The following is a 142,821-nucleotide window of genomic DNA, read 5'->3' as shown; positions in this document are numbered from 1 at the left end:
AATGTAGGGACAAACAACCATTACTAGTACTATTACTTATACTATTACATTACTATTAATATTACAGGACTATTAACCACCTCAATGTTGTTGGGGTAGTTAATAGTCCTGTGTTTTGCCATAGAGCATGAACTAAATATGTTACTTGTTTGTATTTTTTTACAGTTACTCATGGGCTTTCTGCAAATGTTTTCTGCAGTTCCAATGTAGTGGTAGTTAATGTTGTGAATGTTTTTTATATGCATGGTATGCTGGTTCATAATATAAATAATAAAGTAAAAGATTCCGTGAAACTTTTTTCTTTTGTGATCTTCAAATGGCTTTTATGTGCAAGAGAAGAGTTTTTGGTAAAAGACTCAATTTTGTGAAGAGATTTTAGACTAATTTCACATGATATGTAAATGTCATAAAATTGGAAAATCACATTTTTTGGTATTGTTTGAAATGGAATGTGATATTTCTTTTAAAAAAAAATCCCTGTAATATTTCTGAATGCAAAAAAAGATTCTTGTGGTTATAAGCAGAAGTATTCTCTCATTTTCACATAATAGACATGACAGATATCAGTTCTCATTCATCATCTCCATTCATATTTGTCTCTGTGGCATAAATTCAGTCTGTACCAGAAACTGGAATTACAGCTGTTGCTGCTAACAAGGGCACGTTCTCTTTTTCTCCCAAATGGCAACAGATTGAATGAGTTAAAAGTCTCTCAACTGTTAAATGTTAACATATGGCTGAAGAATTTAGAGAAATATTCCCTCATGTGACACAGACTCAAAGGAATGCAAAACCAATAGCCCCTGATCATTTTCAGCCTAGAGTGTAAGCTAAAACAATTGAATCACAACCGTCAACACTGCTTTGATTAGAATTTGCAACGGCAATAAACTTCTGATGTGATATTTAAGAGCTTTTGAATAGGGCATCTACAAAAAGACATCTAAAATGCAACAACTTTTGTGTAAAATTGAGTGCAGGTGTTGTGATGGATCGTGTCTCACAACCTTATGATGACTGATATACACTTTAAACACACCTGGAGAGACTGAGCAGAAGAGACATGTTTTCTTTGACATGCACATTATGCACCTCTCAAGTTGACATAATTTCCAGTGACGTGAAAACGGAAAGCATCCATCCATCCACCCACTTCAGGATGAACATAGACTTGTTGACTATAATTTAAATTCAAAATTCTCACACCCAACCAACATCTTCTTTTTAACTCATTGCATTTTATTTGCCTAATACCAGTATAGCATAACAAAGCAGTTGTTCCAAAATGCAAGCAAATTTCAATTACTTCTATTTTCAAAAATAAAAGTAATATGTTTAAATGAATCATTTTCTTTCCATAATTTTTTTTTATGCTTCTCTTCTTTCCTCTCTGCAGTGCCTGGACTTTCCAATCAGGACAGATAGAGCTCAAGAGCACCGCCCTCTGGACCAAAAGAAAACCTATGCTGATTCTAGTGGATTATTTTTATCAACTTCATGTAATCTTTGATTTGATGAAGGCTTTTTTTTTTTTACATTTGGACAAATTCTCATAGGTCTTACTGCAAAAAATTTATATAAAAATGACTCCATAGCAGCTGAGTGCAGGTAGAGTACAAGAAGAGCAACACAAAACATGGAAGCCTCAAGTTCTACTCATGGGGGGACACCCACCTTTACGTCCACATTACCCACCTCCTCTCCTGCTTCTTCTGCCGGCTACTTGCATTTCTTCTGGGTATACCAAAACACTTCTGTCCTTGTGGAGCATTACAACTACACTGGTAAGCTGCAGAAAGACCGCTATAGAGAAGGACTCAAACCTGTGGGAATAGCGTTCCTTGTGGTGTGTCTCCTCATTGTCTTGGAAAATGCTGTGGTTCTCATTGCCATATGGAAGAACAAGAAGTTCCACCTGCCCATGTATTACCTGCTAGGAAACCTGACTCTGTCTGATCTGCTGGCTGGGATTACATATATGGCCAACATCATCATGTCAGGACGCAACACTTTGAAACTGACACCTTTGCTATGGTTCCTAAGGGAGGGAGGGGTCTTCATCACTCTGGCGGCTTCTGTAATTAGTCTGTTGGCCATTGCAATTGAACGCCATGTGACTATGGTGACTATGAGACCATACCATGGGGCAAAGCGAGGAAGGATGTTGATCCTGATTGGTGCAAGTTGGGCCATTTCAGGGTTCTTGGGGGTCCTCCCAATTTTGGGATGGAACTGCATCTACAGACTGGACCAGTGTTCTACAGTGCTTCCACTTTATGCCAAGAGCTACATCCTGTTCTGTGTTTCGGTGTTCAGTGCTGTGCTCCTGGCCATTGTGGTTCTGTACGTCAGAGTTTTTCGCATTGTGCGCACCAACACTCAGCGGCAGCGCTTAGGTCTGTCGGGCAGCATGAGAAACGGCTTGGCGAGAAAGTCACAAAAGTACATCGCCCTTCTCAGGACAGTCACCATTGTTGTTGGAGTTTTCATTGCCTGTTGGCTGCCTCTCTTCTTCCTCCTCCTCCTGGATTTTTTCTGCCCCAGCCACAGTTGTTGCCTGCTCCACAAGGCTGATTATTTCCTGGGTGTAGCGATGGTCAACTCTCTCCTCAACCCCATCATTTACACTCTGACCAGTAAAGACATGAGGAGAGCTATTCTAAGGCTGCTCTGTCGGCCGTGTCTGATGACCAGAGATGGCCAGGTGAAGAAAATTGGGATACCTTTCCTGGAGTGCAGTTTCAGTAAAACTGAGGTTCCATCACAGAAGCTAGACGGAGTACCAGAGACAACTATGTCTTCTGGGAATGCTATCACCTCCTCATCTCCAATAAAGACCCTTTACCCCAAACTGTTCAAGTCATAGGGACTAACAATGACTGAATCCATAAGTGTGAGAATGTGTATCTCTGTTGAGCAGAGGAGAGGTAGCACATCTTCTGTACAGAAGAAGCTGTTGCGGCATTCTCACAATTGGGGCATAAACTGAAACTTGTCAAAACTATCATGGTGGCACAAGAAAATAAGGCATGCAAATGTCTCAACTAGGCAAGATGTGGTGCAGTAAACAGCAGTATAGCCATGTGAAAGCACTTCATTATTCGATGGATGTATGCCACATAAATGTGACCAAGCAGACATTTTAAGAGGGCATGGTGACATTTTTTTCTCCCCAGTTTGCACTGAAATATTATGAGGAAAGAAATGAGCAGCTTTGGATTCAATCATTCTCTGGTCTGCATTTTGTTTCAGTACTCAGAGTCTTATATGAACCTGAATATTTTTGTGACTGAAAATGTCTAACATTAACTCCCACACTTTGACTGGTTAATGGTGAATACATGTTGGATGTTCGTCTTTTTGCATTTTGATCCTGAAGAACGTTAAACAATGCACAGTGTGCTATCTGCTCATTTGCATACACCTAGCTTTCGCCGGTTCGAAAACCCCAAGGTGTACTGAACTGTTCTAAATAAATCAGTGTAGAGGACCCTTACTTACTGTATATCTGTGCATTTAATGCAGGGATAGATATAAATTGATGGGAAATATAGAAGCCACTCAAAATGGAGCGATGCAGAACGTTACAGTATAGTCACAGGGACGTAGACCAATGTTAAATTTCCTGACTGTTTTGGAATGACAGATGGTTAACCGATCTGTAATGTGGGATATAGTCGAGGTTGGTGTCTGATATTTTAAATGTCAGTCTAGCATCTGGAAAACTGATACAAGAACAAAAACCAAAATGTATCATTGTGTAATGTGATTAACTGACAGATGTAACCAAAAGGCCTCCTTTCCATCATGATATGTTGATAGTTTAAGTCCAAACCCGGTCTGCTGCAACTGCATTACATATAAGTCCAATAAATTATTACTTCAGATATTTATAGTAATAGTAATAGTCAACTTAATTGTCAAATGTACCATATATGCACAGCATACAACACAGATGAAATTACAGTCCTCTCAGACCCACAGGCAGTAAACAAACAGAAGAACCGCTCTAGTGGGAGGTAGAGGAGTCGCTGCGTGTGTATATTTCAAATTGTAAATGAGGTTATGAGTTTTACCAGGGCTTACAAGCTGAACCGTGTAGAATCAGTGCAAATATTTGCAATGCAATACATCATGTTAAGCAGAATCTTTCTGGTTACAGTTTAAGATTCTGCCACTTACTTTTACTATGAATTGAGTTTTACATCAGTTTTTTACACAGATGTTTTTTTTCTGTAGTATTTCTGGACCTTAAATTTATGGTTGACATGGTGTGCTTTTTGTGTACTGTAATTCATGTATTGTGAACATTTTTGTATACTTTATATCAATGGTTTTGTAATTAAATCTGTTGTGTATTAAGAAAAGAGTGATGAACTTTATTTTTCATAAAACAAATAGAATTGTTATTTTTTTAATGAATACGTCCACCGTAATCATGCATTTGCAGTATATACAGAAAATGTGCCTGTGTGTATTTCTCTGTGTAACAGAGGTTGTGTGATGTGAGTTCAAATACCACAGGAAGTCATCCCTGTTGCCTCACATCTGGTAAAGACATTGGCCTAGATTCACCGTTCGTCTACACACGTACGTCTCAAGATGACTGTCACGTAACACAACTTTTATTAAAACACAGATCCCCTCTTCTGTTTTCTTATTAATGTCATCCTGCTTGTGAGATGGGCCATCAGCTTTAACATGTCGCTGCTTGAGAACCAGACCTTTAGTAGCCAGGGTAAATTCTACAGCGTATCACTTCAACCCATATTTACGGTATGTATTTACCCACGATGCTGAAAGACAAGTTAAATGTAGGGTATAGTTCAATCTGGCGCACAGCCTTAATTTTGCAGTGTGGTTATTAAAAACATCTCAAAATCCAATATTGATCAGTCTTTAATGTTCAAATTCATTCTTTTTCTTTGCCACTGCTTTGTTGGACCACTTCCAACTTCAAAGTGTTTCTATACTTAATCTTTATTTGCATATTTTAAAGTAGCTTTACAAAATCTTCTGATCATAAACACAAGGTCGTTATAACAAGGCAAATATTTTTTAAAAATTGTTTGGCAGGTGCTTCTCCACATGTTGCCTGTATTGCCTGTTGCTTGCTGACAGGGTCAACCTTTCCTTTGTCCTAATGAAATCATGCAGAAAACTAGACAGAGAAAAGTCAAACTTTCTGTCATGACAGCCAATGTCCAGTCGAACCACAAGCTTGTATATTCTAGATCTATTTTCCTGGCATTGGCAGAGCTTCTGTAAATTCACAGACGTCATGTGTGTTGTTGATAAGCTGAAAATATTGAAGAAAGGGAATTATTGGTCCGTGGTGTCCAAAATTATGCAATTGCGGTGAATTAATTACTCCAAAATTGTTTGTAGGCGTGAGCGTGTGCTTGATTGTTTGTTTGTATGGCCCCTTGATCCGCTGTTGACACATCAGGAGTAAACCCCATGTCTTGCCCAGTTGGGATAGGCTCCAGCAACACCCACCTGACCGATAAGGTGGATGGATGGATGGATGGATGGATTGTTGGATGGATGGATGGATGGATCTATATAAAAGGAACAGACATAAATAATGACACCTACGTCAGTGTTCATTCGGTGTCCTAAGGCTAACTGCTTCTAATTACGATTAAAGAGAAATCTGCATGAGGTACAAAGCACAGCAATTACTCAGCTCAGAATCAGAAATTCTTGGAGAACAGTGATTCCAGACTTGTCACATCATATCAGTGACTTTGCATCCATTCGATTCAGTGGCCCTGTGGGTGCTGTTCATCTCAGCATTGGATATCCAATTTAATCATCTGTGAATTCTTGCTTTGAGGCTCAACAAATTAAATATATAATATAATATTCGCTATAGGGCCTTATTCTTGGCGCCTCATGCCTACATGATAAAATTTATTTTGACAGGGTACTTTTGAGCATTGAAATTAAAGCGCGTCTTCGCCTCCGTACTGTCTTGGCTTTTGGTGCCACCTTGTGGCTGTTAACAGGACCACACTGACGGTCGTCTTTTCTTAGCTGACATGAATTAATTAAATTTCAGGAGAGGGATTACTGGTATGGAAGCACCGACGAGTGCTACTGGTTAGTGGTATGGAAGCACCTACTGGTGTTACTGGTTAGTGGTATGGAAACACCTACTGGTGTTACTGGTTAGTGGTATGGAAACACCTACTGGTGTTACTGGTTAGTGGTATGGAAACACCTGCCAGTGACAACATAAACAAACGTGGATTCTGATTGTCAGAATTTCCATACGTAAAGTGAGTTACGCATAAGAAATGAGGAAGTGATTTGAATTATGGTGCAATTAAATGATAATGAATATTGGCCACTGTTATTTTACATCTGAAATCTTTTAATAGCAATTATACAATTTCCTGCTGGAATTTGAAAATATATTCCCTATATAACGTGATCTTAGATCATTTTGTTTTTCTTTCATAAACTGAATGAAAGTGTATATACTGTATATGTCACACGTCTATCGATGTATTCTCAGACCATCATTTTAAAGAGTTTTGGTTTGACGTTCCAGCTTTTGGCATGTTGACAATAAATAGCCTCACTTTTCCTTCGGTCCAAAAATTCCCTTCAAAATAAAATCCCGGTGGCGCTTAGACAGACCTGACTCCCATTGCTCTTAACTGGAAGCGGTTCCAGCTCTGCGACGGCGTGCTCTTATTGTGAAGGCAAGAGGCGACCAGCACAATGCTTAGTCACGGTGAGTTACAGCTCCCCCTCCTTCCTCTGTGGCGCACAGCTCGGCAGACTACGATGGACGACTCGGAGTAGACTACGTGAGTTGCATTTCTTACGGATTTATGTCATCAGAAATTATCATTATGAACTGTAATGTGTGTATCTTAAAAAGCCAGGACGTGGCTGCCTTGTGTGAATATGTTGGGGTTAGCGCTTTGTTTCCATCTTTGTCTCCGCTTCACAGCCGCTATGCTGTTTTCTATTATTAGGAGCCTGCCTTCCATTAGCTCTATTTTTGAACTGTTTAACTTGTTATTCGTGTTGTCTCTGCCTGTTCGTCACGGACGTGGAACGTTCGCTTTACCCACACAGACACGGATTCTACCTCCACCGGGCTTTACCTTTAGCTTCGGTGCATGCCAGCGCTCCCATTATTTCCCATGTAAACAAGTACAGAGATGAGCGGCGTTCGTCGGTGACTCCATCCGAGAGAGGACCGGTCTGGAGCGAGGTGTTCCGGTCTGACGGAGAGGTTTCCCTCACGTCATGGTGTCGTCTTCACCTCTGCTGGGGTGTTGGTACACACTGTTTGCTCGGTTAGTTCTCAATGAGTCACCAAGGAAAGAAGCTACACGAAGCATGATAAACAGGAGTACTGTATTACTAAGTGCCATGTCCTTCCATATATATATATATATCTATGTATATACTATCTTCTCCAGACTAGCCGCTGTGGTATTTGTATGTTCAGATTGATCTCAGCTTTAGAGAGGAACACCTGCTGTTCTTCCTAAACAGGATGAGCTGAACTGTAACACCTAAAACTAATGTAAGTATTAGATCTAAGTGTTGAATGAAGGGAGAACAGTGTGAGGAGGCTTACTCTACTCTACCGTGTCCTGATGAGATTCTCTGCAGGCGTCCTGTATGCATTATATATCAGTTTTGTGAATGAGCAGCCCGTGTTTCTGACAGCGGGGTTTGCTGTACAGTACATCCAGTCTGCATGAACATGAAATCTGTTTTCTGACAAACATGGGGAAACTGTTTTACCTAAAAAAAATTTTTAAAAAGCCTGCGGGCAAAAAAAAAAATGTTGAATGAACCTGTGCCTCAATCATTACAGCATTTAACTGCTGACTGTCAAAGTCAAGTCAAAGTCAGCTTTATTGTCAAACATACCATATATGCACGACATGCAGCACAGATGAATTACATGACAATCTTTATTGCGATTTTCCATGATGGCGACTGCCTTGTCACCTGTTGATTAATGAAAAAGCTGAGTCAATAAGTATTTTTGCTGCCTTCATCTTGAATAACTAGTGCATAATCATCTGACTGCAGAATTGGCAGCAGTAAGGCCTTATGACGTGCACTATCCTATCAGCGCTTCAGATAAGGGTATGTGTGCGTGTGTGTGCGTGTGTGAGTGTGTGTGCGCTTGACTTATGGGTGCTTTATTATGTAACTATGAACACTTGGATTGTTACTGAGTAACTGACAGACCAGCAAGCAGACGGTTGTTACTGTCTCTAACAATTACAGACAGTTTTGGTTCTGAACTAAGATAAGCCTTGAAGAGAAAGAGAATAAATATACTCTCTATTTTTGTCAGTTTAATTGTGTGTGTGTGCGTGTGTGTGTGTGTGTGTGTTTGTGTGTGTGTGTGTGTGTGTGTGTGTGATCCCCAGAGCAGCCCATGTTTCTGATTGAAGGTTTGTTTTATAGCAGGGTACCGTAGATACAGGAAGAATAAAATGTTAATTTCGGGCAGCATGGTGTCAAAATAACTATTGTTGTTGCCTCACAGCAAGCCCCGAGCTCGATTCCACCTTGGGCTTTTCTGTGAGGAGTTTGAACATTCTCAATGGGTTTACCTTCAAAATCTCATCTGGGTTGTACTCCACCTTTTGCTCGTATCCAGGTGGGATGGGCGCCTACATATATCATGACCCATAAGTGGCAGAAGATGAGATGATTATGGTCACCTCGTCTTCAACAAGATATTTAATCATCCCAAGACTACAGTATTTTCTGCACTATAAGGCGCACCTTCAATGAATGATCTATTTCTAAAACTTTTCATATACAAGGCGCACTGGATTATAAGGCGCACCTTCAATTAAGGGCCTATTTCAAAACTTTTTTGTGTATAAGGTGCACTGGATTATAAGGCACACCAGATTTATAAGGCACACTGTCAATGAACAGCCTATTTCAAAACTTTTTTTAATGTATTAGGCGCACAAGATTTTAAGGCGCACTGTTGGTGTTTGAGAAAATTATAGGCTTTTAGGTGCGCCTTTTGGAAAATACTATAATCAGGTGAAATAAGAGTCAAGTTGTGCGTTGGTGTGGGGGTAAACTACACTCTAGCAATAACAGGGCATGATAGACAGATCATTCGTCACTTCTGAGAACCCTAGAACCAGACATGAGTTGCTGTCTGGAGTTACAAATGATCGCACCTGATTGGCATGCTTTGTTGTTTTTTTTAAATGAAAGTTGCATTGTCATCATGAAAAGAGGAAGTCTTGAACCTGTTCAGCTGCCCCAGGTACAATCTGGCGCGAGCGTGAGTGTGTCTGGAGGTAGATAAGGTTGGGATAGATTTATTGTGTGGGTTGATAAATAACTGCTCACGCTGAGCCAGCAGGAGTTACAAAACAGTCGTGTTGCCAAAGCGTCCGACCACTGCGTGTGAATAAATATTGACTGCCTGTTTCCATGTTTCTCCCCAGTTGTCATTTGAGCCAATGGCTTCCCTGTAAAGTACAGCACTGTAAACAAATTCCTTTGTTGGGCAACATCAAGGAACACCTCTTCAGAGAAAGCCACTGACCCCCCCCACCACCACCACCACTCCTACCAACCCATTCTCAAGGATCCAAGTTACACTTATGATTCTTTTGGCACCTGACCCTGTTTTCTCCTTGGAACCATCTAGAGTTCTATTGGCTCATCTACAGTGTCTGACTGCTGCTCTTAGCACTAGTGTGGCTGTCTGAAGGGAGCTTTAATTATTACCTGATTGAAATGAGGTGGTACATCCGTCTCTAGCTTAGTAACCTGTCCCAAGGGTGACTCTTCAGCATTCAGCTACAACTGTGAAACTTGTTTCCTTTCGACTGAGTCATACGTAGGCAGAGATGGAACAGCAGCATGTAAAAGCCATGACTCGTAGTTCACATAGAAGTATTTATAACGCCATAGGGAGTAGTATGGCTGGACTATTGTACTGAACTCAGTCGGGAAATCCCTCATGAATCAAATCCAAAACTTGATCTCGTCTGCTCAAACAAAAACCCAGGATAACCTGGAGTTTTTTACCAGGTGATCTGCCAAAGCTCCAGTTCCACCTTTTCTATTATCCATGCCTGTGCCAGATACAAGAATGGCGCTCAACGCTCCCAGTTGTTCTTGAGAAAGAGACTCAGGAGGAGGACATCGGATAGGAAATGACAGAGTGTCTGACAGAATGCAAAGCGCTGGTGACTCCATCCACGCGCAACGGCCACCGCGTTTTCAGCTACACACTAAAGAGCCACACGGCGGCTGCCTTCAGCATCATGAACGAGCTGCGTCTGGAACGGCAGCTGTGTGACGTCACGCTGCGTGTGCACTACAAAGACCTGGAGGCGGTGGAGTTCGTGGCCCACAAGGTGGTTTTGGCCTCTTCATCGCCAGTCTTCAGGGCCATGTTCACTAACGGCCTGAAGGAATGTGGGATGGAGTTGGTGCCTATTGAAGGAATCCACCCCAGGGTGAGTCACTGTTTTCCACTCACAGACCCTTAATCAGGGTCTCAAATATTTGAATTATAGGAACAGGTTTGTGCAAATGAGAAATATTTCTGCTCAAATCACGTCTCCATTGTCGGATCATTACACATCCGCAGTAACTTTGGATGTTTCACCTCAGCTTAAAATGAATCCTCACGTCTCTGTGATGCGTCTTCTGATCAGAAGGAATGGGAGGAATCTGTAGCATCAGATTATATTCTGCTTTATCAAAACTGACTGGTGGCTCTTATTTAAAATGGATTTCAGTGCATTCCAGTAAGCCTCATCTTTCCACGGACAGATTGTTAACTGTGAACGTCTCTCACAGGCCTCTCAAAAATTACAACCTGTCAACTAATAAATTATCCACAGAATATATTTGACATTTTTGATTAATTTAGTATCTGCACATTCATTTTATGCAAATATTTGTGGAGAGTATCTTGTCGGTATAAATAAATGCAATACTACTTCACTCACACACATTTGTCAGATTTATCACACACATCTGATTTTGACAATCTTTTATGTTCTTGGAGAAACTGAGATGTACTTGAAATGGAAGAAAAACAGGAAATAATGTATTAATTGATGTATAAATGACGATAAAATGAGTACAGATATACGTGTGTTTCCTCTTTTCACACTTCAACAATTTCCTCTTCTGTTTCTCCGTCCTTCAGGTGATGGAGCGACTGATAGAGTTTGCCTACACTGCCAGCATCTCTGTAGGGGAGAAATGTGTGCTTCACGTGATGAACGGAGCTGTCATGTACCAGATAGACAGCGTGGTGAAGGCCTGCTGCGATTTCCTGGTCCAGCAGCTCGACCCCAGCAACGCCATCGGCATCGCCAGCTTCGCTGAGCAAATCGACTGCACAGAGCTGCACCAGAAGGCCCGCGAATATATCTACATGAACTTCAGCCAGGTGAGGGGGAGGCTGAATGTGTTTTGAAAGTGACTTTTTTTTAAAAAAAAATTGTAGTTGTTTATTTATTTTTGGTCGATGATCAGAAAGACTTTTAAATTATTATTTAAATAAATATGTTGAAGCTTGACTGTAGAAACAGGATGGATGCAGCACATTGTAGAGTGGCTAACTAACTGAAGGACAAGTTAGAATTTGATTAGAAGTATATCAACATTTTGATTCCATTATTGTCGAGGTTGAATCTGGTGAAGGATCCAGAGACAGGGGCAGATACAGGACTTCTTTTTTTTTTTTTTAATACTCCAAGATAAGGCTTCTTTTTTCATTTCAGGAAATCTTTTTTGATCAATTTTGATGAAACAAACATTGAAGTGTATCTGCTTTTTACTTTCAGTGTTGTGTGTGTAAGGTGTTATTAGTGTTTATGTCAATCAAGCTTAACCTACATTATGAATTGTTATAAATATCATAGATCTAATTGATAAAATGTTCCCTGGACGGCAGCTCACTGCAACAAATGTGGAGAAAGAATTTCTCCAGATGGGATTGTTGAAGTATATAAAACCTAAATCTATATTTAAAAAATAAATTAACACACTCTGTTAGAGAAGTAACTTTGATCCCAAAGAAGGAACCATGGAATTCTGGAGTAATAGAGCGGAATTTTATTTTTGATTTCTTTTTAACAACTTTGAGGGCAGCACTTTGAATCTCCTTTTTTCATTTTTTTTGTTTTATGATTAATCGTAAAATTACATCCAGTTTGAATTCATGATGGAGTAAGTACGTTAATTAGACAGGACTTTAAAAGATTTTCAATAGTAAACCTGTGACGCTCAGAATGTACCTATACAACTCACAGCTTTAGCTTTCCTATAAATAGAAAGTATAGAAGGAGATGTTGTGCGCGAGTGAATGCCGTTTCACTTGCTCCATTGTGGTGTTTGTTGGCCTATTTCTGCTTCAGAGCAGCTATCTGTGAGTCACAGTGAGGATGTATCTGTGGTTGCAGGATACCTAGCTGCAAAAGCTTCCAGAAACTCACAGTGCAGAAAAGAAAAAAGAGTGTAAGGAGGTGATTGAGTTAGTCACTAACAGCAGGAAGTGTGTGTTTCTGAACAGATCTTATCTCTTTGTTGGTCCTAAATAATTGTGATGTTCTTAAACCAGTTTAGAGTTTCTTTTTAACATGTGATTTAAGTCTTTAACAACTGTTGATCAACACTTGAATGCAAACACCTCATTATGTGCTGATTTGGTTTATGGTTGGTTAAATTTGGTCCAACTTAGGATTTATTCGTTTGTGGTGTTTGCGGATAAAAGAAAGAAAAGAAATTGTAATTGACAAGTTTGTGATATTTATTGTGACACAAATCAATCGCAATCAATTAATTCATGATTCTCTGTTGTTGAAAATAGTTCTTGTTTCATTTGTAAAGATAAATAACCCAACCAGCAACATGTGAAAGAAGATGATTGTTTTAGGACCTGAGGAAGTTGAAGTCGTCGACACCTCAAAGAGCTTTGATTGGTGTTAGCTTGAACGTTAGCTGCGGCTGTCGCGGGGTATTTGGTGTGAAGCAAATTTGTGAAGTGTAACAACACAACCTTCTCTCTCCCTCTCTCTTTCTCTCTCTCTATCAGTACTCATTAGAACTGATATAATTCATGTGATACGGTGCCCTTAAAGCTGAAACAAATTGCCTTTCTTTTATTTAGTTGTTAGTGAATAATATATCAATGAATATGCATTCCTACGAACTTTCTCTATTTAAGTTCACTGCTTTTACTGTGAAGAACTATAATGTTTTTGTCTTCATGCCTGTCCTTAGGTGGCGACCCAGGAGGAGTTCTTCAACTTGTCCCACTGCCAGCTGGTCACTCTCATCAGCCGTGATGAACTCAACGTGCGTTGTGAGTCTGAAGTCTTCCAGGCGTGTGTGTCCTGGGTGCGATACGACCGGGAGAACCGGCGTCCGTACGTCCAGGCCTTACTCCAGGCTGTCCGCTGCCATTCCCTCACCCCTAACTTCCTGCAGGCCCAGCTCCAGTCTTTGGACTGGGACCCCCAGTGTAAGGACTACCTGGCCCAGATCTTCCAGGACCTCACGCTCCACAAACCCACCAAAGTAATATCTTGTCGGACGCCCAAGGTTCCACAGCTCATCTACACAGCAGGGGGTTATTTCCGCCAATCTCTCAGCTACCTGGAGGCGTACAACCCCTGCACAGGAGCCTGGCTGAGACTGGCGAACCTGCAGGTACCCCGCAGCGGCCTAGCGGCGTGCGTGATCAGTGGGCTCTTCTACGCGGTGGGAGGAAGAAACAACGCACCTGACGGCAACATGGACTCCAACTCGTTGGACTGCTACAACCCCATGAACAACTGCTGGCGGCCGTGTGCGTCCATGAGCGTCCCCAGGAACCGGATCGGGGTCGGTGTGATTGACTGTATGATATATGCAGTCGGTGGTTCGCACGGATGTATTCACCACAGTAGTGTTGAAAGGTAAGCAAATTGGATTTTTAAAGTATTATCGGGTTTATTTGTAATATAATTGTGTGGATGTGCTTTAATGCACACTGTGAAGCTAATTTAAAAGCTAATTGAGATTTATTGGACTGTGGTTCTATCTGTTACTGTGCACTGGCTCAGTGTATTGATTTAGTAATAATGAAGCAATGTAACATGTGGCTGAATTGTCACGTCTGCTGTTTGCTTTATTTAGTCAATGAATGTCCAGGAATCCAGTAATTTCGTGGAAACAAACAGATTTTGTTGTTGTTCTTCTAACATTTATTGTTACAGTGATTTTTTATTTTTATTTTTTTGGAGGGTGTGGGGGTTATACAAAAAAAAAAAACGGCAGCATTTTTTAGATAAAAATAAAAGAAGTCTTACTTTGTTCAGAAGAACGTAAAAAGCGGAACTATAGAAAACCAACCCCTCCATGAGTTGTACCACCATCAGATAGAGGAAGTGGTTGACAGCAGGAAATCGTACCAAATGCTGGTGAAAGGAAAAGTTCAGTTTATGCAAAGACAGTTCATCACATCTTAGCTGTGTCTAGGATGTAAGTCGAGAAAGAATCGACTGAGTGGCGGAACCAAATGGCTGGACGCTTCACAGGAACATCTGTGCCGGGTTTAGATTAGAAGACCTCCACAGGGAGACACCCCTGAAAGAGACTGACACCATCAGTCCTGTTGGATTTCCAGCTCCAGACTGACAAACAGATGCTGGCGAACCAGCAGACGTGCTGGTGGTTGTCAAGGAGCAGAAGAGGGCGGCGATGATGGATGTGGGGATCCCAGCTGACAGCGGGATCATCAGGAGGATGAAGAAGAATCAGAGGATGAAGGAACAGCTGGAACAAATGTGGAGGACACTGGACAAAGTAGACCTGGTGCTCATGGGACTTTTATGTGCTGCGGCTGTAACCCTGAAAGTGAAGTTCACAGATGGCGACAGATATCAAATATTAACCTGGAACAGCACAATGACTGAAAATGGAACTTATCTGAATTCCAGTGTAATGGTTCACCAGACCTGCCTGTGTGGTGGAATCAGACTGAAAATTGACCCAAATGTATTTTTCAACAACACCGTTGGTTTCTAGACGGTAGTGGAGCGTCTGGTTCGGTTGCAGACAGCGTGTGAGATCCATGTCCGAAAAGGGAAAAGAAATCCTAAAAGTGTTTTTGTTTTTTGTGTTTTTGCAGATATGATCCAGAAAAGGACAAGTGGCAGCTAGTAGCCCCCATGCTAACACGGCGCATTGGTGTGGGTGTTGCTGTCATTAACAGACTGCTTTATGCTGTGGGGGGGTTTGATGGGGCCAATCGGCTCAACTCCTGCGAATGCTACAACCCGGATAGGGATGAGTGGAAAACCATGGCCCCCATGAACACAGTTCGCTCCGGAGCCGGTAAGAGAGAGATAAGAAGCTGCTTGGTAATGGAAATGAAATGTTTTCAGAGAACATTACGTAGCGTTTGGCTTTTGCTTCAGCAGGCAGTGTGATGTCTGTGTTATTTTGATGAAGGCTTCACCTTGGCAAGTGCTACTCTTATGTCATTTTCACAGCAAAGTCTTGTTTCTTTTGTTTTCCACGCAACTTAAGGAAGTGTTCCTTTATTTTTGCCAGTGCGAGACTAGAGTTACTCAACTTCACATTGCAAATCACGTAGAACGCTGACTCCCATCACGTTCCGTTATACACTACATGTAAATTCACGTTGTACATATTTGCCGACCACAATTACTGTGAATTAAAATATTAAGAAAGCAATCAGACGACGTACCATCATGACAAGAATAAATCGACCCCCGTCTCCGCCGAACCCCTAGGGTTAGATCGAACCCAGGTTAAGAACCACTGCACTTGAACAAACCAACCTTTGACCCTTTCCAGGTGTTTGTTCACTGGGAAATCGCATCTTCGTAATGGGCGGCTATGACGGCACCAACCAGCTCAACACGGTGGAGCGTTATGATGTGGAAACCGATACGTGGGGCTTCGCTGCCTCCATGAGGCACCGGCGCAGCGCTCTGGGAGTCACTGCATTACATGGACGCATCTATGTCATGGGTAAGTAGTAGTTAAACCTTTTAATGTCTTACTACTAGCAGTAACATTGTTCAAAAAATACAAGAAAAACCCAAGAATAGAGGAATTAAGATTAACTCAACATTTATGGGAATACAATAGTAAGCATTAGGATTATTAAATACCATGTATTCTTTTAATACAACAGTCACAATAAAACAACACAATAAAACAAAATGCACAAAATAAAATGTTTTTTGTTTGTTTTTGTTTTTTTACAGGAGGTTACGACGGCAACACCTTTTTGGACAGTGTGGAGTGTTACGACCCTGAGAAAGACACCTGGGAGGAGGTGACACACATGACGTCGGGGCGGAGCGGCGTGGGCGTGGCCATCACCATGGAGCCGTGTCAGAAGGACCTGCCGCAGTGTCAGAAGTCTGAGAGGGAGAACGGAGCTGCGTCACCTGCTAACTCCAGCTTTAGCTCTCACAACAGTCACCAATGCGGCGGGCCCTTCAGCACAAGCTCATGATGCTCATTTTAAGATTCTGATGCACATGTACACACACACACACACACACACACTGACGGACACTCTGAAGCTTCACTATGGCTTCTCAAAGACGTTCATAGCGGGTCAGAGACAGAGGAGTTGAGGCAGATTTTGCTGCCTCACTGAATTTTAGTGATTACATTTAATGTAATTTAAATTTAAAAAAAACCTGTAACACAGAGCAGAGTCACACCTCTTTAGTCAGGTGTTACAAAGTCGTTAAAGTATCTGTCGGCCTGAATATGGATGAATTAGTGTGTGATGAAATGTGCTCACATCTGATATATGAAGTCTTCAGTCATTCGCACTGTGTGGTGAAAGACTGCATTCTGAGAAAATCCCGTCAGTGGTTCCAAGTCCATTGGAACTCTTTGCCCCAAAGTACAAAGTTTTTATCTTTGGGAGGAAAAAAAAAAAAAGTTAAATAATCAGAAACCACGGAAAGCAAAAGTTTGTTTATTCAGCTTGTTCCAAGTGCCATTAATCGTCAGTCATCAGTGTATTGTCTCAAGGTGCTTCGATGGAAAGGCCCATACAGTCACTCAGTGCTGGTGTGTAGAAAGTCTTAAAGTTATCACACACACACACACACATGGCCACACAAAATAAAGCTTAGACTTAATAATGGGACTCCTGCAAGAATATTTGTATTTATATCCTAACCCTGTTGCAGTGGTTTGCCTATTTGTTTACCTGGGTTGTTTATCAGGTTGTGATACTTCACCTGATAGAGTAACAAGGCAAATTAATTTTATTTTAATGTTAATGACGTGGTTGAGGATTCTCATCCTAAACCTCTTCTTGCTTTTTTCTCCCCATGAGGATTCTTTGCGTCCCAATTCCGATTCAGAAAATTGTCGAACAGCCGATATTTACAAGAATCAGTGCTCCCTAATTATAAAAAGCCTGATACAAATTTAGTCGACCACTACTGCATAATAAATGTAATGAACAATGTGCTATTTATCAGCTGTTTACAACACCCAAATCAGTAAGAACTGTTTAAATAGCCCAGTACAACAAATACTGCAATTGTTTTTCTAAATAGAGCACAAAATTCTGTTTTGATGCCTGCAGACTAAAAATATTACACCCAGTGAAGACAAGCAGCTCTAACATTTTATGGAGATCATCTCGCAGCTCTCAAGTTCTGCAAACTCAACGCTTTACCACACATAAACTTCACTCAGCATTCTTACTGCTCTGAGCCAGTTCTTCCTGGACAAATGCCCGCAGGTCTGTAATATTCCTGGGTTTAGATGCAGAAATCCTCTCATGTTAAATCTCTCCACTGTTTTTCTAAGGGATTCAACTAAGGCTACTGACTTCCTGTAAGGAATGTCCCAGAGCTTCTTTTGGTATCAAGCCTTTATGGACTTTGAGTTCTGCTTGGGATCAGTTTCCTTTTGGAATGTCCACTGCTGTTTGAGATCCAGCTGTTTTCCTTCAGTATTTTGTGATACTTGATGGAGTCCATCCTGCCCTCCACACACTACAGGCTTCCAGGACTAGAGGGAGCAAAGCAGCCAACCGAGCATCACTGAGCCAGCTCCGTGAAAAAACTTAAATTTGAGATCTGACCTCTTCTCAAGTCTTGCTGTAACTACAGAGACTAATAGCCATTGGTAGATTCTTTATTTGCTAATTGTTTTTGAATGGTGTCTCTAAACTTTTGACCATTTCCTTGTGTCAAGTTGTCTAATTCAGTTTATTTGTTATCCAGAGCACCGAGAGGATGAAGGGGTGTGTTGTGATTACAGGAAAGGGAATATTGAAGCTCACAAAAACATCTCAGTGAGAGGGATTTTTCTAAATTCTAAATACCAACACTTTGCAGAAACTCTCTCCTTTCACTGGACTTCTTGGGTTTCGCCTCCACCAGACCTCAATAACAGAAGTGACCGTGTTTTTTGCATTACTGTTCAAAATGTTGTACCCTGATGAAGATCTTAAAGATGTGTATTTTTAACAGCAATTTAAGCTGTAAAGGTTTCTAAGTGACGTTTTGTACATTGATATTCTAATACATCTTGTACAGAATTCCATAGTTAATTTTTTATTTATTTGTTCAGACCCATTTGGTTCACTCGTTCTTGTAAACTGACATCAGCATTGTGTTGAATTAACTGTTTTTGAATAACTAGCATGCATTGTGACAAAGTAGGGATGCCTGTTAATGCTTAATCTGGACGTTTGTATTTTTAAAAATTGCTTAACTTTCAAGTGGACTTTTTCCTGTCAGACAGTAGTTGGAATTGATATTAGAATATTAAAAGTCTGCTTTCTACTCCCCCCCCCCCCAAAAAAAAAAATTCTCTGTACAATATATTGTAAAGTAAAATGAAGTTTATTGTACTGCTGGAGTCCTGTTATGTCTGTTAGTTGTGATCTATAAAATAACTGCACACCATCATGTTTTTCTCATGTATTAGTTCACCTAATGCAGGTCGTAAGTTAATGTTCTTAAAACCAGTCGTCACCAGAGGGCGCTAAGCTGCGACATCCATTCTTGTAGATATGTCCAAGATGAACAAGTGGAGGTTGGGTCATTCCAGAATTGGAGGATATTGGGGCTTCCAAATTCTTGAAAAATAAACCTCCACTTTTCTGAATTTCTGCTAGATACTCATTAATTATAGGTAATAAACTACCAAAGGCTTGATTAGCTCAGCTTACAGAACAATTGTACAATTTTTATTACATGATTTATTTGGCGGTTACAATACTTAACTACAACCAAGGCAGTCACAGACTGCAACATCCCGCGACACCCCTGAATTAAAAATTTACCCTGACCTACTTGCACAGATCAAAGATCAGAGCTAGTACTCTGACCAACTTTCACAGGTCAATGCATTAGCTTTGATCTATGATCTTACTCACACTGGCCTTCTCCCTCATCTTTCTACCTTATGCAGTTCCTGAGCGAAGAAAAGTTTAAATTTGAACTTGATCTAATTTTGTCAAGGTCACCATCTCATTTTCATCTCCTTTGCCGCTTGAGTAATGTGCTTTTTGTCTCATTTTTCTATCTGCAACGGTTGCGAAAATATTTGGTGGACTAACAAACGGACAAACTGCATAACTAGCTGTTACTGCTTACAAAGAGGACAAACTTATCTCTGTAAGTAAGTAAAGAAAAAATACTTCAAAAATATCTCATTCTGATAATATGCACAACAGAGTTGCATGAGGTAGAGTGAGACATTCAATCAAGACTTATAAAATTAGAAGAAAGGACATTTTTTCAGATTGTGTGTCTCACTGCTTTCTTCTTTTGTATCATGCTATAAAGGTTATGGTAACGGGGTTGCGTGCATGTTGTTGGACACATGTTCCATAAATAACTAATTTGAAATATGTTTATTAAAAAATTATGCTCCCAAACTTACAATAGACAGCAATGAACAAATACCAAAAAATGTAATTGAGATTTCATTTTAACTGTTTTATTTGAGATTCTATTTGTTCATTAAGGGGGTCAGACAAGAGAAAAATGGCTTTTTAGAGGGTAGTCCAGACTTATTTGGTATTTCAAAAACTGCATTCTTTTGTCTTAGATTTTTTTTTTTTTTTAGATTTCCTCTCAGGTCAAGTAAATCTACTCAGAAACTGCATGTTTTAGTATTTTGTACTTTGTTTTCTTAAAATTTAAAATGTCCTACAATTCTGGAATGACCCTGTTAACTATCGAAGTCTCAATATAGATAACAAAAGGTACATATACACACTTTTAAAAGTGGTTATCTTCATTGGCAGGTAGTCTCTACCTGCGACAGATGTGCTGTGAAGCAACCACCCATGATTTCTGCCAACACACCTCATTTCCTTGTTAAAGCTTGGCAGGTGGATGAGACAAACCATTATTATGTTTACCTGAGAAGGAAGCATCCCCGATTATGGGCTCACAAACGAGTCAAGACATAATCTGGTCAAATACAGAAAGGCTACAGCAGTCTTCAACAATGAAAGGGTCTGTATTTAAAAGAGGAAAACGATTTAATATTATATTATTAATTTAATGTCACAGAACTATATTCGCAGTTCACCAGACAACACCCACATGACTCAACCACAAGATCTCCGGTGTGTTTTATTGGTACCATCACTCAGAAATGTACCATGTTAGCTTTCTGCTTTGACATGAGATACAATCATAAAAAGTCAACGGTCCAGTGTGGGGCCAGTGTGCTGCAGGCCAAATCAGACCATGAAAGGATTTTCTCTGGATTGCAAAGGTTTATAACATAATAGAGTAATCAAAAAGATTTGCACGTCAGTGGGTGTAGGGTGTTTTTATGTATAAGGAAGAATACATTTGTTTGTCAGTGAATGTTGTCAAGGAAAATGAGAGAGAACAAAGACAAGAAGAGGTGGCTGCTGTGGACCAGAAAATAGCACAGATTAGTCAGGATGAAGTGAGGAGGGCTATGAAGAGGGTGAAGAGTGGAAAGGCACTCGGTGCCGATGATATACTGCACCTGTGGAGGTATGGAAGGTGTGGAAATGAAGGAAATGCAGAAAGATAAGGATGAAAAAGACCGAAGAATTGTTGTGTTAGAACAGGGACAACAAAGAATGGATGATTTGGAACAAAGCATTCATATGAATGATGTGATCATCACTGGAATCAAAATTAAGCTGAGGAATTACACAAATGCTGTGGCCAGGGGAGATAAAACTCAGCACAGCGCTGACATCGAAACTCTGGAGCAACAAGTGAGTTCTCAACTGAGGGATCTGGAGATAACTATAGATCCGGACCAGATTGAGACATGTTACCCATTACCATCTGGAGGTAGGAGACCACCTGCAGTGCTGATAAAATTCCAGAATCGTAAACACAAAATGGATTAATGAACAAAAAAACCCAAAACAAAACATGGATTTCTGATAACATAGGATGACATTGAGACCTTAAAGAGCATGTTGATATATTTTGAAAATATGATCGCATATGAAAGTATTAAAGTGTATGCAACAAACTGGTTAATTCTTGTATAAACACTGTCTGCTGAAATAGGTTAATATGATCATTATATTCTTGTGGAGAACACTGGAGAGGTCAACTTCTTGTTTCGACTATCTATGATGTTAACAAACCTTGTGTTCCTAGGAAGAATGTAAACATGGTTATGCTCTAGGGTAAAAGGCAAATATCTGGAAGTGGATAAGAGTATGAACATTTGTCAAAATACAATGGATGACACATTGTAATGAGAGAGATGTTTGGTTGATTCTGGCGAACGGAAATATCACAAGCCTATTGGCTCTGACCCGTCAGCCCTTTATTTTCTAATGTTGTTGTTGTAAATGTGATGAAGGTGTGAAGTCTGTTATATTAACATATCCGGGGGGAAAAAAACCTAAATAAATAAATAAGAGTGTGGAAAAGAGGTGAAGAAGCGTGTACAGGCAAGATGGAACGGGGGGAGGAAAGTGTCAGGTGTGATGTGTGATAGAAGAGTTTCAGCTAAAATGAAAGGAAAGGTGTACAAAACTGTGGTGAGACCAGCGATGTTGTTTGGTCTAGAGACAGTGTCACTGAGGGAAAGACAGGAGACAGAGCTGGAGGTAGCAGAGATGAAGATGCTGAGGTTCTCTCTGGGAGTGACCAGGAAGGATAGGATCAGGAATGAGTACATCAGAGGGACAGCACATGTTAGAGGTTTTGGAGATAAAGTCAGAGAGGCCAGACTGAGATGGTTTGACATGTCCAGAGGAGAGATAGTAAATATATTGGTAGAAGGAGGCTGAGTTTTGAACTGCCAGGCAGGAGGCCTAGAGGAAGACCAAAGAGGAGGTTTATGGATGTAGTGGAAGAGGACATGAAGGTAGTTGGTGTGAGAGAAGAGGATGCAGAACACAGGGTTAGATGGAGGCAACTGATTCACTGTGGCAACCCCTGAAGGGAAAAGCCCAAAGGAAAATAAGTTTTGGACCCTCAGTACACAGCAAGAGAGGAGGCTTGACTTATGGGACCTTTCACATTTTTTGTTCACGGTGGTTACCTCTCTCAAATCCCCAACCCCCTTCACTAGGTTTTAAGTCAAATCAAACAAAAATGCTTCAATATGTTTCTCCTTAATTAAACTTTTCAGAAAAGGATATAACTTTTCAAAATGAGTGGTAAGAAGGTGATTGGCTTGGATTTACTAATGTGTATTTACAAAATGTATACATGTACAATATAAACAAATTAAAAAACAGAGAGAAACACACAAAGTAGAACACTTTTTTATTGTAGTCCTCTTTGTAATGAGGAATTACCTCTTAATTTGAGCATTTTAGAAAACGATTGCTGTGAAAATGTAGGGATTAAAGACGCATTGAAAATCAATTCGTTATTTTTAACGCGTCTTTGTCGATTGTAACAGTAGTGACTGAAGTAAAATAGTTGTAGGTATTTTATTTTGAAAACAGCTGCCGGATGTTGGGAATGTTTTTTTCTCTGGTCTCTTGACACCGGTGCGCCCGAGTCGCACCGGACACCATCGAAACCTCTGGGGACGCAGGTAAGGTCGACTCACCTGCTTGATACTCATTAATGACGCTTTTCTGCGCTGTACCAACAAAACCTCCAGGACAACTAGAAACTGTTTTACAGAGATAAAAGTTGAAGGATGGTATTTGCGAGCATGTGACACCACAGGTTTGTGGCATTTCGCATTTTTTGAGTCAGGTATTATGACGTATTAAATGAAACACCTCCTTTTTAATCACAACGAACGCATGAGGAAGATGAAAATCCTTCAGAAAGTATAGTTTGATGCTTTTTAGTGGTTTGTGTATTTGTTTATCCATATTAATGAAACTTTAATACCTCAAACGAGAAATTAAATCTTCCATTTGAAGGTCATAACGTGGTTGAGCATTTGGTAGATGGTATTTGCTCTTTTGTTTTTACCTTATGACTTACTAATTAGATAGAAACTACTTTTTTTAAAATAAAAAATCCCCAAACCCTTTCCTGGGGAGCTTCGTTCATATCATCGTTAAATGCTGCCAAACTAGTTTATCCACTCTCAGCCTACCTCCAGTAAAGAAGCGACCTGGTTTACTCTAGGGCCATAAATGCTTATAGTTTGCCTCAGTGTTTTCCTGATGGAACCAAACAGGACTATGTGTTCTACTTTGAGTTCTGTGTGTCTGAGTGACACAACTTTAAACCCTTTGTCAGGATGTTCTTCAGAGACGAAGTCTGTTCAAAGCCTGTTCTGGCCTCCTCACCTCGGTGTTGGAGACTCTTGTCTTTCACCAGCGTGGAGCAGCAGCCAGGATGATCCCACTGGGTGAATTCAGAAACCTCGGCACAGAACCCAACTCCAATTATCGGATTTTGAAACCGTGGTGGGATGTGTTCTCGGAGTACCTGTGCATTTCTATGCTCATGATCGGAGTCTTTGGGTGTACCTTACAGGTGAGACACGTGTACGATCACTAGCTATTAAATAGTGATGAAAGAATATTGGTATATTAGAAAAACTTGGAGGAATATTTTGTTTCCTCTCCGATGGCAGATGCTGCAGTAAATTCTTACATTATCTGACCTCCAGGGAAAAAGTAAAATTTTATATCAAGTTGTTTTATTTTTGTCCTATCTCAATGTAGTTTATGCATATTTGAAAATATTTTAATTAAATCGTAATGTTCAAAAAGTAGAAAAATATTCCTGAATCTGAACTAAGGTGTTACGGTATTAATCTTAAATGCAAATAAATCCTTGTAATCCTTACAGATTGCTTTTATTTGAATGATTTAATCAAAGATCTTGATTACAGACTGTTGTGTGTAATTTGTCACACTAAACATGATTTAAACATCAATTTTCCACAGCTCACCCAAGACAAGATAGCTTGTCTTCCCAGCCATGTCACCAGTACTACGCCTGCAGCTATCGACTGCAGCCACATCCGAACATACAGGGAGAATGAGACGTCGCAGCAAACACTGATCAAACCCGAGAACGCTGTCATCTGGGAGGTGGTTGGTCGCAAGAACAATCTGGACATCCACCAATATGTATTTGTCAACCACTACTGTTACGAGAGGTTTGTTCACTGGTATGCAAAGTTCTTTCCATACCTTGTTGTGATCCACACCATGATTTTCATGGTAGCGAGCAGCTTCTGGTTCAAGTTCCCCGGGACATCTTCTAAGATTGACCTCTTCGTTGCCATTCTGGTGAAGTGCTTTGATTCGCCCTGGACCACAAGGGCCCTGAGCGAGGTTTCTGAAGAGAGAGGGGAGGAGAATCTGGTTAGTTTTAGGAGGAACACCATGTCAAACGCTCCAGCAGAACGACGACCAGATGATGGGGAGACCATACTCCTACTTCGCTCCGCATCCGTCAAGTCTTCAGATAAAAAAATTCCAGAACCTCCGTCAACTCCTTCTGTCCTGGATAAGAAGGAAGGAGAACAAGCCAAAGCTCTTTTTGAAAAAGTGAAGAAGTTCAGAACTCATGTAGAGGAAGCAGACATCTTGTATATCATGTACGTGCTACAAACATCGCTGAAAGTTTTCAAGTTCCTTATAATCATTGTCTACACTGCATGGTTGGTCTCCAACATTGAAATAGTAGTGCGCTGCTATGTTCCTCCTGAGCTGACTGGGTTTGATATCTACTGCTGCAACCACAACAAAGCAAATCTTTTCTCCAAACTTGCTTACTGCTATATCTGCTTTGTGGGAGTGTATGGACTTCTTTGCATCTACACCCTCTACTGGCTGTTTCATAGACCTCTGAAAGAATACTCCTTTGAACAGGTCAGACTGGAGACTGGTATTAATGACATACCAGATGTAAATAATGACTTTGCATTTCTCTTGCACCTCGTGGACCAATATGATGATCTGTACTCGAAAAGATTTGCTGTGTTTCTCTCTGAAGTCAGTGAGAGTCATCTGCATCAGCTGAATCTCAACTACGAGTGGACCGCCAAAAAGCTGCGTGCCCGTCTGACCAAAAATGCCAGCAACCGGTTGGAGCTCCACCTGCTGATGTTACCGGGGCTTCCAGACACAGTCTTTGATATTACTGAAGTAGAATCACTCAAGCTGGAGCAGCTCAAAAATGTCACCATCCCAGCCGGTGTGGCAAAATTAGACTCTCTTCAGGAGTTGTCTCTCGTCTACTGTCCAGCAAAGCTCCAGCTGCCTGCACTGAACCACCTCAAGGAAAACTTGAAGGTCCTACGACTGTCTTTTGAGAGTTTAGAAGAAGTGCCTCTGTGGATGTACACACTGCATGGCCTGGATGAGTTACACCTGAACGGTCCTTTAACCAATGAGGTGTCCAAAAGTGCCACTTTGGAATCTCTTCGAGAGCTTAGAGCCCTTAGAGTTCTCACTCTTCGCTCCAACCTTACTAAGATTCCTCCCAGTGTAGTGGACGTTGCATTGCAGCTGCAGCGATTGTGCATCTATAATGAGAACGTGAAGCTCCAAGCTTTTAGCAGCCTGAAAAAGCTAACCAATATAGTCTCACTGGAGTTAGTGGGCTGTGATTTGGAGCGCATCCCTAGTGCGGTCTTCAGCTTGAACAATCTTCAGGAGTTGGACCTGAAGGAGAACAAGCTTACCACTGTGGAGGAGATTCTTAGTTTACAACACTGCCGGCGTTTAGTAACTCTTCGACTTTGGCACAACAAAATCACCTACATCCCAGACCATATCAGTAAGCTGCACTCTCTTGAGACTCTTGACATTAGTTGGAACAAGCTACGAAAGCTTCCTTCTCGGCTGTTTTATTGCACCAAACTCCGGCACCTCGATGTTTCCCACAATCAGCTCACCTCTCTTCACCCTGATGTAGGCATCCTGCAGGGCCTACAATTCTTTTCCGCTGCTTTCAACTCTTTAGAGACATTGCCAGAGGAGTTGTTTTCTTGTAAAAGGCTGAAGACGCTGGCTCTCGGAAACAACTGCCTGTCATCTCTCAGCTCCAGAATAGCCAACCTGGCCCAGTTGGTAAGACTAGAGATTAAAGGAAACCGTCTAGATTCTCTGCCTGCGGAAATAGGGGATTGTCCTCTGTTGACAATCAGTGGACTAATAGTGGACGACAATCTGCTGGATCTGCTGCCACCAGAAGTACGAACCAAGTTGGCTAATCGCTAACATTGTGGCGCTGAAGACTGTCGCTAACTTATTTTCTCTCAATGTGGCATGGTGAATGATGGCAGATGTATTTGCCTAGAAAAATTGCTATATTAATATAACAGAAAATCTATGATGTTACATAGAACATGCCAAAAACGGAAACCATAACTGATGCCAAAGGGATGAACAAACTCTAAAAATATATATTATTTATGAAGTCAGTCATTTTTAAGTACTGTACTAAGATCAACGCACATGAATTAAAAAGTCAACTTTTTATGTTAATGGATCAATGCATAAATGTTTTTACAATGTTTTTATACATTTTATTAATAAGCTTTTTAAAATAAATTTTTTTTTCAATGTATAAACGTCTTTCTGTAATGCTTAAAACTTTTTGGGTGTGCAGAAGACATAAAGCTTGACCTTCAAATTTTTCTTGATCAGCGTTTTCAATTATGTAGTCATTGAATGAGTGTTCTGTTGGTTCTGTGGAGGGATTTCAGATTACAATGTATCCTGTTGGACAGGTTTTCAAAAGACAGAGAAGTGTTTCCAACAGTGTGTAGGCTCAGGTTGCTCCCTTTCAGACAAACGGAGAGAAAGATCAATCTTTTCAGTGTTAGAATAAAAGCGATTCATTCTCTTTATTCATACAGTCAGTAAAATAAAAAGAGACTAAATCATAATGAATGTTTAACGAAAATAATAGGATACAAAATTGATTTGTAAAAAAAGTAACATACAACTACTTTAAAAAACCTTTTTGATGCTAATACATATTGTGTAGGGTTGTCTTTGGTGATGCCTGATACATGAATCTTTCCTCACACGTGATTTTTAAACATACGATTCACATTTTTAAACATACGATTCACATTTTGTCCTCTGTTCTTTGTAGCTCAGATGAACTTCACTTGAAACAAAATGAAAATTCCAAGCAGTACTATTAAGCAAGCAGAATTTAAGTATTAAGGTGTGGAATTATATTAAGATATATTTATTTTATTGCACTTTTTTTTTTACTTTCACATACCTTCTGAACCCACTAAAGCAAAAACTAAAATAATTCTGAACTAAAAACTGAAGAACATAACAAAGTTCTTGTCAATCACTCATGTTTTAAGTGTTTGCATGCCTTGTATTGGGAACATCCTCTGTTCAGCCTTACTCACCAGTCTCAAACTAAATTGTGCAAGGCTTCTTCTTTTCAACTTGACATGCAATGCAGTCATGTCCTGGCTTGTATTATAGACATACCTGTCTCTCTTATGCTTCTAAGGCCTTTAGAAAAGCTTTTTTTTTCCTTCATATTTTATCACTTATTTACATTGTGGAGAATAACACTGGCTTACTTTGTCAATCATTAATTACCTATTTTTCTCTTTGAAGGTGGCAGTTTATCACCAGTGGCCTGACTATAAATACACTGTAGCATGTTTGTCAGAGCGCTTCCTTTAAGGTAGTGGTATCCAACAGTAGATGAGTCATATGACTAGGGTGTACCTTCAGGAGAAGCTTACCTACTGCCGTGTTGGAGTAGGAAAATCTGAATGGCAGCCTTCTGTCTTCCATGTGATTCTGTTGACCTAAAGTCTAAAATGTCAGGAAGTAGAAGCTGCAGGCTGTGACTGTCCTACTGCTCAATGAGTAATTTGTCAGAACGGGCTTGGTGCCTGATGTGTTTGTGTTAACTTAACCCTTCGTGACTTCACCACGTCATTTCCTCTAGCAATAAGATGGAGGAAGTAATAGATAGCATGTGATCATCCTGACTGATTGATTGATTGACTGACTGATTGTTACAGGTTACAGGTTTGAGTGCTTTTTGTGAGCAGTTTGTATGTCCTTCTCAAGTCTGTGCGGGTTCTTAATGGTGTAGCATTAGGGTAGCAACTAATAAACTGGTTTAATTTTTGTTTCATTTGTGTACTGTTGACTTATTGATTAGAAATCTGTCAGATCTGATGCCTTTCCGATTTACAAACTGAAAATAGCAGCACAATTCATTTTGAATATGCAAGCCTTCTCTAAAGAGTCCTCTTCTGGGATTAGTTTAGAAGACTGTAAGAAACAATAGCACCCAGCATGCTTATCATAACATCACCATTGCACACACAACAGAAGTACAAATGGATTCACTGGAAAAAGCAGCAAAGATAGATCCCATTCAAAAACAAACAAACAAGCAAAGAGCCCAAAATCCTTGAAAAGACAAGAAGAGTAGTCTGTCCCAACCCATGCTCGTCATTCACTTGTCATGTTTCTTCTGCTGGAATCGTACAAGACTCATAAAATTAACTGACGCCTTATTTTACACCATTGTCATCCTTTTGTATCCCCACACATTTGTGCACGCTTTAACATGTGAGCTTGGATGTAGACTGAAGGTCAGTTGTCTTATCTACTTTTCTCATTCATGTAAACTTGTTACTGCAACCGTATCTCAACTGGCATGCAAAACAAAAGAACCATCAGAACATTCAAAGGGTAAAAGAACATTTGTACATCCACAGTCTCCGGGTGTAGTGAGAGAGCACTACCTAGTGGCTGGAGGCAGATCAGTCTGGGGTGGCATTTTGTTAGCAAGATTACTGTAAACAAAATCATCTAAAATACACAAAATTTAAAAAAAAAAACGGCCCATAATCACCTCTTATGATCTACCATGCATGAAAGTCTGATACAATTAATATACCAGATCTGTTGATACAGAATCAGTAAGTTTATGTAATTTTAAAAAAATGCACTACTGTGTGATAACAATACAGTAATGCCACAGACTTTAACTCAGATCAAATTGGAGCTGAAACTGCACTGATTCAATTTTGGTGTCAAATTTGATGAATTTTCAGATGTTACTGAGCTAGATTTAGGAGAAAAAACATTTGTCAGAGAAATATGTTTTTCTTGAGTAGCTAACAACCTAATAATAATGTTTTCACACAGTTAACAATCAAGCAGTCATATCATGAGGATCAAACCACAGGTGACTATTATGGGCTACTTATAGCTGCAGTAACATAATGGAGAACATGAACTGTCCATAGGATTAGGCTTCTGTTTTGACTGATGTTTAGTAATACATATCATCACGAAAATGTAATACAGCATGTACTGTAAAAGAACAAATCACAGTTTACGGGCCATTTATATATTTGTCTCTGAGGTAATTAATAAACCAGCTACTAAACATGAAGGGTATCTAAATATGATTGAGTAAAAACTACAATACTTCCTCCTGAAACTGTTGTGATACGAAATGTAATAATTCAAGACAGGAAAAGTTTCTGCAAGATTTGAGTCAAATAAAAAAGTTTTTAGACAAGATGTGATGATGTTGTCACATTTAAGAACTTAAATCCTACATATTCCTGACATCCTGAGGCTGATCCTGTACCCTCTAACAGCTGGTGAAGTTGGCCAGCATCACATCAGAAAACAAGATGCCCATTGTCCTGCGAGAGCCCTCAGCATATACATCATCACACTGTGCCACCAGTTCCAAACAAAGCAAGGTCTTCATTAATTTTGGGTGAAGCGATGCAGCTACCTGTGTGTTCTTTGAGGGTTTTTCACATTCCAGGTTCATTATAAATGCCTTTGAATCACCTGAAGTACTGGACACTTGAGCCAATGTGGCACAGCAGGTAAAGTACAGGAAACACTTAATGTTGTATTACAATGCAAAAAACACAAGAATGAATGTACCAATAATTGTTCATTGCCCTTTAGGTTGATCTGAACTTATATAAACCACCAATTTAAAGTAATTTAATTTGTGCTTTAGTTGTTTAGCTTGTTCGTTTGGCTCTTATTAGGATGTCTTGAAAATTGTCAGTGTTTCACAAACTGTTCACCCTTAAATCGGTGAATACTTACAATCAAATAAATGTTTGTTTCTGAAAAAGAGGCTCCAAAGTAAAATCATCAAACATGCTTATGCGACAGAATAATTTAGAATCTTGTGATTGCGATTCAGGTTCACCATTCGATACCCTCATGTATAGTATCATAGTTGACACTTAAAATAATAACTTCAAAACTTCAAGTTCATAACTTTATTTTGTGCTTTCTTCTTCAAATATTAAAGTGAATAAAAGTATTTATATAAATAACATTTCAACAAATCATAAAATGTTGCGATTCACAAATTCACAGGAATACTGAGTCCTATTTCAACAATAAATAAGCGTAAATTGAAAGTCTACGTTAATCTAAGTATGAAAAACAAAACTATGAAAATTAATCAGGGTGCACCATGTCAAGTTTTGTATAGATGTTTAAAAGCACAACTGTAACAATTCTTACACAAAGTAAATAATGCAATAATTACAAAACAAAGTGGAAACTATCTACAAATGTGCACTCCCAATTCAGAGGGAAAACAGAATAATAAGGTGCCTAAATCGCACTGTGCAAAGGGGGTGTCTACTGCATATAGCCACCCATCCACTGAAAATAAGCTGCCAAGACAATATGTCCTGTGAAACATATTAATGCTGAGTGACTATTAACAAAAAATAATCCTTTACACAGCAATGAATTCAAGTCACCAGGTTTGAAGTGAAACAGAATTTACGATCACCAAGAAGGCACCCTAAATTCTGATTAACTATGAATATGAGCGAAAAGCAAGTCAATCATATCAGGCATACGAGAGGCTCGGGCCACATCTATCGCCGTCTGACCGCTGATGTTGGGATGTTTCAGGTCGGACCGCGGTGCCAAGAACTCTACCACATCCCGGTGACCTTCCCGAATGGCAATGTGGATAGGCAGGGTACCACTCTGGTCTGGGATGTTTACCGATGCACCGTACTCCACCAGAACCTGCAGAGTGTCGAGAAATCCTGTCCGGGCCGCGTCATGAACAGGCGCGATCCCTTGTTTGTCCTGCATGTTGGGTTCTGCTCCTTTTTCCAACAGCAAACTAGCAATCTTGGGGTTTCCCATCATCATCACCTATGTGAATTATCAGAGGGGAATACAGCATTCAGTGAATTCAGGCAATTCAACTGAGAAAACTAATCTGTTCTAAATAATCATTACAGCAAAAGTTGTGTTGAATAAAGTTTTTTAAGTTGAACCTGTCAAAGAATTAATTACCTTTAGCATTTCTGAGAATAACTGTTACATAAAAGTTAAACCAAAGCATGTCAATCCAACATTATCTTCAAGAAATTATGTTAAATTGGAGTTGAAAGAATTTTAGATGGAGCTTTCACTTTAGGTTAATAATTATGATAATTTACAGAATTAAAAAGCAAAATCAGGATAACTGTCATTATCACATAAAAACCACAATCATTCTCTAGATATCCAGTTTGTCAAATTTGATAAGACTGCTTTTCTCTGTATTTTTTTGTGACTGTTCATTTAATATTTCAGGTGTGCGTTGGACCATACATGCAAAATAAAGACATCCCGTGATATTCCAATGGCAATTTCATTCAATTTATCTTCTGTTTTATGGTCTCAATTTTTTTTTCAACATATTTTCTCTGCACATAAGCATTTCTACACTGGAATTTGGTGTAGCAAACTAGTCCTCACCTGAAGCGCAGTTCTACCAAATTCATTGAGGGTATCAGGATGAACTCTGCGTTCTTCCAGGATCCTTTGTACCTCGCTTGTGTTCCCTCTGGCAGCCGCCGCCGTCAACGATTTACCGGCATCCATCTGACTAAGGACCATTATAGAGTATCTTCCTGTCTGATCAGGCGGAGATGAACAACAACAGTAAGATCGAAACACACAAAAAGTGGACGTTCGCGGTGGCATCAGCACCGCCAAGGGCAAGGAAGAGGTGAAGGCTTGATTCAAGAAGATGAACTGCGGCTACGGCTAGCTAGTGCAGCATCCGGTTAACGTAACGATAAACCTGTTCCCTGTTGTAGCCATGTTATCTGACGACTAGCGTAATGCTATACCAGGTCACCACAAACCGTTTACACATTAAATATGTAAGGACGCAGTTGTTCTATCGACGGAGACGCGTCTCCTGTTTACTGAGGTACACACAAAAAATTAGCAACCAGGCTAACTGATAATTAAATATTAAAAACAGAACACACGATAGCTTTTAAACATACCTTATTCGGTTTCTTCAGATACGCAGCGTCGCCAAGAATATGTCGCGCCGTTCCTGAGACTAGTAAATTTTAAATTTAGTCCGTACCATAAATGTTTATCAACATTAGAAGATACATTTGCGCGCTGAGCTCTACACAGCGGCGTCTCCAGACCACAATTTACAAACATTGGGAAGAAAACACGTTGACCAATCAGAGTCCGTCCAGGGGGCGTTGCTGCTCCATGTACGGTAAAAGAGGCGGAGCTACAACGCGGTTACTACACTATCCCTGTGGCAACAGTCGACAGCCAACCAATCAGAGTGCGTGGAGAGGAAAGCGGGCGATTCGTATACGTTGATGTCTTCAAAGGCAGTTCATTCAGTGTCTGATCTGACGTTGTGTGTCTTACAGGCAGGCGTGAGGCGGAAAAAAGGCGCGTGGAAGTACATTTTGAGACGGATTTTAGTGACTGTGATTTCACAATGCAGTGTACAAGAGGACAACTTCTCTTCTTGCATGGTGTTGCAAAGTCAACATAAACACAAAAGTCATTAGTGATAAAATAATTTAAAAGGAATGATTTCATGATGCACTTAAATAATTTGCAGCGGTCTCGTACCAGAAACATTATAAACATGTTACACGCAGATTTGATGAAACAAGATCAATGTCATTAAAGAGTTGGTGAAACTTGAAGACATTCTTTCAGTCCAGCAAATGTGATTATTGATGCCCCTCAGGAGGTGCTAGAAGAATATACTGTATACTGTTGTGATCCTTCAGACTTTACACATTGGTCCTCAGCTGGTAGTCTAGATAAAATAGAAAATAAATGTAAGGATAACTTAGAAAACATCAATGTTATTATATCTCCGGCCATATCATTTGAAAACATATTATATTACATATTATATTACATATTATATATTCTATTTTCTTCATATCTGGTGAAAAAATGTGCTGCATACCTCCACTCTGTGTAATGTACCGAACCCACGGTAAAGCCTGGTAACCACTTTTTTCAATGATCTTCATATATCGCACCTGTTGATATAGAGTCAGTGAGACAAGAGATTCAACATTTTGACGTAAGAAACATAACGTAAGAAAATTAGAATTAAATCTAGTTTGCCTGTCTGACCACACAATAGCAGCCTTTGGAGGATATGACTTGACTACACATAGGTTATGTGTTGTAAAATATAGCACTTTAAAATGTCCACACTGATGTAAAGAAAGAGAAAAAAAAAACATCATTTGACATTAGAAAAGTACTTAAGCCAGACAATACCTGAATTCCTGACACTGTGAAGTATGGGATTTCAAATTTGACAGTAATGGGAGGTTTTCCCTCAAGCTCATCATTTTCCACACTGGGCAAACCAAAATGCGCTCTCATTAGAAACTCTTTCCCTCCCTGGATGGATGGAGGTGGACACATAGACAGAGATACAAAGAGATGGAAAAAAAGACAGAAATACATGTCATAGTTATATCAAAAACCATGCATAATACATTAAATAAAGTACAGGTAGTCCTCAACTTACCAACATTCCACTTAGGAACATTTGGAGATATGAACAAATTTGTGGTGGACAGACGTAAAGTTTAGTGAAATTATGGCAATCTGATCTTTATTTTAAATGTTGTTTTATTGAAAACTAATTTATTAACTCAAAACAGCCTGTGCCTGTATTTTATTTTATAATGTGTTGTTTTTATGTCCTGTTATTAGATCCCGCTTCAAAGCAGTGATGTATTGAGATTGTCAGTGTTTGTGTGTTCGTCCATTTGTTTGTTTGTCCACGAAGTATCTGTAACCGTTATTAATTTTGAATTCAGGGGTGTCGTGGGATGTTGCAGTCTTTATGGTAAGTCTTAGGAATAGCGCTTTCGTATTTAGAGTAGTAATGACATTTAAATAACTTCATATTATAGATTGAAATTTAATAAATAGTGATTTAAGAACAATTCCACTTGTGAACAGCGACTCGGAACCACTTGTTTGTATGTTGAGGACAACCTGTACTGTAAGGTATTTTGAAGCCCATGAAGTTGCCAGTTTCGTACAGGGAAAGACTTGATGGTCCAGACCACCAGGTTCTTCTCAGGCACATACTTGGCACTGCCTGTGCTGGTTTTGAACTTTGGTGAGTCAGCATCACTTGGGACAGGGACCCTCACCTCCACATTATTTGCAACTGATTGCTTTTTGAATTGTCCTTTCGCCTAAAAAGATATATACATAACATGTTAAATGACATGATATCTTCCAAAAACAAATTTATTATTTAAAGATATTTTCGGATAAAATTGAAGCAAACCCTGACTTTCTGTAGAAAATGAACAACTGGAAGCAAGTATGAGACAGTCACTTGTTGACATAACTATCTTGTTAGAAAATCTCCAGCAACACAAAATATTTCTAATCTTTATTGATTTTGCAAAGGGATGTCAGTTAGGTAAAAAAAAAAAAAACAACAACAGCAATTATACATACTGTATGTATATAAAATCAGTCGATACCTTAACCATGATTTCCACTCTACTGTGAGAGAATTTTTCTATGACTGATTCAATCCATATCAGAGGTTTCACCTGTAGGAGAAAGGATAAGAGTTCATCATACAAATATGGCCACTGATTTGAATTAAAAATATATAGTGTAGCATGAAAACCAGAGTACTACAGTACTGACATGAGTATTGATGCGATAGGACATGAGTTCAGACTCTCCATCAGGAGGAATGAAGGAGATTGTTCGATCACTCTCAAAGCGAGAAAGACGAACACACTGGTGGAACTTTACATCCTCCATTACCACTGTCTTCCCCTTGTCACCTGCACACAAAGCCGTACAATCATATAGATCTAGATAGAACTAGATGAGCTACATATTCCCTGGTTAGATGGTGACTGCCTACGTACGTCCGGTGAGGGCAAAAAGCACACGGTCATTGAGACCTAAACGCAGTTCGGGCATCCCAGAGAGCATGGTTTTCAGCTTGATACTTCCCACAATGTCGCTGCTCATCACACTGCCATTGGCGTTCACCTGAAGGATAAACACAATGGTGAATAAATATGAATAATCTTTAATTGAATATATTATCTTCGTGAGATATGTCAAATCAATGTAAGTAGTAAGCACAGAGAAAGCATCAACTTTATTTATCCCAACTTCTACTTCTCGATGTTTTAAAAGCCCAATGGACCAATCTACTTCCAAATAGTTATTTTTCATGTGACTAATAAACAAGTGCCCTAAAATGATGCAGATATTCTGCTGTTATCAGCCAACCAATTTTTTTAACATGGAGGTAACAGTTCTAAGTGACTTAAATAATAAATCATGAATATATACCATCTTACCAGTACATTGATGGACTCAATAACATCAATAAAGACTTCGTTCTTCTTGTATTTGATCCCCTCTGACCTCCAGGAGACGGCGTTGGTGACAGTGGTCGGCACCTTAGACTTTGTGACCTCAAGCTTGGCACCTTCCTGAGTGATGTATCTACAGAGGATGAGATGAAGAGCCTGCTGTGACTTAACAATAGTTTATCAGTTATATATGGTATTTATTTGTCTGCTTGCATCTAGTCTGTATATGTCGAAGTCTCACTCCTGTAGGATCTTGCTGTCAGTAGTCTGAGGGAATCCAAAGTCCATCAGTTCATCCAGTAGTTCATAGACAACCACAAAGTTGTCTTGAATGCTCTCCTCCTCCAGCTCTTTGAAGTATTCTATAAACACCTATATAATATGGTTATCATCTTTAGATGTGGGGACTCTCAGTGTCATTGGATTATCACCATAGTCTACTGGTTCTTTGCATGAATGCAAGATAATCCCAGAAAACCATTCAATACATATTTATGACAGACTTTGCAATTGTTAATCACGCATGACTCACCTCAACTAATTTGTAAAGGAATGAGTACACAAGGGAGGCATTGGAGTTCTTGTTTGTAGTAGCCACCACTTTACAGATTAAGTCAAGGAGTATTCTGAACATTACATTTTTTTCCACTGTTGAAGTTGCGTCTGTTGAATGTCTTTTACCTGGGTCATTGTGTCACAGTTACAAGCTGAATTCATTTCTTTATCATTAATTTCTCTGACTATTTGATGCAAGCAGCACCCATGACAAGGATACAGTACAGATTACTGTATTTGATCCACATGAAATGAACATTGCCATGCGATAGTACAGGACAGAGAAGCCCTTCCTCTTCGTGCTGCATGAGTAAAGGCAGGAAGTGGTCAATTTCCGCCATGTCCACATCACCTTTGTAGTTCCGACAAATTAACACCTGTGAGAGGAAACGCCACACAGTTACCACAGTTACGGTTGCAGGTTATATTACAAAGCAGTGACACAGGGGAGTTAATCAAACCTGAACATTTGGAAAATAGTTTATAGGTTTAAGTTAAGCCAAATCCTTTATCATATTTTACCAATCTTTAATTAGAGCTGCTTCAAGCCAAAGTAAGTTAAATAATCTAAATCATCTAGCTGAAAACCTTGTCTGGAGACGTGTGTTTATTATGAACAATAGTTCATGAGTTACTAACAGACATATGGATGTCCATTGTGACGGGTCAATTCGTTCCTGTTAGATAATATAGCGTCATACCTTTCAAATGCATAAGATCCATTTAAATGTTTCTGCCTCATCTCAGGTACATATTCAAAGCAGTGTCGTGTCTACCGATGTTCATTACCATGCTGTGACTCAATACAAATTAACAGCAAATACAAACACATTTTAATATTGTCAGATCTTGATCCGTGCACAACTGGCTGTACTGTTGAAGAACAAACTTCTTATGGATTGCGCACAATGTTGCATGAATCAGTTGCAACACCTAAGAAATGTACGGTTATTACATGTTCTGTTTATGATGATCATGTTGATGATTATTAAAGTTTCAGTAATAAATAATGAAACAAAATACTCCCCAAGCAAAGATGTAAAAACAACACACACAAAAAATTTAATTATTATTTTGTTGTTGTTTTTTTTTACCTTGAGTGAATAAGCTATAATAAATCACATTTTCCTGCATTTTTGTACATTTCTACACGTTTTTCTTCTGACCCCACGTTTAGAATAATGAGCTGAAATAACTTCATATGGTTCAGATGCGTTATGGGTCAAACAAACCATAGCTCCAGGTAGACGGGGCGTCAGTGACTGAACAACAGCCGCCATTACTGACGGGACAGGTAGACCGCCGCGCGCGTCAGGTACCGGGTCGCGAGCGTTTCCTCTGACGGGTATGGATCCGGAAGTGAAGACCGACAGGATAATGAATGAGTGTCGCAAATACTTTATAAATGTTTTAACAACGCGAATGCTCTGACTGTTTAACAGGTGAGACATAAAGCCACGTTACATAGGAGTCAGTAGGTTCTCAGTTTTAAGTTGTGTTGTTTTGTACATGTCGCGTAAAGACAAATGAGAAAAGTTGATCCAGTTGGATTCTTACCTTCCCCTTGAGATCCAACACGAATATAGCCGAGGCAGACATCGCGTTGGTTTCCAAATGAGCTCCGGAGCGCAAAATCAAGTCTTTTCAGGCTTCAATCGCGTTTCATTTTATCCGAAAGAGCGTCACTGCAGTCATAGATTCCACCGTGCCTCTTGTCTGGCCCTACAGTGACGTCATCACAAGCAGGTGAAACATTCACCAAGCGCACCTGAGCAGGACAGGTGTGCTGCACAGTTTATCCAGTAGGGGGCGCTACGGGAATACAAATAGTAGCGCATTTTGCTGGCTTCATGTTGAATGACGAGGCTGTAATTATTTTATTAATTTAAAAATATATCGGGCTGTACCAACTTTGACCAAAATGAAATTGATGATGATGATGTTAGCGCTCCTGTAAATATTGTCCCCAACAATGAGAGGGTGAGGAGGTAATTTGATCAACACTGGCAAGGGGTACAGCTCAGTGGTAGAGCATTATACTGTAGATCAAGCAGTCTCCGGTTCAAATCTGGATGCCCCCTCTTTCCTTTTAGGGCGGCAGTGGATTAGTTGGTAGAGCGGGTCGTTCAGCAATCGCAGGATTGGCAGTTCGATTTCTGTCTGCCCAGTTGCCTAGGCATGTGAGCTGACAGTGGGAGGGGTCAGCTCACGCTCCGAAATGAGCACTGTTGAGGTGCCCTTGAGCAAGGCGCTCCAGCTCCCTTTTATAAGTTGCTCATTAGGGCACACCACCAAGGAGCTTCCCGCCACTCTACTCCCTCCCCCACTGGCCCCTTGTGTGTGTGTGTATGTGTGTGTGTGTGTGTGTGTGTGTGTGTGTGCATGCGTGCGTGCGTGCGTGTGTGTGTGTGTGTGTGTGTGTGTGTGTGTTTCGGGCCTGTACATACTATATATGCATGAGACTAAAACTAACAGTGTAATCTAGAGTGTGCCAATAATTTCCCTACAGGAATTAATAAAGTATATACATTAACATTTACAACACTAGAAAACATTCCTTTTGAAAAAATAAATAATAGAACAGCCAGAACTACAGATTACTGAATATTATAAATTATTTTGAATAGAAAGACCCATGTCTACATTGTTATTAATTCAAATGGTTTAGAGTAAAGATCTTGATTTAACAAACCTTTGTTAAATCAAGTCCATTTTACATGATTCTTCTACAACAGAAGAACATTGATATACAGCAGATAGTTGAAAATGCTTTCCCAATTCTTCAACTGAATGCACGCATTTTTTAAGTTGTCAAAGGAGCAGAATAATGGCATTGGACTTTTTTTAATTGAAATTGTTTGATTTTGCTTGAAAGACAAAGATTCTTTGATCACACCTGTTAGTCTGGTGGGAGCTTTTCATGAGGTTGGGAGTGTAGAGGTGGGACTGCATTAAGGATCAGGAATCTAACTCACAATCCTGACAATCATCATGGTCAAATTACTGTAGATAAATCAAAGTGATTAAAAAAAATCACTTTGCGGGTTAGAAACTTGAAGCTGTCACCACTGGTTACAAGGACACAAATTTGGTTGTAAATTAGGATTGATTGAATTAAAGGGGGCTGTTTCTGGAGGTATCACTGCACTGAGTGACATTCTAGTAAGTTTTTAATGATTTTTCTAAAGAAATGAATGACGGGAATCTTACAAGCCAAATGGCTTCTACCCGTCAACCCTTTTTTTTCTGATGTTGTTGATGTTGCAAAAGTGATGAAGGTGAAGTCTACTGTAATAACATATCCAGAAAGAAAAAAAGAAACTGAATGAATGAATGAATGGATGGATGGATGAATTGTGTATTTCTTTATTGGCTCAAGTTCCTTGGTGCCAATATGTGTTTTGTCTTAATACAAAAAAGTCAATATCAGTGTTATATTAAGCCTGTTTTTTGCTTACATTAATTTTTGTTTGATTCATTTTCATTTCATTTTCTGCCACTTCATCCACCTTGGCGGGTCACGGGGGCATAGGGCGTGAGCCTGGGGACACTCGGGGCACGACACCAGTGCACCACGGAGCCACACACAAAGACAGACAACCATGCACACACATTCACTCCTACGGGCAATTTGGGACCGGCCAATTAACCTGAAGCGTATGCTTTTGGAGGTGGGAGGAAGCCAGAGAACCCGGAGAGAACCCTCGCAGACACGGGGAGAGCATGCAAACTCTGCACAGAGCGGGACTCGAACCCGGACCCGCTGTGTTGTGAGGCGACAGCGCTACCCACTGCGGCACCGTGCCGCCCTTGTTTGATTCCAAAAAATCAATTTTCCTTTGTATTTTTTCTTCATTTCTTTAAAAAATATTTCATTCTGCAAAAGTACCGCAGATCATATTAAACAGGGTTAGAAAAAGTTCTCAATGTATTCATGAGGGGATGCAATTCACCCACTACCCTACTTTCAACTGGCAGCAAGACATAAAACCTGCAGCCTCCTGCCTCGGTTGCAGGAACATTTGCTAATCCCATGCTTGGGGAACTCCTTAAGCTGCAAAGCTTGTTCGACAAGATCTCCACGTATTACCAGCCTTACCTTTGGTGTGGTATTAGTCACCAAATCCTGACCTCCATTCATTGTCCTAATTCTCCTTCTTATCATTCATGTATAGATAAGCAGTGACTAAGAATAATAAACACACCTCAGTAACAAAGGTGTGTGAATGTGAGCCTCTGAGAGCCAGCTGGAGATCAGTCTTTTCTAATATCCCCTCCTTTTGTCCATTCGGAACTGGTTATTCTTATCATGACCCTTCCTGATAAGACATGGTTTATTAATGAGATAATTACACCTTTGACGTGCTGTCTTCACACATATAGTAAAACTGTCAGGAAGACCTTCCTCAGTCAAAGCAGACTTTCACTGTGTGAAAGTACTGCAGTTCATTTCATAAAAGTCAGGACATTTGTACATATTCCGGTTGGTTGGCTTTCTCACTTTTATATTCTACTTTTAAATAAAGAAAAACACTTCTCCTAAGCATAAACATTCTTAATTCCCTGCAGTTTTCACTCCTCGTGTTTTATTGTCATGGGGTTTACCCTCGCTCATGTGATACAGATTATACACAATCCCTCTATGGTGGCTGAGAGTCAACATGCAAGAGAGGAAAAAAGGGACATCTCTTTTCTGTTGCATCACCAAACAAACTGCATTACATGTGATCTACAATGATGTTAAACTGGATTTTTGTACTCACACACATGACCAAGTAACATACTGTACTTCCTTTTAGAAACTGACCTCATTGCAGCCCCAGATAAGAACCAGTGATGCATTTCCAAAACTCTTAACTTTGGTCTGTTCTGCAGTACATCAGTCTAACCTGTGACATGTCTGATACATGTCTCTATCTACCTACCTACAGACCTACCTACCGACCTGCCACCTACCTACCTACGAGTCTCTATCTATGCTGTATTTAAGAACAATAAAGCGTGCTCAGAATTCATTAATCGAAATTCATTCGTGAATTATGATTTATTGTCATAAATCCTTGTGTTTTGTGATACAATGACACAAAATGTAACCCAAATACTCAGGTCTACACAATTGTGTGGGTGTAATAACTCCAAATCCAAACTCCAAATGTTAAAGCAATATAAACATTCTAAGGCAAATTATAACCAATTTAGAAAATGTACCGACAAAAAATTCTCAACATTTAAACAAAAAATTGAGTTCAGTATCTAATGTAAAGGAGAAACGTATTTGTGGCAAAATTAGTGTCTGCCCTCATCTAGTTCCGTAGTGTCATGGGAGGGGCAGCTCTGCAGTTTTTTCTGTAAACTGTCCAGGTCACGTCGGTCGAGCTCAGCGTGGTGACTCAGAGGGAAAGGGAAGTTAATGAAACTTCCTTTGATAGTGGTTGTAAATGCTAGCTTTGGAACTGATACAGGAAACCCAGCAGGGCAGCTCATGTCTTAAATGGGTCCACCTTCAATTTGCAGCTAATAAAAATAAACAAGTTTTTTTTTTCCCCCAGTGCAAATATCAGCGTCCTCCCCCTGAGATCTGGAGGTGTTTGACTTCAGGTTGTCAGGCAGAGGAATAATAAGCTGTTGTTGCATTATTGTCAAGACAATTGGTGCTCTGTTTGGTAATCTGACAAGAGTAATACCCAGCATGTCCCCACTCCCCCATGTCAGTTTTTAAAGTCACTCCTTTTTTGCTTACGAGTCAGTGGTGTGAGATGCAGCTCCACCTGTTTGCTACCAGGCAGCCAATAGGAAGACAGAGATCATTATGTAAATGATGAGGTGAGGAGAGGAGGGCATGGATGACAGGTGAATATATCATAGGACAGTGGACAGCTGTCGCCTGAGGTCTAGGATTATCTGCCTGTTCTCTCATGGGTGTCACGCGCCATGTTACTCACATATAAACCAACAACAGTGATGCTGTCATTACAACATATGTTAACGTGCTTGAATACAATATGCTCCAGTGTTGAGGACGTTCTTATTCACAAAGACAATCATAATCAAAAGGAGATGGATTAATGAAATCCACAGAAGTCACTCGGTTTTCAATAGATATGATACTTTTGGCCTTGGAATTTTTCACACTGGAATGTGGAGCCCACTTCCTGACAAACAACATTCTGCAGCTTCCCGGTCAAATGAGCTGGTGGCTGTGTACCGTATCACTGAACAAGGCCTATCTCTGACGTCAAAGCACCCTTACGTTCCCATGCATATAAATGAAATTGAGCAGTGTATGTTATAATTTGTCAGGTTTTTTTTTTTATTCCTGAAGAACTCTTTGCAGCCATTCCAGTTTCTGCATTTTGAAATTCATAAAAGCTGTACACTTTCCATTTGTGCTGCTTTAGTAGGGCTGCATTATGTTGATAACCACTTCCCACTTACTGCTAATGCTACTTCTCTGCTTCCTCAGTGCCCCCTGCCCCCTCCAGATACAGAGGGAAGGGCTGTTACCAGGCATGGTAAAGGGGCCTTATCAGATTAGTAAATGCTTGCTGGCTGTTTGCTTAATGGGTGTGTCAGGCCATGTACAATTCAGACATCAACCATATACAGTACATCTGGATATCTACCGTCTAAAATTTGTGTTGAATTTTTCATTATATTAAAATTTTTGTCTTTCTGTTGGATAAAAAGATGAAGTTTCCAAGCCCCAAACTAAGTTTTAGTCATTCCAAATGACTTTGGTAGAATAAAAACCACCAAATTGAAATGATTCCCCTTAGATAGTGTATGACTGTCTGTAACTGAACCACATAACCAGCTGTGTGCCTTGTGACCAAAAGAGGGTGAGGTGTCTCTTCATTTGGAATTCACAAGACAGCACTCTGGATATTCCCCAAAATTCTATTAAAACCACATCACCACAAGATTCCAGCAATCGCTCACATGACAAAAGCACACATTAGAGATTTCACTTCATTTGATAAAATCTCTGAGGAGTCAAATAGGAGAAGTTGGCCAGACCCGGTGATCAGTGCATGCACAGTCAGAATAGTGTCAAAGACACAGACAGGTATATACGCAGGTAAAATAAACTGATTTCATGTGTATTCATGGTGTCAAGACTTGGAAACAATCAGTCAATCAGTTTTTAGTTGTAGAGATTTCGGAGCGCTTTTACAGGTAGAGAAACCCAACAGAACCCCCCAGAGCAAGCATAAGAGATAGTGGCAGGGGAAAACTCCCCTCATTGAGGAAGAAACTCCAGGCAGGACCCAGACTCTGGAGGGCTAACTTCCGCCTTGACCGGTTGGGTGGGAAAGAAGTACAATGGAGATAAGGACAGGGTAAGAGAAATAGAGACAGAGAGAGAGAATGGCAGATAGGCCGGATTGAGAATGTCTTTATGGTTGTAGTTAGGTTAGATCCCTGGGCTGAAGTGGGGACGGGAGTGTCAGGCTGCGTTCATCGACTCCTGGGTTGTCATCTATTCTGTACATGTTCCCCATCATCTAGTTATTTCAAAAACAATATTATAGCTGCATGAATGAATGAGGGGTGAACCTGAGAAAACCTGTGAGGGCATAGAGCACAGAGACTCCCCCCCCAGCATTCTAGTTTACAGCAGCACAACTATAGGCCAGTGTGTTCCAGCTTAACTGTAAGCTTGATCATAAAGAAAGGTTTCTACCCTCTTACAGAGAGGGGTTTCGCCACACAGACTTCAACTTCAGGTTGTTCCAGAGATGGCGAGCCTGATGTCTGAAAGATCTAGCAACTAGGTTACTTTTTTGAAAACTTGAGAACTAAAATTTCCTGCAGATATGACGGTACTTGGCTGTTTAGTATTTTGTAGGTGAGCAGGAGAACCTTTAAATCTATATTGTATGTAAAGAAGCTGAAACAGGAGAAATAAGGTCTCTTTTTCTGCTTTGTTTTAAAACAGAAAGTGTCTGATTTTTGCACTGCATATGTGAGAAAGACTGATCTCATATCTTATATTTCACATTTATGAGTACCCAAGAATGAGATCATGATTCCAATGCTTGTCAAACTGACTGTCAATAAGGTGAAAGACGAGTTGGAATTTATTTCACTTCTTTTATTTAAAAAAAGACCACAGTGAATCAAAATTGAACGATATGCATTAACAAGCTCGCTATTGTGCATTTACTCTTGCCCATTCATACTGAAGCTGTAGAAGATGGTGTTTTGCACACTAAAATGTGTGCCTTATTCTTACAATTAAAACAAGAACTTCACAGTAACAGAAAGGCAGGGGCAAAATAAAATATGTGATTTATCACTGAAAAACAACAACAACAACAAAAAAAGTACTTACAAAGGCTTTGCAAGAAAAAGAACGAAATATGTTTACAGCCATGTGACAACATTCAAAAACCTTCTCTCATATATTTTCAAAAATAAATAAAATAACCTCTTACATATTTACAATAATCTTGATTAAACTATACAAATGTAAAAGGGCAACACCAGAGTCAACCTAAGACTTACAAAACATTTACAGAAACTATTTACATATGAAAAGTAATCAGTACAATCCATTTAACTCAACTTTCTTCATTTAAAACAATATATTTTCTTCATTTGGTTGACTCAAAACTCAGCAGCTTTTTCATGTACAGTGTAAACCGTCTGTGCTTCACCACACTCAGACTACCCTGTTTGACAACTGGTTTAAAACAAATCATAACATAAGGATATTGATTTCAATGTAACCTACAGACAACTACACATACTGACACAAATGCACCAGATATGGTAAGCAACAAAATGTGCCAGTGAGAGGGCAAGGCTACAAAAAAAGTTTGAAAAACATTGCTGCCTGGAGCTAAAGCACTGTGGTATTGAAAGAAGCTCTTTTGGTAGCGGAGTCAGGAAGGCATTTATAATATGTACATCCATAAACTTTACTGCCAGCACATGGATAGAGGGCACACAGCGGTCGTAAGACAATGTGGGTAATATACGTAACAGGATGCATAGAAAGACAGTTTTCAGGTAGCGTCAGAACATCTTCTAAAACCAGGGTAAAGCTTAATTTTCAATCCTATCGTCTGACTACATGGCTTCCTACAGTTACATTCTGCTTCCTAATAATAATTTTCCATAATCTTTTTTTGGTAATTTGTTAGGATTTGGACGGCACAGTGATGAGGTCAGAAATACACACCACAAAATGAGCTCACCAGGAAGGGTGGGGGTTGTTGTCCTTTTTTTGTCCTTTCACACAAAAAAAGGACATCAAAATAAAAAGCTAGTTTCTTCTTCATCTTTTGGTCATGCAACATCCATGTCATCCATGCTAAGCATTTGCCTCTGAAAAAAAAATTAACATAAATATGATGAATTGAGATCTAAAATTATGTACATTAAAAAAAAAGACTGTATTTGGATCGAAGTAGAAATACCTCTGGATAAACATAGCCATCAGAGCTGTTCCTGCAGATGTGAAGCTCATCTTCTGTTGTTTTCTGGTAAACAGGATTGTCAAAGTGGATGGTGTTTGTGTTCTTCAGGCGCCAGTGTCTCCAAAGCAAGGCCGCCCCAAAGACCAGCAGGGCCAGGATCACTGCAGAGCCAAAGAAAGGTGTTTGGTCATTTGGCGAAAGTGAAAATGACTGCAGATCCGGCAGCTCCTTAGAGTATGTGCGTGAGTGTATGGTAGAGTATGCAAATGTGGAACTTACTTATTGGCACCACAATGTAGAGAGCAATAGAGTGGGATGAGGGGGCTTCTCCTGGTTCAGCCGCCAGTTTGCCACCTGCAAAAAACAATGAAAATGTGTTGTATTAATATAATGCTTTAAATCTATAGCAAAAAAAAATATAAAGGCTTTGACACAAACACCTCACTGAAGAGTCGGCAAAATCTTTGAATAAGACTAATGGTAATGCTTTAAGCCAAACGCTGAAGTCAGCATGCTAACTTATTCATGAATGGATGCTCACATGTCCTCAAAACAAATGGCAGGCCTAGATTAAAAAATGAAAAATTAACCAATCTTGCTCCGACCAGATCCCAACACTGGTCTCACGTGTACCATGTTAATCAAGCATGCTAGTTTGCTTACATGCACTATAACCAATGTTAAAACAACAAACTTTTGGGTCCATTGCGCCTTTTCTGGAATGAATTTTATGGTGTATATAAATGTATGGTAATCATTTCACTTTTCACACGCATCAAACCCTTTTATTTCCATCAGTCATTTAGATTTGTTCTTCGTACCTTCAACGGTGATTTCAGGCTGCTGGATGTTAGATGAGGTAGTTGTGGGTTTTCGGATCGATTTGGTGGTAGTTGTTGATGTAGTGTGAGGGACAGGCTGTCCTGTCGTAGGAGGGGCAGCTGGGGGGGAAAGTAAAATAATTACAGTAAATGGAGTGCTTATGATTCAATGTTTAATTTCAGTTTTATCTACTGTAATGTGTGACACTCACCTTTAACGCATTTCCTCATGTCTGACCCCATGGTCATGTTATCAGGACAGGCACAGGTGAATTTAGGGGAGCGTTCGTTGATCAGCGGGGCAGGGAGGCAAAAGAACTCACAACCACCATTGACACCTTCACCCTCACTGCACCAGTTTGTGCCTGCAAGACAGAAATGTGGGTATAATAAACACTTGAAATCACAATACAGCCTTAATGTGTGTTGTTTTTAATGATAAATCAGATGGAGTGATGTTTCTGTACCATTAGGCTGTTTCAGGTTATGGTACACTATGATGTCGTCCGGCTGGTCCACATCTTTGGCCAGTTGAGTAATGTTTTTTCCCGTCAGGCGGTTGGCACTGAAAACAGCATTGTTGGCCGTGTCTGTCCAAAATACTTTCTCCTGTTTGTAATAGAAATGCTTTATGGGTAACAGGATAACTTCATCTGGGTTTCAATGGCTTCATTACAGAGAGTGATTTCTATAATTAGTACCAGTGATCCAACTTTAATTGGACCAGAGCTCTGACTTTATAACTAGACCATCTCAGCAGGATAACAGCGTGATAACGGGTTAGAATTAATATCAGTACATTTATAGATATTTATGACTCTTTTCTTGCTCCACAGTTCTTTTTTTCTTTATTATATTGTCCATAATGATGATGCTGACTGCAGTATTTTTCACCAAATTAACCTTTGAACGATATTTGTGTGTCTTTATTACTGACCTCAAACACGGCCAGTGAGATCGGGTGGGCAAGCTTTTCCTCATTGAAAATGATCAGCCTCTGTGTCCCTCCATTCACATCCAGGCTGGACAGCGTGTGCAGCTTGGAGTCCACCCAGTACAGGCGCTGGTTGACTATGTCTGTCCAGAGAGAGAAGCAAAGACAGAAATGTTAGACCGGTGATTAGCTGATATAATTCTAAGTCATTGATTACCATATCGTACATCATTGACATCCAGCTTACCTAGGGTGATGCCATTGGGCCACATAATGTTTTCTGTTACCAAGGCGACGCGACCTGCTCCATTCAGGCCACTCTTCTCTATCTTGGCCTCTCTTCCCCACTCTGTCCAGTACATAAAGCTAAACAGGAAGTAGACAGATTAGTTAAAATGAAAATTGAGAGCTTGGAGATGATCAAAAAAATGCACCAATGGATTGAAAAAAACTTTTTTTTAAAACCAACTCTGAGCAATTTTTGAATGGCAGTCATCTGCAGCATGTTTGAAGAATACACTCACTTTTTTATGGGGTCCACTACAATGGATCTTGGCTTCTCCAGATTTTCATTGATCAGGGTCTTCCTCATGCTACCATCTGTCTTTGCAACAGAGATTGTCCTCAAAACGCTGTCAGTCCAGTAGATGTTGCCATGGATCCAGTCGACTGCAATCCCCTCTGGGGCCTCAATTCCACTGCCAATTACTTCAGTGTGGTAAGACCAGTTGGCAGCCATGTCTACCTTGGAGCTGTTAGCACAGAATTTCACTTATGAGACAAATTTAGCTTTTTCTGCCGTGTAGCCTACATCATAGTCTCATGCAAAAGAGTAATATTTGCTTATCTTGTCTTGCGTCTAGTTAGATCTTGTACAGTATTGTACCTACAGGCTTTCTGGTGCAGCTCAAAACTTAATGATAGCATCTTACAACTTTCAGTTACGTTATTCTGACCTGTAGATTTTCTTCCTTAACAGGTCAGACCAGAAGATGATCTTGTTGGGCATGTCCATGTCTATAGATACCGCATTCTTCAGTTCGGGGATCACACGGATGTATTCGTGGCTGTCGACTGTCATCTTCCTCACATCATGCCTACTGGTGAAGTACAACATGGGCACAGCACCTGGAGAAGAAAACAAAACAGCAGATGATTCAGTCTGTAAATGGAAAAATGGATCCTCTTTCTAGAGAGTGAAGACTGGTTGATGTGAGGCCTTTTCTTTTAAATGTCACCTGACACAGCCTTGCATGTCTTGCTCGCAGGGTCGATCATGTAGCCCTCATCACAGTCACACTTGTAGCTGCCGGGCAGGTTGATACAGATCTGACTGCAAGTGTCTGGCTCATCACATTCATTGATGTCTGGAAGTAGAGGAACAAAAAGCCAAGAGAAAAAACTGAGTATTTTTTAAATAAGACTGATTTTCCTATTGTGTGTACCCATGACCTAAAGATGGTAATGTTTGACTTCTATAAATACTAAGACTGATTTCAGACTCCATCTTCTCACCTTCACAGGTCTTCTGGTCCATTGCAAGTCTGAATCCAGGCCGACAGGAGCAGTTGAAGCCAATCTTCAGATCGCTGCAAAAATGGGTGCAGCCACCATTTTCCATCAGGCATTCATTCTTGCCTGTAGAGATACAAACAGAGCTTTTAGATAGTATTCATAACTGACATTTTCCTAACGGTGGTCCCACAGAGTGACAGTGAATTAACTCACAGACTACAGACAGATTTTCCAATTTGTGATTTTATTTTTGAACTTCTTGGGCTGTTTTTATTTCTTTCTATTGATTCAACGGTAAAAACAAGAAAGAACCGAAAACTCACCGCATTCGTTTTGAGGCTCATCTGACAAGTCCCTACAGTCTCTCTGACTGTTGCAAACTCTGTCCACGCTGATACACTCTCCACTGCCACACTTGAACATGGAAGGGCCTTCACACACATTCTCTGTGGACAAACACAAGGTAGCATGCTGGACTGTTAATCTGATGACAGGACAATGCTTTTTAAGAACCTCAACATGAAATTACAGCAATGTCTGTGGTTGAGATATGATTGAATCTGTGTGAGAGTCACCTATACGGCAGTCGGTCTCATCACTGTGGTCCTTGCAGTCGTTCATACCGTTACACTGGAGGCTGCCGTGGATACAGGCACCATCCTTACACTGAAACTGATCGTCGCGACAAACAGGACGGCCTAGAAAGATAAGATAAGAATATGATGAGCGACTCCAGATGGAGAGGATTTACCCTTTAGGGTCTGTTTAAGCACTAAATTACAGTCAGAAGATTTGACAGACAAAAATTAAGTTGCAGAAGAGGAGACGGATGAAATGAAAACTCACTGCAGTTGACTTCATCTGATTTATCCCGGCAGTCCGCGCTCCCATCGCACCTCCATCTGCTTGGGATGCACACCCCACTTGCACACTGGAACTCACTGAGGTCACAACTCACTGCTGTCTTCTTGGGATGCTCTCCCTCGCAGGTCTCAGGCCACTCATCAGACCCGTCAGAACAGTCCGCGTCTCCATCGCAGCGCCACAAAGTCGGTACGCAAACCAAATTATGGCACTGGAAGGAATGAGAGCTGCAGGTGGGTTTTGGGCAGGAAGCTTCATCTGAGCCGTCTGAACAGTCATCGTCTTTGTCGCAAACGAAGGCAGAGGATATGCACTGGCCGTTCTTACACCGAAACTCATCCTCCTTGCATTGTTTGGCCGCTGTGGTGATGCAGGGGAGAGATAAAGAAAGACAGAGGAGTTAAGGGGGAGTTACGCCTTAAAGTGGATCAAACGTTAGTTTCACAGTAAACAAATAAAACACATCAACAGTTTTTTTTTTATTGTCGTGATAAACTTATTTTGCTCTTCATCAATTCAATTGTGTTTGTATCAATGCAATGTGTAATGACTTGAGTCTTAAGACCTAAACTATTGGGGGTTTTTTTTTCTATTTCTCCATGTGGAACAACTAAAGTTCATCTTATCCTGAACAAAATTAATTCCTATTCTTACTTATAGGCATAGGGCAAAATTTTATTGAATATGTTTTCATTGTTTAAGAGGTTTAAGCAATAACTAAAAATGTATGAAACTATTCCACACAGAACTTACTGCATTCCATCTCATCAGAACCATTTTCACAGTCAGGTTTGCCATCACAGTGCCAGCTTGCCGGGATACACTGGTAAAAGGGAGCGCCACAGCTTAACTCATTTTGCTGGCAGATTCTTCTTGCTGAATAGAAAAACAGAAAGCATAGCATAGATGAGAACAAGGGAAAATAAGACCTGCGGTAACGGTCAGATTTAGTGCAATCCTTGCAGAAACTACTGTTGCAACTGGTTCCAATTCATTGTTGTAAAATAGCGTAATCATTCAGTAATTACACAATTGGGAAAATCAGGGGTGATATAAGGAGAACATGAAGAGAAATAAGTAGAATTTAGAGACAAGTGGAGAAAATTAGCAGAACTAGAGTGCTTTTCTATTTTTTTTTTCATGTATTGTCCTAAAATAACTCAAGTCAAGATCCACCTACACCTGTACAGCAGTGACAGTAACTAGTGGACAAATATATTAGTTGATTGAAAGAAATGACTAATGATTACAAATTGATTAATCATTTTCATAACTTTTGAGAAAATTCACATGCTCGTCCAATGTGCAGATGTGATGCCATTCTTTGTTGTATTTACAGCAACTTATTATTTTTTGAAGAGGATTATGTCTGTAGGTCCTCGGAGACTAAATTACATACCGCAGTTACCAGGCAGCTCATCAGTTCCATCACCACAATCGTCGCTCCCATCACAAATCCACTTGCGGGTGATGCACCGTCCATTTCCACAGGACATCTGAGAGGAGCTGCACGTGAATGCTGCATCTGTTAAGAGGTAAAATTAACAGTGAACGATATCAGGACAAACTGCTGACATTATCACCATTTACTGCTCCATTTACACATTGCTGATAGTGAGCAGCGTGTAGTGAGTTGAGTCTGTGTCAACCTCAAAACACCGATATCCTTGTAAGATTAATATTTAGCTGAAATTGCACAAACATTCACAACTGAAGGCCAGCGACATTCCAATGGGTGTTGATGTGAAACCACACCTCTTTCTCTTTGCTTAGGTCAAAGGAGATTGTGAAATTAAGATAATAGCACTCTTGACTCATGTTATAGTCATGAAACGATAAGACCAGACAATATTTACACACATGCAGACATGCCTTCAAAAAAACCCCATAATTAAACTGTAAAGTTTGAATGAGGAAATACTGTACAATCATATTAAAGCACTAGCTTTGATCTATGGTCTTACTCACACTGGCCTTCTCCCTCGTCTTTCTATCTTATTCAGTTCCTGAGTGTACAAAAATTGAAATTTGACCTTGAGATAATTTTCTCAAGGTCATGGTCATCATCCCATCTTTGTCCCCTTTGCTGCCCAAGTAATGTGCTTTTTGTTTCATCTTTCTATCTCCAATGGTTGCGAAGAAATTTGGTGGGACTAACGGACAGATAGACGGACGAATGCCGACACTTACAATACATCCGCTTTGAAGCGGGATGTAAACATGATCACCCCTCCATGGACCCACTCAATGGACCCACTCAATGGACCCACTCCCAACGTAACATCAAAGCGCGACTCAGGCCTTCCACCTCCATCACCCACTTCCACCCTGTCCTGTGACTTGGAGGCCATGAACTTGACGGACTATCCCTTTAAGACAATAGATATGGGAGGAGTTAAACAATCACACCACCAACGTCTGATTGGTCCCCGAGTTGCATTCCTCAGCGCCCCGGCAACCAACTTACGGAGGATTCTAAACACGTGGAAGCACGCCAATACTAGCGATGACACATGAAAAAAGATGGCGCACCTCTGACAGATGAGGTGAAACAGATGCAGGGACTTTACAGATACAGGGTTTCGTCGCTAAAATTTCTTTGATGCAATGAAACTAAAATCGCAATTAAAAGTTGACAAAAGCTCATTTGTCATTATTCTCTGGAAAATGAAGCCAATTTTGGGTTTCATTGATTATGGGAAAAGCTTTGGCTGCTCTTGAGATGTTCTGTGTAGCCCACATGCTCTTGATTACAAGGAAGAGACATACACACTGAACACACACACACACACACACACACACACACACACACACACACACACACACACACACACACACACTGTGTGGGAGGCAATTCCAGGAATAGATTCCAAACTGTACTCCAGCTGTCTCTGATGTCATGCAGTGACAAAATACAATGAAATTTCCAATACAGACTTACTCTTTCATTCATTCAAAGAAGGTTAAATCAATCACAGCTCCTGATCTCTTGTTAGTCTTTTCATTTCCCAACAGTTAGTGTTTCCTGCCACCTCTAACCACGGGTCACAAGCCTCTCAAAAAGACCAGCAACAGAAAGCTTCCTTTCATTTTTTACAGCAAGTCTTTTGTCTGGCGGAAAATTACAGTTAAGTTTGGGTACTGATGGAGATATTACTCATTCTCCATTTTGTTTTGAGAATCAAGCATTTTAAAATCATCACATTTAATTTAAGATCCCTGCAGAATCTAAATGATAACATTATCTTTTTAAGAACTGTAAACGTGGCACTGAACACAACTTTTATTGTCCTTATGGCTGAAAATTGGGTCACTTATACTGAAATATCCCCCAAGAATCTAAAAAAGGCACACAGAAAAGGGTACCACTAAAAACGCAGAGTTCAAAGACTACATCTAGTGCTAAAATTAACCCCACAGATAAACGCAGATGTAAACCTCATTAAAAAAGCAGACAGGTTCTCTGCTTGACTTGCAGGTCAAGCAGAGAACCTGCATCATTCTGATGTTATGTACACCCACAGTGCAAACCTTGACAATCAACACACCATCCAGTGGTAACACAACCATGTAAGGCCATGGATACCAGCTCACACACACACATCAGTCTGAAACAGTTCCCTTCAAAACACAGTACAATAATCCTGTCCGGGTTTTGACAGCAAAAACTGTCTGAATGTCAGACCATCGTCTTTTTATTTATTTAAAAAAAACAAAAATTTTTACAGCACACGCATACTGTACACACACACACAAAGGATATATTTATTGACTCAAACATATGCCCAGCAGTTAATGAATAACCATAATGATAAAGAGGAGCGACAGAAGCACATCTATACAGGTTCTCTAATATGGTTGTATTATTTTTCAAAATCTTGCAAATTCATCAATTCTGGTGTGCAGTAATGTGACCAAATTAAGCTTCAATCCATCTTAGCTAAACACTCAAGCAGTGACAGCCAATAAAGAAACTTCAAATTGAAGATTTATAAGTGAGGACATCATCTGCGGAAGAATCCACCTTCACTGTATTTCCTCTGCGATCAGACTGTGTAAAGTGTTAATGACACATTGCTAAAATTGTAGAGCATGCTGCAAAGACAGAGGTGAATAAGTACATTTACTGCAATACCATACTTAAGTCAGGAGTACATGTATTTTACTTTTGTCTTTCTATTTAATGGTATTATTCAGTTGCTAGTCAAATGGTACTTCATGAGTTAATATATCATAATATACAGAACGGTGATTAAATATTCTTATATTAACATTGTCCACTAAAGGATAAACACAGCTGCAGGTATTTACCATGTTGTTCTATTTTTAGTAGTTGTTTATGGTCTTGCTTACCCTCTGATTTTGTTAGGGAGAATTTATCATGCTTCTATGAAGACATTCATTAATGATATGAACCAATATGTATCAGCAGCCCTTTCTCCCTACACACACACACACACAGAAAATTCTATGTATAAAAACTGTATGTATACTTTCCTACTGTAATCCACAAGGATTTACAAAATACTAAAACACACACACACACACAACCACAGACCTAATGACTGGAAATTAAAGTTGAGACCTAAAAAGAACCAGAAATGTTAATCAGACAAGCTCTTGTAGATCTGAGCTTAATGGGGACTAACTGGAACAGCTGGCAGTTCGCCTGGGGCCTAATTCCCAGCACATTGCTGGCTTCAAACAACATCGGGTTCATTCCTTTTCCAGTCCTGCTGAAACTAAAAGGCCCACTTTTGCCCTCCACTTTGTGGTCAAACAGGCTCCTCTTGGCCTCCAGAAACTTAATGCGAGTCTCAAATACAAGGCTAATTTCTTCATTTCTCATCGCTCATATTTTGGTGCATTTCTCTGACAATTTAAAACAGTTAAAATCTGTTAAAAACATCTCATCAAAGCCTCCCTTTAACTGCCAAGCTTGTTGCTTTCGTTCTTTCTGTCCTGTGCAAACTGCTGTGTGTTTTTTCCTCCTTTTTCTTTGACGTTTTTCCAGACACAGAATTTTCTGCCCTTTATTTTCTGTAATTTGCCAGTAAACGAGGTTTCCAGCGTGCTCTCAGCCGCACCCTTCTTTAACCACCGCCGGCTCCTGCGTTTATTCCAGCCATGTGAAAATTGAACTGTCAGGAAGCTTGAACGTGATTGGACGTTGCGGAAAAAACGGAGAGAAACCAACCAATCAAATCCCGGTGCGTACCTCCCGTTCATACTCCGTATGCGGCAATTGTCAAGCAAAAGGTGTTGCCCGTTGCATTTTTAAAATTCATCATTCACTTCCTTTTGTTGTTGTTGTGATAATCACTGAATTCAAAAGCGGATTTTTTTTTTTAAAGTGACTAAAATTATTTTCATGAGTCACCGGTGGTTTCCCACTGTGAGACCCAACCCAGACAACGCAAATTATGACGCTGACATCTCAATATACAAATGTTTTACACCGGAAAACATCAACTTGTAGTTGCTGAAGCGTGACTCACACATATTTTTTACTATAAGTAGTCTAAACAGCATTTCTCACCTGCTCGGGGTAACAAATGAATCAGCATTAGCAGACAGCCACATGTGCTCAGTCCGGTGAATCCCCTCCGCATCTTTAACGTGTCCAGTCGTCCAATTTAAGTTAAATTAAATGTCGGACAGCTACGCACTCAAACTGCGGGTTATGTGCGTGAAAACGTTCTGCTTCACACGAAAGCTAAATGCCAGCAAAATTAGAAATGGGTGGAAGTCACATCAGACGGTTTTCTTTGAGGCTGACAGGAGGGCGGGGCTACAGCGGTGGTCTGATGTCTGTAATTGGTTGTCGCTTCTGTGGGGGGAGGAGCCAATCCTGTGTGCGCGTTTGTGGTTTCCGGGTCCTTCCGTCACCGCTCCATCCCCTCGCTTGACAGCACTGTCTGCTCTGGGTCTGACTGTACCAGCGTTTATATGACAAAGAACAAACAATGAAGAGAATAAATAGAATTAAAGATAGAAAAATATTTATCCGTTTAGTCGAAGCAGCTTTTAAAACTGACTTTTGCCCAGAAACCTCAACAGCCACGTCTCACGGATGACGTCACACTCGTGATGCTGTAAAATAATTTTTTTTTTCTTTCAATTTTTAGTTTCATTTTATCTTTCAACACTTCTGAACATCTAATCATGATGAACATATAGTCTTACATACCGTCAAGGACTGCTCTGTTTTTCATATGCACTTTATAATTTATAGTATATATTATACCGACATGTATTGTTTATTATTATCCTCATTTTGTATAGAAATGTATCAGAACAAGTTCATCCCAAAAGGCCTCTGAATTAGAAGTCAGTCTTTTTAGGGTTAATCTGGGGAATGTGTAAACATTTACCCACCAGGGAAAAAAAGGAGAGGAAAACTTGCAATAAAAAGAACTTATAAAAACTTTTAACGATACTCATCTGGACTCAATAACTGACTGATGGAACATTTAAACAAAGGCATGTTTTATTTTGTCCTCCATTTCAAAAGGGTGGCAATAGCTCAGCCCACTAAGTCTTGGGCTCTAGGGTACCTTGTGTGTGCTTGTGTGGAAAAAACAATAAAAGATTGATTATTATTATTATTACAAATGAACATATGGGGAAAGCACCCTCTTTATTAATCTTCTCTTGTTTTGAACAAATTTGTGTATTTGTGAGTCTGTCATATTGTGCTGTGGCGCCTTATATTGTTATCAGACTAGAATTAATGTATTCAGAGGCAAATCATTATTGCTGCAAAAGTAAACTTCAAATTTGCATAGGAAAATATCAAATAGCAGCAGAGGAAGGGAAACTATATGAGTCGTAATGACTCAGAAATGTCGATGTCTGTCAGGTGGAGGACATTTTTGCATTCATTCAGTGGTGCAGTGAGAAGCAAGAAGGTTAGACCTTCCATTCTTTTCTTTGTGGAGTTTATATGTTCTCCCTGTCTCCTGCCTGGGTTCTCCAGCTTCCTCCCACCTCCGAAAGCATGCAGCTTAGATGGATCGGTCTTTCTAGAATGTCTGTATGTGTGAGTGTGTGTGTGTGTGTGTGTGAGTGTTTGTTTTGTTTTCATGTGGTTGCCATAAGGGCGACCATCCATATTTGTGTGTATGGGGGGTAGGAGGCAGAGAATGAGGAGGAGGGCCTCGCCTCGCTCCGGGAAGGAGCAGGGAAGGAGCTGTGGGAGGAATTCCTGGAATGTTGAAATAGCGGATGGATTACATACTCCGGCAACTCATCGTTGCTGCACGCACTGTTAACACACAGAGGATACGCCCACAGAGGGGCAGGCCGAAAGTGCTGTGAGCGGAACCGTGACCAAAACTGTGTGTGTGTGTGTGTGTGTGTGTGTGTGTGTGTGTGTGTAATTTGCTTACAGATAAAAATGGAACTCACTCAGATCTTCTCTGTTCTTCTTTTATGAAAACGAAACAGGGCTTCCATAAGAATAACAGCCTGATTAGCTGTTTTGCGCACACAATTACTTTAGATTCACATTTCTCTCCACAAATTCTAGTTTAAAGTCAAGTGTTCATAAAGCTTGAAGCTCTTCCTCAACATTAACACATATTACCATACACAACTTTATTTAATACTGACTGTGCAAATAATATAAGCATATTTTGCTGTTTTTTTACTAAAAAAGTGTGTGTAATGGCCAGCATATTTGACACATACATACAGGTATACACACATACACACTTTTTATGGGAGTGCATCTTCTGTACTGAGTAGGTTTCAAAACTCGAGGTGTTAGGAGTTCCATCATCATCTGACCAGGCCACGGATGTTGGGTGTGTTACTTATTTTCTTTGAAACAATTGTACCTGCTAATTTCAAGTCTTTCTGAAGCTTTCCACAAGTGGCTCTTGTTCAGTTCTTCCAATAACTATTTTAACTCTGCCAGAAATCGTACAAGAATTTCAGTAAAATTTCCGATAAAAGGATATTGTTTCCACTTCCAGATTATTGCCCAAACAAGTAGTGCTCACTGGAACAAGTTTAGAAACCCTTCTGTAACCAATGCCATCAGTATGTTTCGCAATAATAATGTTGTAAAAGTCTTGGGAGAGTTCTTTTTGCTTTTACCCACCATGAGATGTGTCTTATATGACATCTTGGCAATGTCTTCATGTATTAAATATGTTTTCCGTCTCATGCAACTATTTTCCTTAGATTAACTGAATTTATGGAAATCTAAGGTTTTATTTCTTTGCACATTTCACCATTCTTCAGACTGACCTTAGTAATCATGTTTTGCAGGAAAAAACAAAACATAAAACTCTGTTTCATGGCTGACATGTTTAGTAAAGGTAAGTGAAGCTGGTTTTGTAAGATATGATTCAGACAAAAGATAACAGACTTGGTGATGAACATGTCCCCGTTATGTCGTGTCAAGGGGGTAAAAACTTTAAAAATATTTGTTGGCTAAACTTTTGTTGTCCTCGCTACAAACACAGTGTCATTGCAGCTTCATTTAAAAGTTAGTTCCTTCATTAAAATCAATAAGCTGGAGACTGTAAATGCATTACTGGAACACAAGAGAGGAAATGTTACGACACCAGGATAGGACACGTGACTGTCACGCCACTGCCTTCAGTTTGAATCGAGCTGTGAAGAAACAAATCACTCAAAAACGATCAGAGTTAAACCAAGTCCATCCCCTCCGTCTTATGGGGAAGGAGCAACTACCAACACTGACTTTACTGTTAAGCCCCCCCCCAACCACACACACACACACACACACAAATATGAGTCAAGTTCTCCCTCACACTGTACATCCTTCACAGCTCCTCTCAGTGTCGCAACCTACCCGCTTACAAAATCAACATAAACACTTGGGGTACAGCAAAGTTGTTTGTATCCACTGAATAGAGAGACCCTGGTTTCGTTTCCTCAGGTAACCTTATGGAAGGGTGGACTGAGGGACATGCTGATGTTATATTTCATGCTATGCTCATTTCTTTTTTATGTACAACGTTAAAAAAAAAAGTATGATGTTTTAAAAGACTGGCCTTTACATCACAAACTAAAACAACATTTGGAAGCTGAAAGAATATTTTTCACGTTTTAATTCATCAAAATAAATCAACCAATCACTTTTATTTGTATAGCGCTTAATCACATCAGCAGATAATTCAGAGCGCATAAAATAGTTTTAGATTAGTTTCTTGTCAAAGCACAAAGAAATTTTTATTATTATTATTATTATTATTATTATTATTATTATTATTATTATTATTATTATAATTATAAAAATTTCATCATGAACAAAAACATTCACTTTAACTATGGTTTATTGATAGAGTTTGAGTTCCAGCAACAGCTACACAACAAAGACAGATTCCAGTAATTTAGCATCCATGTTTTGGTTGTATGTTCTTCATTCTTGTTATTTACCATAATGACAAAAGTACAGTACTGAACTTACGAGCTGCACACACGTGCATTGACATAATACTCAAAAAAACAAAAAACAAAAACTCTATACAGTTTATCCAACACCACACAGCCAGGAGGCATCACAAGCAGAGAGGAGCTACTGTCCCTCTGGTCCTTTGTCTTGAAATTAAAAACAAAAATTTCAAAGTACATCAAACATGTTCTGAAATTCTAAAGTCACCACACAACAGTTACAGTACCTGTTGATGAAGTACCACCTTATTATTCTGCAATCAACAGCAATGAGTGCTTATACTGGAAATGTAACAGGAAAGCAAAGTGGAGCAGATTGTTGTTTTGTACCATATATACAGTATTTGGACTCAGCTTGGACTCCATTAAACCTCAGGCAAGTCACTGTGGTGAGTTGCTAAAGAGCTTTTGAGAGGTATGGAAACACCCAGCACCCACAGCAGACTGAATTCCAGGTCAAACATCGAGCCTCGGTCGCAAATATGCGATGTACACACACTTTGGTAATCACAGTGGCTCCAAAGTGACTGACTGCAGTTTCAACACATCGCTGCAGTAAAGAGAGGTGAAGTATCAGGTTTGTTCACCTCTGTGTCCAGCAGGAAGGTAGAGCAACGCAGCTTCACCAGGGTGGAAGCAGCTCAGTCCAAAAGCATTTTCTGATTATATTCAGTCATCAGTTCCTACACCCTGTTTTAGCTTATGAGCATTTTTTATTTTTTTGATTGCGATTTGTCAGAAAAGAAAGTCATAAAGACCTCATGGGAGATGAAATGATTCTGACTAAAAATTTACTGCTGTTATAACAACAACACAGTCTCCCTATTCCACATTTATTAGCAGTAACTAAATGTAATAAATGCACATATCTAGCTAAATTATAATGCAGTTGTATTCAGATGGAAGCGTTTGTGACCACCTGTGAGGATTGGTCCAGAAACACATAAACAATAACAATATCATAAAACTGTAATAACATCAATCCTAACTTCATAGTGGGTTTATATCTAATATACAATAAATAAATACTGGTTGTATGTTTTTATAAATGTGTACTGCCTTTGCCGTTATTATAGCAATAAGTATGTCTCGAACGCTTCAACCTAAACAGAAGTCTCCAAGTAAAGTAGAGGTTGATACTGACAATTTAAAACATCTTGGCTTACATTGACTTAATATACTAATTTATTTGTTGAAACACAATTCAAAATATTTTTCAACTGCATTATAATGTACCAAATTGACAAAAGGAAACGTAAACTCAAATGCACAGTGTGTCGTAGTGTCATCTATGAAGCTGAAGTGATCACACATTCTTTGCTACTCTTTAAAAAAAGATTTTTGTCCATTAGCAGCTTATTTAAAGAAAATAAAGTTGGAAAAGTTTTCACTTTATTTTCTATGTCTATAGTTTCTGCTGTGTTCAGTCCACACTGGGAGAAAACATAGGAAACACTGTATTACATCTGTAGCTGTTTTTTACATTCTGATCATTTATGCTATGTATCATAATAATAGATCAATCATCATCTTATCAATAACTAAAAATTATATTTGGTATTAGGCATATATTTATGCTTTTTTACTGTTTCTAAGCCACTCTTTACACATAGAAACCAATCAAACACTCATGGCTCTGTGATGCCATTTTTAAACACCTGCACAATGAAAATGAATGAATTTCTGTATTTTAAGATCTGCAGTGTCTTCATGCAATGTCTTATTGTTAGGTAAAAATATGCAATGGATCTTGTACAGACAGAATTAAAAGCTTCCTTCTGATTTCAGTCCTGTGACATTTGACTAGTGGAGACTTTTTTTACTTTACTCAGTAGGTCGTGCTTGATGCTCTCCTCCCTCCCATAACTCAGTGTGGTTCAGGACTCCTCATCAGTGGCACTGGGGGAGCGCTCCTAGAGTAGAGATAAGGCAAAGAGTTGAAAATATTTGGAATATGCTCAACAGCATTCCTAAGCAGGTCAAAATATACCTAATAATACTGTGATGAGAAGATGAGAAATGTGTTTCTTAACTTTTGAAAAGAAAAAGAAAATTATTTTCAAAAATGCCATCATGAAATGTGAAGAATTTGCTTTAAATTTGGAGACACAAGAATTAAGAATTGATAAAAATAACATATTTTTCATAATTTAGGGGTATTGGGTTAAGGTAAAGGTAAGGCTTTTTTACCAGGCTGGAACAGATTACTTTTTTTTTTTTTTTGACATTTGAGTACTTTGACTTGTGGTCTCAGTCACGGAAAGAATTAAACTCCTATCTCAAGGTACTACTGTACATACTTCTAATAATGCTGCACAACTACCATTAATCTCTATAGAAAATGAAAGCTCTTAAATCACCACCATCTGATGTGTCTGAACAAGTGCATATGAATATGGCTGATAGAAGTTTACTGTTTGAATGTTGATGCTTCCACTGAACTCTATAAATGTTAAGTAAGTCTGGTGTGTTACCACAAAACTTTGAGAGTGACGGAAACTGCTTTACATGCTCAGTCAAGCACACATACAAACAATGAATTACCTCTTCCTGTTCATCCTCAGAATCGTCATCGCTCACGACAGGTTTGGCTCTGGTGCGTCCTGTTCGTCTGCTGCGACCCTTTCCTCGATCCCCACCTTTATCTTTCCTCCCCAGCCGGATCTTCACTTTCACTGTACGAGCTGAGGAAAAATGAAAACACAAACATAACATTTATGGAAGGAGAAAAAGAATAATCCACTACAGACAGGAGCATTTTTAGTTTTGTGGAAAATGTAACCCCTTTACATTCCGGACACTCCCCTTGTCCTGGGGGTCAAAAATGACCATTCTTTCGTCAACCATTTAAATAAAACAACTTCATTGAATATTAGAACCCAAATTTTGCATGAAGCCAGCGAACAAAGCTATATTGTTTTCTATACCATAATTTAATTATTGTGCAGAAATTAAACTATATTTTTAAACTGTGATTTTTTTTTTTAACCATTACTTCCAACTGCAAAGCACATAAATAACACGATTAATCAATCAAGTAATGACTGGAACCAGCTTTTCCACCCAACCACCTGTCTTACGGTCACCAGTTTGTCTATCACGTGTCTGCAGGTCCTGACTTGTAGCATTCTTGAGTGTGGAAGACCTTCAGTGGCGTTGTGGATCGGAAAATCACCCTTTCACTCTCTGCAGCCTCACCTGCAAACCTGTAAAACCTGCTGGGATGGTCAGCTCTCTAACAGCACACAGGTCAATTTCATCCATCTTTTAATCTTGTGGGTCCTGGGGTCACCCTCATGACCAATGTCTCTGAATGCAGGATTATTAGTAAGCTTCAAGAAATGCTTAGTTGTTGTTTAAAGTTGAGTTAAGGAGTTGTAAAAGAGCGATGCTGCACCTGTAGGAGAAAACCTCAAGTTTGTCTGACATCAGTCAGTCAAAATCTTTTGTGAGTGTGTTTCTGTGTGTGTGTGTGTGTGTGTGTGTGTGCGTGTGTGTGTGTGTGTGTGTGTGTACTTACTCTCTGACTCTGAGCCTTCCTCCAGATCCTCCTCTTCTTCCTCACTTTCCTCTCCTTCACTTTCCTCCTCTTTCTCAATCTTTTGCCTCAAACTGGTGAACACTGACTGGAGCACAATGGAGTCTTCATATATCTGCCCACATTAAATTAAAGTGGTGCGACACAAATTCTTATCAACACCGCGAACATAAAGCTGACATTGACAGGAACAATAGCTTTCAACATCCTCAGTTTAAGTCTGATTACTGAGTCTTTAAAGAAAAACAAAACAAATGAAGATCTAAGTTCTAAGTACTAAAATCTGCTATTCCTCTTGTGGGTACTGCAGCCCTTCAAGCACCGCACACTGTAACATCGGTACAAACGTTGTCTTACAATTTGAAATCAGATGGAAAGCATTTAGAAAAATGCTGCAATTTGAGGAAATATAACCAAAATGCAGAAACGCAAACACAGAAATCCTTTCTACCGAGAAGTCTTAAGTATTTTCCCAAGTAGCAGTGTATTGGGCTCTTTGGGCCACCATACATAGGTGTTTTCATGCATTCATGAAAAATGTACATGTTGAGTCTCACCAGCGATCCCTCCAGGTTGTAGGTCTGAGCGTTCTGGAATAGCAGCATGACGTCTCTTTCCAGATCACCAAGGCTACGATAGCGATGACATCGTATCCTCTCCTATAGTAAAGACACAAAAATCATTTTTATTCTTTTAACATTTCTATGCATCAATCACTCGACCACAGAGAAGCCAACTGATCTCTTTTATTTTAAAATCGTACCTTTATCTTCCTGAAGTCCACCGGCTTGCGGATGAGTTCGTAGTACTCCGGCAATTCTTTACGAGAAGGCAGCTGGATGAACACCTCGCTTAACTGCCGCCCACTGGCGCTGCAGGAAGTGACATCATCAGGAAGAGCTTGTTTAATTGATTTTTTTTTTTTTTTCATTACTGATGAAAGACAAGTTTTCAACGTCATGTTTACTTCTGAATGTAGGTCAGCTCCTAGTTCAACAAATTAATAGATCAATACAAATAAAAATACTGAGGAATGGAGTGGGACGTGTGCATAAGTGTGCTCTAGTCCAAAAATGTAAAACACTATATGTTCATATATCATAATAACATATGAATATAAATAATTTTAATAAGTTAAAATTATTTATTTGGTAAGTAAGCATAATTATTTACAAGTGAAGAAACACTTTGAAGTTTCTTGAAGTGTAATTATGAAAATGATGAAATTATACTATTAATTACTTCATTAGCAGTTTATCCATTGATTTGTCCTTTTGTCGGCTTGTTCATTGAGCATGGACGCCTTGAATATCGATTCATATTTGTTTCATAAGTGTAAATTCCTCGAAGAGAACCTGTACGTGCTGCAGACAAACACATCTCTGCTACCTGTCTTTATATTTGATGACGGCATCCACAATTTTCTTCATCTTTTTGGTGAGGACCGGAGGATTCGGGGAGAGTTTTTCAACAGGTGGTCGTCCCCTTTTCCTCTGCCTCTTCCCATCATCATCTTTATCTCCTCTTCCTCTTCCCCCCATGGAGGAGGGACCGGGCAGATCCAGGTCACGATCACGCTTCCTCTTACGAGTGGTTTTCTTGTGACGGACCTCTTCTTCCACCTCCTCCAGGGTGCCCTCCTCTATTGCCTACATGGGAAACACACAATCTGTCAAATTAAAATTAAGACGAGTTATTCATAAAAGAAGAATCAACACTATTTTCAAAGAAGAGCAAAGAAAGCAAAGGAAGCAAGGAAGTTTTATTTTCTATTTAAAGTTTAATTTGACATCTGTTTCTCTGCTCTGCCCTACCCCCATGAGGCAAACAACCTTAAGCCACTGCTTCTCAGTCAGTGAATCACTGTAGTCCACCTCCTTTCGCTGCCGAGACCCTCGTCCAAACATTTTCTCCTCCTCCTCCTCACAGGTCAGGCGTTCAACCTCTGCGTCATCCTTCATTATCCAAGTTGGCAGTTCGTCCTCTTCCATCAAACGAGGTTTCCGTCGAGGGTTACGGGCCTCCTCGCGACGCCGGTCTAGGTCCATACGCTGAGGTAGGGGGAAAGGAAATAAAAGTGAAAATAAAGGAACACGTTATCAGAAGGTTTTTGGGTGAGCGAGGACTTCAAAACACTAACCATAAACTGGTCAAACTCTTCTTCACTCCTAGCAATCATCTGGTTGACTGTCTCATCATCTGGCACCTCATCCTCCTCCTGAATACAGTACACACACATTGGCAAGCAGCACATAAGATAGCAAAGTCTAAAAATGTGTGTCTTTGGGGCTCACACACACGTTAATGCGTAGACACACTTCCTGACCCCAGACCTCGTCTTGCTCCTCATGTTCCAGGATGGCCTGCAGGAAGGCCCTGCGTTCATGACTGGAAGACTTCTGGTCGAACATGCCTGCCTGGATGACCTTCTGGTCCACGTTCAGTTTGTACTTGGCAGCAGCCAAGATTTTCTCCTCCACACTGTTGACAGTGCAAAGACGCAACACACGCACTTCGTTCTGTTGGCCGATGCGGTGCGCTCGGTCCTGCGCTTGAAGATCCTGGGCGGATTGAGAAGAAGAGAGTTACAAACTGTCGTTACTGTTGCGGTTCTTCATTTGTAGACCTGCAGAAAACATCGTAGCACCATAAAAGTATTTCAGATTTCATTTTTAAAAATGATATCTTGTAAATCTCTTGCAGGCTTTTTATTTTATTCCATTTCACCGTAATAGTTCAAGTATCCACCTTTCTCTAAAGTGAGGCAGCAAATTGAAATTTGTTGTTTTAAGTCAGAGGTTATCAGGAGTTTAATTAGCTACTGCATATATTATTGTTAACATTCGTTAACAAAGCAATACATTGATGTAATGTCTTCACAAAATGCTATTAAATTATTCATTTAATTCGAAAAGTAATTTGGCAACAAATTAGTTCTGTGTTCACGCAGGTTACATTCAACAGTCTGAGGCGTTGAAAAAGGCAGCAGAGACAACATCAGGAACTGGGAGCTATACATTAACCTCCTGATTAAATTCTACACTGTGTGATATACAGTAAGACGTGTTTGTTTGTGATTTAACTTGTGCTCCTATTCCCAGCAGTGCTCCGCTCAACTCAAACAATCATCTCTTTCTTGAACTCTGGTTCCCGATCTGAGTTCTCTGGTACTCCTTTGTGACAAATGAACTCCAGCTGGAACCTTGGTCCTATTTCATGACCCAGCCTGCATTTCCACTAGATTTAAGAGCTACACAATGAATAATGAATGAAGGGCATTACACAACAGACAACAAAGTGAACAGGACTAGAAAAACAGTAGATCACATTTTGTTTCTTTTACAACAGATATTTGTATTTTTCACTTAAAAGACAAACACGGATCAACTATTAATGATATACTGGAAAGCATCAAATTATTTATTTTTCAACCAAAAGTTATGAATGGTTCAAAGTCAAGTATGTAAAACCTGGAACAGAAGCTGGTCATGTTGTTATAAAATGGGTATAGACGTGCATCTCAAATGTCCTCTTTATGGTAAATGTGAGTCACACCTGATGTGGGTTCCAGTCAGAGTCAAAAATGACCACAGTGTCGGCAGACTGCAGGTTCAGGCCCAGGCCTCCAGCTCTGGTGCTCAGCAGGAAGATGAAGTACTCCGACCCGGGTTCATTGAAGGTCTTTAGTAACATTCCTCTGTCCTCTGCCTTAGTAGTGCCTGAACGAAAAAGACGAAGGTCCAAAAGGAAAGTTTTATACAGGAAATCTAACAGTAAGAATAAAGGATAAATGCACTAATGGTTGCATCATTAAATAGTCTCACCGTCCAGACGCAGATACTTGAAGCTGCGATAGGCAAAATAGTCCTCCATGATCGTCATGAGTGACGTCATCTGACAGAAGAGCAGCACTTTGTGGTTTGTAGCTCTCAGCTTTGGGAGGATTCGATCCAACACCTCAAACTTTCCTGAAGCCCGGTACAAGTCGGGACTAATGGAAGACCCGTGGCTTGGGTTACCATAGTTTCACCGTTAACGTGTCTGCATGAGATCAGGACCTAAAGTGGTGTAAGTACTCACCCCTGGACTATGCCACCAGAGAATCCTAAATGTTCAGAGAAGGATTCCTGTGGAAACAGTTCAAGGTTTACTCCATCATGTAGCAAAATCCTCATCTTTATTTTGAAGCTCATATCATCAAGGTTCAAGTCACCATGAAAAGAAAATGCACCTACAGTAGGACACACTAAAACACAAAACGCTCCAAACGTGTTTGCACCACAATCCGCTGTGGTACCTCTATTTGCTGGAACATGTAAGGATGGTTGCAGATCTTCCTCAGCTGCATGATGGTGTTCATCAATGTCTTTGTGCCTCCTTTACCCTGTCAGTGAACACAATCGACGTGTAGCATATGAGCGGTTTTCTTGTTTCATTCAACATTTATCTGTAAGGTGTGATTATTTATATTTAGACATCACCTATGAATAGAATAAACTCTTCCTAAAACCCATCCCTACACAAAATCCCACCAACTCTATGTGCAATTTTTCAAATTAAAAATTAAAGTGATTATCAGACATAGAGTAATGAATAATAACTTATTCAGTTGAAGATACCAGCTTTATGATTTCTTTTGTACATTCATCTTTGGTCTTTAACAAATACAATAATCGTTGCCCTCACAGAAAAACTGTACGGTGATCCCTCGTTCCAGGAACCAGACGTGAATAACGAATTCCGATATAGCAACAAATTATTTATCTTATTAATTAGGGTAATTTAAACGTTTATGAACCCTCCCCTGCTGATATTAAACCACCTTCTATCTGTATTACCTTTTCCCACACTCTTATCGACTGTTAAAAGCGTGAAGTGAAGTTGAGGTGAAGTTGCGCGTGTTGATGCGCGAATGCGTGTGGGATGACTGTATTTACAATTTTATAACTGTATGATGGTGAAAATACCGCCCTCCTCTAAACCTTTAACCTTAAATGGCCAAACCTTGTTAAAAGGCTACTTCAGTCCCTCACCTTCTTGTCTTTCTCTGATCCATCGGTCAGAAGGACCCCCTTGGCCTGCATGTGTCTGTACAGCACCCTCTGAAGAGAGGACATGTCACACTTGATGACATATTCCACCTAAGGAACAGAACACCAAAGATGAATTGATTAAAGTGTTACACAACGAAACCGGGCCAAAATATCTGCTTCATATCATTATTTATATTTGCTGTGCGTGCTGAAAGAGGAACACATGCCTTCTCTGGAAGCTGTGCCTCCACTTCCTTCTTTAACCTGCGCAGTAAGAAAGGGCGAAGTACTTTGTGGAGACGGCGGATAATCAAGATGGTCTCCTCTTCATTAAGATCCACCTGGAGAGTAAAAGCGTAGATTTGGCTGTTGGATGTAAAATCAGTTTAAAATCACACGTGACAGATGAAGAATCTCTCCACCTTCTCTCCAGTCATGGCAAAAGGGGCGTTGAACCACTGCTCGAAGGTGCTGCAACTCTTGAAGATGGTGGGCAGGAGGAAGTTTAGCAAGGCCCAGAGCTCAGGCAGTTTGTTCTGCAGCGGCGTTCCGGTCAGCAGCACTCGCCGCGGGGCCAGGTAGTGGGTGTTCAGGACCTGCGTCAGCTTACAGTGGTGGTTCTTCATGCGGTGGCCTTCGTCCACAATCATGTACTTCCAACGAATCTGGTGGCCAGAGGAGAGAGAAGAGGAGTACATTTGTGTCAAGTTCCTATTGAGCTGTTCCACTGCCTCTATACCAGGGACGTGTTCATAAGGAACAGTGTTTGCTTCTTTGTCCTCATGAACCCACGCCGGCTCGGTCCCGAGCCACAGCCTAAAGCCATAACATGGGTTAAACTTGCTTGAAACTACAACACCCACCTGTCTTGCACAGTGAGGAAGCCTATATGACTACGTGAGTGCAAAGCAGACGGCCACAGAGGACATTGGGAGACTCGGTATACAGGCAGTGTCAGTGTGTGGCAGCACCTAGGAGAGAGCACTGAGACGCAGCACATGGGGGCGATCAAGTCGGCCGGGATCAAGTCATTTTTGAGGACTTTTGGGGATTTTGAGATGAAATGATTCGACAAGACATAAATACCAACACAATCCTGTTGTGTGCTTGTACAGATGAAGGAATTACTGTATGCCTGCCAAGGTGTGTTTGTGCGTGTCCCTCTGTTTGTATTTACGTGTACGTGTCATCTCACCTTGGCCAGTACTTGCTTATCCTTGATAATGTACTCATAAGTAGTGAGTAAAACATTAAACTTTCCACTGCGTAACTGGGGGACGAAGGCTCTTCTGGCAGCAGGAGACCCCTGACAGGCAAACATAGCAAATAGACTGAAAATCAGTCTAACATTAATCGTCACATTTTTGTTGTTTAGAAATAAAAAGTGTCTATTTTGGTTAGCGTGGCGATAAAATGTCACCTTGTAGGACACTTTAACCACGGTTGGTGCCCACTTGTCAAACTCATACACCCAGTTAGAAAGAGTTCTGTCAATAAACAAACAGCTTGGATGTTAGTAAAACTGTGTGGTGCTTTTGGTTTAAATAACTTCAATGTTCACCATGAATTCAAAACAGGCAATCAAGATTTAGAAGACAACGACGATCAGCTCACGAAAGAGGTACGATAATGAGGTAGGGTCCGTTGAGTCGCTTGTGCTCCATGAGGTACGTGATGAGGGCGATAGTCTGGATGGTTTTTCCCAGACCCATCTCGTCCGCAAGGATCCCGTTCAGGTTGTTGTTGTAGAGGGAAACCAACCACTCCAGACCTTTAATCTGACAGATGGATTTGGGGGAGGGGGGGGGTCAAGCATGAGAGAAAGATCGTCTGACACGACAAAAGCAGTAAAGTTCCTCTCAAAGACGTCTTTTGTGTGTGTGTGTGTGTGTGTGTGTGTGTGGCAAAAGAATAGCATGTAAAATTGATCTGATCTGACCTGATCTTCACCTGATACTGTTTGAGCTGTCCATTGATTAACAAAGTGGACTGCTTGTCCACCTTCTCTGTGACAGCATGAGCCACAGCGTAATAAGACTGGAGCCCACGTGCAAACGCTGCGCCGCTGTACTCATCATCCACATCCTGTTTGGCGTTCCTGGAAAAGGAAAGACACAAGAATATTAAGGGATTGTGTCATACATATATTTGAACCCAATGAACACACGTGGATGCAATTATATTTGGTGTTTAAAATGTATTCAGAGTACTCCACATGCACTCACTCAATGATGTGTCGGACATCTACTTCTGACACATCTTCGCTGTCGGGGTCCGTAATCTTCTTCTTATCATCCACTGGAGTAGCAGATGGTTGAGGCTCCTCCTCTTCCTCCTGTGAGACAACTGGTCAACCAGTGGAGCAGCGAATATGAAACTGGTTTTAATTCCTGTCTCTTATAACAACTCACCTCCTCTTCTTCTTCATCCTCGCTGTCTTCGCTGTCTGAGCGAGGAGCCACCTCATAACTAGATCAAATAAAGGCAAGTTTGGGGTTAGAACAACCTCTGGAACTGAACATTTCAAACTTTCTGGAATCTTTGTGTTCATAACTGTGGAATGTAATGTTTTTTAAATGACATAAAGTTGCCCTTGCGGCGCAGTGGGTAGCGCAGTTGCCCCACAGGAAGATGGTTCTGGGTTTGATTCCCATTTTGTGTGAAGTTTGTGTGTTCTCCCCACGTCATATTGATGTATGAGTAACTTATGAATTTAATATTTATGGAAGATGACTTCAGTGTTTTAAATATTTCAATGTATGCAATAACTTCATGTTGGCAAATAATATTTGAACAGTAAAACTAAAGGTTCCAAAGTTGTTGTTTTTTAATTAAATTACACTTTAAGCTATTGAAGTACATATTTTTAAAGTTGACACAAAAGTCATTCGTCATTTTTTTTTTGTCTTATTGGACAAATTTACCATGACAGAAATTTTGAATTCAATATTCTTTTTTTTCTTAGAGTTATTTGTGCTATCAATCAAAGTTACGACTTCAATTCAAACTGATGAAAAGTCACCGTGAACTTTAAATATATTAATCTTATCTAGGCTGTGAATGTAATGGCAATTCAGACACCAGCAAGATTCAGTATCAGTAACGGAGCAGCAGACAGAACGACGCTGGTGTTTTAAAGAGGCTCCTCTATTCCACACATCACTCGCCCACAGTCGGCCTTACCCAGGGTTCATTTCCAACCAGGTGTCCAGCTGTCCAGCTTTGGGGGCGTCCAGTCCCGTCAGGATGTTCCCACTGTCTACATGGATGACCTTCACAGGGAGGTCACTCATTTGGCTTGTCTCATCCAGAGGCTGCAGGGGAGGAGGACAGTTATCTTCCAGACTGGTTCTGATTTCATGGATGTGGGATTAAATGGTGATTTAGGTTTAAATGAGACGAAACTTTGATTAGTTAAACCGTGGTTATGCATGAGGGCTGATAATACTGCTGCTCTCTGACAAATTTTACAGATAATAGCTATCAAGCAAAAAAGATTGTGTATAGTCTAACCCATAGAAATATTTACATAACACTTGCATGTTTTTCTCTCTTTTAGATTTTGTTTTACTCTTAATCATGTTTGTCACATTTGTCACTTATGACCTCCTCAAATACACACACATTACGTCATCATTTTTATGACAATTTTTTTTGTAAATAAACATTTCTGTTGTCATACCTGGAAGGATGTATAACACAGCTGATCACCACATCTGACCTTTTTTATGTACTTTACTTTATATACTTGTCAACTTTCCCTCTTGGAATTAATATTGAAACTGATATGCAAATCAGTCACCTTTAAAAATAAGGCCGGTCTTTCTGACTACCTGGGTTCATTATTATTCTCACTATATTTGCTAAACTCTGTAGCGGACCAATAAACTAGGCTTCATGTTACATTTAGAAACTAATTAAAGATCCTCCACCTTATGTAAGGACGTACCACCGAGGATCACAATACATGGATATGTATTCTATTTAATGTTTTTTTGGGTTTTGTTTTTTTTGATTGATACATATCATTTCTTTATTATAAATTTTATACATATATATATATATATATATATATATTATTTTATTATAAAGAACTTAATATTACATTTCTTACATGAAAGTTACAAGTTACCATTTACTAATTATTGTTGCATTGATTTTTCAGCATGTTTGTTAAACCACTAATTTGTTTAATTGTCTGTTTTGCGTTCTAAATACATAAAGAAGAGATTACTACAGTATTACTAAAAATGTAAGATATGTGAGACTGTTTTTGTTTTTGCCCATGAGTGTGTTTATCTCCCAGTACACAGTATTGGTGTGACTTTTGATGTGCTTTAACTACTTCTTTGCTACTGAAACAGATACAACAATCGACATACAGTATGTTTAGGAATTTTTAATGTCTCTGCACTTCTGCCACCACTAGACTCGCTGCATCTGCTCACCTCTCCATCAGGACCCATGGAAGGAGTCTGACCCTCAGCAATCTCCAACTGTAAGAACAGAGGTCAACAGAGACAGCAAACATCACAAATTAAAGTAATTCGATAATCAAATCTGTAAAAAATAACTCGGGTTTGATGACATGTACACATCCTTCTCCTGCTTCTTTAAGTACCCTCTTCTTTTTCTTCTTCTTCTTCTTCTTCTCCTTGAGAGCCTGCGCAGCTTTGTGAGCTCTGACCAGCTCGGTGAGGTTGGCCACGTACTCGTCTGTCTGCTGCAGCAGGTAGGCCAGACGCTTATCCTTCTTCTGGTCGATCAGTTTACGATAGCCCTCCTCATCCTCAGCCTGAGAGGACAGACACATCCACAGTGTTAAATGCTACATGTGATGTGCGCGCTTGTATAGCAGTATTTACACGGTGCCACAATTACCATCAGCCTCCTCATCCTCTCTTTCTCAATACGCTCGTTCTCTTTCTTCTGCTCCCGTTCTGTGTTGGCATGGTAGGTAGCAACAGCTTTGGTCAGTTTCTGCATTTTGCCTGTTATGGAACGGTGGTACTCTTTGAAGTCTTTGGCGTGCTGCAAGATGCTGTTGAGGTACTCCTAACATCAGAATGCAAGATGAAGACAAAATCTGGTGGAAAACCTGTTTGTTTGTTTTTTTAAGTTTATCAGATGCAAAAAAAACCCCATCACAAACATCCTCTACCTGATGTTTCTGCCTGCGTTTACGCTCTTGCTCAATCTTCTGCTGTTTCTCCAGTTTCTCCGTGATGCGGGCTTCACGTAGAGACTGACGTTTGCTTCGCTTGTAGGCCTTGGCGTCAAGGGCAGTCTCCAGAGCCGTGTCACGACGCATACACACCACCACCTCTTGACGCAGCTGTGAATGGATAAATATACAAACGTGGAGTTCTCAATAACATCGCCGCTGCCAGAATAATGAAAATATGTCATGCTGTTGAAGGCTAAAAGGTGAAGGTGAGGGTTTGATGATGTGCTCCACACTTGTCTCTGGAAATTAAGCAGTCGGAGGGCTTTGAGCTCTATGGTTGCTTTGGTACGTAGATCACCAGCCAGTGAGCCGGGCAGGTTCTCCAGTTCTGCTATACGATGGGTGATACGAGCCTGTAACCTGAGGAAGAGAACCGTACTACTAAAGTTAGCTCTTTATGCATTGTTCATGCTTGAATTAACGCACAATGTACAAGGAAAGAGAAAATAAAGGGTGGTGATTTTTGGGAATTGTGCACAATGAAAATAAGTATATATTTAGAAAAAAATCGCTCCAGCTATTCTACATACTATTTACAACACAACACACACACACACACACACACACACACACACACACACATACACACACACACGCACACCTTAACCCTCTACAATGAAATGCTCTAAATTTAATTGAGTCATTTTGTACTCTTAGCATTGAGCTAGCATTACCTGTACTCTCTCTCCTGCAGGATCTCCACTGGGTCAAGGCCACAGGGTTTCTGAATGGGGGTAATGCGGTTCTGCTTGGCGTGATAAGGCATCATGGGAGTTGGTTGTACTGGCTGGCCGGGAGACTGGGTCTGTGGTGGCATGACCGGGGAGGCAGCAGGGGGAACTGAAGGGGGAGCCGGGGAAGGTCGGCCCGTCGGCTGGGGGGGTATCAGCTTCTGGGGGGCATTGGAAGGGGCTGCAGCGTTCACCATGGGGCCTGGAAGGAATCAGTAATATGTAATATGAGTGTACAGGATACTGCGTGTGATGATATTACATTGAAGAGATTCTTTTTGACCTGTCGCAGCAAGTGTAACTAGTAATAATAGTGATGGCTGTTTTTATGTTTGGTACAACATCATTCAAGTCAACAGCAAGGCTTTTCCTCCCATGATGTCTACATTTAGGATATGTAAGAATTTCTGCATAAATGTACTTAAAAGCACTTAAAAGAAAATCTAGTTTTTTTAAACTTTTATAAGAATGAAATTGTACTCAACATTTGTTTGCAGTATGGCTTTGCTGCAAAGACAAAACTCAGTCATAGTTACCTCTTTGGAAAAAAAAAAAAAGGATAAATTATGAAATGGGAATAAATTCATCCACTGACATTGAGTGTCTGGATTCTTAGAGCATATTGGACCAGGGTCTACCATTAAAAATAATGCTGAAGCCAACATTAATCATTATGATCAAGAAAAACCTTACATAATCACACATCAATAAGAGGCTAATTCTAGTAATTTAATCAGGTGATTACACAGATTTGGGGCAATAAGTGGATTTAGAATGAAAATAAGTTCCCAGCTGTCACTCAGCCCTTCTTCTTGTACCAGTGAGGCCTTTTAATGTTCAACAACAAACAGTCACCACATACCTTCAGGCCAGGACTTAGGAGGTGCGTTTGGATTCTGTCCCTGCATAACTGCTGGAGGAACTGATGGGCCTGGAGGGGGCATGTTTGGACCCATCAAACCTAGAGAAACAAATAAATACTGACTCTGTTGTGTCTGAATGATGATTAACAAAGGGTCACTGGACTTTTGCGGTCAACTAGACTATAACAATTTAGTGACTTCTTGTTATTCCAGACATTTCCCATTTATGCTCACCATGAGCTCGACTGTAGCCTGAGCCCATCGGCCCTGGCCCTGGCCCTACTGGGCCGCCCCCCGATCCACTTCCAGCTCCAGGAGCCAGGCTGGACATGGGCTGTTGTGGCTGCATCCCGGGCATCGTCCTCTTCCCCTGAACGGCGATCTGGAGGTGGTCTGGAAGGGGCTGTCCTCGGGCCAGCATCTTATAAGCCATGATTTGGGCTCTGAGCTGGTGAAGCTGGTTCGGGTTAAAGGGCGTGGGGCCGATTGGGCCTCCAGGTTCAAGGCCTGATCCAAGGCTGGGGATACTGGAGCCCAGACTGGGTCCGGGGCTGGGGCCCGGACCAGAACTACCTGCAGGGCCGGATCGATTATTGGGGCCCAGTGCGTGTTGATCGCTACTAGGGCCGTCTAAAGGTGTGGAGGCAGAGCTGGGACCCCCAGAGGAGGAGGAAGAGGAGGAGGATGGCATTAGAGGTCCAGAGGGAGGACCATTTGAAGGGACAGGGCTGGCGTGATCAGACCCACCTAATGGAGAGTGGTAACCTGACAGAGAGACAGACAGGTAAGTGGGGGGGAGACAGCAGTTTAGTCACTTAGATGATGAGTAACCTGGCATTCTTGGAAATACACTCACTCACCAGAGACCAGCCCAAATGACTACAGTCACCCTGCCTTACCCACAATTCCTCCCTCACACAACACCTATGAAATCCATCATATATACCTATGAATACCTACGAATCAATCCATATGCTTTCTCTTTACAGTTTTTTTTTAACATGTGTTCGACATTGAAAAAGTAAGACATATGTTGTTGAGCAGTGAGCTTCTGGATAGAGACAGACCTGTTCACCCATTCCTACTATTAATGCTAAGCTAAGCATGTGGCTGCCGGATGTATCTTCATATTTACCACACAGACCTGTCAGCGTCATCAATCTTCTCATCTACAACTAGAATGTACTATACTCTTCATTCAGCAACAGCCTGCAGCGTAAAATGAAACGAAGACTTCTGAATTATTGCCAGACTGGTATTTCATCATTTGTTGGAACTCTTGAGTCACAACAGTAAGCATGTAGAGGCCAAGCAGTAAACGTTGAAATGATCCTGACAGTTGAGACTGCATGTCGTGAAAACTAGTCCAAGATGTGTTTCTGCATGATTTGCAGCATGGATGCATTCTTCATGTGGTGGCTCGTGCCAACAGAGACGGCATTACAACATCCCAGATGTCTCATAATTACCAAAACTTCTGTAAGACAATCCTGGAAATGACAAAATGGCTTGAGGCGCTTCTACGCAACATGCCCACCTTGCGAGTGTTGGTCTAGAGGACTGGGTGGGGGGCCCATCCCACTGTGTCCACCCTGTCTCATAGACAGTCCTTTAATCTGACTGAAGCGGCTGTCCTCACTCAGGCTCTTCTCATGCATGCTCTCAATGGACTGTAGGAGGAATTCAGCAATGTTACACAGACTCTATCCATCCCTGTGATGAAAATGTTTGGTATAAGTCTCTTTTTAGTAATACACTTCTAAGGAAGAACACAATAAAATCATTTTAAAACAGTAATAGTATGAAATAAAATGACAGATTTGGCGTTCTACAGATCTCTACTTCTCTATTTGTTAACGTATGCTCCTTAAATTGGGTTTTACAAAAAAAAAAATTATGAAACTGCTGCTTGTGTGGAGAGTACAGTGGGTGTTTGTACTTTGTGCAGGGTGTGCATGCTGTCCTGGCTGTATCCAGAGGGCCCTGGCTGGGGGTGTCCAGAGGAAGGAGGGCCAGGACTGGGGCCCATCATGTTGTGAGAGGAACCTGGGGAGGGTCCTGGGCTAGGGCCCAGCATTGCACCTGGGGAAGGACCCGGACCAGGAGACGGACCTGGACGAGGGGTGCCCCCAATGGGGGGATCTGGTGTTGACATCGTCCCTGGATCTCCTGCTCCCCGATGTGCAGCTGGGACCTGACAGAAATGAGAGAAAGAAGGAGGGACGGGTGACAAGAGGGAGAAATTACCTTTATATAAGTGTGGATAACCGCTAGCAGTCCAAATACCCTTTCATTTGGTGATTTTATTGGACAAAAGATGAAACAGAATTCAATCTTCAATTCTGTTTTATTTTTCATGAAAGTGGGTGAATGCATTTTTCTTTGCAGACGCCTGTCAGATGAACATCTCTGGCGTTGCACCAATCATCCGCATGCATATGCAATTACAGCTGCAGACACCCCCCCCCCCGCCCCCCACCCGCTGTGTTCACGCTGGACATGAGAAATGATGTAAATCCATCACATCAACCCAAACTAGTGAGAAAATCCGCCCTGATGGTGCCTCGTTGAATATATAGATTTTTTTAAAAAAAGCGAATGGCGGACTGTTTTGCGACAGAACCTGCCCGCATCAGCCGGACAGGAGGTCCCGGATGGATTTTCTGAGACCCCCCCACCCCCCACCCGTCATCCAACCCCCACCCCGGACTCTATGGTTGTGTGTGATTCAATAAAACGCAGCATTTCCCGCAATTAAGTCCACTCACCCTTCTTGATGCGCCTTCAAGTGTTGATTTGATTCACAGACGCGGTTCGAGCGCCCCCCCCGCCCACCGCTCCTATGACCGAATGTCTAGTCACGGTTGCCCAGCAACGCGCATGCGTGCGCAGCGCGTCTCCGGCTCCGCTTGTGAAATCAAATGAAATAAAACTTTATGGATCCCCAAAGGGACATGTGTGTTTCCCCCTTCCCTGTTTCCCCTGTATTTTGTGATATGAAAAAAACACAAACAATACTTTACTGATGCTTAAATTTAAAATAAAAATTTGAGTTGTTTTATTTTCGTTTGTATGTGTGTGACTTCTGGATTAAGATAAATTCAGGGTTGTGTACCCATTATGGATAGACAGTCAATCATTATAAGAAAACGAGTAAAAAGAGCTTTCATAAATACCACAGGTAACTGAGAACAGTCACTGCTTTTGCAATTCAAACTTGACGAAGCAACCGTTAAATTTGAGACCCCTTTTTCTGTAAATGACGATAAATCTAATATAATGCTACATGAACATTACCAGTTATCTTAGATCTCAATATATGTAACATGCAACTAAAAAACTAAGCAGTCGGTTCTGCATTCTTAAGTACATTTATGGTACATACACTGTTTATTGTACATTTGTTGTGCAAAGAGGATTTTAATTGTTTTTTCCCATCAGTGTGAGAATCAACACTTTTTGAACATCAGTACTTTTGGTGAAATTTCGAAGCCTTTTTAAATGTATGTTGACATAGTTTAATCCCATAATGCTGTTTCCAGTTAACGCTGAAGAACTAAACAAGTTGTAATACCAAATGGTCGATCTGTTCCAAAGCCTGCATTTATTTCTACTGAAGAATAATGAACCCTTTAGATGGCGCCTGAAGATTTATTGTGTAAGGTATATATATTTCACATTCCATTAGACATCCTGTCAATGATGGGAAAGATATTTGACAGCTGTAGCTTGATTTAAAAACAAACACTAAACCCTTTATGGACACGGTTTCTGCTGCGGTTTACAGTCAGCCAGTCAGACGACACCGTACATAAAATATGAAATAAATAAAGTGAAATGTCATTCCAGTGTTCAAAGTTTAATCAGGATACCAATTTTTTTTTAACAGTAGTAATGCAACCTGCAGCAGTAACCTTCATGTTTAAAACAAACAAACAAACAAACAAACAAACAAAAAGAAAAGAAAAACAGAAGCTCCGGGATCAGATCCAAACTCTTGATTTCATCATTTTGCTAAATGAAACCCAGAACATGTTCAGAGTCTATGTCTGTTACTTGACCCTCTATAACATGATCATCTCACTTCATCAAGGAACAACCAGCAGTTTAACAGAAAATACACATCGAACGTCACTTGAAGCTCATGACGATCATTGTAGAGTTTGGAGTGTGTTTGAAATGATCCCTAACAGACAGCTGATCGACAGTTGTAAATGAAACATTTGGTCATGTGTGTCTTATTCAAGGCAGAGGGCAGCAAAAGAGAGATGTTTCAGCTGTTTATGATGCACCTGGAAGAATCTGAATACTCGGTGAACACAATGTGACAGACTGCTAAATATAATACCACACTTATTTAAGACAAAGCAAACAGGATATAGTAAGTCCACACTTCTTCTCACACAAACACACATTCATAAACCTGATAAATAAATGACAAACAGGAAAATGTACAGCAGGTAGTATACGATACAAGTCAAGAGCTTTAGGTACCCCATCCTAACTAGTTAGCTCTTTCAATGTCCTGCAGAACTTCTGCTTGTCCAGTTCAGACCAAAACAAAAACACAGTTTTTGGATGTAATAGTATTATAGAAGCTCTTGATTTTACTCAAAAATGTTTGACTTTGAGGCATTTTAAATGTTCAATAAGTGAATCAAGTATGGATCAAGTGCTTGAATCATTTGTAATGATTAGATTAATGTCTGATAATCATTGTCCAGCCAGCACTTGCGTCTGGTAGCTTAAAATAACATCCATCCACACAGAGATGATGACAGAAGTTGCACGGTTTTGAATTCCATTGACCAGTGATGGCTGTAAAAGAAAAATCTCTAAGTCCACCTTTTGGCTGCATTTTCAACAGAATCAGATGTTCCCTTTGAAAGGAAATTAAATGTCCTCGTCTACCTGATATGGGTGACAGCTGAGAGAGTATCCTTCTTACAAGAATACAAACTCATCACTGCTCCTTCTGTTGTTGCCCCTGTCCAGTTGTCCAGGGAGCACAATGTGGGCTGCAGGTCCACTGTTATCACTGCAGTGACTTTCGAGTCCATAATCGTGACTGTGGCCGTCTACGAAGGTAAAGATGGGATACTTCTCCGTTGATGATGACAGGGCCTAAGGGGACAAAAACCTGTTCATATAAACTCAGACAATGCCACAGTCGCCTTTTTTTTTTACAACACAAACTAAAATCATCCTACTGAATATTTTCATGACAAATTTGAATATTTAGTTAACATATTCAACTCAGCAGTTTAACATCTGACCTTTATTAGAAGAACTGAAATGCATTCAGAAAAGCCGCAACACAAACATCTTAGATTTCTGAAAGATTCGCTGTCCTTTGCTCTGATGGTAAATGTACCTACTAATCATATTAGCTAATGCATGCTACTTGCTTGCTGTTTACAACCCATAACTAGAATACATTAGAATAAACCAATTCTGGGTTTATTGCATCTTAACAGGCTGCAGGTGAACTACCAATCCAGATTGGGAAATGAGAGAGCGCATCATGTGATTGATGGAATCTGATTGGTTCTAGCTTGACAGCTATCGTTTAAAACACTTCTCCAGACCCGGTCAATGAGTTAAGGGCGATTGGAAATAAGATCCTCTCTCCTTGTTCAGTGCAAAAATGCATTACAAAGTTCAATCTTCATATGAGCTGTCAGCAGATTGAAGGTTAGTAACACAATGTTTTGTCCTGAAAAAAATCATCTTCAGAGGTTATATACACTTGATCTGTTGAAAACGTGAGGTTCATATTAACTATATATGAATGAAAAATATAATTAACACATGCAATTAAATTCTTTCAATTTTGGAATCAACAAGAAGGGGAGGATGTATAAACTCACTTCAGTAACAGCTGAACATAGAGATTCAAAGTCCTTCTTGTTCTTTGCGTAGAAGCCAATGGTGCAGCTGGGATCCATGCGGTTGAAGGGCATCTTTTTGGGAGAGCTACAGTGGAATGACTAAGTCACAGAAAGAGACATGCATCACATGATGAAAATCAATACATGCTAATGGCAGGACATGTTATCTTTAATGGTCTGTGCAGTCAAAACACTATTTAACATGAAAGCCACGTGTTACGATATGAAAGCGATGAAATGCCAGACGGTCTGGAATGAGAGATAGACGAACCAACCTCCAGTGGGAAGTTGACCTGTGACACATCCACCACCGGCTGGCAGTAGTGAGGGTCCAGATAGAGTAGCTGCTCGTCTATCATAGAAGAAGTTGTGAGGAGGAATAAAAGATAGATAAATTAGATCTCTGTGTACCAAATGCAAATAAAATGACCAGAAAATGATGGAGGATTTGGTCACGTAATTATTCCCAACAACCCAAGCACAGAGTGTTTCCTCACTGTGTTGAAATATATTTAAAGAGACCAGCATTTTCTCTGAAAATAATCATTTTCCTGCATCACAGTTTCATTTGAAAACAATTTTCCCTTTTATATCGTGTGATTTTTTTTTTTTTTTGGCTTTCAGGATTTTGTTCAATGATCAGAAATCAATAAGGAGCAAGAAGTTGATTTTGTAAAATGTTTACTGACAAGTTACATGATCTGGTTAAATGTGTTTCCTTACACAGCTTTTAAGTAAACAGCGTTACCTTCTGTCTGTATGAAATAAATGTATAAAGACTGCATTCTACATTTTTCCCAGCCTCTATATGCACCACAGTGAGCGAATATTTGAAACCTGCATGAAGAGGTTCACCTTTCTACTGTTTGACAAGAACAGTTTCACTGATAAATAAACAGCAATTGAGACAAAACATTCAAATGTCACCTAAAAAATATCCCAGATGAGATGAAGAAGTTTCTGTTGCTCCAACTTGATTTTTTTTTTTAGATGATTGTTGTGGTTTAATCAAATAACTTTTTGAGGACTTATTTATATTATTTTAGATTTTACCATCATCATATAGCATCTTTATCATGACGACTCAAGTAAAGAGGGAGTTCACGCAGAACAGCAATACAGGTAGACTGAAAAAGTTACACATTTTACTCTGTTCAAATGATTGTTTAAGTTTTATTTCACTCATTTCTACACAAATGAAGTGCTGACATGACTTTTATTGCTGTTACCAAGAGAACAAACATAGCACTGGCAATTTGATGTGAATACTTTTTTCTTGTCCCATCTAAGCTTCACAGAAAGACTCCTAATTATCATACTAACACAAACACAGGAGTGTCACTCTGCTAATATTTACCTAACCTCAGTATTAAGTTAACCGGGCCTTCGCATGTGAGTCAAAATGGAAAAGACAGATGAAGGAGTGCAAACACATCTCGATAGTACAGAAAGTTCTATCAAGGCAGATTTTCCAAACAGTAAGCAAACAAACAATAAAACCACGTGAGTTAAGGTATCATTGGATGCCATGTTTGTGATTCTCACCTTGGAAACCAATGAAGTAAAGTGAATGTTTCGGTTTGCCTCCGATGATTCCAATACAACACTCCAACTTTAGGATGTTCTGTAAATTGAAATAAATGTTTTTACGGGTCCAGAGAAAGAACTCGTGACAGGCGACACAATGGTTCAAGAATCATTACTCTAAGAGTTAGAGAAAGGTGGATGGATGGGTGGCAGCCAATGCAAACCTTGACGCATTCAATGTAGGACGGGTTGAGAGACTCCCCCCCCAGGCGCACGGGCACTAGGATGATGACTGACTTCCAGGCTTGGGTGGACGGATCGGAGGGCGTCTCACCATGTGACGGTTCGCACAGATGCACCACATCGTCTTTATACACTGCACAGCACAGAAACGTGATGGAAAAAAAAATAAAAGCTCAGAAGACATCTTCAGTTGGACCATTTTCAAATCAGTACCTGTTGGAACAAAATAATAAATACCCACAGGGAGTAAATATTAAATTCAGTAACTATCTAGAAGGTTCATCCCACCTGTACAATCCTGGGCCACATACAGAGACAGGCTGTGGACTGCTGTTGTCCTGGCAACCGCTTTCCTAAAATGAATGTCATAGATTCCAAACATTATGTGTGGAAACTATGCAAGTAATTGAAATTCAAAACTTTTCCTATAACAACAGGGACTCTTCCAGTGCCCTTACCGTAATATGTGAGCCACTATTGAGGGGCCGTACCAGTCCCCAGCTTTCTTGCCTGAACTTTTGCCAATTTCTACCAGCTGGTGAATCCCAAAAGGTGCTGAAGGCTGATCTCCAAACCACATCACCAGCCTGTGGTGGATGGGCTCTGCCTGTCTGTCCCTGACAGACTCAGGACTCTTTTTCCGGCATTTGGAAATGCGATCCCTTGGCAGGAATGTTTCAGGGCTGCTGGATCCCCGCGGGGTGCCAAACGAGGGGATCGGGACCCCTACAGCCCGTGCCGGAGAACGAGGTCTGAACACCTCAAAATCAACATCCGTGAGGTGTTGAGCATCAGGCCAAGCCCAGTCTACAAAACACATACAGGTGGCTCAGCGATATAATACCCCCAGGCAGATGATCTGGACAAACTTGCTCCTGAGTTATCCTAAATTCAAATAAAAATATTACAGATGCCTTTTGAAAACCATTCTAATTACCATAAACACACAATGGCTAATTATAGAATTACAATATCGAAAGAAAGACGAAGCAGGAGTACGACAAGGTGCATTAGACGGACAAAGACTATCTGCAATGAAATAGAACAGAGATAAAACAGCCCAAAAAAAATGACAAAAAAGAGAAATGAAAAAGCAAAAAAGGTTGAACAAAGGACTTACACAAAGACATGAATGGATGACAAGGAACAGCTCTAGTGCTGATTCACTGGAGTAGTAACACTGTTTGGTATTGGCAGTGAGACACACCTCTGGGCAGCAGATGGACCAGAAGGCCCTGCGCTAGCAGCATCTGTCCACTGCGCAGCATACAGCCCCAGCCACAGTCGGTGGTCCAGGTGGAGCCCTCCAGCTGAGGGAAGTCTTTTCTGTAGGTGAGCCAAATCCTGGACACAAAGGCCAAACGAAACCGCTCTACCTCATCTGAAAGACATGAAAGGAGAACAGGACGATAAGGAAACAGAATACGGGGGGAGATTTCTGCTTCGACTCACACAAACAACAACAACAACAACTCGGTGAATGAGATGTTGTGTTTGTCAATCATGACAAAGATCTGTGCCTGTTCTTTTTTAAAGCCTTTAACTTAAAGGTACATCTGATTCTTAACATATATATGCTTATAGAGTTTACCTTCATTGTTCAGCAGATAAGAGAGTCCCAGGATAGTGACTGGTGATACCTTGCTGAATGATGTTTTAGATTTAACAGTCCAGCCTGCAGGAAGAAGAAACAGGAAGACAGGAGCTTGTAAGTGATCGGACATGGGCAGAGTCTTTGTCAAACAAATGTCACACACCGTATTTGACATTATTCCATGCCGACATCAGTTTGGCTTTCAGTTTGTCCACCTCGTCCGGCTCCCCAGTCGCCTCTCTGGTTGGATCTGCTGTCTGGGGCAGTCTGAGACCAAAGCTGCCCTGCCGCTCCAGGGGCTGCTGCCGCCGGCTCTCCAACAGCTCATCCTGCATTACCTTCCCTACGTACTGAGCTGCACTAGGGGATATGGAGTTCATCCTCTGAGCCCTCAGAGCTGGACTATACTGCTCCTCATTGCAACACTGAACTGAACAGGGAAAGAAAATACAGTAAGAGACCAGGTGAATTATTGACTGTTAACAGAGTTCACATGACTTACATAAGACACTCTGAACACTGCTTGAAACTCTACAACTTAACATATTATGAATTAATTTTTATTCAGTAAAAAATGTTTCTGCTTTCTTTCTGCTATGTTGCTTTTGTGGAAGTTTTGCATTTTTCTATATATTCTTGTGGAGTCAATGTTGTTAATATACTTTTTTGTTTCTTCTTCAAGCATTGCCTCAGGACGTATGGTTTTGGAAACGCTTTGCAGAAATTTGTCTGCTCTCACGCTCTTCAGAAATTAAATTAAAAGCTGTATTGATCACACTCGATTATACACAGAGTGTAATGTAGTGAAATTGTTCCCTTTTTTGGTCCATCCAGGGAAGCAGTAATTAGCCCTTGTTGCACCCAATAAGCACATCAAAATTAAAATTATTTAAAATAAAGATGTCTTTAATTACAATCATCTAAGATATCACTTTAAAAAAAAAAAAAAAAATCAAAACATTTAATGAAAAAAGTGAGTGAGGTTAAAGACAATGTTATAATGTACAGTAACTTGTACAGGGTACAAACTTCTGAAACATTGATGAGCTTGCTATACAAAACTATCGAATCTCATCACAACTGAGCAAGCTCATCTTGCTGAGAAAGACAATAAAAGGGTCGGAAGACAGTTACGATAGTAAAATCCTCAACTCCTCCTTTGATAGAACCCTTTTTAATACTTTATGCACACTCCATTTGACTAAAAGTGTATTTGTGACCTTGAAAACAGGAGTTGGGCTTTTGTCTTTTTTGATCAGACAAAGTCACATTCCTCTCTGTCGTGCAATAGTTCTTTTATCAGATTGCATTTTTGAGCTTTGAATGATAATTTCTGCACCTGCAAAAGAAAATTACACACTAAAACCAGAGTGCAGGCAAGAAGAAAATCCTCACTTCCTGAAACAGTATTAATAAACGCAACACCGTCAGTGTAAACCTGACTCATCTGAACCGAATTGCTGATTTCACAATAGACAAAAACGCAAAGAAAAGTACCGGTGACTTCTTCGCCCTGACAGGAAATGATGAGTAGTAGTTTCAACAGGGAAGAGCAGCGCGCAGTGCAGCCGGTGGATGAACTGATGGGAACATTTCTGCTAAAGACAGGCATCATGTGATCGGCATTTGTCGGACGAAGTCAGTCCTGTGAAGGCCATCTGATCATGAGCTCAGCCATTCATCGAACCGTCCATCAACTCACACAACTAAATCAGAAGATCTTCGGAATCGTTTTAAAAGGATTTCTGACGTCACAAAATGTTAGTTTGACGCAATTAATCATGTGTCTGTCCTCTAAATTCCAAGTCCGACGTGAACGTAACCACACATTCTATTAGACATATAATTAATGCACCGAAACATGCTTGATAATGACTTCATACCTGCTGTTAGAATGGTCGGCTGTTAGTAGCCGGCTGATTCATTTCACCGGTTTCTTCCGTCTTCACCCACGATGTCAGCCTTTACCAATAAATCCCATGTCCTAGCTTGCCATAGCTAGCTAGCTTTAGCAATTCCTTTATGTTAGCAGCCGCACTCACCAGATAGTTTAAAGATCTTTCAACTCAGGCGATTGTTAGTATTTTACACGTTCGTCAGTTCGACTGACCGACAGTTCTTCTGGACAATTTAGTAACGACTCTCCGGATTATGCTTCCTGACGTGATATCGCTTTAGCATCTCCTGACAACCCCGCTGCTCTCCATTTGACGAGGGACATTATTTACTTCCTGTTTTTTTTTTTACAAGCGCAACGCCATTGGTTGAAATGATCACTAGAGGAAAGCTGATTGGATAATATTCGACAGACTCGTTTCCTGTCTGGCCTCTTTGGATAATATTAACTCTTGATTTTGCGTAATGTCCTGTTGTCCTGGTCAAACCTGGACCTTCAGCTGCACTGGGACGGTTTGCAGCCGGGTGTAGAGTGGGATGAGGATCAGCACCTCTAAATCACCTCCAAATTATTCATGTTTAAAAAAAAAAAAAGAGTCAATTTTGGAACAAATGTTAGAATTTTATTCAACATACTGCACTTCAGGTGTTTTGAATTCGATTTGAATCACATCAATCACAAACAAAAATGTGTAATGGTACAAATAAATACAGCGTCAATGAACAGAGAAATGTGGAATGTTCTTTTTTTTTTTAAACTTGGACTTTTTTGTTAATTCTATGCAAATCCGTACGTATTTGTATATATTTGTTTTCTTTAAAGTAACCTACAAACAATACCAAGGATTTAAGAATTTCTTTTCAAATAAAGTGCATTTATACTACTTTCTCTGGCACTAACAAAAACAAAATCTCAAATATATAACACTAGTAGATACTGCTGATTGGAAAAGGCCTGAAAGTGGGTATAACACCTATATAAGATTACATACATTTAGTTTTCCTCAACCAGGTGAGCTGACTTCATGAATCATTAATAACATCAATGTATAAAAGACCTTTTTACTATCAGTGGAATATGTAAGACATGATGCTTAAAATGCCAAACCTTATTGATATAACAGTCATAAATAACACAGCAACAGAAAATAAACAAATTTAAAATTAAGAATCAATTTGATAATTACTGCAAACATTGTCATTAAACACATTAATGCATATTCTTTAATCCTACAGTTAAAAAAAGATGTCCTGTTGTATTTGATGATCTGGGCTTCACTATAAAAACCCTCACCCCATTGATGTTATTTATAGCTGTTTTATCCCATGTGGACATATTGAACCACAGTGGGGCAGTAGAGTACTAGAGCTGCATTAAAAGATTAGTTGGCAAAAGTACAGCATTGTTAATTTCACACTTGGACTGAATGGTTCACTGATAATGTTTTGCAAAACTGAAATGGATTCAACCAAATCAAAGAGAAAAAGAAAGATGCATACACATTTACCTTTCTAGTCATAAGTAGCTATGTAAGATGGTTGCATATTGCTGATAGCCCACAAATTAATTTCCCACATTGTAGTTCTGTTGTTTTCAGACACCTCCAGCTAATGTTTGTGATTATTCAAATAGTTAAGAGCAAACAAAATAATTGCAACAAATTCTGAAAAATAAAATAAAATGTAGAGACATTTTGTCATCCTGAAGTTTGAACATTTTCCTTTGTGTGAAGTTGCTGTGTCAAAATTGATACTGATCCAAAATTGATTCAGGATCAATTTTCGATCAGCTTATATTTATAGAATCAAATTTATTTGAGTAAAATCACCGAGTTTTCTTTCCCAATCACTTAAAATCAAATGCATTATTAGTAACGGTACTCTTCACTTACATCTGTAAATGGCTTGCATAACATTCAAGGATACTTACAAAGATTGAGCAACTAAAAAGATGACTGTGACTAGTGGGAGAAAAGAACATTGGTCTTCCTCTTTATCCTCTCCAGCATTCTTGCTGAGATGACTGATTCAAACACCTCTATCAGATATGTATCGTAGCAAAATGCATTGCAATCTATCTTGATTCCCTACCGTGTAGCACAGACAATAATTTTCTCAATATGCTTTAGACAACCTTATTTTTATAGTAGCAGGCTAACTTTAATATACAATGTCCATATTCATAAACCCCACGTTAGCTATAGAGCCCTTTAACACATTACAGTATGCTACATCCTTGACTGCCTGCTTGTCCTATGTTGACTCAAAATAACAAACATATTCTATGTATGTGCTTATGGTTACTTTTGCTGTACAAACCACATCCTCATGAGGAATCATCACTATGCAGTGCAATTTCTTAATGAAGAATATTGAAAACAGTTACTGGATCCTCACCGCTGACGTTTTATTTCCAGTTTGGTTTCTGTCGTGACCCTTGCTGAGTCAAGCATGCCCGGGTTTAATTACCCGTTGAAAAGACACACGTGCTAGCACACTTCTCGTTCACAAAACCCAAACATGTGAGTGACTCCAGACATACAGACTGAAATGCATGAACATCAACTGCTGAGAATGCTGCCTCCTGCAGCAGTGTGAGTGTACGTGCACGGGAACGAGCACAGGTTTGTGTGTAATCGGAGGCAGAGGGAGAAAAGAGCTGTGGCAGGACTCCTGCAAAGAGGAGATAAGCGCTGAGTCTGAGCTCTGTCAACCCCGCTTTCCTCTGCAGCAGGACACAACATTCAAGAACCACCAGAAATAGACCCAAGGTGGCTTTAGGAGCACAACACACACACACACACACACAGACACACAAACACACACACAAACACAAACGCAATATGGCATCCACTGACAGCCTGCCTGCTTTGTCCGATAGTGGAAAAATCAACTCATTGCACCAGTGGATGAAGAAGAAATGACCTTCATCACCTTGTTGTTTACTTTATCCACTATATCCAATATTTGCTATTTGTGTGGTGTGATATATACATACAGTATATACCAATTTGACTGGACCACATTCCGTTCCCCCTTTTTCATTGCCCTGATTGAGTAGCAGTAAAAGAAAAAATGGGTGATTAAAGACAAAATAGAGTGACTGGATTTGGTATTCACAGTATTCAGCATATTTGGATCAGTAAAGCACTTTTTGACTTTCTTGTACCTATAATACGTATACAGTACATACCATATGACATGCGATCACACAGACCCACACACGTATACATTTGTTAAAGAATTCCACTTTACATTAAGAGTCTTCTTATTAAATATTTTATGATATAAAATCAACAATGAGCCTTTGCAGTAGATTGTTTTAGTCCTGGGTTTAGGTTAGAATGGGTCAATGACTGGAATCAATAAATAACATTATATATAATCTGAAACTGGAATGTACATTGTTGTTAAGTGCTTGACCTCTGTTGCAATGTCCTTCCAAAAACAAAAGGTGTCTTTTAATCTACATAAGTCCCACTGAGGGACTCCATGGTGTCACATTTTTGGCAGGCTGGGGCCACCTGTTGCAGTCTTCTCTAACGGTGAACCAGCAGGACTTTGGGTGATCACTGCAGCCCCGAAAACCACTCGACCTTCGGCAGGAGTGTCAGCTTTTCCCACTGCGCCTCCCTGCTTCTCCTCAGCTGTCTTAGTCTGCTGATCTTTGCTCTTAGCCCCATCCTGGGAGCCAATCTTGATTGGTCCAAGAACATTTTTGGCCACAGTGGTTAGTTGGCTGACAAAACTTGTTTTTTCACCAGGGGAGACAGGCCGTGATTTACAGAGTGAAGGTCCGCAGAGAGAGGGTGCCACAGCAGTTGGGGAAGGAGAAGGAGAAGGAGAATGCTCCTCCACCACCTCTAAGCGACACTTGTCCTCCCAGTCGAATGTTGCCCGGTAGCAGTTGACAGGGCCAAGACCCTGCCTCACTTTGCCCAGTGAGAGCGGCTGCCCATGTGGGGGGACAACGGGAGCATAGATGCGAGCTGGGAGTTTGGGGCTTTTAGAGCAAAGTTCTGGAGTCCTTGAGTCAGCACAGTCTGCTCCTGCCTTTCTCAGGCTTTCCCCCACAAGAGATGTTTTAAAGGTTTTGTTTATGCTCATTGAGTTGATGCCAACGGCTTTATCTGGAGATGACCCTGAGCTCTTTGTGAAGACAGCACTAGGAAAGCTCGGCCTATTTCTTTCATGCTTGAGCTCAATTCTGCCCCCTGCCCAATCCTGGGGGTCTTTACTATTAGATAACACATACTTGGCTGACTTGTGGTCTTGTTTTGAAGTCAAGTCTGATGGATTCTTTTCAGGCCCTTTATGACCACTTTGGTTTTCTGATGTTTTGGTTGGAGTTGTAGCTTTAGTGGTTTCTGCACTTAGTCTGGAGCTCACGCCAGCCTGTGTATTCCAGGACAGTTCATCTCTTTGAGGTTTTCTTGTTACAGCTAACTGGGATACTGTGGCTCCAACCCGACTCAATCTCTCCAGGACTGCTTCAGTGTCAATTTTGCTGTCTTTCTCCCTTTCCCTCCCTCTCTCCCGGTCCTCTTTATCTCTTCCAGCCAGTAGTGTTTCTCTGCTAAGAGGTGACTCTTGCCTACCGAGTCTCCTTGCGGGCTTCAGCACCCCAACTGCTGGAGTCGTTGGGGAAGAGGATAGGGGCGGAGGATTGGGAGGTAAATTTTCTCCTTCTGTCTCCAGCAGGCTCTGGAGCCCAAGCTCACAGAGGAAGGCATCCTTACGGTACTCAGAGTGCTGAACCTCCAGACTGTGCTTCCTCAGTGGGCCCCCTACACCTCCCATAGAACTAGACTGGGTCAGTGGGGAGCCAAGTTTCTCTGCTGACTGCACTCTTTTCAGGAGAGGTGATCTGGGGGGTTCAGCGCTCTTGGGCCTTGGACGGACCACCGGTGGTGAAGAATGGAGCTTGACAGGGAAGGACTGAGTGGTATTGGAGCTCCCTACAGTGTGACCAGGCAAGGGTGGAGGCGAAGACTGAGTTGGTGAGGGTGTGTGGGCCAATGGGGACAGTGGGATGTTACCGGCAGATTTACAACGGGCAGAGCGATACTGGCGGTGGAGTTTAGGGGAGAGTCCATGCAGGGAGCTGGGCCTCATGTGCTGAGATGGAACAGGTGAATTTGGGGTACTGGAAACTGGAGAGCTGCTCTGAGAAGAAGCACCTAAATGAAAAAAATAAACAGTCAATCAAAGATATTAAAATTCTGTAAGAAAAGCTCTACTTTTGATTTTAAAATGAAGATAATTAAAACTACTAAAATTTTCCTGTTATAAGAAAATCTTTTCCATTTGTACAGTTGTATGTGCATTGTTTTTCCCAGTGTCCTACCCAGGTATGAGGGCTCAGGGGTGGAGCGGTAGCCCTGAGTTGGGGATCGGGCTGACAAGCTGTGAGTTGGGGACCCAGGAAGACTCTCACTGGAGGACAGAGAACGATTCAAAGAGGACAGGCTGCGGCTGGTGTGCAGCAGATTGGACTGCTTAGTGATCTTACGAAACAACGAGTTACGCTTCTTACTGCAAGTTGAACAGACAAAAAAAAGACACGAGAAAATAAAGCTCAGATGGGATAAAGGCAAAAAATATATACGTAGATATATAATACATTGGGCTGTCAATAAAACTTGGCTTTGAAAGCGGATCAGGGTGATTGTGCCATGTTTTTTGAGTCTTATTCTACAATTATGTTCACAATAACATTCAGCCTGTAGATAAGTTATTCTATCACAGTGAATTTATCATTATTTCTGAAAAAACGTTGAAAATATTACTCTTTAAATATGCTTAAGTTGACATTTAAGACACTTGAACTTCCAACAGTACAGATATTTTTAAAGGAATATTTTGAAAAATGTTTTTTAGATTGTTCAAATTTTCGCTTGTCCAGATGAGGGTAATCCCGAAGGGTTAAATAGATGACTGCTGACGAGGTAGCTAGAAAGGGCAGGCAAAAAGTTTTCAAGACAGGAACAAAAAGTCTCCAACATATCTATTAAACCTCCTTGAATTACATGTGTTTAGAAATTACTGTGGATCAGTTAACTAAAGTAACGGAACAGAAAACCAGAACATTTCTACACTATTTTATTTTAGTAAGAGAAACAAGACATGATCACAGATGTCATTGAAGTGGTGAAGGTGTGTGTGGTCCTACCTGTCCTGGCCATCCTTGCCGATGGTGCGTTTGTGTCGTCGGGCCATCTTACACTTGTAGCTGGCCTTGCGAGCAGGACCCACTTTAATGGAGGTGTTCTCAAACGGCGTGGTTGTCACTGTCACCTTGTTTCCACTCTGCACAGATTAACGCCATTGAATCCTGTTTGTTCGCAATCTTGATACCATTATTATTAATCACTCATTACAAAACCTGTTTTTATACAGAGATTTATCTGCAAAATTAATTTTGAAACTCATGTGAATTCAGAGTGACTATCTTACATCGCTGTGTTCCTTTGAATCGACAAATTCAGTGCAGTGAATTCAACAGAATTATTGACATTTATACAGTATACGTAAGAACAAATAGGCCTACAGCTGCCTACCTTAAGGATCAGCTCTACAACTTCAGTGTGGACCAGACCGTGGACAGGCTCCCCGTTCACGTGGGTTATCAGGTCCCCGGCACACAGTCCAGCTTCCTGTGCAGGGCCGCCATCCTCCACATGCTGTCAAGTCACACAAAACAATAAAGTTCATAATAGGGCAAAAAACCCAACATGAATCTCATCACTAAAAGTGTCTTACCCAAACAATGTGATGCACGCTGTAGATATCACTATCTCCAATGTAGACCCTAATGGCCCTGAGTGTAAAGCCATATTTCTTTCCAGAGCGATGAATGGTGATGGGTGAGCGCAACACGGTAACAGCTGGGCAAAAGTCTCTGCTTGGTGAGGAATCACGGGAAGAAGGGTTGGAGGAGAAAGAGTGGGGTGACATGGGACTGGCCAGGGGAGAGAAGCCACCATGCTGTTCCACTGGAAGGATGCAGAAAAAGGAGAAAAAGTCAAATAAACAAATCAAAAAAAGTCAAAAACGATTTTTTTCTTTTCTTTGCATCCCTCACCTGATGGTATGATGACAGACAAAGCCGTGGCAGAAGCTGATTTGATGACCTTGTTTCCAGCTCTGGAGTTGCGTTTCTCTCCATCACCAGAAAAATGCTGATGTCGTACCCTGCGGAGGACCAGATCATTGGTTGCCCGGGGCCCCAGAGGGTCATACAGTGGAGTCACAACATCTTGACCAGCTGCTGCCGGACCTGAGGGTAACGTTGTGATGACTTCTGGAGTCTCTCCATGTCGAGGGGATTTGTCTGTCAGTGTGTGGAGTTAGGTGGAAAGTTATTCAGGTTAGTGACAGTGAAAATTACAATGTTGAGAAATTTCTAACTACCCACTTTCTAAACAGCAACAATCAAATGAGATATTGAAGATTGCAATTTCCTCTGTTTTTATATTCCTTGGCTTAACTTTCCCTGAACATACCTGCTCCATTGATCTCCTTCAGGCTGTTCCTCTGCTCCAGGAGGCTCGGTGAGGGGACATTGGTCCCATCCAGTGAGGTTCCGCGGACTTTTATGGGCATGTGGCGGGAAGGGAAGTCAGGCTCAACATCTTGGGGTGAGACAAAACGATGAGTATCCATCAGCGCAGAGAACCGTCGTCGAGCACCAAGGGGAGGGCTGGCATCGCCCTCCATATAGAGGGATTCTGAGTAAGAGAGGCGTTTCCTGCACAAAATAAACCCAGAACCAGTTACATACGCTGTGATACAGAGATAAATACATTCAACAGATTTCTGAAATTTGTTAAATTTGTTAACACTAAATGTAAACCCAAAATTTGAAGATTCAGCAAAGCACCTTTCATTAAAGAAATTATTTTAAATGAGCTGTGGGCAAAAAGTACATAAAGCTGCAGAATGAAGCGTGTGAGTGATACTAAGCATGAAGGGAAAACTGATCTGCTGGGAATCACCTTTTGAAGCCCACAGAGCATCCAAACACATTCAACGTCCGTTACTCACATCTCAGGGGAGCCGGTCCTCCAGCTCTTGTCCCTCATGCTGAAGCTGCCCAGGCTCTCTCTCTTTGTCACCTTGTCCTCCCGCCGTGGCGCAGACACCACAGAAACTTTCTGCTCCAGTTGAGACAGATGCTCCATACTGCTGTACACCTGGTAGGAGTGGGGGGGGGGGTATAAGGGACATAAAGGAGTAGAAGATGAAATGAAGCCCCTGGTTATTTCCTGTCAGGAAACCTATACCGTTGCAGACTTGGGACCACGTATATTCCCTATACCATCCTGTCACTCATACCTATAGAATTACATAATATATACTGCAGAAATAAAGCACAAGATCAAACATTACATTAAAGAGAATATAACAGAATAACATATACTTAGAATTTCAATAGTTGCATTCAAAATACGTCTTGATTGCAACTATAATATTAGTTAAAATAATATTTGTTGCAATAATAGATGTTTAATATATATATATTTTTTATCTCTAAAAAACAACCTCATGTGATTGAGATCAAAAATCATTTGTGGGAGCAGAACAGCTTGTAGACGTCACCCCTTTGACACTTCGATGAGGAAAGACATAAATTTCTGTCATTGTCATTGCAGCTACACACTGATGTATTACAATGACTCAATGTTATGAATGTAAAGCTCTAATTATTCAGCATTATTCAGGTCATTGCTTGACCGCTTGTTAGCCCTCAATGATAACATCAAATATGTCTAAAAATGGATTCAAACGGGCCTCCTCAATGAGGCACTCTGGATTCTCTGCAGAGCTCTTTCACACGCCTGAGAGGAAGGAACAGGTGACTCACAAAGGAGGGCAGATGGAGAGACAGAGCAAGTGAGACTGGGTGGAAGTGGCAGAGTCGAGGGAGAGGGAAAAAAAAAAAGACCACATGAGGTGAGAAAATCCCACCTGAAAATGTGTGAGAGAAAAAGAACACACCAGCACATGCAGAGAGAGTCACAGATCAGAATTAATATGGAAATGGAAAGAAAGTCTGTGTCATCACATCAGCAAAAATGAAGAGCAAAAGTATTTAAGGCAGGCGACCGAGTGTCTTAAAAACCAGCTGGAAAACATAAGGAGGAAGAAGGAATGGTGCAACGTCCATGTCCATGCATCCAGATGGTGCTCTGCTGGAAAAACCTTGATTCATCTTGATTCGTTTATTATTCATTATTTAATCCTAATACTGTACCAAGAGATAAAATGTAAAAAAAAAAAGGAAAATAAAGTCAAATGATATAAAGGGGAGGAAAGAAATGAAAATGGAGAGAGTTGAATTCCAACCTTGCTAAAACGAGGGGAACAGGAAGAGAATTGCCTGATCTCAACAGGCTCGTCGTCATTCGTGTCGTCTTCGTCATACGTGTGGATGTGATGGTAACGATCTGAGCGAGCTGAGAAAGAAAGCGGGAGACAAAACAATCACAAGTCAGCAGAAGGTAAAAACATTTGATTTCTGACTGGAACGATGCTGATGCATCCCACTTTACATGAAAGACACATTAATCAGGCAAAACATACTGTCAAAGTAGCTGGTGTCTTCCTCTGATTCCAGGTGAGGGACGAACTCCGCCTTCTGCCTCAGCAGAGTGTTCCAGTCCAGCTCTGAGAAGAAGGAGTGCTGCTTCACCTCAAACGCTCCACCTGGTGGCAGGGGTGTGAACCACACAATCAATCCATCCATACAATGTAGACTGTCAGTATCTTTTATATTAACATGACTACTCAACTGAGTATTTTAGTCACTCATTGCTCCTCTGTTTTTGCTTCTAGGGTGTATTCTTAACCCTGATGTAAAATTAGTGTACAAGGAAGTTGTGATATGAAATGAAATCAACTTTACTAATCCCTGAAGGGAAATAATGTGAAGTAAATGCAAAAGTTGCTACCTGTTCCCAGCCTCACTAGAGGGTTGGTCTGCAACAGGGCAGAGATGAGGGCCAGAGCATCTGCAGGCAAGGCGTCATCACCATCAGGCCAAACGATGTCATCTAAAACACAACAAAGACAAGGGAAAAGGTCATAGTTGACAAACCACCTTCACACACACACACACACACACAAACGCACTCACGCATGTACACACATTGATGATTGATCGCAAACAAAAGTAAAACTTTTCCGTCAGGTCACCCCTCACCCCTCCCTAGATCACATGACTCAAGTTCAAATATTTTCCAGTACAAAATAAACAGTAACACTGTTCACTAGCAAAATATAAGATTGGTATTTTGAATGTTTTAAAGAAAAATGAATTCAAAACTACTTTCTGGAGATGTCTGCCACTTTCTTATGCTTTCCACTGTAATTTTAAATGCACAGTGTGTTACTTCTGCCACTAAAGATTTCTCAATAATAGCAAAACAAAACACCTACATAGTGTGGGATTAGGCATCACATCCCACTGTCGTTGCTGTGTAACAGCCACACTGATGATGAAACCATCTGATATGACATCTGAGATGTTTTAAACTCAAAGATTCACGTTACATTTACTGATTCTTGTGGATTTCCTTCCTCAGACTCGTACTCGTTCAAAAGCAGCAGGCAACCCATGAAAAGCATTAAATGAAATTAAATGTTATTTCTTTGATTTACAATATTTTTATAATTTGTAATTTTTTTAGACATTTCAATGTGGAAAAAAAAGACATTCTATCTTAAAGAAGGTAAAGTAACGTACACAAACACTGTCAATACGCTTATTACACATCAGGCTCCACATTAATCCTTCCTGTATTCCATTGACCTGTTATGCCAAAGCTTGTATAAAGTATAAAGGTACTTTTACTACTATTTTCTTACCTGTAATGACCTGTCCAAAAAGCTGTTCTGGGGTGTCTCCAAAAAATGGCACACAGCCCACCAGGAACTCGTAGAGGATGATTCCCATGGCCCACCAATCAACGGGCTTTCCATAGCCCTGACGAAGAATCACTTCTGGAGCGATGTACTCCGGAGTTCCACAGACCTGAGTGGTTTGACGAGGTGGAGGTGAAAGAAGTGAGAGAATAAGGAAGAATTAGAGGAGTCAAAGGATGATGTAGATGCTTTATAAAATGCTCAACAGTATTACATCATTAGTATGTCGCTCAACCCACATGCAGCAGCAGTATTTAATTATTTTTCTATAATTCCATTGTTGGCAAATGCCTGACAAGACTTGAATGTTATTGTGCCGATAATTTATTACTAATAAACATATAATACAACCCTATTTAATGGAGCAATGATTAAATGTCACATCTCTTTTTTTTAGTATGGTAGTAAAAGTAAAACACTGTCATGAGTAAATTCTACTTGTGATAAGATGGAATTTGTTACCCTGTAATATTAGAGGCAGTAAAATTAATTCTAGTTATTTACATGCTCAGCACTGATGATGATGTCATTCTATTGATGGCACATATATATTCTTTGAGAAAGAGAAGAGGAAATGTTTACACTTGGGTCTGTACATGGATTTATGAGTACATTTATGTATCATGCTCTACACAACAGACACACAATGTTGACCAGAAACTGAAAAGCTAAGCTCTGATCTTCATCTTGACAAGCAGCAGAAAACAGATGGCTGCTTCCACCCAGAAGAGCTGAAGGAAACATCGGTCTGCCTAAGCAGTTATTATTGAATTGGTTCAGAGCATAAACAATAAATATAGTTTCAAAATGTGATTCTGACAGAGAAGGACAATCATTTGAAATGTCTAATTTGGAGATTATTGATTTTGCTGGGTGACCTGTTGGAAACATGGCTGGTGATGACTAAAAGAAGATATGAATGAACATCCACTCTTAGAATGACACCAACTGTAACCAAACAGATCTCAATCATGCAGGAGCTTATAGGTAGTCCTTATTATATATAGGTAGTCCTCAACCTACGAACACAATTGGCCCTGGGACGCTGTTCGTAAAAGGAATCTTTCGTAAGTCGTTATTTATTAAATTTCAATATATAATGCTACTTGAGGTCATTTCAATGCCACTACTATGTACCATTCCCTACTACTTACCAGAAACAATTAGAGGACAACAAATAATACATGAATAAAATGCAGATTAACCTTTGGTTTACGTGGTTAAACATCGGTTCTCAAAAAAATAACAACTTTTTTTTTTAACTTAATGTCATTTTACTGGACTTTACATCTGTCAACACAAATTGTGTGTTGGACAGACGTTACTGTACAATAAATTAAATTAAAAAAAGTAAAATCCTATTAAAATAGGTATGTGTAGTTCCAATATCTAATTCACACAAATCTTATGAATTCAGATTAGTTTACACATGATAAAGTTTTACTCCATATGATTTAATCCTCGAGAAGAAAACACTACAAGGAACTCTTGCCCAGTTTTTTAAGCTCAACAGACAACAGCCAGAGTCAGCTCTTGACGTAGACAATCCACAGCTATCCATGTCCGCGACGTAAACGACCAAATTGAATGTATGTACTGATAAGTTTAAAAACAAAAAATTCACAATCGCTAAATAATGCTAATTCCTGTATTTGTTTTATAACTGTAAAAAAGGTTTTTATTTTATCATTTATTCATAAATATAAATGTGATAAAGCTTCATTATTTAAAATGCATTCATGAATAAAGTACGGTACATTACTGGAATGGTTATTTTTGTTTTAGCCTGGAGATGAGTTACTTTGACATACAGTAGTACCTTGAAATACGAGTTTAATCCGTTGAACAACTGAGTTTGTAAGTCAGCCAACTAGCAGGAGTGTCCTGAAGCATGGCTCGTATCACAGAATTTGCTTGTACATTTGAACAAAAATACGATTAGAGTGACGGTTCGTATAAACACACTGCCTGCTGCTGCTAAGGCTCGGATGCTGCACCTGTTTATCCAGGAACTCCCTGGCGTCCTTCTCGATGTGACCCTCGTACAGGTTGGTGGTGAGACTCATCAGACCCATTTTTGACAAGCCAAAGTCTGTCAGCTTGATGTGACCCATGGAAGTGATCAGTAGGCTGTTCGGCGAAGAAAACAAACAAGTTTGACCTTTATCCAGTTTACATTTGGGCGCATTGCAGTAAAGTCAGAAATGATCATATAATTACTTAAAGAGCTTTTAATAGTACAACTTTAGGCTATAAACAAATATGGCAAATGTGAACAGTGAAAATTAGCTACAAATGTAATTTTTTTAAAACATGTATAAAACCAAAATAATGCAATGAGGGTCCCAAAATTGTTCCTTAGAGCTGAGCTAATCACTTGATCCAATATGAATCAATTTTTGCAGCTTTAACAACCACTTACTTGTCAGGTTTGAGGTCTCTATGGACGATACCATAGTTGTGCAGGTATTCCAAGGCTAAAACCGTTTCAGCAAAGTACATCCTGGCGAGCTCCACAGGCAGAGCCCCAATGTTCTTCAGTAACGTGGCACAATCACCACCTAAGAGCACAGAAGCAAGTTATTGTTACTGGAAACAACTGAATTTAAAAAAATCAGAGTATGTCCCACCCAAATAATGTGAAAAAAACTCAACATACCAAAAAAACTTAAAATGTTAAATTAATATTTTAAACTCTTTTTTAAGTTATATTACCTTCTGTAACCTTTATAGAATTTACGAACAAAATATCATCTACCATATTTATTCATTTCAAAACAATACCCAGTCGTGTTACTGCCTCTGCAGCTGGTTAGCTGATGCTCAGAGGCTATTGCACTTGACAACTTCGAAAGTGTTGCCATGCATGAGTCACCGTCGACTATCCTTCGCGCCTCAGTCTGTCTGCACACCAAAGACGAACTGCTGCATCCAGAGCCATGACACTGACCTGGTTTGCCCTTTGGAAATGTCTGCACTACTGAAGAGGAAGTACTGTAAAACCACTGACATTGTTTGACTTTCATGGTGGAGAATCACTGTGATAGTGAAACAAGAGTCTGGTCTGCCCTTCAGGAAATGTAAGTAAGTGATAATACTGAATATGAGCAGACAAATCCATCAATGACTACAGAGGTGTTCAGCTGACACTTTTGTACTGAGTCAAATACATAAAAAGATAATGCTGAATAACTTTATATTTTAAGGCCATCACCGTTGTTAGTCAAATGTACTTACATAAGTCTCAGGGTTATGCCCAAATAAAAAAATTTAAAAGAAGCAACTTGTTTTGAAGACCTTTTCAGAGATTGAGAAGTGTGAGTCGGGAAATAATATTGCGCAAAGACAGAAAGACATCTTTCAGATATTTCTGATCTATCAGTTAAAAACCTGATCTGTTATTTCTTCAGATGTGATACAGAAAAAAGAAGGTTGAACAGATGTGCAGAGTCATCCTTTTCAATCCTTTCAGGTGAGGATTTGACTCAGCTGAGTCCAACAGTATAAGCAACATACTCCACCTTAATCTAATCCAGTGGCCTTACCCTCAACATATTCCATGACCATGCACAGGTGCCTCCGTGTTTCAAAGGAGCAGAACATAGAGACGACAAACGGGTTCTCAGCGAAGGTGAGGATGTCCCTTTCTACAAACGCCTGCTGGATCTGGTTCCTAAGGATCAGATTCTGCTTGTTGATCTTCTTCATTGCAAACCGTTGGCGTGTCTCCCGATGGCGCACCAGGTAGACGGCGCTGGAGAGAAGGCGAGACAGAGGGGTGACAACGATGAGCACTGGTGGTGCCAAGGTCAGCAAAAGACGTACCATTTTATCATTTCAGCCATTTGACCAAAATGCATTGCGACAGGATCTATATCCTTTGACCTTGGTTCCTTGCTTGTTTGGTTGCCTTTTTGTAAAATATCATGCTGACATTTTTTCTATGGTAGTTAAGCAGCATTTCAAAATGAGGTTCATACAATTATGCTACAAATAATAAATTATCCTTGGGTTGGAATTCATATTTCTTATTTGGAATTGATCAATCAATCCATTTGTGCTGCTGCTGTGTGTACTACGATAATGTTACAAGGGTAACTAGCATGGTGGCTGCTATTGTAGTTTATAATGTAGCTAATCCTGCAAAGGGACGCTTCACAGAATGCTTGTATGTCCATGAACATGTTCTTTTAATTCTGAATGCGTACATTGGGGATTACAGTATTTATTTTGTGTTCTGACTTGCTTGCAGTTCTGTCATGATTATGTTTTTATAAAAGCATAAATTGTTTGGAAAGTGTAAGTTCGTATTTACAAAATCAGGACAAAATGCCACCTGTTTTTAGAAGCACTTCTTTAAATGTCATTTTTAAAAGGGTTAAACAAAGGCTGGGGATATGACAGGAATGAGCTTGTTGAATACTGGAGTTGACACAGATAAAGTGGCAGATGAAGGATTTGTTTTTTCCTTTTCTATAACACTGTGACATTGACATTTTTTTTCTATTATGCCTAAACCACTTGAGAAATACTGAAGACTTCATAGAAAGTTATGAAGGAAGAACCCATACAAGCTTGAAGGAGATCCGGATAAAAGGAGTGGACTCAAGAATTCTATATAAAATCAGGACATGATGTCATTACTATAAACATTACAGGCAGATCACTGCAGGCTACACAAGAGACCGTGACATTCCATCACGTGCGTCTCCAACCACACATGAATCAAAATTGATGAATTAATGTTTCATAATTTAAATTATCCCCCATATTTTGAGATTTTGTTCAGGTTTCTAGGAGAACCAATGAGGTTTAAACGAATAGCTTACCCATAAGCCCCGTTGCTGATCAGTTTGATGCTCTGAAAATCCTCTTCACTGGGTGGCTTGATTGGTCTCCCTTTCCCCTGGTGAAGGATTAAACATTTTAAAAGCAAAATTCAAATGCACAAACTGTTTTAACTTTACGTTCAAATGATCAAACATGATTGACTCCATGACGGTTTTAATATTGGTGAATGCACACAAAACATGGATCTGTTTGGTTTTATCTGATTACCTCTGCTGAGTCATCAGTCTCTGGAGTGTGTGGACCCTCGCTGTCGTAGCTGTCAAGGCTCACGATTTCTGTCGAGTCACAAGATGAAAAAGACAACTAACAAAACACGGGTCTGTCATGACGCTGTGAGAAGATGAAAAGATTGCAGCTATTCACAAAGCAAAACAGCTTTTTTGAGTCAGGAACTGTCAGAAGATAATTATAAATACTTCTTTCAATACATTTTTCTTGTCTCTTTTAGTTCTGCCACCCTGTGAGTTTGTACTTCCATCCCTGAGCAGGGCGGCTCGTAGTTCTTCCTACCTTGTACAGTATAAATTATTTCATTTAAATATCAGACGACAAGTGTTCACTTGAAAACACAAGTGATATTTATTGCCCTGGGAACCGGGCAATGTCAATTATTAAACAGTGCAACAAAGGAAACCCTCTCTTTTACCCTCGAGGGGGTCTCTGGTCAGCCCCAGCTGGCTGATTATGTATCGAGGGATGTCTGCCTTCATCAGCTGCCCCTCCTTGGCGTGGTCCTCCGCCGCCTCCAACAGATGGTAAAACTCCTCTGGGTTGAATTCCTGTCATTTGGGGAAGAAAATAGTGTTGAAACAAACCGAAGTGTAAATACACATGAAGGCGTAAACTGTCAGTGCAGATCTGCTACCATTAAAAAGAATCTTCATCAACAATTAAAATGTGGAATTACAATAACAAGATTTAAATTATTACGGTGAAAACACAGTGAATACAAATTTTCATAAACGTGCGCGCGCGCACACACACACCCAAACTCACACACACACACACACACACTTTACATTTTGTACAATCTCCTGGTCTTCAGGGTAACAAATGACTCAACTTCACTAATTCATTAAAATAAAGCAGATTGATTGAAATTTAAAAACTAAATCTATGCTTCATGAAGAAATGCCTAATAATCAATACAAACTTTTTGAATATGTGTTTCCTCTCTTCCCAGTGTAGAATTACTGCATTTATTTACTGGGCACCACTCATTTTTATTACGACATCTGTCATGATTGTTTTCTTGTCTAAAGTAGAGGTTTACTATTAATATTTTAAAAGCTTGAAGTCCTGAATAGATATAAACATTATTTTTTTTAGAAACAGAGTTTACTTCTATAGCCTAACAAAACAGGAAATATTCATAAAATAATTTGGAATGAATACATCTGATTGAAGATTCTCCCATTAGGCTTTGTTTTTAATAGCAGTGAACAGTGGACTGTATTTAAACGGCACATTGACTCCTTAAACATCATATTGAAACAGAGATTTCTCTGCTGCAACCAGAGCAAAAGTCTGAAATCAAATGCATTCAGTTTATTCAAATGAGAAGAATAAAACATCTGCAAACACTTATAATTTTACAAGATGGAACCACTCCTCTAATACTGAAAAAAATTATTTTCTTATCAGTCCATTTTATAGTTAAGGTATATGTTGTCTCCAACTCACAATCACAAAACAAGGATTTACTCACTACTGAAAATTCATGACTGAACACTGCTACAGGGCTGTCAAACAAACACAGTGAGTGTTCAAACATTTTCAAACTTTAAATTGCTTTCTTGAAACATCTTTTTTTTCCCCCCAATGAAACAGCCTTTTGTGGCGTCCTGTGGGATTCAGTTTCATTCCTGTTGGTGGAATAACATTTTGATTAGAAAGCTGAGCCCAGGGCAGCCAGGATCATTTCCTGCCTCTACTGGTCTCTCGTGTCTGCTCCCCTCGACCGGAAAAAAAAAGAAAAAAAAAAGAAAAAGCACGGTGAGGAATTAAGCTGCCTCCCTGATAGCTCGCTCTGCTGCAGGATAATATTCTTGCAGTCAGCAGCTGACTAACTTTATGACATTTTCACCAAATCAGACCTTGTAAAAGACTTGCATGCTAAATGAACTCCTCGGTCATGGGCAACATATTTATTAGTGTGTGTGTGCATGTGTGTGTGTGTGTGTTCTCCTCTCCAAACAAAAGGCCAAGAGAATCTTGAATGCCCACCACGTCCTGTCTACCTCTATCGACCTCTATCGAGCAATGGAAAGATGAGACGGCCGGGTTGGAGGAGGGATTGTGTCACTGACGAACATGAGAGGCCCCCGATCAATGAGCCGATATCATACCGATGGGTATGAGGTAAGATAGATAAAATGACTTTTATATTCTTCTATTATCAGTTATTGCTCTTCCATGTGACTGGATATGCTGAATGATAAATAATGCATTACCTTTCCTGCTTCTGAACTACTTTTGTTTGCAGGCCAAACAAAGAACAATGAATACAACGAATACCACATTTTTAATGTTTTTTCACTAAAAGCAATAAAAACTGTCAACACTGAGGCTACAGACAGGATGAGGCTTTTATTTATATTCTTTTCACTGTAGATAGTTTTTTATTTGTCAGATTGTTAGCAGGATAACACAGAAAAGTACTTAATAAATCTTTATAACATTTGGTAGGGGGGATGATGGGTAGCTGTCAAGGAACATCCCATTTATTTTCGGTGACAGTTTGGATAACCAAGTTCAGCAAGTTATTTTGTGAATATTGAGGATTTCTGATCTTTTTTCTTTTTTTTTTTGTCTAAAAAATCTGACCCTGTGATGAACTGGTGACGTTACACAGGGAGTACCCTCTACAGAGTGAGCAGGAACAGGTTGAAGCTTATGAGGATGAAAGTTAGAGAAAATGGATGGAGTTGAGAAAAAAGGCCTGGTCCATGTTTATTTTTAATTTAATTTAACAGAACTCTTAGGGCACCCATTTGGATGGAAACCATGACTTCAAAGAATTTGGATTAGGGCTACATTTAACTGAAATGGACAGTTGGGTCTTGACAGTGGTATTCCATTTATTGAGATCATCTCTATTTCCATATATATTAATATATATTAATATAAAGTATATTCCATTGGCCCTTCCCTGCACTCTAAATGTCCACATGTTTTTTTATGATATATCAGAAAATTAGTTTACTGCTTAGTATAAACACTATAATCTTTAGTATATTTATCAGGGATTAGAGATTATCAGGTTTGCCTTTCAGACTTTAGAGCACTCAGAATCACATCACAGATTACAGATCCACAACTGTATTCCCAGAGTTGTAGCACTCCTTGTGGAAGAACTGCTGTACTTTGAACCACGTATGTAAGATGAATGGAGTGTCCGAGTAAAATCACTAAAAACTAACTAAGTAAAAAATTGTTTATTGGATGGAACCCAATGACTTATTAGTGGACCATTCATACAGAGCTAAATGTAAAGGAACAACAGTTAGTAGGGATGATGGTCATGTGTGCCGATTTAGCCTCAATCAATCAAACAATCAATAAATCAATCATTATTCATCCATTCATTTCATGTTTCACTATATAAATAAAATCCCTTCTGTTCGACATTCATATGGCCGAACCAAACCAGATAGGAAACTAAAATTAGAATATTATCACAAAAATAACGGGGTTTAATTTGGTACAAGCAAAAAAAAAGGTTGAAAAATTTTAAGAGAATCCATCTGAAAATTCCTCACCTCTTCTTCATTCTAACAGGCCTACTTTCAATAAATTTGAAACAAAAAGTTTTTAGAATTATTTGAAATACTCTGCAAACTAACTCGCACTGAAAAGGTGAACTCCTTAGCAGAAGTAAAGTAATCTTAAAAAAAAAAACAACACTTCCAGCAATGACACATTTAAGTAAAAAGTGTTGCATCAGCTCAGAGTGGCAATCTTGTCGATAGTATGCCCCACTTATGCTTTTAATGCCAGTATAAAGAGACGTTTCATCTGCATGTGGGAGAACTGGAGGTACGAGAACGGAATGCAGTACAAACATTTCTGACAAAACTCAAGAGAAAAACTCAAGAACTCAAAGCTCATCCAATGAATCCACATCAGTGTGTGTAGACATTATCAGAATGATGGGTGGGACTCACCAAACACTCGAGGAGCCTGGCAGGTCGAGATATGATGATGAAGAGCTTTTTGACGAGCTCAATGACAAAGTTGAGCTCTGAACTTTCAGACCGTTCATATGCCTGAAAGACAAGGAGGGATAGATGGAGAAAGACAGTCAAAGATGAGCAGCTTTTGAACTTAACTGTTCAAATTCCTCTCTCCAAAAAGACAACTCAGATGTCACAACTCACGTCATGCAGCAGCTTCTCCAGGTTCTCCTGAAGTTCACAGAAGTAGACACTGGTAATGAGACCCTCACGTGATTTAGTGAGGCAATCCCTGGACAGCTCAGCTATCTGGTGGTGGATGAAGCTGAGGACCCCATCTGCCAGTGGCAGAACACTCTCTGGGGAGTAGTTCTGGATGAACTCTGTCAGCCTTTCCTCCATTTGAGCCGTGGCCTGAGCGAAAACCAGCACTTAAAGTCAATACTGTCATGTTATGAGGCCGGTGCTGGATTGTAATCTGCTGTAAATCTTTAAAATGGCAGTAATTCTATTACATTCCATATACTGGGACATCCCAACGTCCGCTAAATGATGCACAACTCTATGTGACCGCTGCTTGTTGCTTTAATAAATGCCTATTTCCACCTTTGTTGACCATTATGATATCTAGTCCTTATAATGACATTATCCAGAAGCTAACTTGTTCCCTTTCTGTTGGTCTTTTTGGTCTTAACCTGTTCAGAAGGTACCATTCTCCATCATCTAGTCCTAAACTTGTGCTTATATGGCACAGTCAAGGACAGTCAAGCTGTAGTCAGAAACGATGCTATGAGTGGTGAGACTGAACCGTACATTCCAAAATTTGGGACTGTCAGACATAAAAATGAACTGAAACGTGCTTTGTAAAGCTATGGACTAGGGGGAGTGTGTATATATATATTCACATGAGAAAAAGCAGAAGAATTGAAGACTCTCAATACATCTCTATTTCAAGTGTGCAGCTGCAAATTATTCTCCGTGCAATGACTGGGCAGATGCAGCATTGTTCCATATTTATTCACGGTCTTATATGTGGGAGGCCTCATTAGCACTGAATCACAATGCATTTGTGTGACTGAACACAGGAAGGACAATAATGTGTGGTGTTTGCAGGCAGTCATTTGAGTAAACCTACTTGCAAAGTATATATTTACTGCCTTCCACTTCCTGGTTCAAAGACACAGGTGGCAGTCTTAAACAACGTGCCATGCATTCCAGTTCAGCATATACCACAATTTACAAGATCAAACTGATATTGTGCTCATGACTAATGAATCGTAGGTTGGGTTCTTGTGTCTCAGATTTGGCTGACCTCCAAAATCTTTTACACGAAAGCATGAAATAAAATCTCAGCAGAATCCCTCTGAATAAAAGCTGCCATTATGCTTGAGGTCAAGAGAGAAATATGAGCCTCTTCCAACAAACAAGGGTAACAGTTTAGCACAACAGAAAAGTGCATGAAGGAGTCCATGGAAATTCTTTGTTAGGACATTTTCATGTCTGCTTATGGAACGCTGGTTTGCTCATTTCATATTTGAAAGAAGTTATGTTTGCAACATAAAACATCTTTTCGCGATCACTTTCAGGAACTGTGACCCAAAACTGGTGCGTATTGTGGGACTTGAATAATGAATATACAGTGGTACCTCTACTTACGAATTTCTCTACATACGAAATTTTCTACTTACGAAACGCCTCAACAGGAAAATATTGCCTCTAGTTATGAAAGAAATTTCGAGTTACGAAAGGTAAAAATACAGTATGGGCTGATACTCGCAGTTCCCACAGGTTCCTGAACGCAACATTCTCATAGCTGGTCTGCCATTGGCTATTACCTAGCGTCTTCCTGGCATCCCATTGGCTAAGAGGGACCTCTGTATCGAGCTAGATCGTTGTTTATGAAGGGTCCTCATCATTCGGCCCTCGACCCGTGAGGTGTTCTAATAGTTTTGTGCAAATATATTAACTTTTAGAGTATTCACTATGGATCCTAAGAAAGTGACGGAGAAAAGAGGAAAAGAAAAGACGAAAAGAGTTTTTTTGTCCATACATACAAAGCAAGAGATCATAGACGAGCGTGAAAAAGGGATGCGTTTGGTTGATCTCACCAAAGAATATGGCCGCAATGCATCTACAATCACCACGTTATTAAAACAAAAGGAAGTTTAAGGAGTCTAAAGCATCGCGTGGGTGGTTGGAGAAGTTCAGAAGGAAGACTGGAATTCACTCTGTTGTTCGGCATCGTGAGGCAAGAGGGCATGAACCAAAGAGGGCAAAAAACAATGACGACAGCAGTTAAAAGGTAAATGACCATCATTTTAATTCCTTACTCTATTCTTTGTTTTTTACGTTATGCACAACTCTCATTTATTGTGTAATAATCTAATCTTAACATGTATTTGTTACATGTTTTGATGCATTTTTACGCTTTATAAAACATTTGTGTCTGAATTTTTGGGGGCTTGGAACGGATTAGGGCATTTGTATCAAAAACTCTACATACAAAATCTTCTACTTACGTAATTTCTTCCGGAACCAATTAATTTCGTAAGTAGAGGTACCACTGTATACAGTATTTAGGGCTAAATTTCAAAAAAGAAAATTGAGTAAAAAGGACACAAGTGGTCCTTCCCTCCACCTCTGGTGTTTCTTCCCCTACACCAGACAATTTGATGCTTTAACTTGCTTTCTTTATATTCCTAAAACCCTTCTTTCCCTTCATTTCATTGTTTTTGTGAGAATGACACGCGACAAACGTTCAATCCATGGACATTACAAGGTACGCATACTAGCAATTAGATTACTGGGTCACCCCTGCATGACTCAGTCATGCAGTGTTGTGAACACGCTGGGATAATCTTCTTGCTTGACTTTTCGTCGAAGTCTAAACTCACGACGCCCACACTGCTGCTTGGAAAAGGTTGTTGTGCCGAGAGGACGCGATCTTTGCAATTTTTCTCTGCAGGCCTGTCCATCAGGAAATTAACAAGACATATGAAGATGTTTGTATCTCAATACTTGATCCAAAATACAGCCTTACTGATCGCCATTGTTCCCAAATTACCTCACTGCCACTGTCCCTTATTTGTCTGGTAGTGGGTGACTGAAGTCCCTGCATGATTAATTTCCTAAATTGTGCTGAAATCTTTAAACCCATAAGCTTCCGATCACAGGGATACTGACTAACACCTGGCTGCATCAACAGACTTCTTGCACTTATTTACACTGAATCCAAACTGAAATAAAGCCTGAAAAAACATCCACATGTTGGACAATCACAAGTTCAGTTGAAACCTTTGAAATGGACTCATAATTCACTGTAGCATAAGGTGTGCTTAGGTTCTATTTGCATACTGTTTGTGTGGGTATATGATGTGTGTATTTTAGTCACAGTTTGCTCTGTGTGTTTGTTTTGTATGAGGATGACCTTGGGGAAGCGATCCTTGTAGACATGGTTCATCATCACTATTTCATTGTCACAGCAGGATGGAGAGCGCCCCGGGCTGAAGGGGAGACAAACACAAAGAGCAGCGGCGTAAAACATAGCACAGTCTGTGAGGAAAACAAAGATGGCTGGGGTGAGCAGAGGCAACCTGCAAGACACAGAGATAAAATTCTGTATTTTCCACGTGAGTTGAAGAATTATTCACTGCTTCTTCACATGCCCTGTCTGTATATTATGCTAATCTGCCAATCGGAAATTCAGCACACTCATTTTGCTCATAAAATCCTGTCACCTCCTGCCACGCCACACTCACAATCACAAGATGCTCATTACATGTACACTAACAAACACATGAATAGATGAGAGGTGAAGCAAACCCAACATGAGGATGTAAAAACCATTTAATACTTCTTTTTTTTTTTTTTTAGCCAATCTCATAAAAGCTGAAAGAAAGCTAAAATGGTCATTCACAAAATAAAAGTATGTAATGGAAGAAATGTCTTGTGGGAAAACCTAAAGCTGTCTAACTGACCAGAAAGATTTGATAAGAATACCGAAAGATCAAAGTAGCTAAAACATTATTATTATTTATTTATTTATTTATTTATTTATTTATAATAAATAGAAGTGGCTTAAAACTCTCTTGAAAAGATAAAGAAAGTGAAAGTAAAAATCAGGGGTCCACCTTCCAATCAGAATCCACTTCACTGTCACGTGTCCAGCAAATTTCTTCTACTTTTGAGGAGTTGAGGGTTTAGCAAACGTTATTTGAAATATGGTACACAGAAAACATGTTTGTTTGGGACTACTTTCAGCAGCGGATGACTACACATTTGATGCTCTAAACACAAGTACAGTGCCCAGGCTCATGGAAATTGAGAAACACATCACAGAGTGAGAAAGTAATAGCAAGAGCTAGATGTTACTTATTCCAAACATGTCTACCGGTTAATAAATTCATTTGCATATCGACAGGATTATGCAAAACTGACTAGATGGATTTCCGCAAACGTTAGTAGAAGAATAGGAAATTGGCCAGAGATGATTCCAATAAATTTTCATGAGGATTCAAATAAAAGGACAGATGCAGCAAATTAATTGGAAGAATCCTTTTTTTTTTTTTTTTTTTTGTGCTATTTCTGAACTGATTTCCACCAGATTTTGAGGTGGGGGTAGACATGGGACAGACAAGCTGAACAGAAGTGTAGAATGGTTTGGCCCAGGCAGACGAATGAACCCCCTAGAATGATTCCAGTTCTTCTTTAATTAGAATTAATTAATTGATTTGATCTACAGCAGAATGAAAATACTGATTTCACATCAGTAATGATCCTATGAAGTGTAATAATAATTACTTGCTATGAAGAATTTTAGGTATTTTTCACTTTAAGCTCTCAAAGTTGCCATTTCTTTTAATAATAAAAAATGACTTGATGTTACTGCTGCACTGAGCAGAAAACCAAAAACACCTGGACCATAATAAATTTCATCTGTGTGAATGTATGTATGTAGATCAGAGGCTGAGAAACCATCACTTAGGTATTGATATGGCTTTTGTTTCCAGGGAGTGTATTTGTATATTAATAACCTACAACCTAAAGTGGGTGCATAGTTTGACAAAAGTTTTTTGGCCATGACCTTCTTTGTTCTGACCTGAGGCTGCGTGAGCGGGGGCGGATGTGTGGTGAGCGTCGGCCCCCGTCATCATCTGTGATGCTCTCCGTGCTGCCAAAGTGTTTGGACAGGAAGTGCAGCTCATCCATGGTGGGCTGGAACGGCAGCTGGTGCAGACGCTCCTGGGATGAGCTGGACGACTGCAAAGAGGCCCGGAAAACGGATAAGGTTCAGACAGAAATTGTTCCTTATAAGATCTTGTTTAGATTATTTTAACCTAAGAATGGAAGAGAAGAGAAGAGAAGAGAAGAGAAGAGAAGAGAAGAGAAGAGAAGAGAAGAGAAGAGAAGAGAAGAGAAGAGAAGAGAAGAGAAGAGAAGAGAAGAGAAGAGAGCACAAGGTGTACACTGACGTGAGTGGGTGGAAAGAAAATAAAACAAAGAAGCTCCTAAGTTAAAAGAGGGAGAGATGTGGAGAAACAAGAAAAATATCTAGGAGGAGTTGGTGTAGGAGGACAAAACAGAATAATGTGAACTGAAAACCAGAGCGAAATGACTACAGAGAATGCAATGGACCCTCCCCACGTAAAAGTTGACTGCATTTAATGGAGAGTGGTGTGTGTGTGTGGGGGGGGGGGGGTAATGGCAACACCATTCATTTTAAATAGAGGACTTTTCTTCATTGCAGGAGGGAAAAGCCAGGCTGCATGAATGTGGTTTAATGAACACACGTCTCGGTGGGACGCAATGGTTGGTTTCGACTGCACAGTTAATCTGTGCTATAAAAATCCAGGTCTCAGCTACATGCAGGTTGAAAGAAAGCACTGAGATGATGATGACTTTGAATACATCAATACCAGCCAGAAAAAAATCAATTATGAGGTTCCCTTGAGACACAGTGAAATGTCACTGGATGTGATAGTTGTCTCAGATTTAAAAAAAAACCCTCATATCTGTCCTTTTTTTTTTATTCAGTCACAGGGTCATCTCAATTTTTACTGCATCCATATTTCATTCACTTGGGCCTTTGTACCTCCTACTCAAGATGAGATTGAGGGGGGGGGGGGGGTCACATCCAGTGACCAGGAAAAGAAGTGAGGTGATGAATCAAGGAAACAAAATTCTAAAGAAACGATATGTCCTTTCCTCTCATGTGTCATCTGAAGGCGGCAGGATCACCCCTCCATTCAGTTCGACACATCTGGAGTCTCTTTTGATGTCTGTGCATTTACACATGAATGTGCTGCATAAACCATTGCTGGTTGGTAGCCCCCCCCCCCCCCCCCTCCATATAGAAAAACATGACATGAATTCATTTCCTCCTTAAAAAAAAAAAAACAGCTTCAAGCATCCACACATACACTCAAATGTGATTCTGTATTACAGCACAAATCCAATCTGTTTTGTAAGTGAAACTCACTGCTCAAAACAAATATTACAAGGAGCCATTCCTACAACAGCAGCACTGCTGATTTATACACCTAATTTATTTGCCTCAGCATTTCTGAGTGTGGGTTCATTATTCAAAAATCAATGTTATGATGAGCACTTGCAAATTTGTAGGAAATGTTTGGAACTAATTTCTTTGGCAAAATTGGAGGAATGATGAGTGGCACATTCTTAAATTAGCATTAGGTTTCCAGCATCTCCTGTAAGAGATGAGATTTTTTATTGAACTCCTTTTCTGTCGGATAATGTTATTCAATAATAACTAATTTTGTCCTATCTTTTATCAGAATTACAGATGATATGACAAATGTATCATATCTCTTTTGGAGTTTTATGCAACTTAGCATGTCTTTGTGTGGCTATAAAATAGTGGGGTGTCAAGCGTCTAGGACATTTTTTTTTTTCACTTTTAATGTTAAATCATTACAACTTCTTTTGTCTATCTTGAATCCACCTGTAAACGTCTCTTGGTTTCATCTGCTCTGTTTTTTATGCAAGGGTCCTGCTGTATTTCATGAAGTGAGTAATAGACACAGGGAGGGTCGGGGGGTTGAGGAGAGTGAGGTGCAGATCAGTATTGAGTGACTGAGAAACCGTCTTCAATGTTATCTACCAGTAAAAAAAAAAAGTGACCAATCAGGTGCCTGCAGAGCATTTCTTTCTATGTGGGGAAGGAAAAAAGGGACACGAAAAGAAAGCAGCGAAGACGCAAAGGAAGCAACAGCGCAGACAATTTCACAAAAACGTACAGCGAGTCGATTACAACATTACATTACGACACCTCGCCTCCACCAGGTCTTCAGACACATTAAGGTCCGTTTTCTCAAATGGAATGTTTACCAAATGGGTCCCGGCAGAGTTCATTTCACTGATTAGTTGCTCATGTTTGAAACATATTTCGCTCAGACAAAACTGACAAAACAAAAACTGTTTGTTTCAGAATTCACTTCACTTTATCTACATTCAATATTATTTGTCTCTGTTGCCCACCTTTATCATCGTTCTAAGCCTCTCTGAGACTAAACTGGTGGGTAGACAAATTCTTACTGCAGCATTTTAGAGCAGAAATACACGTTGGTTACATTTCATTTCTATTTCCTCTACTCAAAAAAAGGTGAAGTCATTGGCTCCAGATATGTCTTAGCAACTGATTAGTTATTTTTAGTTCGGCTTTACATGTGAGGCGTGTTCTTCGGCTCCAAGATACAGACATGAGCTTTCAAGCAGCGTGCAGCACTCTGGTTTTCTGCATGAAAATATATGTAAATGCATTCTTTTGAGTCAGATGTATGTTCGTGCAAAAGATAAAGAACTCACCTGATTAAAAATATCTAAAATACAGTTTTGTATGATGATAAGATGAATTATTCGCCAATAGAATTTCAATTACTTTTCTCCCGTTACCTGATAAAGTGGATGATGATAGAATCATTGGGTCTCTTCATTATATGGAAATTGGAGGCATGACAGAGAACTCGCTGCACTGTGTGTTTTGATAGCCACACATTTTGCAGGATCTATATAATCTCGTCCCCACGTCAGTGTTATTTATTTAATTTAATTCATTTAGTCACAGGCAGCTTTTAATGCCAAAGTAATATGACATCATTGATTTAATTTGACTCATTTGAAAGGCAATGATTTAACAATAATCTTTGATATGTCTGAACTGTTTGAGGTTTTAGATGATATTATTTTTTTGGTGCATCCATATTGATTACCGTGTTTTGTCAGATAAGTTCCAATCCAGAGATAACAGTATATAAATCCACTGATTTGAGTGTGGAACTTCTTTTTTTTTTAAACTTACTGTTGAACTGGGTGTATTGGTGCCATATCCTGAGGAAGGCAAAGAAGCCAAGGACCATCTGCGACCATCAGCCCTGAAGGAAAAAAAAAAGCAGGTGAAATCAAAAACAATCAAATCTGTCATCTTTATCCTCACCTACACCTCCTATCAATCTATCCATTATAGTTTTTTTCCTTTTAATTCCATCCTTCAGCAATCCCTGAGTCTGACACTTCCTCTGATGGACTGATTAGGGTCACACACTCAGGCCTCGCACCTCCTCTCAATCATCCAGGCCGGCTGGCACACCTCTGTCACACAGGCACTCAGTGGGATAGGAGATGACAAAGACATGATGGAAGAAGGCACTTTCACTTTTCATGTTTGTGTCTATGTGTAAAAAACAATCTTACAGTATCAACAATATCCCTTAACTACTTCACACTACACATGTGTGACTTAAGTGGGAATAAAGGAGGGATGCCAACCTGCGAGAGGAGGCGAAGGAGAAGTGGGCAGGTCCACTCGGTGAGAAGTTGCGTGGGCTGTCCAGTGGACTACTTCCTATTGAAATACATACGAACAGAAAACAACTCAAAACATACAGTGTGTCCTGAAGCAGTGATGGAACATTAGAACGTACCAGATTTTACTGCTGCTATTCAGTACTTTAGTACTTAGTACTTTCCTTAAACATCTGCAGCAGAAAACTGGTACAAACATTACAACCAGTAATATTGACACAAAACATTATTATAATAAAATTATTTACTGTACATTGAGTACATTTACTGTTGATAAAGTATTTTCCTTATTATAATTGGCTTCATTTATGTAACTTGAACTTAGGTACTTAGGTAATTTGAATGGAGGACTTTATTTGTATTACATGTTTATAGGTCACCAAAAGTATAGAAAAAAATAAGATAAAATATTACATAACAAGGACAACAGTTCATTAATGTGATCATTACATTACACGCCTTACACGTAAAACTTTGGATGCAACATTTTATGTCGCCTGAAGTCTTTTTAGTTTTGCTTTTCTTCTGCTGTAACACAAGCGGGTTGTGGAGCAGAGTTCACTTGGCTTGTATCACAAACAGACACGTCAGGCCTATTTCATTTGGCAGCCAAACGTCTCAGGATATATTGCATTTTTATCAGCCAACATCGAGAGTGTGAAGTTAAATTATACTCTATATTTGAATTTCAAATTCTCACTTTGCTGCGGTGAAAAAGTCATTTGGATTTCTTCTGCATTGCTGCAGAAAAGTAGGGCTTATTAGACTTAAAATAAATGGAGATTTTCTTTTTTTGGTGTTAAGTTATTCTTGAAGGCTAATCAGTTTTCTTCATCTCTCTTGAAACTTTAACAAAAAAGAGGTGCTTTCACTTAAGATTTAATATCCCAATGCACCCAGAAGTTTGCACCCTAATTAACTCTGCCCTCTTGAGACATAGAAAATAAAATTTAAAAAAAAGAAACAAAAATTACTGCCTTCCAGTCGTGTCCATCTGCACATTGATCAAACTTCAGCTTACATATACATAATATAGGAAGTTAAGGATCTAAAGGAATTTAATTGCACTTGGTAATGAGTCCAATATGTGGCTTAATCATGCACAGCACCATATTTCTTATGTCCTGACCTATGTGTCCAGGCAGTGGAGAGTGTGGCCGCGGCAGCGTGGGAGATGTGTTGGTCAGGATGAGGCTTTTCCGGTTACTGGTTCTGCAACTAGAACAGAAAAACAAAAGGCACATTAATATTTGTCTTCATTATGTTTGAGAAGTTGCATCGATACCAGACGGATGATGAAACACACACACACACACACACACACACACACACACACACACACACACACACACATACACACACAAAAACAGTGACCCCCCCCAGGCTAATGAATATATTGTGTCTTTGTTTGGCCTTGAGTCGGTGTGCTCACTTGTCAACATGAGTAAATGTGTAGCCTGCAGTACGCACACGTCTCCATGTGTATATTTTTTATCTGGAGTGCCGGATTTCTTTGACCTGCTCATGTGCATAAGGCAGCCCATAATATAAGACTTTATTGACATCCTCCCACCTACAGAGAAGACAACAAAGCAACAAAGATTTTTTTTTTTTTAATTTCCTCTGGGTATAGTCACATGATGGCTGCTGCCATGAAATATAACGGCAGGAGTGATTAGACATACGGAGAGGAAGAAAAAGGACAGGGAGGACACATACAGACCATAATTAAAGAACTGGAATAGTGTAATTCAACCATCAAGACTTCATTTGCTGCACCTGCCTGTCTTTGAAATTCACACAGGAACACACACAGAGATGCACGAGGGTTTGGTGTTTTGGTTTTTTTTGTCTAACATAAAATCTTGTTAAGTGAGAATTCAATTTTTCAGGTGTTGGGTTTGCTTGCAAGGCGTTCGCACCTCACTGTGAGCTCCGACGGAGCTCCCGTCAGACCCAATTTAGCAGAGCACAAAGGCACACATTCGACAAACAAGATGAGTTTGCTCCAATCTTGCATCAGCCGGTACGTTGCTTTACGTTTCTGCAGGCAAAGAGGCAACTCATAGTTGCACATGTGAATATAAAAAAATCACACATTTGCAGACTCGGGCTGTTTGATATATACTGTATCACCCAGGATCTGTAATCTACATCCTCATCTGCAGTCCTCCCACATTCTCTGGATATAAGTCTTCAGCGTTGCTTTAAAGCTTTCTGAGATATCAAACCCCTCCTTGGATTTTATGGGGGCAGCATGTCTCTATGGGTGGAGGGGGGGGGGGCTTCTACTCAACCTTACAGAAGAGAGGACGCTCATATTGAAATATTTAAAGGAAATGCATTAGCTTAGGACGGAGCGCTGCACACAGCTTGGCTACAGCACTCTGACAATGAGAAAAGAAAAAAGGGGGGAGGGTGGAAATATAAATGGGACAAAAAAAGTGAAGAGGCTGGAAGAGCACACATTATAGTTCTTTAACTTCTTTTATGAGTCACAAGTGTTGCTTCTTTATGCTCCTGAATCTGCCTTCAATATATATTTTTTTTTTTTTTTACCCATTTGCTCCTCAAAATGTACTTTCTATCAAAACATTTCCACTGCTGCTCTTGCTCGATCAAAAGTTGAATCACTGTAAACACAAGTCACGCTTCACTTCCATAACATATTCTCAGCTTTTGATTCATGTTTCATCACATCTACAGGCAGCCAATCCTCGAATGGCAATGATTCACTCATAGCGGAGCTTCTAATGTTTCAGGCTGCAGACTTCAGGGAAAGGGAGAACCTGAATCTTGTCTTTCCACGGTGTTTCTCACCGCTCATCATTTTTACTCACAATAAATTTCTTCATTATATTCTCATAACTCATTACTCTTCTATTTCTGATCCATTCCTCCTCTATAGCCTCCTTTATTCTCATTTAATATCTCTGACTAACTCCCTGATTGATGTATAATTGAAAGGTAGGAAGTCCAGAAAATTCACTCTTCTCCACTTCTTCACCCTTTTAGGATTATAAAGCAGAAAGAAAATCCGCAAGGGCAAAGCGGTCTAATCTTTCAATAAAGCCAGACGTCTTCTTGCAGCCACCATGCTTTATAACATTATATCCCCTGTCCCCTTTGCCGAAAAGCACCCCCAAATCATGATGTTTCCACCCCCACGCTTCACAGTAGGGATGGTGCTCTTGGGATTGTACTCCTTCTTTTCCCTCCACACACAATGAGTGAACTTTATACCAAAAAGTTCCATTTTGGTCTCATCTGACCACATGACTTTCTCCCATGACTCCTCTGGGTCATTCAGATGGTCCCTGGTAAACTGCATGATTTCAAACCATGACGCCGTAGTGTTCTACATGCAGTAGCCATTCAAACAGTGGTTCCAGCTCCTGCCGTGTAGTTCTGGGCTGATTCCTCACTTTTCTCATCGTGAGTGATGCCCCATGAGGACAGATCTTACATGGAGCCCCAGTCCAAGGTAGATTAGCAATCATGTTTAGACGTTTCCATTTTTCTAACGATTGCTGCAGCAGTCGATTTATTCTCACCAAGCTGCTTCCCCATTGCCCCATAGGCTTTTTCCAGCTTTGTGGAGCTCTAGTATTTTGTCTCTGGTGTCTTTAGAAAGCTCTCTGGTCTTCCCCATGGTAGCAGCTGGATTGTGTAAGTGGGAGAACTTGCAAAATCAAATTGTGTGCGCGTGTGTGTGTGTGTGTGTGTAAGTCAGAAACACTTAGTATGCCGCTTGTTGCCCTCTTTGAATAGTGAAGCTACAGCTATCTCCATTTTTTTTGCTGGTCAAATACACACTCAGCTTTCATGCAAACAATCCTGCACTATACCTTCCTCCACCTCCGCTTTCAGACAGAGGATAATATTTGAATTCACTTGGTCATCCACCTGCACATAAATTAATTTTGAATAGAAAGCTGAAGCTTCACTGAAAACAAGACATGTTCATTTAAATATTCAAGACCATTCAGCTCCAAATTGGTTATTTAAAAAACAAATTATTTTCATCCGTACACTGAACCGACTGAGAAGTTGAGGATTTTCCACGTGCCGTGTGTTTACACCAAGACACACAGCGAGAAGCAAATGTTAAAAATAAATCATGAAGGTGAAGCGTAGACGGATCTGACACCAAAGAATCAACAAAAACATGATCTCGCCCAGCAGTGATCATTAACAGTGTGAGTCATTGTCTGTTGATTTGGTTTAACAAAGAATCGTCGAATGCCAGTTGCGTAATCCATCATAATCCATCATGTAATCCATCACGCAGACTCAATCTGTGTGCGACAGAGGAGTAGCGGTGATGGGGGCCCCCTTAAAAATGGGGGCTTCAGAGAGAAATTGCATGCAGCATGCTGGAGAATCTATAATAGTCTCTAGACACAACCATAATCAACATTGCCTGGTGGTAAAAAAAAAAACACAACTCAAGTACAACAAATGATAATTGTGAGTCAGTAATTGTGTGTGTTAACAAATGATTGTTAATGTCAGGAATAGCAATGTTGGTCTCGACTGCCTCTGGGCCATTAAACAGACACACACATGAATATTCACACACTTCTTGAAACAGTATTGGTCCCTTTACACATTCCCCCAAAATGTCTGCACCCGTTACAGTAATAAAAACAGTACTGACAGCATCAATGGATATTGGGGGGGGGGGGAGTACCCATTTCATGCTTCCCTAGTGCTCATACTCCTGGGATACATAGCTTCAAGTTATGAGTTTGCTTTGGAACAACTACATAAACTACCTGTCTGGTAATAAAACCGTTCCATGGCTGGTTAATTAGTTTAGTGCTGAGGGGAACAACAGCACGAGACAGGCACATGTTAACTGCTCAGAACTGGATCAAGAGAAGAAGACAAGAAATACGAGCAGACAAAGTTGTAAAGATACCAGTGGTTTAGTAATATAGTGACTATATTGAAATAAAGTGGGGGGGGAAGCACATATTAAATATCTGCAATACTCTATCACTGAAACTCAAGAATATGTACAGCATGTGAAGTCGACATCATGTGTTCTTGTGTTCATGTAAAAACATGACAAGAAGTCTTGTGTTTAGACCAGTAATTCAGTAAAATCCTCTGAATGAGTAAAGAGTAAAAAACAAACAAACTAATAATTGATCCCGAATTTACGTCTTATCTCATCTGGTGAAGCTGTGTCCACGAACAAAAAGCCCTTTGACCGTTGAGCACATTTATTATGTCTGATGATCACTGATGAAAACTCAACGGCTCCAACCAGGAGACATTTAAAGAGAATATTAGACAAAATGAGTCATTTCCCGGTGAAGTGCAGAGACACTCCCCACTGAGCGCCATTGACTCTCCAACGTAGGTTGTAATGGACAAAGTGACAATCTTAGTCTATAAGAGCTTGTGGCAGGTGACAGGGAGAACGTCTGCAAATCGAATGCATTTTACTGAGGAGATTATTAAGTGTTATTAACTGTGTATGTGGTCTCAAAGTCAGCAGTCATTTTCTGCTTTAACTGCTGAATCACAGGGCGAAGTCTACACTAGATCTTCCAGACTCACTTCCTGTCAGGTGACATCTGACTAGGCCTTCTTAAAGGTGAGTCCATGTCTGCAACTGTGGGAAATGGACATAAATATACTGGATGAAATGCTAGGACCTTTAAAAAGCTAGCTGCTTACCGCATGCAATTATGCAGCGTTTTTTGATGTTCTCATTTCTGGTGTTCTAGATGGATCAAAAATTGTGGAAAGTCACCATAACAAACCATGTGGACAGATTAAGAGTAAGCAAGAGGCTTTCAGATGGAGATTAATTAATGTCTGAGTCATGTTGGCAGGAAGCACATAAAAGCATCGAGATAAAGTAGAAAAAAGAAAAATATGAGGAAAACATAAATGAAAAGATAAAAATTAGGAGAAAGTATGAAAGGCACCTCTCTGTGTTGAATTTCTTGTTGCTAAGCAATGTGGTACAGAGAAACCCACTGTACAAATGGTACCAATGGGCATTTGGTGCTATTTCACAGAAAAGGGAGGCAAACAAAGAAGGATTAGAACTAAGATAGTCACAGACTGCAACATCCCGCGACACCCCTGAATTCAAAATTTTACCCTGACCGACTTGCATAGGTCAAAGATCAAAGCTAGTGGTCTGACCTATTTTCATAGATCAAAGTAGTTGCTTTAATCTACAGTCTCACTCACACTGGCTTCTCCCTCGTCTTTCTATCTTATCCGGTTCATGAGTGTAGAAAAAATTAAATTTGACCTTGACCTAGTTTTCTCAGGATCAAGGTCATCATCTCATTTTCATCCCTTTTTGCCAACCGAGTAACGTGCTTTTTCTGTCATCTTTCTATCTGCAACGGTTGTGAAAATATTTGGTGGACTAACGAACAGAAGAACGAACACACAAACACTGAACAATTACAATACGTCACCGCTTTGAAGCGGGATGTAATCGTGACAAAAATATAACATATTCAGCTTCACGGATCCACAAGAGACAACATTTTTCAAGATAGGAAGAAAAGAAAAAGGTGCCAGAAAACAGGTAATACTTGTCATGCAGTCATGCTGAAATGATGGCAACAACCTGGCAATTCATGCTGCGACAAAGAGGCAATTCTCTGCTTACTACAGGAATTGGTGCGAGTTTAATGATGAAAAAAAAACTAATATGTTTTCTGGTCACTCAAATAATGAAAAGCTGGCTAGCAGAAAAGGTAGCTGGCTGCCTAAATTACTAAGTCGATGAATGGTGAGACTGTATCTCTGATTGAATAAGTGTCAGAACTGTCTGATTTTAAAAAACAAAGACTAGTGGACTAATTCTGCCAGGGTTCTAGTATGTTTAGTCATGTCAAATCCAGAATGCATGATCCCATGATCTTTGGCTTGGTTGGTATTTTGAAGATGTTTTCATCCATATGTTTACTTTTCATCTGCAGCCGATGAAACGATGAAAAGAAAAATGTCTACCAAGTTCAAAATATATTTTTATGTAGAGTATATATGGTAGAAACTAATCAGCAGCATGTCTGTAAGCTGGGATGCACAGATGAGTATCTCTGTCTTCAGTTTAAAACGCACTTTCATGCACATTTTATTAGACATTACTTTCACTACATTCAAATCTTTTAATCAGATTTACTTGTCATTGGTTGTCTTTTGGAGGAAGGAAGAAGGAAGTCGTATTCATTTCCTGCTGCACCTTAGTTTATTCTAGGCTGAATTGTAACACATCTAAAGCAAAATTAAATAGACACACAAAATACACCAACATAAATGTGTGAAGTCTGTGTCATGGTTCTAATCTAGAGCACCTTATTGGAGGATTTTAATGAACTGGATAGATGAGCTGTTTCCACCTGATTCCTGTGTTTATGTTGAGCTAAACTAATTGTTCTTTGGCTTCAGTTTCACTTATAATACACAGAGAACGTGGAGAACGTAACCATATCTTATTTAAATTCTATTGATGGAGGTGAAGATGAGGATGACAAACAAGATAATGGTGAACAAAACAGTGATGATGATGAAGAATAGAATAGAATAGCATGCCTTTAATGTCATTATACACAAGTGTACACGTGTATATAAGATGCTGACAAAGAAGATGAAGAAGAGGATGATGACAAAGCAGATGAAGATGATGATGATGATGATAGTGAAGATGAATTGTGGAGCTGGGCTAGAGAGAGGAAACATCCAGGCTCTATTTTGGTCGCGTCCCGTCTCTCCAGTTGAAGGTGTTGTCAGATGTGCAGCAGTGTGAACCTGCGTCCTCAGGCAGAGTCGTTCTGCTGTTCTGTGACACTACTGCTCTCCAGGCCACAGTGTTCGTCTCTCCAACATGTGTTGATCTGCCGCCGTGGACATTCTCATAAAAATCTTCCTGCAGATGAGGAAACCTGAAAGTATCTATGAGGTTTTATTCGTTCCTGCTGCGACTCGATTTTTGTGAAAGTCATCTGTTGTGTGATGTACAAAAAAGTGGATCAGAAAATGAATGATTGAATGAATGTATATGAATTTCTACAAATTTGCAGTACTGATAAGGCTGCAACTTGATGATTTCCTATCAATAATTACTAATTAACAATAATTTTGTTTGCCACTAAAAAGATCCTGACAATAACTATTTCATTAATCCATTTAATATATTCTGGGGGCTAAACTAAACGCTTTGTTGTGTCATCTATGAGACAAATATTCGTTCATTCATGTTCTTGAAGGCGAGAAGATTGCAATCGTCTCGTTTTATACCCCTTATCTTAAACACAGGTCATGAGTTATGCCGAAGAAAGATGGAGTACACTCTGGATGAGTCGCCAGGTCATGGCAGGGCCACACAAACATTCACTCATATTCCCACACAGACACAGGGAGAACCGGAAAACTCCACGCAGAATGGAATTGAACCCGGAACCTTCTTGGTGTGAGGTCTACCCTCTGATCCACCATGCAAACATGATTCTACAAACTATTAAAGAGAGCACATTTCATTAATTTAAATAAAAGCCTGAGCGAACCGCTAATGAACTTCATCTATTCAGGTATGGAGATTTTTTTTTAAAAATACTGGAGTGTAGATGCTATTTGTAGAAAAGTGAATGTGCACAGAGCTCATCTAATGCTCTAATTACTCTGTATTCCATTCACTTGTAATGTCATGTCTGCAACATCTCAGATGTATGTCTATCTCCAATCATTTCCCCTTCAGCTTCAATCCCTTTCTGTTCTATTCTGACTCTCCATCTCCTTTTCATGATCTCAAAAGCTAGAAGAACAAAACAAGTGAGAGGGAAGGAAGTAGACCAACAGGCTGAGATATTATTGTCATGGGCTCACTTAACCCCGGTGGGCTGCTCTTAAATGCAGGCAGAGACCCCACCCCAGGCTCAGCCTCCCATCCATCTCCACTCTCTCTCTCTGACTGGAGCTCTGCCGCTGTCTGCTGCTTCTTGTTATCTCACCTACTTTTTGGTATTCAGTTAGCTTACTTTGTCATAGAGTGGCACGAAGGCATCCGGAAAACATCAGTTGTACACATACGTACATGAACAAATGAATCAATACAGATACACACATGAACTCGATAAGTAGGGAGAAAATAAAGATAGGCATATCAAAGTTAACAAAAAAAAAACCCAACAAATATTTGGACAATGTTAAAACAATCAAGATCCGAGTGATTTTAAAATATAATGGGAAGGAGGCAATATGTATGACATCATGACATCATAATCAGATGTATTTCACTGACAAAAGACTTGTTGGTTGTTGTATTGTGTGCAAATAGTAATGTTTAAAAAAATTTTTTTTTAAAAACATTGGCAAGCTGCTCTGGAAACAGAACCAAACTGGACTAGTCCAAGTTATTTGACTCATCCTTTGTTTGTTAGATTTTTTTATATAAAGATTAGGCAAAAACTATAAGACAGATTTGCTTGAAATTTTCCCCAACATAGATCCTACAATACCCTAGACGTGATTTCTAAAAGCAGACTTCCATTTATTAAGTTCCTTTGTTATGGGATCAGCTCCCGTGGCGGTTCGTGAGGCAGACGCTATCTCTACGTTCAAGAGCAGACTGAAGACTTTCCGTTTTAATAAAGCGTATAGTTAATCCATCCACTAGCTATGCTGTTATAGGCATAGACTGCCATGGGGTAGTGGGGGGAGGGGCTCACATGACACACTGAGTTCCTTCTTCTCCATCCTCCTCTCTATCTCTATATACATTCCCCATAAACACATATCACCAACTTCTTTTCTTCCCTGTTGTTTGCTCTCTCTCCTTCTGCTCTCTCTCCGTCTGTCTCAGTCTGCAGGACCTTTTGAACCTGGAGCTACAGGACCTGAACCTCTCACTCACTGCTAGCATTAGCATTTGTAGTTTCAACATTTCCTGTGTAGCGGCTCTCTAATCAGCAGCTTCATCAGAAGCTTCCTCTGCCTTGTTTCTCTGTCCGTCTCCCTCCATCGCTGTCATCCCCTCTTTCTCTCTCTCTTCTAGCAAAGAGGTTTTTAGATTGAAGAAACTAATGACCAAAAAAAAAAAAAAAGCATGATTGTGGAGGATAATTAGTTGTTTTTTTGAATTTTGTCTGCTTCTGTTTTAAAACTGTGTTTTAAGCACATTGAATGTGAATGGAGCAGGAAACAAGGAGACAAGAGTCTATTTTTAGTTTGATAAATGGTAAAAGGTTAGAGGTTTTCTTTTGTTCAGGAAACACACAGTGCTGTTGAAAATCCTACCACTGTTGGTTTGTGAGATGTGAATTCATTTTTTGCGTGAATCTCTTTTGAATTTTGTGTCAACGTGTTCATTTTGTAATTTGGCTTTTATGAATAAACGTGATTTTAGGGGGCGGCAGTGGCTCAGTGGTAGAGCGGGCGGTAGAGCGGGTCGTCCAGTGTTCCAAGATTGACGGTTCAATTCCCGCTCCCCCCCAAAAAACAACCGGAGGGTGAGCTGACAGTGGGAGGTGTCAACTCAGCACCGGAGCACTGCCAAGGTGCCCTTGAGCAAGGCAACGTCCCTCCTTACAAGTTGGTCATTTTGGGCGCACCAAGCGCCCAATATATATATATATATATATATATATATATATATATATATATATATATATATATATATATACAGTATATAAAATACTAGAGTATGCCACTAATTTCCCCTAGGGAATAATTTGAGTATATAATACAAATTTTTTTTTTTTAAATCAAAATCAAATCTCTCCTCCCTTTTCTTGCTTTCTTTGCCAAAGTGCTTGATCATGTCGAATAAGTTGCTTCTGTCGGAGCAGGTCTATCCCTCTTCTTACAGAAGATGATGAGAGACAGAGAAGAAGAGCGAGGACTGCCCACTGTTGGCTCTGCATCCCCCAGACACTGACCATAATGTTTTCACTTCATAACTCTGACACACAGGCTACTGTCCAAGAGCACACATACAGTGTACTTTAAGATTTCAGGATTGACACACAGCTAAACATCGTCTAACGATGATTAAATTGTTACTATCATAATCAAGCAAATGAGAAATCCTCAGTGTGCTTTCAGAGCATACTATCATTAACATCTGCATGAACAAAAAGGCCGTATATACACACACATGCCTCTAAGGACATGAAATAAACACACACACACACAAACACCATATTGCTGGAGCTAAATGGAGACGTGGAGACAACTGTGAGACAACGTGATGGCTGGCAGAGACAGCGGAAACATCATGGAAAAAAAACACAACCTCCTCCTATGAATCAACACACACTCACAACAATAGGGCACCACAACGATCACAAAGACCGCAAAGAGACAGATTGATGTCATTTACCTTTTTGTGCGTCGAAACATGTTGCTAGCAGCACAGGCTGTGTTGGCATATGAACCTGAGCGCAGCTGAGCCTCCATACACATACAGATAGACACACTTACGCACGCGCACGTGCACGAATGCACACACACACACACACACACACACAGAGGCAGTCAAGAGGCAATGATTACGCTCCACAACAGCTTGTCAGCCTCCTCTGGCCAGTGAAACACACATACTAATGTGGAGACATGAGTCTGTGTGTATGAGTCCATGAGTGCGTGCAAAAAAAAAAAAAAGACGACAGATGATGAGTCAGATTTGGAAATGTCAGTAATATCACTGACAGAGGAAAGAAGAGAGTGAAGGGGAGAGACAGAAGCAGAGATATGTAGGGGAGAGGAGGAGAAGCTGCCGAGCATCCCACTCAGGAGGATGATTGTGGGGATACTGTCAAGGGTATCGCGCCAAGCCAGGAAGTGTGGAGTGACAGACCACGGGGGGGGGGGGAGGAGGGAGAGAGAGAGAGAGAGAGAGAGAGAGAGAGCAAGAAAACGAGAGACAAAAGCAGGAACAGTAGGGGGGGGGGGTAATTAATGCAGATATATTATATGAATGAATGCGTAACAGCATGTGGCTGAAAGCAAGAGAGAAAGAGAGAGAAGCCAATCAGAGATGAGAATGTGAGAGAGTGGTGAGGTGAGTATTTATGTAAATGATAAGAGGAAGGGAGAAAGAAGCATTGAGCATTTCCCACCGAGACAGAGAGAGAAACCCATAGAAAGAAAAAGTATAATAAAATCCAATGCATCCAATACTGTTATTTGTACTAGTACCTACTAGCACTGTGTAAATATGTAAGTAACTAAGTTTCCTAAATAGATCAGAATTACAATTTTAGAAATCGGTGGCACAAAGCAACCTGCATCAAGTGTTGGCAACACAGACAATAGCGGCAGGACATTTCCTGTCAGGCTCGGTCTTTTGATTGGTTTATTTGCAATAAGAACATATCACACTTACTTGTGCTTTAAAACTAAATAACAACCTTGTTGTAGCGGCTGACATGTTCCTTTGTTAGGAAGAACAACAGGCCTGTAGTTAACTGAGTCACAACAGAAAAGTCTCTTTTGTTGAAAACACTCAGTGGAGCAGCACATTTATCAACATGCAGCTCTAAATATCCCCTCAACAAAAAGCACCATTTACTCCGAAGTCATATTGGCCAGATAATGTCTTACCTCACTGTTAGGGAAACACACTTTTTTGTGAAGATTAACTACAGTGCGCCCTCGCGCATCAACACTCATGACTTCGCCTCATCGCAGATTTTTGGTAAGCAGTCACGTGATATCGTACGCGCATTCTATTGGATGAATGTATCCGGAAGTGCGCTACGTTCCGCGAGTGTCCCGCTTACGTGAGACAGAAAAGTGCTTTAAACAGTCGATAAGAGTGTGGGAAAAGGTAATACAGATAGAAGGTGGTTTAATGTCAGAATGGGGAGGGTTCATAAACGTTTAAATTACCATAAATCATAAGATAAATAGTTTGTCGCTATATTGCGGAATTCATCATTCGCGTGTGGTTCCTGGAACGCATTAACTGTGAGTAACGAGGGCGCACTGTGTATTTTAGTTAAGTTAAGTTGAGTTAAGTTAAGTTAAGTTAAGTTAAGCTAAGTTAAGTTAAGTTGAAATGAGTTGAGTTGAGCTAAGTTAAGTTTAGTTTATTAAAGTTTACATCTTCAGTGGGAATGAATATGCCTGGAGTACAACAGGCTGCAACAAAGAAAGCAGTAAAGCATTGACAGATGGGCAAAACCTCCATTGGTTTGATGATGTATTATCTTTGAAACGCACACAAAAACTACAACAAACACATCTATTTTTTTCTATGTAAACTGCCATGTTGGATGACTCTGGCATCATCTATTTGTCCTAGATAACACAGGAGCTGCTCTGCAATGCTGGGCAAAGAGAGAGACACATGTGTGTGTGTGTGGGTCTGTCCTTCCCTTCGAAACAAAGCTGCCAAATGTTAAAGCTGACATGGGGTGACAGTTGCACAGTGAAGCTGAGAGGAGTAATTCAATAATGGATGTCATCTCTAATGCGGAAGTCTGGACGGATAAAATATAGATGGAAGAGAAGACGTGGTGGCAAAAGGAGGATGGTGGCACTGAAATCACAAACACAGCAGGGGGTCGCCACCCAGAATGTCCAGCATGATATCATGTAGAAGACATGTTGTGTATTTTTGTGTGTCATGTGGAATTTTAGGAAACACAGTTAAACTCTAGGGATTTCAATATTTGATATCATTGTCGACTTTATTTTCATTCTGATAAAAATGTTCAGTAATTATGTCCAAAGTATAGAACTCCAAATCCACCCACAGTAGGATGTTTGTGGCAATTTGATGGATGAGGGAGGGGTAACTACTGAGAGATGAGAACGCTGACAAGGAGCCTCCAGCTCCAGTATCTCTTTCATGTCATGCTGTGACATATGCCACCATGCTAGAAGGGGTCAGAGGTCAGTCAAGACTCTCCCAGTGACCAGGGTAACAGACAGGTCTGCATGCTGCACCCTAGACAGCACACATACGAGCATGTGTCCAAATAAAGTAATAAAATAACGTGTAATTACGCTTTGGACAAAAACTAAAACAATGGTTCAGACTATTACCTGAATAACTAATATTTACAAAACCAAATCAGAACTGCATTGGGGCATAGAGGCATTTCAGAAAACTCACAACTCAAAATGAAGCTGACAGTCTATGTAATTTGTGGAAAAATTACAACAAGAAATTATTACAAGAGCTTTTAGCAACAGAAAAAGAAACCACCTACCACTTATTGACACCTTTAAGAGTAGAAGAACAAAAATAATTGTATCCTCGTAAAAGATTGCTTATTGCCACGAAGCGTCATGAACATTTATTCAGCTGTAGCAAAAGAAATGCTACCGTGGACAAATCATTTCTATTAATATTACTTCAGCTGCACTGGAGAAAAAAAAAATCTCTTTCCATCTTTAATTCCAGAGTGAAATCAGGCCTTGTTCAGACTACTCACCTATATCTGATTTTTAGCCCATCCAGATTAATGTCACATATCTTTTTTGTAGTCTGAACAGTCCCATAACACATGAAATCTGATTTTTGCGGGACGGATTGAAACCACATTAGGGAGGTAGTTCTGTGTCGGATAGGGACAGAGGCGTAGGCAGTCTGAACAGCTCCTCTGATCGGATATGGCGGACCTCAACATCACACTTGTGACGCAAGAGGAAGGCATTTGATCGCATTTGGACACTTGCTAAAAACAGTGTGAATAGTCATCCCTAAAAATCAGATATGGAAGGAAATCTGATATGCCTGCAGTCTGAATGGGGCCTAAGTGATAATGATTTTTGTTTCAGCACCACGGACAGAGACTCACACACAACAACCAGTGCCAGAACATTGGTTTTCATCTTTTTCTTGCCGTAAGTGCCCAAACAATGAATAAATATATTTTAGTCAGTTGTGTCAAACCTCTCAGGATCATCCAACCACAATGTTTTCTAAACGGGGCAATGAAATGAATAACTCGAGAGGTTTTCAATTAAAATCGCTAAATCTCATCTATCTCTGTGGAGGAGTCATCTGTAACTCTCTCTCTCTCAATCTCTCTCACACACACACACACACGAACACACACACACACACACACACACAGACACGCACACAGATTTACATTCATAATTTAATTCAAGAGCCCTGACAGGTGAAAGGAGGTCCAAGAATCTGTTCAGCCTGTCCAAAACGTTTTTGGAGAATGTGAAAAGTATGATAAATTAGCACTAATGGATTATCAATTTCCAAGTAATCCAGTTATAGTTACTATAATCGACTACTTTGAAACTGATCTGGAGATATAAGGAACAGTTTTTTCCACAGCTTCTTGTGGTATCAGTGGCTTCAAAACATCCTTTTTGGGAATAATAGGATGAAGCTTCAATGAATTAAGATCAAGAACATTAATTACATTCTTTTTAATGACAAAATCTATTTCTAACTTTGTTTTACTTTTTGTATGGGTGCTCCTGCTTAGTGAGCACGCAGTCAACAGAAGCACAATCTAAGTCCGAGAACATTTTAATAAGATGCTCATTAGATTTTTTTTTTGTACCTCACTTTAAAAGTCAGCTTATCGCGCCAGAACAGCCTTGAATTTTGTCCCTCACCACTTTGACTGAAATTAGAAAAAGAAAGGGTTGCCTCATAGCCGAGTACAGGCAAGACGAATGGATCCAGAGACTAATAATTGTGTCGAAAATACATGTAATCCTATGATCATCACTGTGAGGATACACTTTAACCTGAAATATTCATTCATTCATTCATTCATTCATTCATTCATTCATTCATTCATTCACTCATTCATTCATTCATTGGACCAACAGAGACCTCTGAGAGTGAATAGGACCCTACAAGTCTGGAGCATCCTGCAGACGACAGACCTGCCACTGAAATAATACCATCAGCTGATCATGATTTCGAAACAATGCTGGAAAGATCCAAATACAGCTTAACGTCCTGGATTAAACATCTCCATATAGGATTATAATCTATAAAGTTGTCATGTTTTTGTTGGTCTTCTCAGTCTACATACAGTCTAAATGTGTGGGAGAAGGACCCCCACTTCTGTTTTATCCCTAGTTGTCATCTATTTCTTCCCATTTGAGAGAGGCTGGAGAAATAGTGTCTGTATGTGTATGTCTGACTGTCTGGTTTGCATAATGTCAAGCAAAATCTATTCTGATATATTTAGTCACAGCACATATCCATCAATACTAAAAAAAAATCCCTGCATATTAGCATGGTTTCATTTTTCAAGGTTATTATTCAAATTCCTTCTCTGTCCCTCTCTGGAAATGCATTCTACCAAATGACACTTCACAAATGGTAGAAACCCAAAGATGAACAGAGGAAAAACACAAAGTCACAAATCCACCACAGCAAACACACTCACCTGTAATTTGTGGAGGAGTGTACGACTAAACTATAAAAAGTAAGTCAACAACATGCATTTATCCACCACTTAGAATCATGCGTGAGTTCGCGAGTGCAAACTTACCCACTACTTTTTCTGGGCAGAGGCAGATCCTTCTGGGAGGAAGAGAAAGAAAAAAGAGGGGGACAAAAGAGAAGAGCTCATTTAGATTTTTATACACTGTGGATTGTATTTGCATGCGCTAAAAAAGTACTTGTGAAATATGACACAGTAATACTGTAATTTATATTATAAATGCATACTCATCTATTCCATTGTAACTGTTTTATGCTTCACTATAAAACTCCGTAGGTTGTAAATAAGTTCAATTCATTCAAGGTCAACTGCATGGATGGGTTTTCCTGAGTCTTGACAGAAGAAACGCTTTCAGAGGTAATTTGACATTTATACCTGAAATCCAAACCCAACTATGTCATTCCAATCCTCAAACTATACCATGATATTCTAAAATGGTATTCTCTTTGTGTAGACATGAAAAGATTTGGCTCCATAGTTTATTTATTTTATTACTCCCCTGAAGAGGTGAACATATCCCGTTCTTCACACAAATATAGCACGGATTATATATATATATATATATATATATATATATATATATATATATATATATATATATATATATATATATATATATATATATATATATATATATATATATATATATATATATAATGTCATATATTACAGTAAAATGGTTCAAACAGTATTGCCGGTTGAGATTCATCTTTACCCAGTTTTGCGATTTCTCTGTTAATGTTTCGGATAAGTGGAAAGCAGCTTGTAATGTGATCCATCCTAAGTACTCAGAGCCTCAGGAACAAGCAGGTTGAGTGGAGCCAACATCAATTTTAAAATGTTGCATCTATATTTATCACACTGAGACACAACAGTAAGGATCCTGATGTGATTAGGATCTACTGGGATGAATGTGTAGGGTCCTTGTTGCCTATCTATTCCAAATTTGATCGGCTTAGGTGAGATCATGTTACAGTCGATTTCTACTGTTATTCTCTGCTGCACTGCTCATCCAGCTATTTTCTATTCACCAGTAGCTTCACTAAAAAGACACTCTCAAATTTATTTATTTTTCCCCCTAAATGAAACAGAACCATGTGCGTTGTTTAACTAAAAACCCCACGTGAACCCAATCACATCAGATACTAAAAAGCAAAATAAATGAGGAGAAATAAGAGATGATTAGAGGATATTCCATAAGAACATCATGCACACAGTCAGTCTTTTATTTATCTGAGAAGAAAACAAGCATCACCCAACCTATGGAGCTGATGACAGGGCCTAAAAGCTGCAAACAGTGAAAATGAGCTCACAACTCAAACTCACCCTATTTATTTCAGTACTTTGACATTTTTGGAAAAATACACAGTAAATGACAAGATTAATAGCACTTAGGCGTCTCATGTCTGGTGATCTACTGAGGAAGCAGTGGATGCGGCAATCTTTGCTCTGAATGTTGGAAGATTTTGTTTAACAGGAGATTTTTACTTGTGCAACAATTTTTTATGTTCATGTGCTTTTAATATTTCTTAATGAGAAACAGATTCTCTGTAGTTTTTCTGTTGATTTTGATGGTATAAGCTAGGAAACAGAAACTACCCACAGGGGCTACTACAGGGTTACTAGCTGTCCCCTGTTTTCAGTCCTTAAGTTAAGGATGGGTAATTGTCTCCATGCTGCTTCATATTTCGTGTAAACTTGTGATGGGGGATCAGTTTTCCTAGATGAGACATTAACACCTACAGTCCAGAGCAATGGAGAGTGTGGAAAAGAGGTGAAGAAGCGTGTCCAGGCAGGATGGAACGGGTGGAGGAAAGTGTCAGGTGTGATGTGTGATAGAAGAGTTTCAGGTAAAATGAAAGGAAAGGTGTACAAAACTGTGGTGAGACCAGCGATGTTGTTTGGTCTAGAGACAGTGTCACTGAGGAAAAGACAGGAGACAGAGCTGGAGGTAGCAGAGATGAAGATGCTGAGGTTCTCTCTGGGAGTGACCAGGAAGGATAGGATCAGGAATGAGTACATCAGAGGGACAGCACATGTTAGAGGTTTTGGAGATAAAGTCAGAGAGGCCAGACTGAGATGGTTTGGACATGTCCAGAGGAGAGATCGTGAATATATTGGTAGAAGGATGCTGAGTTTTGAACTGCCAGGCAGGAGGCCTAGAGGAAGACCAAAGAGGAGGTTTATGGATGTAGTGAAAGAGGACATGAAGGTAGTTGGTGTGAGAGAAGAGGATGCAGAAGACAGGGTTAGATGGAGGCAATTGATTCACTGTGGCAACCCCTGAAGGGAAAAGCCCAAAGGAGAAGAAGGAGAGGTGTATGATGACAGTGTGGATGTACGCGTCAGTTCAGGGAAGAATGAATGAACACATTTTTTCAATGGATTTGACTTCACCCATCAGACTAGTGGGCTTTTCTTTCTTGGGACAAATAATGAGTCACATTATTAGGGGGAAGAGAGCAAGGCCAGCATGATTTAGTGACTGGTCCCACAGGTGTGTGTGTGTGTGTGTGTGTGTGTGTGTGTGTGTGTGTGTGTGTGCGTGCGTGCGTGCGTGCGTGCGTGTGTGTGTGTATACACATTGGGGTATGGGGTGATCGAAGTGGTTCACAGATTTTAAAAAAACCCAACAACCGCTGCTGCTCTTTGTCTCAGCCCAGCAAACAGCTCCTGTATGTGTTGTTGCTATGTTACCCACCACTCTGGAATTTCTTCAACAATATTGTCCACAAATCAATTGACCACGGCAACCTATGAAACTTCTCAGTAATATCATCTCCAGCTGAGTCTCGTTTCATGGGCTGCACGTAATGCATTACCGCGGAGCGACACAGCTGCTCCATGTGGAAGGTCCCTTCCAACAAGGCCATAAAACACGCCCTCTACCCCAAAGTTATTTAAGCAACAACTAGACTTTTTTTTTTTTTTTACAAAAAATAATTCAATATCATAATGGGCCCAGTAGCTGATGAGCAAAGGTGAAGTATTTCAATTTATTTTAATAAAAGGCAACACAAATGAAAAAACCTAAATCCAAATTTCCAACGGTCAATGCTGCTTGGCAACAAGAGAGGTGCAGCAAGGACGGAAGAGCTGGTGACATAAACTGAATTCTCCCTCTTTGAATACTCAGTGTGGCCTTGTGGCTTAGTTATGCTAACCAGAAAAGGTGGCTGTGGAGAGAAGCTTCCATTCATTCTCTGCATTCATTCGATGTCTTTTTCTTTGCATCTGAAGTCTTACATGAGAATATTTATGGAGCCATAATTTAAGCAAAATAAAATAAATTGAGAAATAACAAAAGAAAATGTACCACCATGTCTGACTTCATGGACCTTTGAATAAATCGTTGCTTCTGCGGTTGCGTGTATTTTTTTGGTGACTAAAGATATTATCACCACCTCCTCCAGCGTCACCTTTTTTGTAATTGTAGAATTTCAAATTTCACTGGGGTGAAACAGGGCTGCCTGCTCTCCCCTTTCCTCTTCCTCCACTGTATCGATTGGACAATGAAACACACAAACCACAATAAAAAGACTGGCATCCAATGGAATCCGGCAGAAACATCTAGAGGACCTGGACTTTGTGGATGACATAGCATTACCTGCCCAACAGCAGGCGAGCTGGGGCTTAAAATAAATGCAGCAAAAAAACAAAATAATGCACATAAACAACAAAAATACAAACCCATTGGGAACCAGCCACTGTAAGAAACTGACAAATTTACATTTGTGTAATAGGGGTGGACGGTGGGACAGAGGAGGATGTGAAGGCACGGATAGGGAAAGCAAGAACATTTAACATACTAAAAAGATCTGGAAAACCAAAAACATCTCACTCAATACCAAGCTGAAAATATTCAACTGATGCACATTCATGTATTAGTGAAGCATGCATTGACAAGTCTGACTCACATCCCTCGGACGACTTCAGGGCTCTATGAAGTCAATCTAGTAAAAGCAGTCTTCCTTTACATCTGTGGGAACATTCTTTTCACAGCAGATTTATTTTACTGATCAAACAGCCAGATAGTTTTTAAACATAAAATTTTTTAGAATGTTTGATATGATCAGAAGTTGCCTTTAGGCTTTAGGGAATTCAATTTTCAATATTTTATAATAGAAAAAGCTTTCAAAATTAACTTAAAAAAATAAAAAAATAACATTAGCTGTTGTGTAATAATATACTTTTACTGATTTGATTCCTGTTTCAGGGGATTTGTTGTATTTGTTTAAAGTTACAGGTTGACATGCTTTGACACATTTCCTATAAATTTCTAATTCTATTCTATTCTAATTCTATTGACAATACTTCTTTCTTGTGTCCTTTCTCTGCATCTTGAGCTGCTCTAACAGTAAACCTCTCCCATTGTGGGATTAATAAAGTTTTATTATTTAAACACCTGATAATGTAGTTATCGTCCTATAACAAAAAATAAATTTAACCTGAATCAAATGAACATTTCTTTATTTGCTAATTATATTTTTATTACATGACTGTTTTAACTAAACAAGTCACCTCCAATGTTGAAATTTGGCTATTAAAAAACAAACCAGAGCTTCTCCTAACAGGTGATGGAGAATGAGTCACGGTGGTACCGTAGTGTAAGAACGGTCCACGACGTGACGCGACAAAAATAAAATTGTGATCAACACCCTGGATTATCATCACATGTGTTTGCTCATCATTAAAATCAAATACCTTTCTGCAGTTCTTGTCACTTACACATTTGATGCCGTGCTGTGTCCTCACACACTTCAACCACACATGAGAACCCACGCAGACACGGGGAGAACATGTAAACTCCACACAGCGCGAGTTACCCACTGAGCCAAGTACTTCCAGTTTGCTCCTTGTTTTTATTTGATTTACCCAGCGACAAACTGGAGGTCAACTGGCAACCAGCGGAAAAAGGACCGCGTTCATGCTAATGCTCTGCCCGTAGTCATGAGGCTTTATTCTGTCTCTAAAACTGACCACAGACTAGGAGACAAATGCCAAGCAGTGAATACTTCAGTTTATTAGCTTCATTTAAAAGCTTTGAGATCACTGTCCATTAAACTGCAGTTGATATTAATGCAGTGTCTCATTGACTCACACAACTGGCCTCCCTGATATTACTTTCTTGTTTCACCATCTCTTGTTTCATACTTTGACTAGTGAGCGTTTTGTCCATTTTGGTCTGTTTCAGGGGTTCTAACAGATGTATGAGACAATATTTTAAGCCAAGTTAAAGTAGTTGAATGACTTGACCTTATTCTCACTTATATTCTGGCCCTGATCTGTTGTTTCGATGTACTGATTGAACTCTTCGTGCAAAACCTACACCTCTGAATAACACTGACACAAGAGCGATGTGGTGAGACAGAACAAAGCAGTGGGCATGGCAGTGAATGACAGGACTTGGCACAGAGAGCTGATCTTCTGCAGTGATCACACACTTATCCCTTGTGCTTTGCATACTGGAACTGGGCTCAAAGCCCAGAACAAAATATTGGACAAATTATGCTTACGTGCACGCGTCTGTGTGTGTGTGTGTGTGTGTGTGTGTATTATGCTTCATACTCCTGATACAAATAGGGTGATGACAGATTGTACGGTATGACCTGTGTTTCTTTGTGTGTGTGAGTGTACGATCATATGATGATCATATGTGTTTGGTTACACACACTTTTTTGGGTGCAGGATCATCTTCACTTTTATATACGAGCAATGACGACACACATACACACTCCAAACTGATGTCCTAGACAGATATAACTTTGCTCACTGTGAAATACTGTCTTGTACCTGCTACATGTCTGTCATGTTGATCTAGTCCTACTCTGTCTACATAGTGGAGATTTTATTTGCCTCTCTTCCTTGTGAGCATTTATAAATTTGTATCTGAGGTAGAAGCAACAATACTGGACTGGTGGATTTGAATGAGTGGTTACTGCTGTACTGTGAAGCCAACTGGTGTGATGCTATGAAGACAATTACTTCCTCTGTATGCATTTGATGTCAGGCCTATTAATGGTACACCTGTCAGAATTTTCATCCTCGTTGAATAACAAACGCCATTAAGGGAAGCGTCTCACGCTGCTGTTTTTCCCTGTTTACGATGTGATTGTAAGCCTGCACCACATGACCATGTGTGGTTTAATGTCATATATAATAGCTGTGGATGTGTGCAACAAGTAAAATTCTTTGTTTTCACAAGCTGCTGCATGTGCACAAATTTAAATATTGCCGCAGCAAGGAATTATGGGATGGCACTCCTTCTCTGTCAAAAAAGGTGGTCCAATAAGTCTTATACTAATGAAGAAAATGAAGCACTGAAACACCTTTTCCTCTCATTTAAATTCAAACGGCTCCTATCAGGACTCCACGGTTGGGTCCTCCATAAAAAAGACCATTTGTCCGCAGCCCTTCCATTTTTCCATCTGCCATAATTCTCAGAGCCACTAAAGGCCTTTGTCATTTGAGCATAGACATAATCTCGGTCCGTTGGAGGCACAGTTTAAGCTCCATTTGTGTTAAAGGAGAATACCACCTTTACCAAAGCTGGCCCAACATTTCTGTATTTTGTCTACTGAACAAAGGTTTTGTGATTGGTTGACTGAATCACTTTAACATAAAGAACATGTAGGGAAGGAACTAATACACTATATTTTAAATTTCCCAGTTTGGGATAAATGAAGTATATCTATCTATCTATCTATCTATCTATTTAAGACTAAAATCATTTTGCTAATCCAGAAAAAGAAGGAGATTCTTTGTACTGAAATCTCACAGTGAATTGTTGCGCAAAGATGAAATAAGTCAGGGGTGGAAGGAGGAGGCTAGGGTGAAGATTTAGGTGAAAATCTAGATAAAGAAAATGCAACCACTCACCTCCCCTGACATCTCAGTTAAACAGACAAAGGATTTTATTCTTGAACAAAAGCTACTATCTCTATAGGGACTGTTTCCCTAATGTTATCGGACACCACGCGCATAATAAAAGTGATTTTGGAGGTCAAAATTTTGCCGAGGAGTTACGTAACAGCTGTTAGCTAGAATAACCAGCCCCAATCCCCTTCAGGTAAGCAGGACCCATTCACACACACCACAGTCTATCTACAGACAACAATGACCAGAGCACCTGATCAGGTAGGGCAGCTTTTGTTTTTGTTTTATGCATTGATTTAATTTTCAGTACCGAACAATTTTAATAAACTCAGTTCAACAATTGTTTAATTCTGATTATTTTAAAATTCCAAAATAATTCACAGTTAATAGCGTATCGTTCCAAACATCAACATCATGAACACGCAATCCTTTGTCTGTCTCCTCCCTGTGTCTCTAGTGTGAAAGCAGATCCAGGCAGTAAAAGGATACACATTTTGTAAAAGTGTAATAGCCACTTTAATGGGGTCTACTGTAGCTCACAGCTGCTGCCTGTCTCAGGTCTACGCTGCCCCCCCACCCCCTCATGGCGTCCAGCCCTTTCAGGCCATCCTGCTGCTGGTGGTTGGTCTTCCTCCCTGAGGGCACACAGGCCTGTTAGGCCACCATTATTCTTGTTAATGGTCCTGACAACTGAGCCACATCCTCAGCATTTAGACCTCCTCAGTTGGAGATATGGATATCGACCACTTAAATGGAAATGGGAAGTAGGCGCAGGGGGTGGGAGTCAATTTGAAATGAACATATTGGAATTAATATTGAGTACAAACACACACACACAAACATACACACACAACATCTGACTAAAGTCTACAGTTTGACCAACCACTGAGTTCCTTAGAAAGAAATGAATGTTTCTGTGAGCATCTACAGTAAGTGAAGGTGTACGTTTCTGCCTTTGACTAAAAAGGTGATATTCATGACAAATTGCCTCCCGTCTTCCTGCCAGGCTGCCACTATTTTCAGTTTCCATGGACAATGTCAATATCCAGGTATAAATCTCAGATGCATTATAACTCAGCTAAATTATTTCAATCAAAAGATCATTGAGCTCCAAGGCGATCAAATATCTGCTAACCCACAAATCAACTCTCATTCAACCAGACTTCATGTTTTCAAATTTATATTAACAAAGACATCTGAAAATATTTTAAATCTTGCAAAATAACATCTCCAGAGATACTAAAGTTGTACTGCAACTGATTTCATCCAGCAGAAATATCAAATATTCTTTGGTTACAGCAGGTTTTAAGGTTCTCAAATTAGCAAAATAAGATTTGTAGCTCTTCTTCTACCTTATTTTTAACTGAGTTGTGGTTCTTGGATTTTGGCTTCGTTCAATTAATCTTTCCAACGGTGTTCCTGAAACTTGTCAAAGTCATTTTGATCTAACAAAGCAGTAAGAAAGTTTTCCGGTTCCATCTTTCCATCCATCCATCTTCCATCCATTAATTCATCCATCTATCCATTAATCCATCCATTCATCCATCCATCAATCATCTATCTATCCATTAATCCATCAATCTATGCATCCATCCATCCATACATCCATCCACTGATCCATCCAATCATCTTTCCACCTACTTCCTGATACTATTACTGGACAAACTACTGAGGATCTCAACAGGTCTCCGGATCTCTGTTGTGCACCTGAGGGGAAATCTCAACTGTTCTGTGAGTTAAGTTTATTTAAGGTAATCTGTTGGTAACAACAGAGGATATTCTTTTATTCCAGAGGAATCAAATGGTTACCTGGACTAAGTCCTTTATAATAACATTTTCAATTCAATTCTAATAATTTGCAAATCCACCCCTGTGTGAAAATCAAAGCCACAGTCGCGTTCTACCAACTGAATCACAGCATTTTCATGAAGGAAATAGTCAAATTTCACTACAGCTTATAAAGCATGAGCAATCACCTCAAGTATATTACCTTGGCATAAAGTGCTGCAGAGTACTTTTACTGTAAATGAATTCAATAGGAAGCAGAGAGGCACTGGCAGACAATATCCCTGCTGTAAGCTTTGCCTGCCTCCCATGATTCATTTCACTCAGACACCCACCACACAGAGGAAAGCCTCAAACAAAGCTTTTAACAATGTCAAACATCACGCATGTAATGGAACAATCAACCTTCTCATTAGCTGAGACCCAATATATTATTGATTATCGTCCAATAGAAATATAAAAGCATGTTGGTCACAACATCAATTTAATATTAAAGTGTTGGAAAATCAATGAGTTGGACATAAATTATATCCTTTTTAATAATTTTGTATTTATATAATAAATTCAGATGTGTGTATATAATAATCAACATTGTGGAAAAGAAAAACATTTATTAGTGCCACCAACATGGACTGAGCTCTGAAATCTAAAAATGTGGCAAGTTTTTAGATTTTTTTTTGCCTTTTCATCCTACACTTCTAGTTTTATTGGTATTTATAAAACTAGAAGTGTAGTTTTATAAATACCTGCAACATCAATTTATTGATTGATGTTGCAGTTTGGGGTGAACTTTAAAGACTGTAGATAAAGACTGAAGATGTTTCAAAGAACAATGTACATTTAATGGTGTAGCACATTATAGGCCCAGTAAATAAACCCATGACATTAGAATCCTTGTGGGGCCCCTTCAGTTCAGGACCCTTCATACTCTGGTATCCCCTTGCCACACACACTTTTTTAAAGTTGACTAAATGTCTTGGTGTGTGTGCAGCACCACCATATGTCGCAAGGAAGATCACGTGCCTGTGTTTTTGAAAAATACCCTTTTTCTAGAATCCAAAAAGATTAACGCAACAAACTGAAACGTTCATTCCAAACGTTCATGTCTTTCCTGATTTTAACAAAGGGTGACAAAGAAAGGAAGTCTCACCTGCAGCCTCCGTCTCCGGATGATCCCGGAGTCATCCATGACGCGCACAGTCCCGCGCTCCCGTTCACTTCTCCAGGTGTCTGGGCGAGAAGTGGCGCCAAACGCGCGTGGCCTTCAGCAAATTGGCCCAATCACGGCTCGACAATTCACGACTGTGGCGTAAAGCTCCACACGGGAGGCTTTTAATATCATTTAGCCCACCAGCAAATGAAAGAAGGCCTTTTACAAAAACCGCCCCGACGAGACTATGCCAAGATTTATCACCTCTTCTCGCGTGATTACAAAAACATCTAGAAAAATAAATGTGATCAAACTATTATTAAAAAAATAAAATAAAATAAAAAAGAAGAAGAAGAAGAAGTACAGTTCTTGTCCACGACGCCTGTTAAGGTATATTGACAGAGGAGTTGCTCCGTTTTGGGAATCTGATGAGAAAAGGCGGGGTGCTGGGATCAACTGAGGTCCAGATAGTGGGTGGGTGGGGGGGTGGGGTGGGGTGGAGGAGAACCCCACCGACCAGCCCCTGACTGTCAGACCGAAGGTTATCACACCGCGGAAGAGCAAAGCAAACAGCATCTCCACACCAACGCATCACAGGTCAGACCCACCGGCAGCCCCACGCAGCACTGACGACCACCGACCCGCTCAGCGCCGGTCATCGTTCTAATCATCTACCGCGACGATCGTCCGTCGGTTCCGGCAGCTACGCGTCCGCATTCAGACGCTCCTGGAGAGGCACCGACGCATGCCTTCTGCACATTAGTCTTTTTTACGCGCTGTCACATTATGTGCGCTGGAAATAAAGGTGAGATCAGTGGGAATCTGAAGACACGTCCGTCCGGTGGAAGACACGGGCATCCGTGGCGGAAAGCAGGCTGACAGCTTCAGGGTTCCACTCCCCCGGGGGTCAGTGCGTCCGTCTGGTCGTCCTCTCTCATAGATCTATCCGTTCACTCTGTTCTTCTCTGGGGTTACGTTGATTTTGTCGCTGAAATGATGTGTTCTCCCCCCTCAGAGGTTCCTCCATCCTCACCACCCACTTCCTACTACCGAATGTCGTTTAACCCCTCACTGACCGGAGGCTTCAGTGAGCTGTGATCAGCTGCTGAAGGGATGAAAGTAGGCTTTCTGACAAAGCGTTGCTTTCAAACAGGTCCTAGGTGTACGAATTTTTTTTTAAAAAAGGTTGCAGTTTTTTCAGTAGATGGTCTAAATAATTATCTTTATTTGTTAGTGACATCCATCCTTCCCTTTTCTTGTAAATAAGGGTTTATTCCAATTACAATAATTACAATTGAAGGATGTTTAGTAACAAAAACAAAGTGATGGATGTCAAACTATACTAAAGTACCATAAATGCTGAGGTGACATAACTGGAGTGATACAACAAATAAACTTGTATATTACTATTTAAACATCAGACAACGTCCATTTCACTGCATGCAAAGAATTTTCTCAGAATATCAAACAATGCACACTTTTCATCTAACAATTTACTTTCCGTAAACTTTCCGTTTCACGTCCTTGAGGCTCATGTTCAGTATAGAGTGATCCAGAATGAAGTATCTGTAATTGTTATCAGGCATCTTTGATGAATAAATATGGCAGTTTTGCATT

At 40.0% G+C, this 142,821-nt stretch overlaps 9 protein-coding genes across 22 annotated transcripts in view; 3 read left to right on the top strand and 6 right to left on the bottom strand.

The window, feature by feature from the left end:
• s1pr5b (sphingosine-1-phosphate receptor 5b) overlaps positions 1–4,381 on the top strand; it is a 4,604-nt gene extending 223 nt beyond the window's left edge. Inside the window, exon 2 of the mRNA XM_068321766.1 lies at positions 1,397–4,381. Coding sequence (XP_068177867.1) covers positions 1,637–2,866 — 1,230 coding nt within the window. The 5' untranslated portion in view covers positions 1,397–1,636 and the 3' untranslated portion in view covers positions 2,867–4,381. The remainder of the gene's footprint in view (positions 1–1,396) is intronic.
• A 2,362-nt stretch (positions 4,382–6,743) lies between these two features.
• Positions 6,744–18,952, top strand: keap1b (kelch-like ECH-associated protein 1b). The gene is made up of 7 exons (XM_068321608.1): positions 6,744–6,821; positions 9,468–10,490; positions 11,192–11,437; positions 13,273–13,949; positions 15,164–15,369; positions 15,856–16,032; positions 16,272–18,952. Exons 2-7 carry the CDS (start codon positions 10,185–10,187, stop codon positions 16,523–16,525), a joined length of 1,866 nt encoding a protein of 621 aa, XP_068177709.1. The 5' UTR covers positions 6,744–6,821; positions 9,468–10,184; the 3' UTR covers positions 16,526–18,952.
• Positions 18,953–23,032: 4,080 nt separating this feature from the next.
• Positions 23,033–26,982, top strand: si:zfos-323e3.4 (volume-regulated anion channel subunit LRRC8C). The gene is made up of 2 exons (XM_068322095.1): positions 23,033–23,966; positions 24,383–26,982. The coding sequence occupies exons 1-2, from the start codon at positions 23,826–23,828 to the stop codon at positions 26,666–26,668; spliced, it is 2,427 nt and encodes an 808-aa protein (XP_068178196.1). The 5' UTR covers positions 23,033–23,825; the 3' UTR covers positions 26,669–26,982.
• Positions 26,983–30,726: 3,744 nt separating this feature from the next.
• cdkn2d (cyclin-dependent kinase inhibitor 2D (p19, inhibits CDK4)) lies at positions 30,727–33,092 on the bottom strand. 2 transcript variants are annotated; one of them, XM_068322098.1, is made up of 3 exons: positions 32,746–33,092; positions 32,207–32,365; positions 30,727–31,615 (listed from the first exon to the last, which is right to left on the bottom strand). In XM_068322098.1, exons 2-3 carry the CDS (start codon positions 32,345–32,347, stop codon positions 31,262–31,264), a joined length of 495 nt encoding a protein of 164 aa, XP_068178199.1. In that variant the 5' UTR covers positions 32,348–32,365; positions 32,746–33,092; the 3' UTR covers positions 30,727–31,261. The 2 variants fall into 2 exon arrangements, with proteins under 2 accessions (XP_068178199.1, XP_068178198.1); XM_068322097.1 differs by lacking the exon at positions 32,746–33,092 and having other exon boundaries at positions 32,207–32,729.
• A 102-nt stretch (positions 33,093–33,194) lies between these two features.
• On the bottom strand, positions 33,195–38,396 carry ap1m2 (adaptor related protein complex 1 subunit mu 2). Its single transcript, XM_068322096.1, has 12 exons — positions 38,227–38,396; positions 36,890–37,046; positions 36,647–36,714; positions 36,356–36,486; positions 36,100–36,247; positions 35,656–35,782; positions 35,426–35,568; positions 35,254–35,325; positions 34,798–34,956; positions 34,019–34,144; positions 33,696–33,771; positions 33,195–33,539 (listed from the first exon to the last, which is right to left on the bottom strand). Exons 1-12 carry the CDS (start codon positions 38,266–38,268, stop codon positions 33,514–33,516), a joined length of 1,275 nt encoding a protein of 424 aa, XP_068178197.1. The 5' UTR covers positions 38,269–38,396; the 3' UTR covers positions 33,195–33,513.
• A 6,359-nt stretch (positions 38,397–44,755) lies between these two features.
• On the bottom strand, positions 44,756–55,977 carry ldlrb (low density lipoprotein receptor b). The gene is made up of 18 exons (XM_068321602.1): positions 55,768–55,977; positions 51,628–51,753; positions 50,982–51,104; positions 50,211–50,588; positions 49,940–50,062; positions 49,688–49,810; positions 49,365–49,487; positions 49,088–49,216; positions 48,806–48,977; positions 48,374–48,601; positions 48,097–48,215; positions 47,853–47,992; positions 47,383–47,524; positions 47,128–47,280; positions 46,916–47,035; positions 46,374–46,448; positions 46,095–46,255; positions 44,756–46,002 (listed from the first exon to the last, which is right to left on the bottom strand). Exons 1-18 carry the CDS (start codon positions 55,838–55,840, stop codon positions 45,964–45,966), a joined length of 2,547 nt encoding a protein of 848 aa, XP_068177703.1. The 5' UTR covers positions 55,841–55,977; the 3' UTR covers positions 44,756–45,963.
• A 3,418-nt stretch (positions 55,978–59,395) lies between these two features.
• LOC137600217 (transcription activator BRG1) lies at positions 59,396–77,889 on the bottom strand. Of its 9 annotated transcripts, none has more exons than XM_068321719.1 (34): positions 77,818–77,889; positions 76,989–77,243; positions 76,587–76,719; positions 75,284–75,814; positions 75,049–75,147; positions 74,130–74,388; positions 73,689–73,815; positions 73,390–73,563; positions 73,110–73,283; positions 72,850–73,023; positions 72,677–72,724; positions 71,412–71,542; positions 70,640–70,697; positions 70,454–70,563; positions 70,179–70,326; positions 69,843–70,006; positions 69,649–69,715; positions 69,424–69,534; positions 68,651–68,893; positions 68,456–68,569; positions 68,229–68,336; positions 67,493–67,579; positions 67,276–67,322; positions 67,020–67,186; positions 66,751–66,914; positions 65,529–65,756; positions 65,336–65,413; positions 65,010–65,246; positions 64,585–64,844; positions 63,959–64,067; positions 63,753–63,854; positions 63,178–63,310; positions 62,202–62,341; positions 59,396–61,570 (listed from the first exon to the last, which is right to left on the bottom strand). In XM_068321719.1, the coding sequence occupies exons 2-34, from the start codon at positions 77,202–77,204 to the stop codon at positions 61,535–61,537; spliced, it is 4,977 nt and encodes a 1,658-aa protein (XP_068177820.1). In that variant the 5' UTR covers positions 77,205–77,243; positions 77,818–77,889; the 3' UTR covers positions 59,396–61,534. The 9 variants fall into 9 exon arrangements, with proteins under 9 accessions (XP_068177820.1, XP_068177815.1, XP_068177816.1 ...); XM_068321720.1 differs by having other exon boundaries at positions 59,397–61,570; positions 65,028–65,246; XM_068321717.1 differs by having other exon boundaries at positions 59,398–61,570; positions 65,028–65,246; positions 65,496–65,756.
• A 791-nt stretch (positions 77,890–78,680) lies between these two features.
• Positions 78,681–86,501, bottom strand: atg4da (autophagy related 4D, cysteine peptidase a). 5 transcript variants are annotated; one of them, XM_068321723.1, is made up of 13 exons: positions 86,188–86,501; positions 85,802–85,949; positions 84,468–84,734; positions 84,302–84,385; positions 83,918–84,091; positions 83,169–83,517; positions 82,999–83,063; positions 82,692–82,843; positions 82,486–82,564; positions 81,216–81,292; positions 80,920–81,039; positions 79,961–80,173; positions 78,681–79,867 (listed from the first exon to the last, which is right to left on the bottom strand). In XM_068321723.1, the coding sequence occupies exons 2-12, from the start codon at positions 85,917–85,919 to the stop codon at positions 79,994–79,996; spliced, it is 1,665 nt and encodes a 554-aa protein (XP_068177824.1). In that variant the 5' UTR covers positions 85,920–85,949; positions 86,188–86,501; the 3' UTR covers positions 78,681–79,867; positions 79,961–79,993. The 5 variants fall into 5 exon arrangements, with proteins under 5 accessions (XP_068177824.1, XP_068177823.1, XP_068177826.1 ...); XM_068321722.1 differs by having other exon boundaries at positions 78,681–80,173; XM_068321725.1 differs by having other exon boundaries at positions 78,681–80,173; positions 85,802–85,899.
• A 330-nt stretch (positions 86,502–86,831) lies between these two features.
• On the bottom strand, positions 86,832–141,243 carry mast1a (microtubule associated serine/threonine kinase 1a). The gene is made up of 28 exons (XM_068322349.1): positions 141,205–141,243; positions 138,810–138,920; positions 131,442–131,473; positions 116,102–116,190; positions 114,937–115,012; positions 114,470–114,542; positions 111,251–111,411; positions 109,580–109,655; positions 106,357–106,566; positions 106,144–106,245; positions 102,624–102,756; positions 102,185–102,252; positions 101,956–102,032; positions 100,672–100,880; positions 99,549–99,687; positions 99,124–99,256; positions 97,070–97,235; positions 96,154–96,255; positions 95,786–95,908; positions 95,549–95,658; positions 94,247–94,395; positions 93,706–93,950; positions 93,285–93,533; positions 92,963–93,195; positions 92,761–92,883; positions 92,373–92,509; positions 91,548–91,735; positions 86,832–91,380 (listed from the first exon to the last, which is right to left on the bottom strand). The coding sequence occupies exons 1-28, from the start codon at positions 141,241–141,243 to the stop codon at positions 89,699–89,701; spliced, it is 5,235 nt and encodes a 1,744-aa protein (XP_068178450.1). The 3' UTR covers positions 86,832–89,698.
• Positions 141,244–142,821: the final 1,578 nt, after the last annotated feature.

This window comes from Antennarius striatus, chromosome 8, assembly GCF_040054535.1.
Source record: "Antennarius striatus isolate MH-2024 chromosome 8, ASM4005453v1, whole genome shotgun sequence".
NCBI classification, from domain to species: domain Eukaryota; kingdom Metazoa; phylum Chordata; class Actinopteri; order Lophiiformes; family Antennariidae; genus Antennarius; species Antennarius striatus.
The sequence above is the reverse complement of the archived record's forward strand: the minus strand, read 5'-3'. Positions and strand labels throughout refer to the sequence as shown.

What these genes read in the sequence shown, in the direction of transcription:
- keap1b (XM_068321608.1), top strand. Translation starts at nt 10,185, where the DNA reads ATGACAGAGTGTCTGACAGAATGCAAAGCGCTGGTGACTCCATCCACG. An exon ending in TCTACATGAACTTCAGCCAG is followed by an intron (nt 11,438 to 13,272) that starts GTGAGGGGGAGG and finishes GCCTGTCCTTAG; the next exon opens with GTGGCGACCCAGGAGGAGTT. An exon ending in CACAGTTCGCTCCGGAGCCG is followed by an intron (nt 15,370 to 15,855) that starts GTAAGAGAGAGA and finishes GACCCTTTCCAG; the next exon opens with GTGTTTGTTCACTGGGAAAT.
- si:zfos-323e3.4 (XM_068322095.1), top strand. Translation starts at nt 23,826, where the DNA reads ATGATCCCACTGGGTGAATTCAGAAACCTCGGCACAGAACCCAACTCC. An exon ending in TCTTTGGGTGTACCTTACAG is followed by an intron (nt 23,967 to 24,382) that starts GTGAGACACGTG and finishes AATTTTCCACAG; the next exon opens with CTCACCCAAGACAAGATAGC.
- cdkn2d (XM_068322097.1), bottom strand. Translation starts at nt 32,434, where the DNA reads ATGCCACCGCGAACGTCCACTTTTTGTGTGTTTCGATCTTACTGTTGT. An exon ending in TTGGTAGAACTGCGCTTCAG is followed by an intron (nt 31,616 to 32,206) that starts GTGAGGACTAGT and finishes TAATTCACATAG; the next exon opens with GTGATGATGATGGGAAACCC.
- ap1m2 (XM_068322096.1), bottom strand. Translation starts at nt 38,268, where the DNA reads ATGTCTGCCTCGGCTATATTCGTGTTGGATCTCAAGGGGAAG. An exon ending in GCTTTTTGCCCTCACCGGAC is followed by an intron (nt 35,569 to 35,655) that starts GTACGTAGGCAG and finishes CTTTGTGTGCAG; the next exon opens with GTGACAAGGGGAAGACAGTG. An exon ending in GTACATTACACAGAGTGGAG is followed by an intron (nt 33,540 to 33,695) that starts GTATGCAGCACA and finishes TATTTTATCTAG; the next exon opens with ACTACCAGCTGAGGACCAAT.
- ldlrb (XM_068321602.1), bottom strand. Translation starts at nt 55,840, where the DNA reads ATGCGGAGGGGATTCACCGGACTGAGCACATGTGGCTGTCTGCTAATG. An exon ending in TTCTGATGAGATGGAATGCA is followed by an intron (nt 50,589 to 50,981) that starts GTAAGTTCTGTG and finishes GCATCACCACAG; the next exon opens with CGGCCAAACAATGCAAGGAG. An exon ending in TTAAGGAAGAAAATCTACAG is followed by an intron (nt 48,602 to 48,805) that starts GTCAGAATAACG and finishes CTGTGCTAACAG; the next exon opens with CTCCAAGGTAGACATGGCTG.
- LOC137600217 (XM_068321712.1), bottom strand. Translation starts at nt 77,204, where the DNA reads ATGTCAACACCAGATCCCCCCATTGGGGGCACCCCTCGTCCAGGTCCG. An exon ending in TTGCCATGACTGGAGAGAAG is followed by an intron (nt 68,570 to 68,650) that starts GTGGAGAGATTC and finishes TTTACTCTCCAG; the next exon opens with GTGGATCTTAATGAAGAGGA. An exon ending in GATCAGAGAAAGACAAGAAG is followed by an intron (nt 67,580 to 68,228) that starts GTGAGGGACTGA and finishes GTTCACTGACAG; the next exon opens with GGTAAAGGAGGCACAAAGAC.
- atg4da (XM_068321722.1), bottom strand. Translation starts at nt 85,919, where the DNA reads ATGATGCCTGTCTTTAGCAGAAATGTTCCCATCAGTTCATCCACCGGC. An exon ending in CCTACATTGAATGCGTCAAG is followed by an intron (nt 82,565 to 82,691) that starts GTTTGCATTGGC and finishes TTCAATTTACAG; the next exon opens with AACATCCTAAAGTTGGAGTG. An exon ending in TATGTTCAGCTGTTACTGAA is followed by an intron (nt 80,174 to 80,919) that starts GTGAGTTTATAC and finishes TTGTCCCCTTAG; the next exon opens with GCCCTGTCATCATCAACGGA.
- mast1a (XM_068322349.1), bottom strand. Translation starts at nt 141,243, where the DNA reads ATGGATGACTCCGGGATCATCCGGAGACGGAGGCTGCAG. An exon ending in TGGAGAAGCTGCTGCATGAC is followed by an intron (nt 106,246 to 106,356) that starts GTGAGTTGTGAC and finishes CTTGTCTTTCAG; the next exon opens with GCATATGAACGGTCTGAAAG. An exon ending in GTTCCCCTCGTTTTAGCAAG is followed by an intron (nt 94,396 to 95,548) that starts GTTGGAATTCAA and finishes CACTCCTACCAG; the next exon opens with GTGTACAGCAGTATGGAGCA.